At 44.1% G+C, this 118483-nt stretch overlaps 7 protein-coding genes across 14 annotated transcripts; 3 read left to right on the forward strand and 4 right to left on the reverse strand.

Moving 5' to 3' along the window:
• Positions 1–3074: 3074 nt before the first annotated feature.
• On the reverse strand, positions 3075–36754 carry fam49al (family with sequence similarity 49 member A, like). Of its 6 annotated transcripts, none has more exons than XM_056416512.1 (12): positions 36417–36754; positions 22587–22678; positions 16722–16801; positions 11293–11414; positions 9228–9333; positions 6221–6357; positions 6037–6114; positions 5787–5903; positions 4860–4939; positions 4355–4481; positions 3678–3748; positions 3075–3588 (listed from the first exon to the last, which is right to left on the reverse strand). In XM_056416512.1, exons 3-12 carry the CDS (start codon positions 16789–16791, stop codon positions 3525–3527), a joined length of 972 nt encoding a protein of 323 aa, XP_056272487.1. In that variant the 5' UTR covers positions 16792–16801; positions 22587–22678; positions 36417–36754; the 3' UTR covers positions 3075–3524. The 6 variants fall into 6 exon arrangements, with proteins under 6 accessions (XP_056272487.1, XP_056272461.1, XP_056272478.1 ...); XM_056416486.1 differs by lacking the exon at positions 16722–16801 and adding an exon at positions 14848–14927 and having other exon boundaries at positions 36417–36750; XM_056416503.1 differs by lacking the exons at positions 16722–16801; positions 22587–22678; positions 36417–36754 and adding exons at positions 14848–14927; positions 21583–22163.
• Positions 36755–49535: 12781 nt separating this feature from the next.
• On the reverse strand, positions 49536–53468 carry txnl4a (thioredoxin-like 4A). The gene is made up of 4 exons (XM_056413121.1): positions 53371–53468; positions 53029–53201; positions 50605–50708; positions 49536–50049 (listed from the first exon to the last, which is right to left on the reverse strand). The coding sequence occupies exons 2-4, from the start codon at positions 53179–53181 to the stop codon at positions 49878–49880; spliced, it is 429 nt and encodes a 142-aa protein (XP_056269096.1). The 5' UTR covers positions 53182–53201; positions 53371–53468; the 3' UTR covers positions 49536–49877.
• Positions 53469–54228: 760 nt separating this feature from the next.
• LOC130192260 (E3 ubiquitin-protein ligase ZNRF2-like) lies at positions 54229–59927 on the reverse strand. Its single transcript, XM_056412072.1, has 4 exons — positions 58994–59927; positions 57695–57790; positions 56574–56679; positions 54229–55083 (listed from the first exon to the last, which is right to left on the reverse strand). Exons 1-4 carry the CDS (start codon positions 59319–59321, stop codon positions 55026–55028), a joined length of 588 nt encoding a protein of 195 aa, XP_056268047.1. The 5' UTR covers positions 59322–59927; the 3' UTR covers positions 54229–55025.
• Positions 59928–60503: 576 nt separating this feature from the next.
• mturn (maturin, neural progenitor differentiation regulator homolog (Xenopus)) lies at positions 60504–67271 on the reverse strand. The gene is made up of 3 exons (XM_056413109.1): positions 66781–67271; positions 63379–63501; positions 60504–62176 (listed from the first exon to the last, which is right to left on the reverse strand). The coding sequence occupies exons 1-3, from the start codon at positions 66937–66939 to the stop codon at positions 62069–62071; spliced, it is 390 nt and encodes a 129-aa protein (XP_056269084.1). The 5' UTR covers positions 66940–67271; the 3' UTR covers positions 60504–62068.
• A 12-nt stretch (positions 67272–67283) lies between these two features.
• On the forward strand, positions 67284–81624 carry LOC130198156 (SH3 domain-binding protein 5-like). The gene is made up of 10 exons (XM_056421257.1): positions 67284–67383; positions 69499–69566; positions 69960–70022; positions 72625–72753; positions 77024–77188; positions 77987–78117; positions 78366–78408; positions 79247–79463; positions 79550–79930; positions 80635–81624. The coding sequence occupies exons 1-10, from the start codon at positions 67284–67286 to the stop codon at positions 80775–80777; spliced, it is 1440 nt and encodes a 479-aa protein (XP_056277232.1). The 3' UTR covers positions 80778–81624.
• Positions 81625–86616: 4992 nt separating this feature from the next.
• Positions 86617–94328, forward strand: LOC130196932 (digestive cysteine proteinase 2-like). Of its 2 annotated transcripts, none has more exons than XM_056419366.1 (11): positions 86617–86712; positions 87205–87267; positions 87354–87446; positions 88781–88953; positions 89528–89777; positions 89867–90062; positions 91857–92050; positions 92115–92206; positions 92790–92951; positions 93540–93729; positions 93814–94328. In XM_056419366.1, exons 1-11 carry the CDS (start codon positions 86670–86672, stop codon positions 93999–94001), a joined length of 1644 nt encoding a protein of 547 aa, XP_056275341.1. In that variant the 5' UTR covers positions 86617–86669; the 3' UTR covers positions 94002–94328. The 2 variants fall into 2 exon arrangements, with proteins under 2 accessions (XP_056275341.1, XP_056275349.1); XM_056419374.1 differs by having other exon boundaries at positions 86620–86712; positions 87208–87267.
• A 2922-nt stretch (positions 94329–97250) lies between these two features.
• On the forward strand, positions 97251–111091 carry LOC130192701 (trafficking kinesin-binding protein 1-like). Of its 2 annotated transcripts, XM_056412823.1 has the most exons (18): positions 97251–97413; positions 98344–98538; positions 100951–101027; positions 101921–102037; positions 102127–102227; positions 102339–102429; positions 102515–102593; positions 103269–103399; positions 103506–103580; positions 103720–103857; positions 105059–105135; positions 105226–105444; positions 105574–105842; positions 107010–107128; positions 107565–107823; positions 107902–108007; positions 108801–108923; positions 109412–111091. In XM_056412823.1, exons 3-18 carry the CDS (start codon positions 100977–100979, stop codon positions 109992–109994), a joined length of 2538 nt encoding a protein of 845 aa, XP_056268798.1. In that variant the 5' UTR covers positions 97251–97413; positions 98344–98538; positions 100951–100976; the 3' UTR covers positions 109995–111091. The 2 variants fall into 2 exon arrangements, with proteins under 2 accessions (XP_056268798.1, XP_056268790.1); XM_056412815.1 differs by lacking the exons at positions 97251–97413; positions 98344–98538 and adding an exon at positions 100079–100164.
• Positions 111092–118483: the final 7392 nt, after the last annotated feature.

Here is a 118483-nt window from a genome sequence, read left to right on the forward strand (position 1 = left end):
TCCCAAAATCTAATCAACTGGTCCCCGGATAATAAACAATCATCCCACCAAATTTCATGCGATTCGGTTCAATACTTTTTGAGTTCTGCGAAAGATTTTGACCTGTTCATGACCTTTGACCTTGACCTTTGACCCGATCGATCCCAAAATCTAATCAAATGGTCCCCGGATAATAACCAATCATCCCACCAAATTCCATGTGATTCAAGAAGATTTGACCTGTTCATGACCTTTGACCTTGACCTTTGACCCGATCGATCCCAAAATCTAATCAACTGGTCCCCGGATAATAAACAATCATCCCACCAAATTTCATGCGATTCGGTTCAATACTTTTTGAGTTTTGCGAATAACACGCATACAAATAAATAAATAAACAAATAAATAAATAAATAAATACACGGCGATCAAAACATAACCTTCCGGCATTTTCAATGCGAAGGAAGGTAATAAAGCATAAAGCATTTAACTTAATTGGTTGTTTAAAAAAATAGTCATTATTGATCCACTGCTGCCCCCTTGTGGTCAGAGAGGGGACTGCAGCACATTTATTGTTAACCTATCTAACTGGTGGAAATGACCTGAAGCCTGTTGCTGTATTCATTACATTAAAGATTAAGTGTGTGTGTGTGTGTGTGTGTGTGTGTGTGTGTGTGTGTGTGTGTGTGTGTGTGTGTGTGTGTGTGTGTGTGTGTGTGTGTGTGTGTGTGTGTGTGTGTGTGTGTGTGGTTAGATTTGTGGATGTATTAGAATAGCTTTTTCTTTTGATATTTTCTTTTAATTTAATTCTTTGTTGTTGTTGATATATTTAGTCTTTTGAGTGTTGATTTGTTTGTTAGTTGGGTAACGCTGTGGGCCCCTCGTGTTGTATGTAGAAGAAGGCAGGTACAGGACCAGCATGCACCTGGGTAGACCTGTGTTGTTGTTTTTACCAGCGTTAGGAGTTCCTTTGTTGTTTTGTTTATCTGCTTGTTTTGTTTATTTATTTAGCGATGCATTCTTTAGGCTGTGTGAACCACACACTCATTGGAGTTATGTTTGTTCTTTCATTTATTAACCTCCGCTCCTGAACGACGTACATGCTGCTCTTTGAAGTTTCAGAACTTTGGAAAAGAAAATGCCCGTTTACTTCGTTTAGAGTTTATTGATCAGAACCCTGAAGTTCCTGTTTGTTCTTGTGTTCTCTCTTTAAATCATAAACAGATCGGAATGCTTTAGAGTGTTGAGAGTATCCGGAGTTTACTTCCCTTATTTCTTATATTGAAGATATACTCCCGTTCCAAAGTTTGGGCTCACTTAGAAATGACCTTATATTTCAAAGCACTTTTTTTCAATACATATAACATTAAATAAATCAGAAATAAACTTTATACATCGTTAATGTGGTAAATGTCTATTCCCTGGTGTTTAATGAAGTCTCTACATATGTGTATAGAGGCCCATCTCCAGTGTTCTAGTGATACATTGTGTTATCGCCTTAGAAGACTAACGGAGGGGTAGAAAACCCTTTCTTTGTGAGCGCAGCTGAAAACAGTTTTACTGGTGAGAGAAGCTATAAAACTGAACTTCCTTTGAGCCACAAGTTTAAAGAACAACATTAATATTTACAATAAAAATCATTATTTCTAACCTTGTCAATGTCTTGACTATATTTTCTATTCATTTAGCATTTTATAAGATAAATAAAAGTTTGAGTTTTCATGGAAAACACGAAAATGTCTGGGTGACCCTAAACTTTTGAACGGTAGTGTATATTTAGGAGATTTGTGGGACCAAATAATACATTATAAGTACATTTTTGTTTCAGTTGTGATACATATTATTACACACACGCACACCATCAATTGTTGAATGTAATAAATGACAAGTTTATTGTTGCACAAAATGTACAAAATAACAAGCAAATGGACGGCCCCCCTATCCCCCCCCCCCCCACGCCTTAGTGCCCCTCCCCTCCCTGATCTGTAGTAATGAAGCTGAATTTCTGAAACCTATGACTACGGCAATTCTGATGGTCCAAGCCCAAAACGCATGGTGGATTCTGAGAGACAACACATACCCCAAATTTCAGCGTCACTGAACAATTAAAAATGAATAAAAACACATTATTTACACATTTCTGTCAGAACTTTTACAACATGCCATCTATATATTTATACAGAATATGCTGGTTCACATACGCCTGTATAGAAAATATATTATAAGATCAAATTAAATGAGACTTAAGGGCTCTCCGTTGAAATCTCCGTTTTTAAATGTGTTTAATTTCTCACTTCACCTCTGATGACCTCTGAAAGAAAGACCGCCAGTGATACAGATCTCCATGTTCTGAGGACCCCAAGCTGACCACCAGATGCCTGTTGGGAAAAGCCTCCTGTGTTTACCCCGGAGCGCTCGGACCTCTCCCCTAAAATGTAAATGTTGTGACCTCTGACTTTAAAATGACCATCGGGGGTTTTTACAGGACTTCGTGTCACCCCCCTGACCCCCCCTTGACCCCCCGACCTCCCTCCTCGAGCCCGGGGACAACTGTTTTTTGGGCCCTGGGTGAAGAAGTTAAAAGTTTGCCACTTCTGGTTTCCCCAAAAAATATATTTTGTTCTTAATCTGATTAAATTTCCGTTTGTAATTTTTTTTTATTATGTGAACGGCAAAAAAAAGAAGAAGAAAAAAAGCTAATTCATTTGTTATTCAATCATATTAGTGCAAACAAAAAGAAGGGATGAATTCACTGAGGTCTTACAAGCTAGTGTACTCTGCGATCTCTCGGCCACATGAGAGAGAGAGAGAAGCATAGGGAAGGAGAGAGAGAGACAGAGAGAGAGAGAGAGATAATCAGGGCAAAACAGAGGCCTCCTAAATAAAAGCTTTCTCGCCTCCTTGCCTCCTTTCCTTCAGCAACAGAAGCAGAGGCACGGGGGGCAAATCTCCGGAGTGCATCCATCACATTGCTCCACCAAACCACCTGCAAGGCGGAGATCGGGGCAGCCGAGGGTCACGGGGAGGTCAGGATGTCAGATCTGAGGGGCGGAGATGGCGTTGTGTCTGTGTGCAAAAATACCTGTCAGACTATCTGCTGGAACACGAACCCTTTTTATTTATTTTATTTTCTTTTGTACATTTTCAGCTTCTGAACTTTTTTAATGTGTTGCAATATAACGTCTTTAACCGTCTTTATTCCTCTTTCATCTTTATTCCTCTTTCATCTTTATTCCTACTTCTTTTCCTCTGCTGCGGTTCACCTGTTTTTTTCATATATATCTATATTTTCTTTTCCTGCCTTTTTCTCTTTCTTCTCTTTTCTATACTTTACAAAATGAGAGACAGAATGATGGACAGCTGACAATATATATAATTATTTCTCCTCTTCTTAATATCATCAGGTTTTCTTGAGCCTGGGAGACGAGTTTCCTTTTTGTTCGTCGTAAACAAACGGGTTTCATCCTCCTCCTCCTCCTCGTCTTCTTCTTCTTCTTTTCTCCTCCAAGTGCACTCCTCCTTTCCTCCCTCGCTCCTCCTCCTCCTCATTGCAGCAGGGCCCTGATTTGTTTGGAGGTGCTGTCATCGTTTAGATGCCGTGTCGTGTACCTGAGGAAGGGAGGCGTGTTGAAGTCATCTCTGTGTATGTCACACACACACACACACACACACACACACACACACACACACACACACACCTCAGTGCGTTCAGGAGTCCCTCCACGCTGTTCGACGGCTGCTCTTTCAGCACCTTGATGCAGCCCTTCATCTACCGAGGACAACACCAGAGGTCAGAGGTCAGAGGAAGGTCAGACGCATCAGGTCAGGAAAAATGTTGACACGACAACGTTCAGTTTGTTTCAACAACAAACATTTATGGAAAAAGTAAAAATATTTAGTATTTAACAATAAACGGTGCAAATGAGAAAAAAGACGACGTGAACCTCTCTCGCTCGCTCTCTCTCTCTCTGTCTGTCTCTCTCTCTCTCTGTGTGTCTCTCTCTCTGTCTCTCTCTCTCTCTGTGTGTCTCTGTGTGTGTCTCTCTCTCTCTCTCTCTGTCTCTGTCTCTCTCTCTCTCTCCCTATCGAGGTTGATGACGATCAACGGCTTTTAATGATAGTTATTAAAAACGGCACCAAAAAAAAGTGACTCGGTCTAAAGTCTGTAATGCAGCTGTGATTATGTATTGTTATCAGTGTGTGTGTGTGTGTGTGCAGCACCGTAAACACCCATGTCCATTTTAGTACATTAGCAAAAGTACCAGACGAACAGGCTCCAATGTAATCCAATATAGTCTTAAAAAGGGGGATGTTGCTCAGCAACCACAAAGACGGGCGTCAGACTGTGTGTGTGTGTGTGTGTGTGCGTACTCACATCGATTTTGGAGGTCTTGGCAAAGGCCCCGACGGGGTGGACGTGGTCGTAGAGGATGATGACCCCCACCATCACCCTCATGCAGAACAGCATGGTGTCTGTGTTGGTGAACCGACAGCGGTACTCACTGGGACGGAAGAGAGGAGAGGAGGATGAAGGAGAGGAGAGGAGAGGAGGATAGAGGAGAGGAGAGGAGGAGGAGAGGAGGATGAAGGAGAGGAGAGGAGAGAGAGGAGAGGAGGGTGGAATGAAGGATAGGAGAGGAGAGAAAAGGAGAGGAGGAGAGGAGAGAAGAGGAGAGGGGGGAGAGGAGAGGACCAGAGAGAGTAAGTATATAACATTTAACATTTTAATGTGGCATGAAAGATTCCCCCCCTCCCCCCTTGTTAATTAAAATCCGGGGCCTGTGACCTTTTTTGGGGGAGAAGGACGAGCGGAGGAGGAGGAAGAGGAGGAGGAAGTCGGATTGATGGAGAGAAGGAAGAAGAGTGGAGAGAGTACTCACGGAGTCTCCAGCATGACGCGGCACACGCAGGCCATGGTGCTCAGGCAGTCCGTGGTGTCCTCGATGGGCAAGGTCTTGTTCTGGAGGGGGGGGGACGGGGGGAGAGAGAGAGAGAGAAGAGAAGTCAGCACAGAGAAAAAATCCTTTATTATTCATAATAGTTACACATAAGAAGGACGTTTATTCTTTCCCTCACTATTAAATGCACTAGTCTCCGTACTGATGTAATACCGTGTTCCGCCACTAGGGGGAGACAAAGCCCACCTAACGAGTTTAAGACAACCTGCAGCAGCAGCAGCAAACCTTTCGGATGGAGCAAGAGTCTCAAATTAATCTTCCAACACATTATAAATATATTTAGCCTCATAGAAAATGGAGAGGGGGACGATCACCAGGAAATGGTTTTCACAATAAAGTCCTCCTCTGAATACACGCATGGACGTTACATGGAGAAAATAATCCGTCAACTACAAACTGGATCAGTTTTTGGAATATTGGAAAAAATGGTTTACATACGTAACGCCTAATAGACCTGATTATATATTCATAAATCAATGAATGTAGAATAGAGAATAGATCACTCAGTTATACGTTGTTTTCTTTCAGTTTTTTTTTCTGTTTCATTCTGTCTCTCTTGTTGTTGTTTATCTTATGTTTTACACTTTATTCTCTAAATATGTGTAACTAAAATAAGCATGGTCTAAACATGGAATGTCAAGTGTGTGAGAGACATCAGTAAATGTCTAATTGAGGCCTTAAATAAAAATGAGAGGAGGAACTTTCCTGAAGTTAGATGACACGATGGAGTCGTTATCTAACGGTAACTTTAGGGCGAATTTAGGAGTAATCGACCTAAAATGTGCCTTTTTGGATGTTTTCCTCGTGTCTAGAGATGTATCTGAGGGGGGGAGGGGGGGGGGACTCTACCTCGGACACGAACTTGGTGGTGGCGTTGCTCAGCGTCTTCAGCATCGGCGTGGCCTCGGCGTAGAACAGGGACATCCGATTGGCCATCTCGTTGTTGACCTCGTTCTCCGCCTCCAGCTGCGAACGGATAATCTCTCTTTTACGCGATCCCCCGAACAGCGGCACTTCTCTTCGGAAAGGAAACGCCTCGGTCCCCTCACGAGCGAGGAGGAGGAGGAGGGGGAGGAAGAGGAAGCCGCGGAGGCCTCACCTGCTGGTTGTTCAGCCGGTTCCTGCTGATGGTCCTCCTGTAGTAGCTGAAGTCGTTCTGAATGGCGGGATTTGTCATCTGCACGGCGAGAGGGGAGAGAGAGAGAATCGCGATATAGATGTTTTATGAGGCCGAGAATTTAGAAAAAAGAAAGAAGGAGAGGAAGAAAGAGACTCCTCGTCACCTTCAGTTCATCGAAGCTGAGAGTGAAGTGAAGGATCTCAGCGAACTGCTTGGCGAGCGCCTGCTCTCTCTCCAGGTGCTGCATGGGGGCGTACGGCGGGCTGGTCAGCGCCTCCAGCAGGCTGCGCAGGGCGTTCTCTGCACACACACACACACACACACACACACACACGGACGTTGATTGTACGGACTCTCATCTCCTGGCGTTCACATACTGCTGTGATTCTCTCTTGATCTGGATTCTCTTTTATGTCCCCGGATGTAGGAACAGAACAAAAACGGCTTTGGACCGGTTCTGTCAGCTCCTCGCTGGGCTTCACTGGAGTCCTGATGGGCATTCATAGACCCCTGGGACCCCCTGACCAGGGCTGGGGTCCTCAAACGGGGCCTTCTGGCTGAGATTTAACATTGAATGTGACCATAAATGAACCCTTGGAGTCTGACCGCTCTGGTAAAACATGCCTGATGAACACAACATGTGATTTTTATTTTGTGTCCGCGTGTCGTCTCTTCATGTTCCCTCAGCGTTCATCCTCATGGCGATCATTTAAAGATGCGTTGCAATCCTCTAATTGTCAGACTCAACACGGACGGCTAAAAAAAAAAGAAGAAGAAGGAAAGAAGAATTTATGCAGAAAAAACGGAATTTTCATCTTTTTTACAGTGCCCTCCGTTCTTCATCTTCCTATCGTTTACCCACAATGCACCTCGGCGGCCAACACTCGCGGTCAGACATTCGGGTGTGTTGTGAGCGGCGGGTTGCGGAGCTTCAGTTACACCGCCTGCTCCACAGAGGTCACACACCCCGTGACCTCTGAGTCACATCTCATGCTGCTGGACCTAAACCTTTCCACTGCAACACACACACACGCACACATGCACACACACACACACACACACACACACACACAGAGGCTCTCTGTAGTACTGCCTCAGAAGCCTCTCCTCTGCATTAATAATGCACGAGGGCCTTCTATAAATAGATATCCGCCGGCTCCTGAGGGCAAACATACCCTGACGGAGGAGAGAGACCCTCCAGCTGTTTGCTAACCCCCCCCCCCCCCCTTGTTGTCCCCTTTGGTCAAATAAACAACTCCCATCCACTCGTTAATATTTCATCCCTCCATCCGAGGAGGGCGGGAAGGCGACCAGACATCTTTTTGTTGTGCCGTATCTCGCGGATGCATTAGTGCAGACACATTATCATTAATTATTCGTCGTGTCTCTTTCCTCTGCTGGCTGAGGACACGATGTCCAACCAGATCGAAGTTTTATTATTGGAAGAGCAGAGCGGAGGCGGCGGCAGGCAGCCCAGCTCTCTCTCTCCCTCTCTCTCTCTCTCCCTCTCTCTCTCTCTCTCTCTCCCTCTCTCCCTCTCTCCCTCTCTCTCTCTCTCTCTCCCTCTCCCTCTCTCTCTCTCTCCTCTCTGCTGGACCACCATGTACCACTGTTTCCGTAGCAACGGCTGCCTGGCTGCTAGGTCAGGATGCTGCAAAGATGGCTGAGAGGACATCATCATCGTGTGTGTGTGTGTGTGTGAGTGTGTGAGTGTGTGCGTGTGTGAGTGTGTGAGTGTGTGTGTGAGTGTGTGAGTGTGAATGTGTGAGTGTATGAGTGAGTGTGTGAGTGTGTGTGTGTGTGTGTGTGTGAGTGTGAGTGTGTGAGTGTGTGTGAGTGTGAGTGTGTGTGAGTGTGTGAGTGTGAGTGTGTGAGTGTGAGTGTGAGTGTGAGTGTGAGTGTGAGTGTGAGTGTGAGTGTGTGTGTGTGTGTGTGTGTGTGTGTGTGTGCGAGTTAAGGAATGCAGCCGGACTGAAATCGCATGTCAAAAATCTCGACGGCGGTTCTTGAAGCTGTTTCCACAACGAAGACGCTTATAAAACACGATGAGAACAACACAAGAGGACGCTCTCCTTCTTCTTCTTCTTCCTCTCTCTTGGCTTTGTCCCTGTGCTTGCTCCCCCGTATGTAATGATGTCATCTCTATAAGTCTACCTTTTTTTTCTTCATGCATGTGTTAACAGCGTCTGTCCGGCACACACACGACACACGTCGGGTAGCTTCACGCTCATTGGAGTCACAACACGTGACAAACAGACCAGAGGAAGGTTGTTGTTGTTGTTGTTTTTTGGAGGTTTTATGCAAGAAAGGCTCTCGTCGGCCTTCACAGGAGCCCGAGTGACGCTCTCCTGTCTGTGTGCACCCTTCACCTTCATCTTCTTCTTCTCATTCGACACCCAGCCGACACAGTTCAACCCCCAGACGTGCTTCTTTGACTCTCTGAGCGTGTCACACCCCCAGGTACTCTCTCGCCCGGTGGTTCTCACATGGGGGTATGTGGTGGACCCCTGGGGGGTAAGTGAAGACCCTCTAGGACAGGGGTGTCAAACTCATGTTCACCATGGGCCACATCAACCTCATGGCCGCCCTCTTAAAGGGCCGGTTGTAACTAAAACATATAAACGTATAAACTACTGCCGAACATATTGTTAAATATCTCACTTTGCATTTGATTATTGTTTATTTGAGTGTAGAAATATTACACAAGAAGATTTCTCTAATATTATAAGGTAAATCCATTTAATTTGAAACCTTCAAAATAAAAGCCCATGATATTTTTCTTGAATTTCTTTAAGAGAAAGAGGATCATGAGCCGTCAGGGGGCCACATAAAATGACGTGGCGGGCCAGAATCGGCCCGCGGGCCTTGTGTTTGACACCTGTGCTCCAGGGAGTATACGTGAGATTTGTTTTAAATATATATATTTTTTTAAATCTTTGAAAATAGTTATTTCATAAATATTCAATAAAATATAAGTGTAAGTTCGTAAACTGAATTGTATATATTAAATGCAAAATAATGCGTATTACATCTTTTTTTTCAACCCAAAATGCTTCACACTGGTCAGCGGGTACTCGGCTGAAAACAATACTTCACAGGTGGTTCATAACTCCAAAAATATTGAGAACCACTTCTAAAGACCGACTGTACGTCAGAGAGTGTACGCTCACCCAGGCGGAGGGAGAACTCGTAGAAGCGCTTCAGTTTGGCCACTAGGGGGCAGACTGCGTTCCAGGCCTTCTCCTGCAGAGCGAGGTCGCCCGGGTTCTGGATGGCCTGCGGGGGATGAACACAGATGTAACTCTCCAAGAACGATTAAAAACAACAACCTCTCCTTCCTTTCATCCATTCCTTAACGCCAGTATTTCACTTTCCACTTTATGGGAAGTGAATTTATCAAATGGCACTTATCCCTGTATTATTTGCTTATTGTGATCAATTATTCAGCACAATTAACCAAACTATCCACCAGACACAGCAACATGGGAGCTCATGATGTTTTGGTGTTATTCAGCATGTTTATGTCAACAAAGCAATATCTTTCTCAAACTGGAGTGAATGGAGCATTTGTGGGGGGAATATTTTACGCTATATGGACTTAAATACATTTACTGGCAGCAGGAGATTAATGTGTCGGATTTACGCCCAATATGTTAACGGTAATAAAGGAACATGTGACCCGGTGCAATGTTGTGACTCATTTTGATGTAATTTGTGCTACAAGGGAATAAGCCACTGCATGTTAGGCTATGTACTTTTTAATGGGATCAATTCAGTGTTGGTTTTGGTCTTTCTATTGGATTTATTGATAATAAGAAAAATACAGAATGTTGCCGGACTTATCCTTTAATTCACAGGTGTCAAACAGAAGGCCCGCCGCATCGCTTTATGTGGCCCCTGGCGGCTTTATAGACACGTGATCACCTTTTCTTAAGAAAAATATCCCATGCTTTTATTTTGTAGGTTTAGGATTAAATGGGTTCATGTTGTAATATTAGAGACATTTTCTTATGTACAATATTTCTACACTCAAATAAACAATAATCAAATGCAAAGAGAGTTATTTAACAATATGTTAAGAGGAGTTTAAAAAGTGTTTCCGGCCCTTTAGGAGGACGGCCATGACGCTGATTTGGCCCACGGTGAACATGAGTTTGACACCCCTGCTTTAATGCATAATCACATCCTTTTGAAGAAGAAGAAAAGATGGACTCACATAATGCTAGAACCAAATTCTGAATAGTTTTCCCTGGGATTAATTGAACATATAAAACCCCGGAGGGGATAAGGCTCGCTGAATCAGTAACTTCGTTTAAATCACTTCTTAAAACCCATTTTTATAGAACAGCTTTTAAGTGATGTCGTCCTTTTATGCAGTTCTTTGGTTCCCCTAATTTAGTTTGTCTGCTTTTTATTTTTTAATGTAATGTTTGTATTCTATTTGTTCTGCCTTGATTCTCTGTAGAGCACTTTGTAAACTTAGTTTTTAAAGGTGCTATATAAATATTATTATTTGTTTAAAATTATTATTATTATTATTATTAGTATTGTTATTATTATTATTATTATTATCCCTATATCAATCAGAAGAGACCCCCGCAGTCCTAATCCTCAGCAGGTGCATGTGTTGAAATAAAATAAATAAAATAAAAGCTAAATTCTATATGGCGCCATCGAAGAGTCTTTCCCCAAGTCCTCAGGTTAGGAGGCGAGGAGAGGAAACGACTCGGCGCTATTTTGTTGCCGGGCAGAGCGACGCCAACAGCTGGCCTCCAGCGACGCATCTCTTAATCCCAGCGGAGCGCCGACGGAAAAAATAAATGAACGCAGAACATATTGCATGAAGTGTTTGTTTTGAAAAAATACTTTCACACATTTCTGCCTGCATGGCGTCGAGTCAGAGCGCCGTGAGTCAAACTGAATCGACTCAACCGGAAGTGTATTAATGATCATTAAATGTGTTCATGTAACTCTGTCATGATTCATTCTGGTCACATGACGTCTATTATTCTGTCCATCCTGGAGAGGGATCCTCCTCTGTTGCTCTCCTGAAGGGTTCTTCACTTTCTCCCACTGTGAAAGGGTCTTTTCTGTGTTTCTTTGGAGTATTTCCTGATCCGATGTGAGGTCAAAGGTCAGGGCTGTTGTATGTCAAGCCCTCTGAGGCAAATTTCCACATTTTTGATATTGGGCTATATGAAATAATGAATTGAATCCACGGCCGGGTGCTCTCACTTCTCGTATCTCCTGGCCCGCTCCGTTGTAGGACTGCAGCTCGGCCAGGATCCCGTGAGCCTCCTCCAGCACGGCGCTGACCTGGTTCCACACGGCTGTCTCCGCCTCCGTGGGTTGAGCATCTGGAAGGGGGAAGAGGAGAGAGAGAGAGAGAGAGAGAGAGAGAGAGAGGAAGTGAAAGTGTGACGTAACGTCCGGTTGGCGGCAGAAAAAGAGGAAGAGGAAAGATGGAAGCGAGGAGGGGAGAAAGATGTTGAGGAGAGAAGGAAGTTAGTGAGGAAGGAGGAGCTGAAAAGATAAAAATCCTGAGATGAATAATTGCTCACGGTAAAAAAGCTCAAATGTGGATATTTCTGCATTTCACACGGTCCGCCGCCATCTCAGGTTAAACATCGTGCGAGTAAAAAACGAACGATGGAATTCTTTTTTACCCACCGTGGCGTTGTAACCATGGTTACCCCGTTAGCCACGCGCTGTCGCACAGGGAGGCGTCTCATAAGGACCCGGAGACGACGAGTCGGTTCCACCTCGGGGATGATGACTCCTAAAACTGTTCTCATCTCAGCTGCTCATTCTGAGTTATATGTCAGATTAATCCGACTAGCCGAATCCTTCTTTCCCTCACTTTTAAAAACATATTTTTATTATCTTGAGGTTTAATTGTGAGACACGGGAGCAGCCGGGCGGCTCACTCGTTCTCTCAGACCGAGCGGCGCTTACTGTAAACTATATTATAACTATATATTTACCCCGTGTTTCTCTTTATTTACCCCGTGTTTCTCTTTATTTACCCCGTGTTTCTCTTTATTTACCCCGTGTTTCTCTTTATTTACCCCGAGTTTCTCTTTATTTACCCCCGTGTTTCTCTTTATTTACCCCGTGTTTCTCTTTATTTACCCCGTGTTTCTCTTTATTTACCCCGTGTTTCTCTTTATTTACCCACGTGTTTCTCTTTATTTACCCCGAGTTTCTCTTTATTTACCCCGTGTTTCTCTTTATTTACCCCGTGTTTCTCTTTATTTACCCCGTGTTTCTCTTTATTTACCCCCGTGTTTCTCTTTCCTCCAACGATCCGTCTCCGAGCGTGAGGTTTGACCCCGGCTCTCTACACGTTCGGAGAAATAGTAATCATGGAATATTTGCTACCCCACGTGTGCTGGCACAACAGGCGCGGCGAGCGCAGCTATTTCTGTCACGACTTCCCTTCAATGGGACTTTCTCTTGTAAACAACAACATGTTTACTAGTTTCAGGAATAACGAAACGAACGGAGCGGCAAGACGAGAAGATCAATACCTCGTTTACATCCGTGCATAACCGCTAAATATAAACCTGGAGATATGTGGTAGTTAGCTTAGCTTAGCTTAGCTTAGCAGGGGGAAACTGTTAGCCTGTGATATTACTAATCCTACCAGTCTAACTCTGCCTGTGATTGGCTCACCCTGATATTCTTACTCTAAACAATCATTACTTTTGCCTAAATCTAACCAATGAAGTGGATTGGCCAATCAGAGGCAGGGTAGGGCGAGTCAGGCCTTTGCTACGTCAGGATTTATAATGTATCGCGCTCACTTTGGGTGAAAGGTTTGCCTGAATGGTGTTGAAGGTAGTGGACTATATTTATTTAAAGGGTGCACAGATTAAACACATTATATATATATAACATCTTTTTTGAGCTTTATAGGTGCTTTGTCACTTTTGAGCTAGGCTAGCTGTTCCCCCCTTTTGTCCAGTCATCATGCTAAACTAAGCTAAGCTAACCTAAGCGACTCCTGTCTGTACGGTAAAATATGAAAGAGAAAGCAAATGAGCTCACGTTCCAAAATGTCCACTTTCCCTTAATACATGTGAGATGCTTTAATTTAGCACGTGAGAATGAGCGGTTGCTGTTTGCGTTGGACACGGCGGCGGACTCCATGTTTTCATGTGAAACGCGAGAAATTATCCACATTGTCATCTTCAGATTTGATCCTTCAAAAGTTTTTTTTTTTTTTAACACTGTATAATAATTAGCATTCAGACATAAATAGTTCAACGACGCCTCAGAATAAAGTTTAAACCACACTGTGGGCCGTGTGACGGAGCTGACTGTCTCTGGGTCGAGGAGAGCTCACAGATGGCATTGGGGTAGTGGGGGAGGGGGGGAGGGAGGGGGGGGGGGGTCTGACTCATTCCACTTGCTTTTGAAATACAGTGAATCACGGGCAGGATAAATGAAAAGGGAAACTCAGCATGTTTGACAGCTGACGTCTCTTGCCAGCAGTGAGCTCTCCAAAGCCCACGTACAGTCAGTTAGGGAGGAAGAGGAGGAGGAGGAGGAGGAGGAAGCCAGCTGTTAAAGGACGGAAAAGTGGTCGAGGAGGAGCAGAATATATCGGGATACACGGCAAAAATATCTCCATCTCAACAATTTATTTTGTCTCATAATCAGCCTTTTTTCTATATTGAGTCATGACAACATGTGAAGCGCCCGTTAGCAAAGATGCTAAAAGGCTAAATTAAGACGGTGAACAATATTACAGCACATGAGCATGTTAGTGTTGTCATTGACTAGTTTAAATGCACACTCATAGTTCCCTAATATCCCAAATATGTCAATATTCCGAATTTGACACCGCTCCTTTTTGCATTAAGATGTTCTTAATTCGGCTTTATTAATTTCCCGTTTACGACCAGCTAGCCGGACGACGTGTTCGGGGCATCGACGCCTGTCAAAGACAGCCCAGATTTACGTTGATTGGAATACGCAGGGCTCCATGTAATTATTCATGAGTGATATAAACAGCTTATTGGGTCATATTGTCTTCAGGGTAACCGTAATACGTGGTGCATGTCGGCGTGGTCACTTTGAGCATGCTAGTGTGCTGATGTCACAGATACGGCAAGATGGCCACCGTCTTTTTTTATACAGAAGATTTCAAGGCCAGAAATGAAACGTTGAGATGGATTTTTTTTTCTCGCACTTCAACGTTTAGAACTCACTGACTGGGAAATTGAGAAGAAAAAGAAAAAGGGGAAGATAGTTTCTTGATCTTTTTCCCCTCTTTCTTTCAGCTTCTCTCTCTCGCACACAGACACACACACAGTAGGGGATGAGGGGATGAGGGGATGAGGAGGCGGAGGAGGGATGACGATGAGACTTTTTTTGTTCTCCGTCGTCATCCCCGAGCAACAGGAACCCGCGCGGGACCGGCATTTACAAAAGACATTTTTTGGGGGTGCTTAGCAGTCGAGATCAAAGCATCATTGTTGTCATTTTGCAACGGCGTCACCGCACCATTGTGCATCCCTCTGTGTCTAATAGGATGTGGCGCGTGTGAATCAGAGTCTTTAGAAAGAAGCCAAAAAGCCTTTTTCGTTAAAATGCCGGTCTGCGGAGCAGAAATCAAACGATGAACAGTTGGGCTGAGGGGGGAGTAAAGGGGGGGGGGGGGGACGAGGAGTGTAAAGATGACACAATGGCCGGCTGAGATCGATGGAATGAGGAAAAGAAAAAGCAAAAGGCAAACGAAGAGAAAGGGATTAACTCCAAAAAATAAGAAGCGGATGGTCTCACGTTCAAAGTCAAGGAAAACTATTGGGCCATGCTCAAGTTCGGCGCAAGCCAGCACTTTCAGGAGGTTTCCCATGAGCCCCCTGGAACAGAGAGAGGGAGAAGTCTGTGGGTGATGAGGGGACAGGTGTCGGGGTTGTGCGCGTGTACACGTGTGTGTGTGTGTGTGTGTGTGTGTGTGTGTGTGTGTGTGTGTGTGTGTGTGTGTGTGTGTGTGTGTGTGTGTGTGTGTGTGTGTGTGTGTGTGTGTGAGAGAGAGGTGAAGGTGGTGGACTGGATGTGAGGGCGTGGTTGGAATGGCGTGGTGGATGTATGTCCCGGGTGGAGCACGGCAACACGAACACAGAGCTCCTTCAATCCCACTCCTGGTTTTATTTAGAGATCACTGATTTGGCGATGGTGGTAATCCTCAAAGGTTAAAGGTCAAACGTTTAAAGGGTTAAATGGGACGTGGCAGAGAGAAGCGTCCAATCGAAATCTAATTTAATGCACAAATGAGCTTCACCTTTTAATGGCTCACATCTTAAAAATATTTAGGATGAGATTAGTTTAGATTGAGCAATTATCCCAAGAATGAATACTAGAATGTATTCGTCGTGATATATTACATTAAAATAATCAAAGAATCTAATGAAAAAAATGTTAAAACACTGTCATTATGAATATGTATGAGTGCTCTGATTATTCAGTGCTATAAGAAGATAGTAAACACTATAGGTATGTTTTATGATGCGATTCTAATCCCATAAAATCATTTTTTAACGAGAATGGGCACTCGGTAGAGCACATACCTTCGCATATCACAAGATTGGGCATTGAATTATGAACATTTTGGCATTAGTTGCATGCCAATTGGACAAAAATGTATCGTGCTATGGTAAAAAAAGAGTTTGACCTTTCCATGACCTTGACCTTTGACCCGATTGATCCCAAAATCTAATCAAATGGTCCCCGGATAATAACCAATCATCCCACCAAATTTCATGCGATTCAAGAACATTTTGACCTATTCGTGACCTTTGACGTTGACCTTTGACCCGATCGATCCCAAAATCTAGTCAACTGGTCCCCGGATAATAAACAATCATCCCACCAAATTTCATGCGATTCGGTTCAATACTTTTTGAGTTCTGCGAAAGATTTTGACCTGTTGATGACCTTTGACCTTTGACCCGATCGATCCCAAAATCTAATCAACTGGTCCCCGGATAATAAACAATCATCCCACCAAATTTCATGCGATTCGGTTCAATACTTTTTGTGTTCTGCGAAAGATTTTGACCTGTTCATGACCTTTGACCTTTGACCCGATCGATCCCAAAATCTAATCAACTGGTCCCCGGATAATAAACAATCATCCCACCAAATTTCATGTGATTCGGTTCAATACTTTTTGAGTTTTGCGAATAACACGCATACAAATAAATAAATTAATAAATACACGGCGATCAAAACATAACCTTCCGGCATTTTCAATGCGAAGGTAAAAAGCACTCTTACATTCATCAAATCTATATATACTATATAAATGTCAGACTAAATATAATATATTTTTTTATTTCAGGACGGTGCTTCCCCGGAAATGTAATGTGTATTATTAGTGCTGATGCTTGTTTGTCTCCCCGTAAAATTATCATTGGAACTTCTGCGTGAGAAGGCCGGGGAGTGGGACTCGAGAGCGTCTGATGACGACAAACCACACCCACAGCAACGCTCCATCACACCATCAACAACCCCAGCTGCTCACATCCACAATACACCTCCGGTGACCCCCCCACCCCCAACCACTCCCACCTCCACCTCCCACATGCGCACACACACATTTCTAAGCACACGGGACACGTGCACACAGACCCCCCCCCCACCCCCTCACTTACTTTCAAAGTCCAGGAAAAAATGTGGACAGTTCTCTAAATCCTTGCCAAGGACCTTAATGAGGTTCCCCATGGCTGGCGACCTGGACGGGAGGAAAACAACAAAATGCATACAGTACGCAGGACCTGGCAACCCGCATGACAAAAACACAGCATGCGAAACACAGCTTCAGAATTTTGTTATTAATTATATTTTTGACCCATCTGCACTTTTCTATAATCAACCCTTCGTCCTCCCCTCCTCCATCCTACAAGATGTCCAGAGCGAGGTCAGACATTCACATCCCATACATCAGGAGTGTCAAACTCATGTTCACCGTGGGCCAAATCAGCATCATGGCCGCCCTCTTAAAGGGCCAGAAACACTTTATAAACTCCTCGAACATATTGTTAAATAACTCTCTTTGCATTTGATTATTGATGATTTGAGTGAAAAAATATTGTACATCAGAAAATGTCTCTAATATTACAACATGAACCCATTTAATCCTAAACCTTCAAAATAAAAGCACGGGATATTTTTGTTCAATTTCTTTAAGAAAAGGTGATCGCGTGTCTTTAAAGCCGTCAGGGGCCACGTAAAGCGATGCGGCGGGACGGATTTGGCAGACGGGCCTTGTGTTTGACACCTGTGCCATACATGATGTATTTGATTAGAGAGGGGGTGTAGGGGGGGGGTGGCTGCATTCATTCATCGGGAGTCCCTCGAGCTGAGCGGCGGTTTTTAATCCGGTTATGGTAACCTAATGAAAGCCTGTGTGTCCAGCCCACTTTCTCCCAATGCTCTCCGTGTACAGCGGCCTATGGATACTTTATGGCGGGCTCTTTATGCCAGATGCCAGAACTTCATGAAACCAATAATGCACGCTTTATCAGATTACACTTTGGGTCGGATACAGGAAGACACGCTTGTATGTGTTTTAAGAATTGCGGGCCAGACGGTGCAAAAACTCACGCTGTGCAGCCAGATATTATTATTTGAGCGCTAAAAAATTAGATTTTTGTTCTGAATAAGGACTCAAAGGTCCGAGAAAAGCACCGTGTGTTCTAACGCGTGAAGGGAGAGAGCTGCGTGTCATAATTCATTAGGCGCATGCATCATTAATCGACTCCTTCCGAATACATTTTCATTACCGCTAAATATTAAGCGTAATATCTTTTTTTTATTACTATTCTTAAATTACTGAATCACAAGCGTGTGAAAAGAAACAGGTCCGTTTTTTAATGGAAAATTGTGATTTTAATTTAATTCATGACAAGCTGACGGTGACGAATCCCAATTATTAAATTGATCTATATGCTCCAAACATGACCTAGTCGTTAAGCATTATCACTATACTGAAAGATATAACCCCAAATTCAACCACACAAGTGAGTGAAGACTTTAAAGTTGTGTACAGACACCAAATATGTCGTTATTACCATTTGATTGAACGTCGCAGCCGTAAGAAACATGCAGCCTCGCGTTTGAAACATTTGACTCGTAAACATCACACGGCTGCGATAAAGAGCAGAATATATCGTCCGGCCGTGTGGTTTATACAACGTGCTTTTAACAACCTAACAGCTACTTGAAGAGGAAATTTAAGAGAAATGAGGGACGGAAGAGGAAGAGGAGTCAGAGGTCGCATGTGACGCATTAAAAAAAAACACAGACAAGAATCATAAAAACCAAAATGGGAAAATCGAATATTCAAGAATAAAACCCCTCCCCCCCTGCACTCCAAAAAAAAAAAAGTTGAGTCAACTTAAAAAAGTGAGGCAACCAGCTGCAAAGCCTTTTTGAGTTCACTCAACTAAGAGCTAATGTGTTGTGTCAACTTATGATAAGAAGTTCACTCAAAGTGATATCTTAAGTTTGTCAAACGTAACATTACTATTCAGACGTACTTATGTATTTAAGTTAACACTACTTAAAATATTGCATTTGATAGTTACATCTACTCATGTACTTAAGTTCCGAACACTTAAAATATTAAATTGGAGAAACTTTAAATTGTGTGTTCTTGTAGATTAAAACATACATCAACAGCACTTAACATTTTTGTTGAGAGAACTTACTTTTAACTTAAAACGTTTTGTTGAGAGAACTTACTTTAACTTAAAATGTTTTGTTATTAAATTTCACTGCCCATTATTTGAGTACACTCAACATTCTTTGCAACGTTGCCTTCATTTAAATTAATTAAAAATGTACACCGTTTTCTTTGGAAAAGTCAACAGTTAAAGAAAACAAACTTCTTCATACACAAAATGTTTATTAACAATAACTAAACATTTGTTTGCATAACTATATGAATTCCAGGTGTCAACACTTGAACATAGACAGCAGAGGGTCAACATCCTTAAAAATCAAAATGGCTGCATAAAGAAAAAATTCTGTTTTGTGAATCCAAAATCAAGTCCTGAAACAAGCTTTGGAACATGGTTGTGACACGTGTGTAGCCGTCACGAGTAGGTTCCACCCCCCTAAAGCACCAATAAGCAACAAGTAGCCAGAGGGATATTCGGTAATAAGGTTTATTCCAACAGCAGACTGTGTCTCTGCTCTCCACGCTCCTCTCATCTCCTGTCTGTCCAGCTCCTTTATGGAGACAGACTCAGATAACCAACACAGATCGTCATCAGCTGGACTGATTACCAATCTGATTACCAATCAGTCCAGCTGATGACAATCAGACACCGTTCCTGAACCACACCCCGCTCCACCCACTCTGCAGCCGAGCCTTGACACCCGCCACTGCCACAATGGTATATGATGGAACATATATACAACACAGAAGGACAATGGCATTCCCTTGAAACTGGGCTGCTTGAGAAAACAAGCATACAGAGACTATAATAAATATTCACCGCCTCTTTTAAATTTTCATTTCTTTCCTTCCCATTCTGTAACAATACAATTTAAAAGTCAAAGACATTTTATGCAGATTTTAAAACTAAAATATACCACTTTCATACAAGAGTCACCTCCTACACATTAGTATTATAGTATTTCAATCTTCATAGTCTGTTAAATTAAATAAATAAATTGAGCAAAATACAGGGAAACATTTGCTCTCACGGTACAGGCTCCCTTTAATTCAATAAGTGACAAAAACCTGAACTGGAGCAAATCTGCCATTAAACAATGGACAATATCCTTCCAAATCTAATCCATATCTAAATATAATAAACAAACAATGGTATCAAAAACCAATGTATTTTAAACAGGGGCTAAAGAAAATATTTTTATATTATTTTATTATTTAAAATATAAGATTAAAGTAGTATATATATGTATTTACATATATATATGTATTTATATATGTATTTGTATATATATATGTATATATATGTGTGTGTGTGTTTACTGACATACATGCGCAGTGGCCTTAGTTACCTCAGCAGATGCCCAAACCACTATATTAAGTTTTCTCAACTTAACATTTTAAGTGGATTCCACTCTTTATTAATGAAATTGACATTTTGAGTTCGTTCAACTTCTTTCAAAGGCATTTGTTGACTCAACTTAAAAAAATGTGTTAGGACAACAAATTTGAAGTTGGGCTTTTTAGAGTGGTTCCCTTTCCTTCTCGACCGTAAAGGGCCTTTCGGAAGCAGAATGTGAGCCGAGTCTCACTTCCTCCGCCGTCTCCTCTGCTTTGTTCGCCGAGGCCTCTCAGCGAGGGGGATTAATGGCCGCCATTAGCATGTTTGAAGTGAAATGAAATAAAAAGGCTTTTTTAACTGTAACTCGGCAAAGAAGGTTGTGTTGCAATGCAGCACGGAGGTTACAGACAGACCCACACCCTCCAGTTCATGGACGTCCTCCAAAGGAGCTACTTCTCTCTCAGATTTGTACTTTTCTAGAGAGAGAGAGAGAGAGAGAGAGAGAGAGAGAGCTATATGCTGAGTCACTGCTGTAACCTGTGGGCATCGGTCCAGATGTGAAAAAAAACGCCCTCCATCTTCTCTCTGACTTATAAGACCACCTGCTCCAAGATGCACGCTGAACTGACGCTATGAATACATGAATAACTGATTCATATCGGGCCCATGCAGATTAGAGTCGGAGGCAATGAGAGCTCTCTGACATGGTGAGAGTGTGTGTGCACGTTAACACACACACACACACACACACAGACGCACACCGAGTCTGAAGCAGCGTGCGGTCCATCCTGAGAGCGGCAGCGCTCGGCTGATGGTTGCCAGGATACTGTTGGCCTGGTGATATCGTCTCAGCAGAAGATGAAATAAATAAATGGAGGAGCGTCCAGCTCTGCGCAAACACACTCACACACACTCACACACACACACACTCACACACTGGGTCGGGTTGCTTTTCACGAAAGTGATCCGATGCACCGGAACACTCATGGTGAACACACACGTTCACAAAAAACAGGAAGTCTAGAAACCGACCAACTCTTCTTACCCTCTCTTCCTACGCGTGATATCGCTCTTCCTTTATCGGTCGCGTCCTCTCTTCGACGTCCTCGTCCTCCCTGCTCCGTGAAGTCGTCGCTGTTATTTATTCCCGCGTTAGCTCGGCTGCCTGGCGTCTCTTCATGGAGCCTGGTGTAAACTTCTGCTCTCACTCTTTCTTCCTCTGCGTAATCTCCGTCCACTTCACACTTCTTCTTTTTCAGCCATCTATTTAAAGGCCTGTGGTTTTCTCTATTTGGTCTGCGTGTGTCTGGTGCAGCTCTCTCTTTTTTTTCTTCAATACTCTGCCGGTTGTGTGATATTAAGAGAATAAGATATTAAGATAATAAGAGATGTTCAATGCTGTTTGCATTTCTTACTCCCACCCACCCACCCACTCCCCCCCCCCCCTTGCTGTATCGTCCCTGTTGTTTGTCTGTGTCATTTCAACACTTACGCAAATAGAGAAAGCGCCGTCTCTCTCTTTTTTCGTCTCTCTGACGTCAGAATGGGTTCCTCAAAAAAAAATCCCCTGCAGCTCTCCTCTGCGCCTCACTTCTCTATTTCACCACTCAGCAGCACCCTCCCGGGCTCCTCCGGCCTCGTCTTGTCACACAACATCTGTGTCACGCTGCCATTCGGTTTTTGCCGGTGGCCTTGAGGCGCCAACAAATCCATGAGCGGCAAAACGGATATGGAAAAAACAAACACCTTTCCTCTTCAACCGGCCGCCCATAATGTACATTACATGAAAAAAATGTCTGTCGGGGCCCGCTGTCTGAGCATTAGGACACGGCGTTCTGTGAATTAGGAAGTGTGTTTGTTGGCCTCTTGTTTCAGCTTCTCTTCAACACACGCGACGTTAGCAGGCAGCCGGCGTGAAAGTGGAGCAAAGTGGCCCCTGTCTTACGCAACCGCGCCAAGCACACAGCTCTCATCTGTAGTCCGGCAAGATAAAGACGTGGGCTCGGCTTCACACATGGCGGCTGAAAGGCAAAACCTGGTTTCCGGACTGAGAGCGAGGCCTCCCAGCCTCCTTTCAGCTCGCGTTGAAAGATTCCTCCTGTTACGGCCCGGGAGCCTCACCAGTGTGGATTTAACGAGTGCCAAGTCCAACCATCAACTCACCGATAATGCCATCTGAACTCTCTCTCTCTCTCTCTCTCCATCTGTGCGTCTTTCTCTCTCTCTCTCTCCATCTGTGCGTCTTTCTCTCTCTCTCTCCATCTGTGCGTCTTTCTCTCTGCCTTGAAAACCACAATGATCTCTCTTGGCTGACTGGGTATTCAGTGGCCTGTGAACCAAACCCCTTGCAGCAGCTGTATACTGTACACAGTGGATGCAGCTCTCATGTTTCCTCTCCACCCATTGCCGTTTCCTTATTCCTAAATTGTCCACCCATCCCTTCACTCTCCTCCATATGGTGTTTCTCTGCAGTGTGTCCTCTTTTTTCATTCCTACCTTCGCTTGTGTTTCTCCCTCTGGAACGATTCACAGCATCAACCGGGGCTTGTCAGCTCCTCCCGGTGGTTACAGCATCAGCACCCTATCACCTGACAAGGAGACGAACAGGTGGACACAGAGGGAAAGAGAAATGAACATACAATTCAACGTCATGTACACTGGAGTGTTGGGGGAAAGCATTGGGTAGGCCATGGCAAGGAAGAGCATGGACAAAGAAAGGTCCGTGACGTGCAAATTAATATAAGAGCCAAAGATTATAGAATATTTAGTAAAATAGGGAAGTGCTAGTTAGCCTCTAACAGTGGCTAGTTATATATATACACTTTTATTAGTCCCCAAGGGGAAATTAGTTCTCTGCATTTAACCCATCCTTAGTTATTAAGGAGCAGTGGGCTGCAGTGATGCGCCCGGGAAGCAACTGGGGGTTCAGTGCCTTGCTCAAGGACACTTCGACTTGCAACTAACAGTAGTTAGTTAGGAGGCTAACAGTAGATAATTAGCCGCTAACAGTAGCTAGTTAGCCTCTAACAGTAGTTAGTTAGCCTCTAACAGTAGCTAGTTAGCCTCTAACAGTAGTTAGTTAGGAGGCTAACAGTAGATAATTAGCCTCTAACAGTAGCTAGTTAGCCTCTAACAGGAGTTAGTTAGCCTCTAACAGTAGCTAGTTAGCCTCTAACAGTAGCTAGTTAGCCTCTAACAGTGGCTAGTTATCCGCTAACAGTAGTTAGTTAGGAGGCTAACAGTAGATAATTAGCCTCTAACAGGAGTTAGTTAGCCTCTAACAGTAGCTAGTTAGCCTCTAACAGGAGTTAGTTAGCCTCTAACAGTAGTTAGTTAGGAGGCTAACAGTAGATAATTAGCCTCTAACAGTAGCTAGTTAGCCTCTAACAGGAGTTAGTTAGCCTCTAACAGTAGTTAGTTAGGAGGCTAACAGTAGATAATTAGCCTCTAACAGTAGCTAGTTAGCCTCTAACAGGAGTCAGTTAGCCTCTAACAGTAGCTAGTTAGCCTCTAACAGGAGTTAGTTAGCCTCTAACAGTAGCTAGTTAGCCTCTAACAGTAGGCCTAGCTAGTTAGCTGCTAAGTCTCTTATTTGGTGGCGTGGCTCTTTAGAGTTTCTTCTTTCCCTGAAAACAGCTGAAAGATGAGCGTGACGAGTGAACAAAATAGTAAAAAAGCAAACAGAAACAGTAGTTTGTTCTTTTTCGGTGACCAGAACGCTGAAACAGCTTAAAAGTTCAGCAGCGCTGAGAGGAACTGCAAATTCAGGTAATAATTCTCTTTGACTCTGCAACTACGAACAACCCCGTTTACATGAGAGGAAGTCATTTCAGCTGATATAATTATATCAAAACAAAACACAAGCTGCTTTAGGTGTCTGATGCTATTTAGGCTAAAACACTGGGTCAAACAAAAGATGTACTCAAACCAAAATGATCAGTATTTCACTTCCATCGGTCTAATCTGAGAACCTAGAACTGTGTTTCTTTCTTTCCCACTTTTACACTTGATAATGAATAAAGCTCATTAAGCTTGTCTCAGTCATTGTCATCACAACTCCAGCGCTGTCTTACCCGCTGATTGGCGTAACTATTAACACGACCGCTGGTGCCATTGCATCATCGAATCTCGTCGAGAGACAGAGAGAGCGCAGACAGGAGAGAGGTGCGGGCCTTTGAAGAACAGTTGCCAGGGAAACACAGCCTCTCATTCTCATGGCAACACTGTCGGTTATCGTTCAGTGTTAGCGATCAGGTGGATTGGATGGCCGGATAGCTGGATGGGTGGGTGGGTGGGTGGGTGGGTGGATGATACTCTCCTCTAAAAGGTTGTAAACAAGACCGTCCACTCCTGTAATTGCATGTCCTTTTCCTCAAATAGAGATTTTTCTTTTTACTGTATGTTCCCTTAAAGTAAATTGCCTAACGCTTATTGATCTCTCTTCTCAGGGAAAGAGAAAAGGTCAAGTACTGCACAGGATGCTGAGGTCGAGAGAGGTGCAGACCTGAGTCAAGGTAAACGAGTCAACCGTGAAAACCCCTCAGAAACTCACATCATGTACTTTTTCTCATGCTTCCAACCACAGAGAAGTAGTTGTTTAAGGTAGAGTGGATCTTTAATGGAAGGCCAGCAGCTGTTGTTATGAATATTAATGGGATTTCAGATCAAATTGAGAGCAGACATATAATTTTACTCCTGCTTCGGGGCCCTGACTACACACTGATGGATTATCATTTTCAATTCTGTTAATTAGTTGAGTGCTTTAATTTTCCATTAGAGCTTCCTGACAATTGTTTGCTTTTCCCAGCACTGCATGCTGTTTAAGCCACACACGCGCGTCCACTTCCTTCTCCGTATTTGATATGCAGCGTGAGGGTTTGAGACGCGACTGACGATCATATTCATTTTTATATATTAGAATACGGTCCAATCAAAACACTGGAAAGGAAAGCAAACCCAGTGAGCATTGATCGTGAGTCAAGATAACGTCAACCACAATCTTTTCCTAAATTTAAGTGGCTAGTAGTTAGTTAGCCGCTAACAGTAGTTAGTTAGCTACTAACAGTAGTTAGCTAGTTGCTAACAGTAGCTATAGTCAGCCTCTAACAGTATAGTTAGCCTTTAACAGAAGCTAGTTAGCCTCTAACAGTAGCTAGTCAGCCTCTAACAGTAGCTAGTTAGCCTCTAACAGTAGTTAGTTAGCCTCTAACAGTAGCTAGTTAGCCTCTAACAGTAGCTAGTTAGCCACTAACAGTAGTTAGTTAGCCGCTAACAGTAGCTAGTTAGCCTCTAACAGTAGCTAGTTAACCTCTAACAGTAGCTAGTTTGTTTTGTTCGTAAACCTAACTTTCCAATGAATTTTAAAAATGTTAACGCACTATGCATGAAGTGAGTGAATATTAACACTTGTAAAACCAACGCTATAATATCTCCTCATTTGGTGTTTTGAAGGTGGGACGTGACCCGTTGCTCATTCATTCACATCTTCTTTGATATAGTGAGTTTTTCCTTCTAATTTATCCGTGTGAATAAACATTTTTCTTAGTTTTGAAGTATTCAAAGTCAAAGTCAAAGACTTTTATATCGGAGCTGTAACTTAACGAAGCCCGTCGTGAATCCTTGTCCCGGTAATCAAACATCAGACGACTCTGCAGCCTCCAGTGAGCAGACACTGAGAGAGAAGTCTGACCAATCAGGAGGGGCCGGACCTTCTTTAAATATAAAGTTGCTTCATCAGCGATTTCAGAAAGAGATGGCGAGAGAGTCGGAGAGAGGGGGGAGGAAGGGGAGAATGTAAGCGAGTCGGAGAGTCGTTTTATGCAGACATCTGTCTGTTTAGGTGAGAGTCCAAACACACTGGTTATTATTCCTATTCCCACTCTGTGTCTTTCACTCTTTCTCACTCTTTCACCCATTCTCTCAACTCATCCCTCTCTCCCCCGTTCACTCACTCGTCTTCTCTCCGCACAACCTTTCTACCTCTTCCTCTGTGGCTCTTATATAGCCTCCCTCCATTCTCTCCTTAGTTATTCTCAGCATTATCGCCCTAAAGCTATATGGAGGGATGAGTGCAGGAGGATGAAAAAACACACACACACACCTGTCTGTTTTGAGTGGAAAAGAAGGGGATGAACTCTACACACCCACCTACATTCGGTTCATCCTCTGCTTTTGTTTGGAGGACATGTGAGCGCTGTGATGCAGTGTTTACTGTAAGTAGCATCATGTGGATGCTGCTAGTTGGTGGGAAGGAAAATGGATGATTATATACCGGAGGACATCTCTGTGGGAGGAGAGGGGATGAGAGAACGAAGAAGGACGGGAGATGAGAGTGGAGGAGAGGAGACGACGATGCAGGAATGAAATGGAAAGGAGAGGAGAGGAGACAACGAGACACACACACACACACACCTACACACACAATCATACACAGTTATAGATACTGGTGTTCCTCCTCCCTGAGGAGCAGAGGAGAATACAAGTGGAGATTGACTGAGCGTGAAAGCAAAGGACGAGGCGCCAAAGGACAAAAAAAGAGAATAAAAAAGAAGGAGGAGGTTTACCATTCTATAGCATCACCCCTCCCCCTTCTCCCTCTCTCTCCCTCACACACACACACATATGGACACAGAGTCCAGAGCAGTGCACGGTGCCTCGTGAAAGGGCGATTGCAAATGAGCATTGTGATTCTGTGCTGCGAGGCTAACAAAGAGAAAGGGGTGGATAGAGTGAGAGATGGAAAGAATGTCAGAGAGAGAGAGAGAAGGAGGGGGAGAAGGAGGGTATGGCATGTTAAACTGGTGCTTTAATCCATTTTCATTGCGAACAAGCATTAATATGATAGTTTTTTTTCCCAGTTGAAATAAAGAAGTGGGGCAGCAGCTGATTGATTTCAAGGCTTATTTGCTCAGAGGTGGATAAGAAGCGAGCTCTCGTGTCTCTGTTGTGCAGCTATTATGAAGCTGCATCATGCATAATGCGTATTTACATTGTCTATTTGCAATATCCTCTCTGTCAGAGGGTCCAGCGTGAACGATTATTGGTATTAAAATCCGTGCTCTGTTTTCTTTCTTTTCTCCGCCACAGAAATGAATACAGGCCTTATATTTAATGCAGCCATTAATATTTCCATACCACAATTTGGCTCTCGGGCGTTATAAACCTTGGAAAAAAGCCCAGTTGGAAAAAATTCAGTTGCAGTTTTAAACAAGTTTTCCTCTCAGAGCTCCGGCTGTCAGACAGCGAATGGATGTACAGTGAGCGCTTGTTATCCTCGTTTGTAATGGGGGACGCCAATTAACTGCTATCAAAGGAAGCGCTATAGGCTTTTAGGGGGTCTACGCGCACTCACACGGGGGGCCTGTGATGTGTGTTACCCCCCCCCCCTCCCTCACACCCCCACCCTTCGTCCTTCACTGACCCCCTGCGATCTGTACACAAAGAGAGAAGAGAGAAACTCTGCGTCCCTGATGGACTGCTTACACACTGCTTCATGTGGGTCAGGTCAGTGTGTGTGTGTGTGTGTGTGTGTGAGCAGAGAGATGTAAGTACAGTATGTGTTTCTGTGTGTGTGTGTGTGTATAAACATCCACCAGGAATTGAATTGAATTAGTTTGCGCCGTATTGGTTTGACTTGAATCAAATTGAACTAGGAAGGTGCACTCAGCAGAGCGCTGCTCTCCGCCAGGTGTGCGATTGGCTAATACGCCGCTCTATGTACACACTAACGGGCTGCGAGGGGTCGTAGAAACACACTTCAAACTCGAAAACAAGAAGCTCAAAGAAAGTAAATTAGACACAACGAGCTGTTTACCGACGTGGCAGCGATGTACTCCGGCAGTGTCCCCCAAAAAACTTAAAATAAACACAAAACACTGCAAAAAAAATTGTTACATTCGTGTGTGTAAGACAGAAAGTGAGCGACAAGGACTTCCCTAAATGGGACGTAAAGGCCGTCTCGTCCTCTCTCCTTCTACTCTCCTTCAATCAATCAGTCAATTGTCCATTTCTGTACCGCAGACCGACTATTTCTTCTTATTGAAGATGATCTTTTTGGCTCTCTACCTTTTATTGGATTATTTTTGACAGTGCAACATGGCACGAGGGAGAACGTTATGACGTAAACGTTGTTTATTCGTGTCTAAAGCACCAAACATCCATTCTTACACACGCTGAGCAGGTTTTAAGTGTATCATATGTACACACTGGACAAAATACCAGTAAATGTACGCTTTTATATCCCAACGGGAATTGATAATAGTCCTCGGAGTGATATTTGGAATACCAACATAGCATCAAATCTTTGGAGAATCATTTTTGCAGTAACGTAGACGTCCGAGTTGTCTGAAATTCCAAAGTGTTCGGTGTTGTGCACTTTGACGTCTGTTCCCCAAAAATAACTGACCCCGACCGGAGCCTCGTCGGCGGGACTAAGGACGGCGACGTCATCGTCATCTTCCCGTGCCAGAGCGAGAAAATGATGGCGTGACGCTGCAGATAGATGTTGTTGAACGCCGACTCCCCGACAGACCAGCGTGTAGTTAAACACACGTTGAGTGAACCGCTCTTAGACACCAACATCTGATGGAAAAGCATATTAGCGCGATAGAAACACAACAACCTCAACAGAAAGATGCCACTAACGATGAGAAAGACGAGAAACTACATCGACGCTTCCGGAAGACTGCCCATCCGTATTTTTGTAATGACACAAAAGCAGTTATTACCTTCGCATTGAAAATGCGGAAGGTTATGTTTTGATCGCCGTGTATTTATTTATTTGTATGCGTGTTACTCGCATAAATCAAAAAGTATTAAACCGAATCGCATGAAATTTGATGGGATGATTGATTATTATCCGGGGACCATTTGATTAGATTTTGGGATCGATCGGGTCAAAGGTCAAGGTCAAGGTCATGAAAAGGTCAAAATCTTCTTTTTACCATCGTAAATTTTTATCCAATTGGCATGCAACTAATGCCAAAATGTTCATAATTCAATGCCCAATCTTGTGATATGCAAAGGTATGCACTCTACCGAGTGCCCGTTCTAGTTCTCATATGTAGTACACACTGCATACTATTACTACGTGCTGTGGAATTGGGACACAGACCACAGAGAACGGATGAATGGATGGATGAACGCGGTGACCTCTGACCCCGGCGTGACCCAGAATCTAAATCCAGCTCGGTGCCTCGAAGCGGTCCCCCCTCGACAAAAAAGATGGATGAGAACGAACTAAAAGAAGAGAAATAGTCCATGTGGGACGTTTCGGTGGATCCCTTGTGTGAAAGTGTGGCTGTTTTGTGTTTTATTTCTGTCTAGTTATTTATTTCTGAGTTGCACACCTTTTCTTTTTGTGTTTGATGCAAAAAGAACGATACAAGATGAATCCTAACCGGCTCAAGCTGAATTCATTAATGAGCGTGTGTGTGTGTGTGTGTGTGTGTGTGCACAGAAATGGGAAAAGGTATAGAGTGTTTGTGTATCGTCTCACAAGTCCTATCAAACACTGGACTCAAGCATGGCTGTCAGCACCTCAGTGTGCCCACGGCCGATCTGGCATACACACACACACACACACACACACACACGAAGAAAGCGATATAGGAAATAACAGCGTTGGTCGCATACAGGACAATCTGATACTCAAGCAGTCTTCTTTCCTGTAACATAACCCTGTTGTTTTACTTATATCCCAGAAAGACATTCCTGCATATATTTCTGCTTTATTGGCAGTATTTAATAAATACAAATTGTCTCACTTTGAACTCTACAAACCAAAAGGCTCAGGACTGATTGATGTTGACATGTTTGGCTGGGGTTGCCGGAGTGTCAAATCCAATGACAGAGCTGCTAGCGTCTCCCTCGACTCTGATATAGGAGTCTTTTATTACACGACGGATGTCTCGGTCCTGAAGGTATCGCGGATACATCATGTATTTACATCTGACCAGGAGTTTGGCTTTTCAGAAAAAAACGAAGCAGCCTGATATCCATGAAACTTGGAGGGAGGGCGTCTCTACGGTTACACGTGACTCCCAAGAAACCTCGTGGAAGACTCTCGCCCGCCCGACAACCTCTACGCACCGGAACCAATAGACACCCGACTGCGGCCGTCTTTACGAAACATTGTGCGACCCGTGGGTTACTTGCTACCTTTTAGATCACAGGTGTCAAACACAAGGCCCGCGGGCCGAATCCGGCCCCGCCGCATCGCTTTATGTGGCCCCTGACGGCTTTAAAGACACGTGATCACCTTTTCTTAAGAGAAATATCCCGTGCTTTTATTTTGAAGGATTTAGATTCAATGAATTTATGTTGTAATACTTGAGACTTTTTCTTATGTACAATATGTCTACACTCAAATAAACAATAATCAAATGCAAAGAGAGTTATTGAACAATATGTTTCGAGGAGTTTATAAAGTGTTTCCGGCCCTTTAAGAGGGCGGCCATGATGCTGATTTGGCCCACGGTGAACATGAGTTTGACGCCCCTGTTTTAGATACACGACTGTGCAGCAGTGTGTTCGTCTTGTTGGCGTCTTGTTGGCGTTGTCCATGTCAAAGTACGACAATGAAGGGTTCCCAACCATCCAGATACCATCGCTAAGTAGATATGTCGCCTCTCGATTTATTACTGTCTTCCTCTCTTCCCGCTCTTCTATCTTTTAGCCTATCCATCGACCTACATTTGGCTTCACCTTCCCATTGAATTGGGGGCTTATTGATCTTAAATATGACCCGAGGGCAGGGCGCCTCGTGCTGCTTTATCGACGATAGTGCACATCAATTGGTCCGATCAACATACAACAGGCCACGGTGGTGTAGGAAGTCCTCGCAGAGCAGATGTGGAAGTAATCTGATTACATCCAGAAAATTCCCCATCTCCTCTTTTATCGCCATAGAAAGAGAGAGAGAGAGAGAGTGTCTGGTTTGGGAGGAGAGGATTGTAATATCACACACAGTTCAAGGAGTTTTCTGCAGGACAGACGTCACGAGGATGTTGACAGAGTTAAATACGACTTTCCAGTAGCTTCCACACGCGCCGCTCTGCATCCGGAGTTCGGTCGTGCGATCAAAGAGTTATCAGACCTCGGCTCCCTCGTCACTGTGAAGTAAAGCTCACTGTCTCCTAAATGTTCTCACTGGTTCAATGAGTTACTTCATGGACTCTGCGGTTAATTAAAGAATTGCTCATTTTTAAACTTGGAATGTCTTTTTTTTATCCAAGTGGGAGAGATAATTAGCTTTTTCTTTTTCTTGTGTCAAATAATAGTTTTTCTTATTTTATCTTCAACTTCTGTCCTGTTTGTTTCTCTATAGTAAAAAAAAAAATGTATACGACTGAACGTCCTCCTACTGACAGCATCCCTGAATTCTCTTTTGTCTGTTATAAATATTTCATATAACCGTCTTGCCCCCCCCCCCCTCCCCACACACCCCGACCCCCCTCCCCACGCCCTTTAACAGGATCATCTCTTCTCCGAGGGATTAATCTCTGATTCCTTCCAGTACTGTTTTTTTTTTTTTACCCACAAGAGTACCAGGTGGAGACGGCTCACAGCTCAAATTCAGCCCAAAATGATCTCAGCCCTTGGCCGCTAGCTCCGGTCTGATCCGACCTCTGAACTCCAGCGGGAAAAAAAAGAAAAAAAGGACAGTCAACAGCAAAGGATCAAAGCTCAAGAGGCAGACGTTTGAAAGACAGATGTTAGAGCTGGAGACAGACGGGTCGGACCTGTCAATGAGATTAAAGGGGGTCGAGATTAAATGTGGATTTGTCAGGCTTTTTTTTTTAATTTTTAGGAAATCCGTTTGGCCACATGGACAAAACATCCGGAAGATGTTGAACTTTAATCAAAGGATTGAAAGCAACATGGTCGTCCATCCACGAGGGGAAAAGAGCAATCATCCACATGCACAGGACGGTCACAGAGGGGTTGTTTTTTATTTAAAAAGCACGATGTGCATGTAAAACTTTAAAATGGGCGACTGTGGGTCATGTAGGTAGCAGGGTCGGAGGGTCGGAGGTTCAATGGTCGCGTTGAGCAAGCCACAACCGAGCCGCTCCCTGTAGCCGCGTCTACGATGTATGAATGTCACGTGATTATAAGTCGATTTGGATAAAAGCGTCATGGTCAATGGTTTAAGATATTATTAGCAGCAAAATGTCCCCGAGACTCCTAACTTTTACATTTTGATGCCACGCTGTCTCTGGAAGGCTCTCGTCCCTTCGCCGTCTCTCCGGCGTCAACACGTTTTGACGAAACACGCGTCGCTCGTCCCTCATTCGCAAGACGACCTCATCCACGTCGAGCCCAGCGGAGGCAGATCATGACACATCGTTTTGGGATTTGTGGCTTCGAAAAAGGCGACAAATACTGCGAGAATCAGAAAAAACAAGACAAACACAACACCCACTCCACCCCCCACATTCTCTAATCCCAGTCCCAACACATCTGCGGCGTGAAACACATGTCGTCACGGTAACCTGTAATAACTGCACGGTGATTACATGGATCATCCGTGCAGATATCGCCGAGGAGAAACGCTCGAATTACACACGGCCAAGTGCATGAAGAGAAATATATAAAGAGAGCAACCGCCTCGTCAACCCTGATAGTCCTGACTCCTGACACATGCTAAAGCAGGGGCGTCAAACTCATGTTCACCGTGGGCCAAATCAGCATCATGGCCGCCCTCTTAAAGGGCCGGAAACACTTTATTGACTCCTCGTAACATATTGATAAATGACTCTCTTTGCATTTGATTATCGTTTATTGGAGTGTAGAAATATTGTACTTAAGAAAATGTCTCTAATGTTACAGAATAAATCCATTTAATCTAAAACCTTCAAAATAAAAGCATGGGATATTTTTCTTCAATTTCTTTAAGAAAAGGTGATCACGTGTCATTAAAGCCGTCAGGGGCCACGTAAAGCGGTGCGGCGGGCTGGATTCTAAGGCCACCTAATGAGACGCTGCACCTCACATGGACCGAGGGAGAAGGTAAGTATATATCTATATATATATATATATATATACAGTGAGAAGCACACAGAGCACTAGTCCTCTGCAAGGCGAGCAGCGCCACGAGCCGTCAGAACCATTTCAAAACTGAGCATCCTTTAGACGAGGAAGTGACAGAATGCACCCGAGTCGATGGAGACGGATCGGAGGGGAAGAAGTAGCGGCAGCACGGGAGCCGTTAATGAGTTAACGACGGAGCGAGAGCGATGAATCGAGGGAGATGGTGCACGATTAAGAGAGAGAGAGAGAGAGATGAGGTGGTGTGAGACAAAGAGTGACAGAGCAGGAGTGAGAGATGAGAGGAGGGAAATGCAGACGGGCATGTTTCTATGGGCGCTCTGGAAAGATTTGGGATGAGGGAATCTTGCATCATCGCGGCGGGGCCAATCAGAAGGCTCGGTTGAGATGTTCAAAGGGAGTGTCCTAGCAACAGCAGAGTAAATGCCATCGCAGCCGCTGGTCCATTTTACACATGAAGAAGAAGAAAAAAACTACACATGCATTGATTACAGTTTTTTACGTTTGCTAAACGACAGTGGACACAACTGGAGTCACATGTGCAAAACTCTAACTACAGTCTGCACAGCAGCAGTTCATGTGGACCAAACTCAAGTTTGTTTTTCATTGCTTGAACACAGTTTTCAAAACTCTAACACTTATCCCATGACTTTAACCACAACCTGCACAACACTGTGGATTTACAGCACTTTGTTCAAATGCTAACACACTGCTGTCAAAACTGTGAACCACACATTCAAAACGGAATAGAGTTCAGCCTGGTGCCTTTCAAACACTGATGATTGCAATTTCAGCTGAAAGGCTAAGCAGGTGTCTTGTTTTAGACTTGTTATTTAACACACACACATATATATATATAGATATAGATATATATATCTATATCTATATATATATATATTACAGTATATATAGGTAGAGCTCAGAAAGACTCATTTTGGAAATGGAACAAGGAAGACGGGTTCGTGGAGGGAGAAGGGTGGCAGGGAGAGGGTGGATGCGTGGAGGAAGACAAAGAGCTGTTATTTCAGATGAAATAAGGGCTACACTTATAGAGCATGTCGTGAACCATGGTCTCTCATTGAGAGAGGCAGGTTGAGGGTTGAGGGTGCAACAAAAGTGTTTGGCCACCACCCACATGACCAAATGTCTCTTTTGGAAGCCATGTGTGCCGGATGTGAGGACACGAGTCCAGAGGACTGCCAGGGATGGATAAGGCCCTCCAGAAGGTTCTTCCCCAGGTGGCAAGAGAGAACATTAGATGTGATGTTGATGACAACATGTGGCCTGATGCTAGAGAGAGGCAGGATTAGCCCCTCAATTATTTGTTTGAATTACAGTATGTACTTTGAGTTTCTACCTTTTTTTTCTCATTACTGTAATTCCGTAAATTACTACAGACTATTGAAGCAAACTGCTAATTTTCATTTACCTTAAAGAATTGTTATGTTCTAAAAAATTTAATAAATCATCTGAAAGAATGTCACTCTTTTCTTTGAAGAAAATATTACTTTGTTTGAAGTCACTGAAATTGTTCAAACTGTAAAGATGAAAAGTTAGTATTTTCTGTATTGGTGTTTGATGCTCGTGTTTTTACTCTCAGTGTGTTCTGGGTGACAGTGTGTGTTACCTCAGTGTGTGTTACCTCAGTGAGGGTTGTGCAGAGTGTTTGGCTGCACTGAGCGTGTTTTGAATCATGTGTTAAGAGTTGTGTTGCTTGGAATGAGTTTTGCAGGTGATGTGAACTGTTTAGCTCAGGTGACTGTTGGTAGTGCAGACTGTAGTTATAGTTTTGCACATGTGACTCCAGTTGTGCCCACTGTCGTTTAGCAATCAAAAAAAACTGTAACACGCTCGAGTTGATGGAGCACACACACACACACACACACACACACACTAGCTGTTGACGTGCACAAGTAAATGGGTTAAAATCTGCATATTCTGACTCATGTTCACTCAGTTTATTACTGTATGTCAACACGTTTCAATAACAGTAAATAATGACGGACATGAAACATATATTTTCTCTATTTTTTGACATATATGACGACAATACGTATGATACTACTAGACAGTAATATGAATTATTATTTAATATATACGCACACGTACACAGACACACACATGAATGAATACATGTATGTATCGCACAACAACATGAACACCTTCTCAACCGGATGTGTGTGTGTGTGTGTGTCTCTGTGTGTGTGTTTGTGTGTCTCTGTGTGTGTGTGTCTCTGTGTGTGTGTGTGTGTGTGTCTGTCTCTGTGTGTGTGTGTGTGTGTGTAATCAAGAAGAGCTGCAGAGTCACATGGTGCGGCTTCACCCTCCCTCTGCTGCCCTCCCGCTCTCCACTTTTACCTCCACCTGAGACATGTGTCACGTTTGAAAGAGGACGAAACACCCCCGAAAAGCCTCATCCCTCGTTCATTCATTCCTCCATTCACTTTTTTCCCTCCCTCCCTCCCTCCTTTTCTTCCTTCCCTCCTCCCTGTTTTCCCACTCTCGTCGCATGAACCCACCCCTTCTGATCAGCGGTGCAATCTAGGGGCTATTGTTTTTAGCAGGCTGTTTGCAGAGACACACACACACAAACACACACACACACACACACACCTCACCTCACTGTGAAATTAGACGCCATTTGTAGTGATGCTAATATTTCCTGATATAACAAATGTGTGATAATTGAGCTGAAAGACATGCTTGACATGCAATTAACCCGGAACCCTCCAGTACATCGGAGGGATGGTTGATGCTTCTCGGTCACATACGTCCTCCATCACTGAATACACACACACACACACACACACACACACATTAAAGCCTATACGTGGACCCCTTATCCTCCCGCTCTAGAGGACACGGTGGCTCTTTGCCGAGGTGTGTGTTGGCTGTGAGCGGCGCTGCAGTGGAAGCGGCCCCGCAGGGTTTGATATGGTTCGGGCCAAATTCCACGCTCCCCCGATTCCCTCAGAGACCCTGACCCACGCCAGTCCTCCCTCTCTCCCACAGGCACCCCCCCCCCCCCCCACCCTTCCCCTCTCTCTCTCTCTCTTAAACCGAGCACCAGTCAGCCACCAGCCTCCGTCTATAGCGTCTAACCGACGTCCATCCTCCAGGCTCGTCCTCCTCTCTCTGAATGAGCCTCTCTTTGAGGTGCAGGGTGGGACTGTGAGGCCTCCGTACGCTATCGGAACCGAATGGATGGAGTGACGAAGAGAAGGGAAGAAGAAGAAGAAAAAAACACCTAAAGAGAGCGCTGCTGGCTCAGCTTACCGGCTGGGCTCGCAGGAGGGGAGGATGGACGATGCCTCGGACTCTCTCGCTCGTCCTTTCCTTCTCTTCTGGACCGGAGGGGTGAAAACACCGGGACAGGGGTGGGGGGGGGGGGGGGAACGCACGCAGGGAACAAAAGAGACACCAGCAACAACAAAAACACACTCAGACAGCCGGCCGCCGGTTCGGCCAGTCGGAGAACGAGGCGGCGAGAAGGAGGATGCTGGGAGAAAAAAGAGGGGGGGGGGGGGGGAAGAGGTCCTGGCGTCGCCGTTCTCTGTCTTTCCTCGGAGAGACTCCTTTATCCTTGAGAGCCAGAGGGCTGTGGATTCACCGAAACACTGAGCCGCACGCACCGCCACACAGCCCTCCCTCCCTCCCTCTCTCGCTCGCTCTGCACTAAAGACAGCAGCTGTTGGTCTATGAGAAATAGAACGCCATGCCCCCCCCCCCCCCTCCTTCTCCTCCTCCTCCCACCACACTCACTCACAAAGACCCCCACCACACACACACACACACATGCAGCATGTCCTCACAAAACCCCCTCCCCCTGTGACTAACGTCTATACCACTATAGCCTGCTGGCAATAAGAGGAGGGGGCACCACTCACTGTGTGTGTGTGTGTGTGTGTGTGTGTGTGTGTGTGTGTGTGTGTGTGTGTGTGTGTGTGTGTGTGTGTGTGTGTGTGAGTTGAATTGTGTTTGACATTGTTTCAGGAGCAGAGTGACTCTTTTTTCTTCTTTTCTTCTTCTGTCGGCGCGGTGTGAAAGTGACGTAAAGGATGTGCAGCGGGGGGATTTTTTTGCAAACTGTGTGGGTGACAGAGAGGGGAAGGAGAGCACTTTGTTTTGCGGTTGGAGTGTGAAGGTGTGTTTCGTGACACGGTCGCTTCCGGGACATTTGGGTCGTCTTCAAGAGGTTTGAGGCTTCAGACTCGGACGGTTCATGTTAGGCTAAGCGGAGGGTGCGGATTGGTTAAGGATCAGGCCTTAAGTTGTTGTTGTTGTTGTTGTTGTTGTATTTGATTCTGTCAATCATTGCTATACAATACAATATTATTTAATATAATAAACAAAACAGAAAGACTGAAAAGATATAGGTAGAAGCAAAAAATGCTTATATATTCCTATCCGAAAATATTATAATCAAATAAATCTGAAAATGTATATAAAATAATGAAAAATAATAAATAAAATAAAAAATTATATATATATAAGAAAATAAATAAAATAAAAAAGTAATAAATATATATATATATATATATATATATTTATCCACATACATCTTCCATATACATATGTTTCAATAACACTTATAACCCTCAAAAATTATTTTTTGAATAATCTTTTTGAAAACCAAAGATGAGTTGACCATTCTTATATCCATTTTAATGTTGTTCCATAATTGGACTCCTACAATAGAAATACATCTTCTCTTAATCCCTTTTTCAGCAAGTTGAGGGTGTCATGAAGGATCCTCACCAGAGCTCTTTTATCATCGGGTTAGCTTCGACTGTATTTGGAGTCCAGTTGATGCACTCTTCATACTGCAGGATTTATAAATATTTAAACGGATCGTCGGGGTCAAGAAGACAGACGCTAGTCGGTTAAAGATGCAACCTCACTCCCAAAACTTTTATTGAAAACCGCATTTTTTAGAGTTTTTCCTGATCTGATATGAGGTCAAAGGTCAGGGATGTCTATGTGTACAGATTGTAAAGCCCTCTGAGGCTAATTTGAATTGAATTGAACAAATTGAGTTAATTTAGAAAATACTAACTTTATAATTTAAAGGTTCACAGAGTTTGAAGCCTGTGAAGAGAAAGTCTGTGTAGCACGCTATAGCTAATAATACCGCCGCTTAGCCGAGCGCGGTTACCGGTTTATAAGCTCCGCCTCTCTCTTTAAAATCATCATGTCTGATACATTTGTGTGTCTATACTCACCTCAATTCCGTTCCGCTATACTGGAGCTGGGTTACACATGGCGTTGATAACCACCCGGGCCCCTCAACCCTCAATGAAAACCAGAGGAATATTTTTTTTTAATGAGGAACAATAAATATGAATCTTTCTAACGGTGAGGAGGTGAGGGCCTGAGGAGGTGAGGGCGTGAGGGCCTGAGGAGGTGAGGAGGTGAGGGCGTGAGGACGTGAGGAGGTGAGGGCGTGAGGACGTGAGGAGGTGAGGGCCTGAGGACCTGAGGAGGTGAGGGCGTGAGGACCTGAGGAGGTGAGGGCGTGAGGACCTGAGGACCTGAGGAGGTGAGGACGTGAGGACCTGAGGACCTGAGGAGGTGAGGACGTGAGGACCTGAGGAGGTCAGGGCGTGAGGACCTGAGGACCTGAGGAGGTGAGGGCGTGAGGACCTGAGGACCTGAGGAGGTCAGGGCGTGAGGACGTGAGGACCTGAGGAGGTGAGGACGTGAGGAGGTGAGGGCGTGAGGACCTGAGGAGGTGAGGGCGTGAGGACCTGAGGAGGTGAGGGCGTGAGGACCTGAGGACCTGAGGAGGTGAGGAGGTGAGGGCGTGAGGACCTGAGGAGGTGAGGACGTGAGGACCTGAGGAGGTCAGGGCGTGAGGACCTGAGGACCTGAGGAGGTGAGGGCGTGAGGACCTGAGGACCTGAGGAGGTCAGGGCGTGAGGACGTGAGGACCTGAGGAGGTGAGGAGGTGAGGACGTGAGAACCTGAGGAGGTGAGGGCGTGAGGGCCTGAGGAGGTGAGGGCGTGAGGACCTGAGGAGGTGAGGGCGTGAAGACGTGAGGACCTGAGGAGGTGAGGGCGTGAGGAGGTGAGGGCGTGAGGACGTGAGGACCTGAGGAGGTGAGGAGGTGAGGGCGTGAGGGCCTGAGGAGGTGAGGGCGTGAGGAGGTGAGGGCGTGAGGACGTGAGGACCTGAGGAGGTGAGGAGGTGAGGGCGTGAGGACCTGAGGAGGTGAGGAGGTGAGGAGGTGAGGGCGTGAGGGTTTTTTGTTTCTCTCCTCAGAGATGCCGGATGAGGCCTCCGTTCCCTTCGGCCTCATCCGGCATCTCTGAGGAGAGAAACGTCACCACAGCTCTCTGAGGTTGTCATGAAGCTGATCTGAGGTCTGCTTCTGTATTCAGAGATCGTATCTGGCTCCCCCAGATCGAGCACTGAGGCTCCTCCCACCTTTTCGGGTTAGCGCCCATCTGTTGAGCCGACGGGTCCCGAGGACACGTCCTGAAATTGGAGGCTTTTTTCCCGCGGCACATAAATGGTGGCATCTGTTTGGTTTCAACCGTGATGGCCCCCGAGGCGTCGGTCGGAGGGGGGGGGGGGGCTTCACTCTCCTATTTCACCAATACCACCATTGCTTTTCTAATTTCTCCTTTTTTGAAAACATCATTTATTTAATCAGTGCATCCGACATCTGGAGGGCTTTTCAAACGCAATCAGACCCCCCCCCCCCCCCCTCCGATGCACGGGACCAGGTGTTCTCTTTGAAACAGACAAATAAAAAAAGAAGGGGGGGGGGGCAGAGAGTTTTGACGGTTGTCTGTGAATAAACATCATCTTTGATGCGAGGCCTTGTGTTGGTTCCTTCTGACCATCTCGCCACACCGTGAAATTCAATTGTGTGTGCGTGTGTGTGTGTCACATGACCATCACCTGCTCTGAAAGACAGCGGGCTCTGAGGCGAAGGAGACCAAAATGAATAAATATAGCGTGGTATCCTAGGATACCGAGGGAGGATGGCGAGGAAGCGGGTTTGCGTAAGCTTCTAGGGAAAGTTTACCTCCGGAGAAGACGACCGTATACGGCCGGCCACGAGCGTGAAGTAAAGATGGCGGAGCCGCTCATTAACGTGGTTAACAGAAGTCTCTGTTTCATGCTCTTCATCTGATAACATTTTGTATTAGCTGTGAAATTAAAAAGCATTTTCACTTTGATGATCCGTATTGGTTATAAGGGGAAACAAGAGGACACGCTGTCTATTTTTTATTTTTTATAGCTGAAATATTCATAGCCGAGCAGGATTGCCGACCAGAAACTTGGATTATTTATACAATGTCTATAATTTTGTAGGTCAGATGTCTCATACTGGTGCCTGTCCTCAGGTGGGTTCAGCCTCTAGAAAGGCCGGCTTTATGAATTATGAGGAGTAAAGTGCACCAGCACCGAGAAGGTGAGACACACTCGAGGTGAGAAAATCAAAAGCTCAGGAATCTTATTTCTGATTTCATCCCGTCGTAATTTAAATATTTTAAACATCAGATTTTCACGGAATAAATTCAATGCAAAAATCACACTTCATTCTCTGGGTAGATGATCACTTTAATAAGTAAATACATTATATTATGAATAAATAAATTAAATAACACTGTTCACATTGAAGTGAGACTAAGTTTGAGTAAACATTAATAAATGTGGTCGCAAGTGACAAGATGGTAAAAACCAAAACACATGGTGTAATAAAGAAACAAAGAATAATCAGCATTAGCTAATTATTGCCAACGTTAGGTAACGTTCATACCAGACTGCAAATAAAAACTTAATGTGCCGATTTGAGGAAGAATGCATTGTTAATGCATCATGTTTGATTTGCATTTGTTTGAGGAAGAAGAGGATATTTCTTCCCTTAAAAGTTAAATATATATATGTATATATATATATTAGGGCTGTCAGCGTTAACGCGTTAATCTATGCGATTAATTTGGCCGCGATTAACGCGCTAAAATATTTTAACCCAATTAACGCAACTTTGTTTACTTCCGGTGTCGTTGGAGTTGTTGCACTCCTGTGAGTGTCAAGCCGCGGCAGTCCGCTTCCTTCCTCCCGTCTGCTCCTCCATATTCACAGAGAAGCAGAAGGCCGAAGGTGCAGGTGACTTTTTTCTTTGCTCCGCCCGATGCGTGCGCAGACGCGCCGGCATGGAGCTCTGCGGCGCGCGGGACGGAGAGCCGAGAAGAGTGACCGACACGTGGAGACAGAATGACATGCTGCTGGAGAGACGACCAACAACAGACGTTTAGTTTAATACAAGAACAAAGACGTCTTGAAGAAAAGAACCTTGCATTACTTCTGCTGTAATCTGGCGCTATAGAGAACATTACGGGGGGGGGGGCGGGGCCTCACCCTGATAGAATGGTGGGGGAAACACTGGGATGTGTCACATGCAAAAGACTTTAAAAGGTGAATTTACATTTTTTTGTAAAATCGAGAAAATGAGCCCAGACTCCAGAGGGTTAACATTACATATTTGTCAGTTTACCAAGGCCACTGGTTCTGCTGTTGTTCAATGTTAAAGATGACAGGACCAATGGGGTCTCTAATACACCTTTGTTTACTAATCTGATGTTTCACTGAAGAAACAATTTATCATCCACGATATTAAATACCTCGCTGGCACTTTATAGGTAGGAGCCTCTTTGAAAACACAGCTCTGTGTGAAGTTTAGTCTTTAAAAAAGAATACAATTAAACAAGTGTCTAAAATACACGCTGTCTGAAGGGATTACTCGTTCATTTAGAAGATTTAGTCTTTAGAAGAAAAAAATACTTTTAATCGCGATTAATGAATTTCAAAATGTGCGATTAATTAGTTAATTTTTTTAATCGATTGACAGCCCTAATATATATATATATAAACATATATATGCATTTATTTATATATATATATATAAATACTATATAAGATTTATATATATGTATATATATACATACATATATATATGTATATGTATATATACATATGTATGCATTTATTTATATATATATATATGATTTATATATATATACGTATATGTATATATACGTATATATATGTATATATGTATTTATATGTATTTATTTATATATATATAATATATATGATTTATACATATATATTATGTATATATACATAGGGACTACAGATGGAAACTAGCCTCCCGGCTATAATCTGTCATATTTACATGTACATTGTACTGTCAATCAATATGCACTGTCCCTTATTCTCTAAATAAAAAAATAAAAAATATATATGTATATATAAATATATATATAATATATATGATGTATATATATATGTATATATACATATACATATATGTATATAATAATAATAAAAAAATGTTCAAGTGTAGAAACCAGCAGTCAACATCCATCCTGGTGACCTTTGACCTCCAGAGTCAAGTTAGCACGGCGAGCGGATGTATGTGGCGTCGCGCTGCTGGCGCGTCGGGTCCTACCCTCGATTATCTGTCTGCGTCAACAAGATTGCAAAAACGAAAAACATATTTCCTTTTCGAAACCTGAACGTGACGCCTGGCCGATCGGGCCGATGTTTTTCTGGAGCGACTGCAGTGAGATGGTGCATGCTTCTCTTCTCTCCGTGGGCGTCTTCCAGGCCCGATCTGCTGGCGTTGCATTGTGGGTAACGTAGATGCTAGCCTTTGCAGTAAAAAAGACAATAACCCCGCTTCTGTTGCCTTTTATTAAATTTTTTCCGACAATGTTAAAGGGAAACGCAAACATCCCTACAGCACGACACTCTATACCAGATAATAAACATGAACCTTAAATCCATCATTTCCGTGCGTGGCGTCTGAAGCCCGGAGCCGTCACGTTGCCCACGCTCTCCCTCCGTGACGCTCGCCGGCCCAAATGTTAGACCTCCGTGTCGACGTGTGCGTGGGCGGCCGGTGAGGCGGCGTCACGCGGTCGCGTGACGCCGCCTCACAGCTGACAACAACCACAGATTTGTAAATGTGTGTATTAACGGCGTGGGCCGACTTTGGCTCCCGACCTGGAAGGTCAATGTCGCCGGTCAGTCACTTAGCAACGGTGAAGCTCCGCCTCCACACCCACAGATGCGTCCACCTGCCTCTCCTCGCCGTCCTCTCTCCAACCTACATCCTCTCCTCCGTCGCCCCGCCTCCATCCTCCCGTACGCCTATTCCTGCCCTCTTATTTAGTCGTTGATAACCCCCCCCCCTCCCCCCCATCCACTCTCCTCCTATCTCACCGTGCCGCTGCAGACGCCGTGCATCTCCCTGCGCCCGGCGACACCCCCGCTGAGCTCGCGCGGTTAGTACAGTCTGCCTGCGCTCTCTCCTTATAAGGGCAAAATACATTGACAGAGGCAGGAGGAGGGGGGGCTGTACCAGCGCAGGCAGACAGGTAGGGGGGCAGCGGCGGGAGAGAGAGAGATGATGTGGAGGCAGAGGAGCAGAGATGAGTTTAGGAGGGGGAGGGGGAGGAGGAGGGCTGGAGGAAGGATGGAGACGGCCATGGGGAGGGAGGGTGATGGAGATCGTGTGATTTCAGGCCAGAAGCGCATTTTGTTGCATCGTTTTCTCACGCCAAAGATTTTGTTGCATCGTTTTCTCACGGCAGAGATTTCCAAGTTCCCGTTTTACTCGCTGGATGTCGTTGCAGAAAACCTACAAAAGAAACATAACTTCAGCCTGTCCATTATAAACCAGGCTAATTGGATCAGAAACATCTGATCCAATTATTTGCAGAATCAGTAACTTCTTTTTAATCACTTCTTAAAACCCATTTTTATAGAACAGTTTTTAAGGGATCTAGTCTTTTTATGGAGAACTTTGGTTCCCCTAATTTAGTTTGTCTGTTTTTAATTAATTTTTAGTTACTTTTTTATTAATTTGGTTTTTAATTTATTTTTAATTTTTAATTAAAATTAAAATTGTATTTTTATTTTTATTTAAAAAATAATAATTTAATATTGGTTTCTTGCTATTCCATTTGTTTTGCTTTGGCTCTCTGTGTAGCACTTTGTAAACATTGTTGTTAAAAGTGCTATATAAATTAAGTTATTATTATTATTATTATTATCTGGGTGACTGGACTCGGTGGTTAGCAGGTCTGTCTTTCAATCAGGGGGTTGGTGGTTCAATACCCACCCGGGTTGATGTGTCCTTGAGCAACACACTTAACCCTGAGTTGCTCTCTGTGTATGAATGCAACGGGATTGTAAGTCGCTTTGCATGAAAGTGTCAGCTAAATGTTTCTGAGATATTTGTACATTTCTAAATGTTATTTTTGGAACGACAGAAACAGCGACGCAGCGTTTTGAGAGACGCTTTTTGAGAGATGACATTTTTTGGCCTTTTTTCCATCACAATTCTGAAATGCAGAGCAGCTTCGTCCCAGAGGAAGATTTCTGTTCTAAATTTTAAACTCCTAAATCTGCTCAGAAACTTCACCTGCGCTAATAACGAGGGTCACATCGCCGTCGTCACGGAGATCACGTGAGATCACTGTAATCGTATTCCGCATTCATATATTCCCCGGGGTGATCACGTGTGACTTTACAGTGCTTTTCACTCACCATCAATCAAAGTATTGATCGCTTACACCAAATGTAATCAAACAAAAAGCTTTGTGTCCATTAAATGCGATCAGGTGCAATTTCTAGTAAAAAGCCAATATTGACCGAAGTTATTAAAGGGGATGGAGCGGCAGTTTAGTTCTTTTTATGAAGTTGGGGGACAGAGATTAAATCTGATGGGCGGGGAAATCATCTCCCAGAATGCAACTTGATAGTTTCTTTTCATTTCATTTTTTTCATCCCCAGTTAATGTCAGCGCAGTAGAATAAAGAGGCGTTGTTGAGTTGTTTTTTAGATAAGGAAAGACAACTGATAAACGTATAAAATGTAGGCTTATGACACAAAATGAGGAATTTCAATATCCTCACGTAACTCTCCCCTTCCCTCTCTTTCTTTTCACAAGCTAGGAACAGCACTCGCTCTTCTCTAATCTATTTATTAACCTCTGCCTTTTTCCTTCTTTTATGTTGATTACCTGTTTTTAAACTTTACCTAATACTGTATATTCTACCACCTTATGTACATTGTGTTTATATATGTGTTCTTATTATTACAGTGTGTTCGTACCTGTGTTGCAAAAGTATCCACAGATGTATCTACCATTGGTTCTTCTATAACACGGTACAGCTCAGCAGCGCCACAGATACATTCTTTTATTCTTCTTCCCGACGCCTACATTACCCACAATGCAACTTGACTTCTGACTCTTCGACCACGAGGCGACTCGTCGCGAGGCTTCGTACGTACAGTTCTACTCCACGACACCTGTAGAACGACTTGGATGGGATGCAGGTCAAATATGAAAAAGTTAAACACATTTAATGTTAAAAAAACCTGAAATGTTTTAATATTTTCACACCATCAGCGTCAATTAAAAAGTTCAGAGTCTGTCAGAGTGTGTGTGACAGAGAGTGTGTGGGAGGGCATGGAGTCTCAGCTTCTTGTGCAAGTGACCGGGAACAGATAGAATTGTCTGTGTGTGTGTGTGTGTGTGTGTGTGTGTGTGTGTGTGTGTGTGTGTGTGTGTGTGTGTGTGTGTGTGTGTTCAGCTGGAGCCTCTCTCGGCCTCACACCTCCCGTGCTGTGAGCACCGGGCAGGTGCTAATTGGGCATGAAGCTCCTGAATGGAGGCGACTACACGTAGAGCATGGGAGGCCTCGTGTGTGTGTGTGTGTGTGTGTGTTTGCCGTTTCTCTCGAATGGACCCCCCCCCCCCACCCACCCATCTTGTCACAGATGGAGGGATGACACCCCTTTGGGAATGATGCTGGAGGAGAGATGCAAATCCATTTAGGCACAGGTCCCCAAAGTGGAGAAGAGAAGGGAACCAAACCAACACGACGCCCGGCTGCTATGTGTGTCAGCAGGAAGAGGGTCGTAGTGTGTGTGTGTGTGTGTGTGTGTGTGTTTCAGCATATTATCAGCATGAAACATCTGCTCTTAATCTGGGCCAACCTGATGGCTATACTGCATTTACTCTGAGTAATTCCCCCATGGGGGAAACAACTCAAACCCAGTGACGCCCAAGCAAAGTATAGATACAGATAGGATGGAGATGGAGATGGAGAAGAAGTCGGGAGATGATCTCCGGATATGTAACCGTGAACTATCTTCTTTCATCTCTCCATCATGTTGCTCAATCAAGGAATTAGGGAGGTGAGTGTTGACGCTCCGGTTGCGTAAAGAGGCGGTGATGAGGAGAGGCGAAAGTCAGATGTAACCCTCCTGTTGCCTTCGGGTCAATTTGACCCCATTCAATGTTTAACCCTCCTGTTGCCTTTATATTTACTGATATATTTTACCCTTGGGGTCAATTTGACCGCAGCAATTGAAACCTCCAGAAAATTATTAGAATTAATATTGTTTTCCAAGTTTAAGTGTGAGGTACTTTATGTTTGTTTGTTGACTACCTAAATAGCCCTTTAAATATAGAAAAAAGTTGATATTTCTTATATGTTTGACACAGTGAAAAACAAATTGACCCCAAAGAACAGCGACGTTAAACATTAAATGGGGTCAAATTGACCATAAGGTAACAGGAGGGTTAAAACCGTCGAACTAAAAGCAACGCCGATCAAATATGAATCAAAATGTTGCTCCTCACCTCGAATGTTCTCACAAACGTCTTTTTGGGATGAATTGAGAACAGGTTTGATCCGGTTTGACTCTTTCCTTTTAGTACTGACTCTGATTGATTTGTATGTTTCCCTTTAAATGCTCGTGTGCGCCCCTTCCTTCCTCCACCTCTGGACCCAGAGAAGGTTTCATTCGCACTATTTGAATTTTTAGGGCTCTCGAGAAAAAAAGAGGCATCACTGACGTCCCCGTGGCGATGAATCGGGTCGACCGGGCAACGGGAAAGAGGGGTTAACACGTCGCTTGTGTACATGTGGTGGTGGGTGGGGGTTGGGGGTGGGGGGTTGTCCCAATTGCCCTTCACCCTTCCCCCCACGCTGGGCACCCACACGGAAAGTAGTTACAGACGAGAGAAAAAGAGGAGGAGGAGGAGGAGGAGGGAGAGGAGCGAGACAGAGGAGATGGAGGTATGCCAGCATGTATCCCCCCCTCCCCCCCTGGCACCAGATGATCCTCGCTGCACCCCTCTTTGTGCAGATCCACTGAAGTCATTATCAGTTGAAAAACAGATCCGGGATTACCAAAAGAACAGCTCCAGAGGGGAGCGGTGCACGCGACCTCTCTTCTCTCTTCTCGCCCGGACGCTCGCCGCCACCAGAGTTTTTCCTGCAACTCTTAGACTCCCCCCCCCCCGCTCGAGGTTGAGCTGATTAACAGTAATAGGGATCAAATATGAATTATAATGGGCCGATGGAGGACGGCTTTTGGTCCCCGGCACGCGCTCCATATGAGGCCCGTGGCTCAGCCTGCAGGGCCGGGCCAGACGACAGCACGCCGACTGTAGGTTAACGCGGGTGGACATGGGGGGGGGTGGGTCGACACACATAGAAAGAGGACGACGTGAGTTCAGTTTGAACCGTAAAGACACTCGAGCCGGCCGGTGTTCACACATCAGTACGACGAGGTCGCTCTGTGAGCGAGATTTATATGGGATTTAAAAAAGGAGATAAAACAGACATTCTTTTTTTCTGGTTTCCCCCCAAAAAATCAGATATTTAAGAGACGATGTGGTTTTTATACTCGAGAACAGCCGAGTGTGGTCGGAGGATCTTTGTTGTTGCAGCAGCAGTTATCGGCCTCCTCCTCCTCCTCCTCCTCTCCTCCATCACCTCCTCTCGGCAGCCAGCTGTTCTTCAGCCATCCCCGTCTCCCCTCCAGCAGAGGGAAGAGGAGGAGGGGGGGGGGGCATACAGTACAATGAACTGGAAGAAGGAGCATTGATTCTGAGAGTGTGGGTCTTGTGCCTCCCGCCTTGTCTCACTCAGGAGAAGTGAAGAGGTCAAGAGGTCGGCCTTTCTCCCTTTCTTTGGTCCGGACCGACGGGGAGACGCAGCATTTTCATTTTTTCATCTGCCACTCAACAAATTGGATCCGTCTCCCGCTCAGTGTGCGGCGTCTGGTCATCGGGGCGCCGCACGAGGAGCCGACAGCGAACCGATATCAACGAGACTCTTCTTCTGGTATTTCTCTCACCGACTCCGATGTCAACTTCCTACTTCCTCTTTTGTCTGCTATCTTCTTTCTATCGTTCTCTTATTGATAAGTGATGGAAACTAAAGACCCAGTGGAAGAATGGAGGCCTGTAATTTATCAATTTAATAGAGATATTGCATGTGAATGACCCTTTCTTTGCGAGTCGGTGCTTATCACCTCCTTTGGTTGATGGTAAACGGGACAGCTGAGCAGTATTCATCATTTATAGTTGGAAAAGTGAGAAAGGGGTATAAAATAAACAGGAAGCAGTGGAAGAAGTTACAACTCGAGAGTGAGTTTTAATTGTCTGTTGGAATAAGGATAATTCATCAGCTGATCCAAGCCCTACAAGCACTTTGAGAAAAACTAAGTCGATCCATAGTTTCTTTTTATCATTTTAATGACTTGTTTGAGCTCCATTGAGAAAAATAGGGATTAGTCGTCATAGAATTGTCAAGCAAAATTATTTAAAAAATAAAGTAATTTTTAGTATGTATGTGTTGACATTTTCAATGTTACAGTATGTTGAACAAGTCTTATAAAAATCATATTATGTCCAACATGCTTGTATAGTGTATAAAAAGTCCAAATCAATAGAGATTGCTAAATACAGATGAGGGAAAAATGCATATTTTTTATTTTTGGGCTTTACTTTCCTCTTTATTGTATTTGTATATATTCTCTGACAAATTAATTCCCTAAACTACTCTTTTCAGTGATAAATAAGCACTCAGAAGATTTAGTATTACAGGAATGTATTCAGACGGCTCTGGCTCCACCTGGTGGAGACTTTAGGGAGATGCACTCTCTGGCTGCAGGACTTCTAAAGAGCCCCAGAATACTTTTGCATTTTTTGGAGGCATCAGATTTATTTTAAGCTGAATACAAACTAAATAAAATTGAATGATTTGTTTTTTATTGATTATTATTATAGATTTTTTTATTGTAATTTTTAATGCATAGCTTTTAGGATTTTTTAATTATGTGTTGTAAAGCGTCTTTGAGTACTATGAAAAGCGCTACAGAAATGTTATGTATTATTATTATTATTTGTTGAATGAAATAAATCATTAAATATTCCTAAAATATTATAAAGTTTGACCTCAATAAATGATCTAGAATCCTTTCCCCCCCCCCCCCCCCCCCCCCCGTAATAAGCAACTTGACTGTGTGAGTCACACAGAAAAGACAAAGTGGAGCAACTTAAAAAGGACCCACATCAATAGACTTTAATATGTAAATAACCATGTTTATTACAATAAAGTATGGGGACTTTCACCGTGCCTGGGTCCTTGAGCACCGGTTTCTCAGAATGGAGAAAAAACACAACATGTTGTTGAAACTGAATTTAACACCAGTGTAAACAAAAGGCTCAATGCAACACGATCACAGCCATTAATAAGACTATTGTCCCGTTTCACTGGCAAAAAACAAAAATGTTAAAAGAGATTCTTCCATGACTCTAACGTGTAGTCTGTGTGTCATGTCACAACAAAATCCAGAAAAAACACATCTCAAAAAAAAGTTACGGAAAAAATTATAAAAAAATAAAAACCTCAATATCTGTATTTTGTAGAATAGTCCTTTGGAGACACCACCAGCCCTCGGCCCTTTCTGGCTCCCCGGTACACTGTTTCTACAATGTCTATCATCTCCTGCTTGTCCTCCATTGTCCAGTTGATCTTGTTGTTGTTTCCAGTCCCCAAATCAATCATGATGTGTTTGTTTCTGTGGAAACAAAAACAACAATAGAAGAAGTTCTCTAGTTCCTAAACAGTGACATACAGGAGGCTTCAGGAGAGAAGTTCATGGTATACAATGGTTCTCAAGCTTTTTTCAGGAATGTACCCCCCCCACACACACAGCGCTGAGCCATCAGTGTCTGATTTAATATAGAATTTATTCAATTTAATTGAATATTTATTGAATCACTACTATTTCTAAAGGATTTTTTAATGGATACTCATTTTAAATATATTTAGAAAAATCTCCCGTACCCCCTGGAGTGCCTTCATGTAACCCCAGGGGGCACACGTACCACTGTTTGAGAACCCCTGGTATAGTACGTTGAGAAAGTCCTATAAAAACCATGCTACATGTCCAATGTCCAGCATAGTGTGCCAAAAAAGTCCAAAACAATCTAGATTGCTAAATAGCACTAAAAATAAGAGGAAAGTTGCATATTTTGTATATTTTGGACTTTTTCTTTTCAGTATTCGTGTATAGTCCCTGACAAATTACTTCCGCCACGTCACAAGAAGCGACGTTGGCCGAGTGACTTACCTGAAGAAGAACATGACGGTGCAGGGGTCGTACAGCTCGTACATCTTGTTGAAGTCGGGCACTTCTGTGATGTCCACCAGGTAGATGACTGCGAAGTTCTTCACCTGGGGGAGAAGATTCAATATTAAGCCATCGATGAACCGTTCTGAAGAGGGGAAGGTTTCTGGATTAAACAACAACTTCATCTTGGGATGACATTTTCATTACTTCAGAAGACTCGCACGACCACGCATTCATTAATTTGGGTTATTTCCGTCGGCGATTAACAGCAACACACAAGCAGGAGGACACTTCGCCCGCGCTGGCCTCCCTCCACTGGTGCCTTGTACAGCCACAACAACAACAACAACAACAACACGTCCTATCAAGGTCACCCAGGTCCGCTGACTACCACGGCAGGTTTGCACACCGCCTTGTCTTTAAACTCCGTCCCGAAACATGCGTTTACTCCTTGGCTTTTAAATAAGATTGAGCGCTGCCATTTTTATTTAATAATAATAATAATATATTACATTCCTATAGCGCTTTTCTAAATACTCAAAGACGTTGAATATTATTATTATTATTATTTTCAACTATCATCATTATTTAACTGCTTTTAAAAGAGCTTAATAAATACATTTGGTTTAGACTGGATTTATAAAGTTGAAAGCTAGACATGAACTCCTGCTATACCTTCTGTTATTTACAATAACTCACCTTTTGAGTGCACCAGTGTGAAACATTAGCAAACCTAACTGAGCTTCAGAAAGAGTACAACTTACATCTTTAAGAAAGTATTGCAATGCCGCATCTTTTTAGCAGCCTTCGTACAAACTGCTGACTGAGACCAACCTAAGTTACTGTAATGGGAGTCGCCGTTGTAAAATCAGCAAAAACTGCCGGGAGCAGCGAACACTTATAAATAGTGATGAATCCCTTTAGCAGACAATATAAATCAGCACAAAAAAGTTAAATAATCGATAGCGTTCCAGAAAAGGACCATCGCATTATTTAGTTTCCTGCAAAAATCTATAGCCGACCAAACATTTTAAATGCGTGTTCAGCTTTAATCTGACGGGGTATAAAACACAAGGGCGACTGAATATTAAATACATGTATAAAATACATTAGATCAAGATCATTGGCTCGACAGAATTTCAGTGGCATCATTTCAGCTACTTCAACAATGTAGTCAAATTAGACGTGATTGCGGAAATTATGTTAAAAACACATTCAGTAATAAACTCATTTAAAAACTAAATTCTGAAGCTGCACCTCCATCCTGTTCACTCTGAAATATTAATTTCTAATCTCCAAAGTCGTATGAATCGTGTTCAGTGTAGACAACGACAAAAAAAAAAAAAAAGGATATGGAGACGTTTTGCACCAAGAATGAGTTGAAGTGTGTAAAATAAGAATGCCAGGGCGAATTAAAGCCAAAGAAATGACAACACAAACGCGGTAACTTCAAATTCAAACTACTATCAAAGTAGGATTTAGATTCTAACCGGTGGATTTCTGCGCTGCAATATGCACTTTAATACAGACTGAATGAATCTGTAAATAAGGGTTAGGGGTTGTGCAAAAGAGGGAGGGAGGAGATGAAGACAAACTGAGGGTTGGATAAAGAAAATCTGTCAGTGAGCAAGGTCGCTTCACACGGTCAGGACTGATAATTCCATTAATCACACGACAAAACTAAACTAAAATCAACCAGGAGATAAATATTAATGATTGCCACTTTAATTCAATTCAATATATATATGTGTACAGCCCAAAATCCCAATTCACAAATTTCTTTACGACATATTCTGAGACCTCACATCGACTCAGGAAGAACTCCCCCCAAATAAATCAAAGGAAAAGGGGAAGAAGTGGCCTCTCTTTCTTGAATAAATCCAGTTTGACTTCATCTAATGGTTCATTAACTTATAGTAAGCATGTGGAGAGTTTATTACCTTCGCATTGAAAATGCTGAAGGTTATGTTTTGATCGCGGTGTATTTATTTATTTATATGCGTGTTACTCGCATAACTCAAAAAGTATTAAACCGAATCGCATGTCATTTGGTGGGATGATTGGTTATTATCCGGGGACCATTTGATTAGATTTTGGGATCGATCGGGTCAAAGGTCAATGTCAAGGTCATGAAAAGGTCAAAATCTTCTTAGCGCGGTCAATTTGTATCCAATTGGCATGCAACTAATGCCACAATTTTCATAATTCAATGCCCAATCTTGTGATATGCGAAGGTATGCGCTCTACCGAGTGCCCATTCTAGTTAAACAAATGTATTACACACAACTTGGTTGGCTTGTGACGTGGTTCAAGTGCGACTTAACGTCACCCTCTCAGGAGAAGCGTGAACATCACACTCATGTGTACAACAACAACAACAACAAGTTATCCGTGTAGAAAGCTCGCAGCAGACATGAATCCAACCTTTTCCGCGATGCTGTAGAGAACCTCGTCCATCTTCATGCACGTCGGGTCCCAGTCGTGTCCGAAGCGGATCACGAGGACCCGGTCCTCTTCGGACAGGATGGCCTGGTCCACCTGCCAGCCGTTGTGGAGATGTGGGAGCATGTACGACATCCTGATCTCGAGTCAGACACCTGGGAAAACACACGCAGAGGACGTGAAGCTCTCACATGGAGAGACCCGTTAGCTAACGTTAGCTTACAGCTAGGCTAGCTCGCGAGCTTGAATTAACGTCAGGGGAAAAGGAAATAATGGAATTTAATATATGATAAGTATAAGAGACCAATGAACCTAAACACTCACCTTTTATTTTAAAAAAGAAAAGGTAACGCGTATTGAAAATGAGCTTGATAACCACAATGAGACAAAACCCCGATAGCTTCTTCTGCTGTGTACTTTTTTGTAAATGTTACGTTCTTTGCGCGTTACGTCATCAACCCGTCGACAACGTGTCGCGACGTGATTGCGTCACGCGTACGCGTCGGCCTGATCTTGTGATTTTTGGGGTTTAAAATTAAGATTTTACTCAGTTATTATATAAAGAATCTTGGATATAAAAAAGCAAACAAAAAACTCTAATGGAACAATCATAATATACTAAATATATATATATATATATTTATATATAAAATAAAGACCATCTTCATGTAACAGTATGAAGACAGACTCCTTGTTTTTTACTTATGTAAGGTGCATTTTCAGGTTTCTAACCTTTATCCAATCAATACAATGACCTAACTTTTGCCATAAGATAGATAGATAAATAGATACTTTATTCATCCCCAGCGGAAATAATATAAGTGTCTAGAAAAGTATTATTATGATTACTACTTCTCTTCCCTTCTCTCTACAGCTCATATAAGTTAAGTAATCATCTATCTTGTTATTTTATCGTAATATCAGAAATTCTTTGATACATGATATAATTTATTTGTACCTTTTGCAAAGTCAAAGTCTATTGTATTTATAAAAATATATATATATATATTTATTTGAAACAATTTTATTACCTCATTATTTTCTTCTTCTTATTCCTCGTCTCCGCCCGTCTTAGACGGGGAAAATGCATCTCATTGTGGGGGATGACTCATTTCCATTTCACAAGGATAAGTCTATCAATTATGACTTTGCAGAATCATTTGTACCAGTTGGTATGCAGTATCGAGACACAAAGACAAAACATTTATTGTTGTGCAAAACCTGACAGTACAAATAGAAAGAACAAGAAACAAAAGTTTCCAAGGTTATAAGAAAAACATTCCAGTCTATGACATAGCAGCATATTATGGCACTCCTTAAGAGGATGAATCATTATCAGATAGGCCGAAACCTATCTGTCATTCCACCACTGAACTACACAATCACATTACCGTGGTCCCGAACGGACAAATGATTTACAAAGTCTATTTCACGTGAGACTATTTGGTCGAGGACACATGATTGTTTGACAACAGTTTGACAATTCTCACGGTAAAAATTAAGATCTAAATCCTAACTACGATCAACACTGTAATCATCCCTTAAAGCTGAAAAAAAAGGCTTTTTTTTAACTCTGAATCGCTGTTTTTTTTGTATACAGTACATTGCACAACACCAGCCTTCTGGTCACGTCTGAAAGGAGACGTCATCCTCTCCACGGGTTGGATACACAAGTCTTCTGCTATGAAACCACACCCTGTTCCCGTTTCATGAACCCACTTTAGGCACGAGGAACATTCACATATTTTCCGGGCGGAAGTATTTCTCGAGTAGCGGTTCTTTGAATGTCCCACGACGTTGAGAGAAAACATATCCGAGGTACGTCACTATTCCGTGAGGCTATGTGAAAAAAAAGTTTGCGCACAACAATGTCTTGCGATCCCTGAGGAGCGCTGATGCTCGGCTGGAACGGGCGGCGTTGTGACGAGGTCGGGGCACACGGCGATGGACAGCGGGAGGAATCCGTACTCCTGCAGCTCCTAAACGGCGGGATGCTCCGGACACGAGCGATTCACCTCAAACCACTCGTCGATGCACCTGAAACAGGAAGAGGAAATAATTTGCTTTATTACATTTAGCTGGAATAATCAGAATAAAAATCCCTATTATTTTCTATCCCATTGTCTCTTATTTGATACATTATCTAATTACCTTGATAGGAATTTTTCTGAAATTTCCCCACTGTGGGATGAATAAAGGAATATCATATCATATATCATATCAATGTGTGTGTTTTTTCTCAAGAAGTTTCATTCACAAAATGGTATTATAGTTAGGCCTTTGCTGTGCCTAATTTATTTATATATATACAGTATATATATATATATACTGTATGTATATATATATATACACACATAACTATATATACATATACATAAATATATATATATATTTATATATAAATATGTATGTATAAATAAATAAATACAAATACAAATCTATAAATACAAATATATATATATAAATATGTAAATATACATAAATAAATAAAAAATATAAATATGTATACTGTATATAAACAATTTAAATATATTATATGTATATATATATATTATATTTAAATTGTATATATATATATATATAAATAACGGGAAACGGTGAGCCTTGTTCACTCCAAAGGGGAACAAAACTGAAGCTTTGAAGCTCACCAACTAGCCGTTTACCAGATGTTGGTGGAAGCTTTTTTTACAAAAGGAAAGGAGAGATAAGGCAGTACCTTGCACAACATTGCTAATTGGTTCTTACACAATGCGTTTTTGGCAACCTTCGGGTCTGAAAAGTGAAACCAAAGAGGAAGTTCCCGAAACTTGCATTATGTCTGATGGCCATCAGGGGGCGACTCCTCTGGTTAAAAAAGATTAAATGACTCTACTTCTCACTTGATGTATTACCTCCGTAGATATCGTAAGTTTCAAGTCTTTTTCAATACAGCATGATGTTCATTTATTACATTATGGTCCCATTTAGAGTAAAACCGATAATAAAGCACGCTTTAGGGCGTGGCTCCCTGTGATTGACAGGTTGCTACCATCAGGTCTGGTAGTTGTCCGTGTTTTTATCTTCGAACTTTAACTTATTTCAATGGTTTTTTTCAGTTCATGAAAGTTATTGGATACTTTCTGGTTGCCTAAACAGGTCTCATTCAACATTTGGTCGTACTTAACTCCGCCCTCTTTTGGTTAATAAAACCAAGATGGCGAGGGCTAGAATGTCAAAATCAAGGCCCCAAAGCTGCGGTCCACAAACAGATGCGTTACATCACGGTGACCACGTGTACTTTTCACATACACACAGTTATCGCATTGCTATTGCCAAGCTAGTAGCATCTGTATTACAGGAATAATTTGACATTGTGAGATATACACACTTGTTTTCTTTCTCTCAAAACGACCAATGTCTCATGTTTCTATTCTAAAAATGAAGCTTAGAAGTTGTCCCTACACTGGGTGCATTTTCTTCATTTTCTCAAACAATTTCAGACTACAATCTGTTTATTGATGTGTGTGTGTGTGTGTTTGTGTAGTCACCCTTTATGGTAGATACAGAGGCAGGGCAGCCTGGCAATGGTGTCTCCCTGCTCCAGCTCATCTATACAGATGGAACACTCCCCAGAGTCCCTGGACAGGATGTCCTCTGAGGAAGATAAAACGCACAGACTGAGGGAAGAGTTTCCTCGCACACCAAACCACACGTCAGATGTTCAGTCACTGAATCCGGCACCGCCACCTGTGTAACCTTCTGGTACCAGAAGCCCAGTCATCATCTGTGCCGTCAGATGACAACCGGTGTCTCGTGGGACTAGGTTGTGTCATATTGGAACACAGTTATCCTCTCGATACAACTTATATTTCAATAACAGGTATGATGTCAGTTTTATTGTGTGTTCGCATGTTTTCCTCTTTAAGACATGACAGCCCCAAGCCTCAACACCTGGGGCGAAGGAGTAACTGGAACTCTTTGTAGATTCATACGTGCTCATTTTAACATGAATCCTGCAGGACGGGTATGAGACTCATTAAAACTGAGCTCATGACAATATTTGCATTGGCTGATGGGGAATGATAACACAGACCGAGCACTCTGTGAACGGCATGCACTGCACATTTATCAGTGTTTGCCTTGTGTATGCGTGTCTGTATGTGTGTGTGTGTGTGTGTGTGTGTGTGTGTGTGTGTGGCAATAAGCAAATGTGATGTACTTGATGTACTTGTCCAACCTCCACTCTACCATATCTCCTTGAAATGGAGTATTTTAACATTAAGCTACTGCAAAAAAGAATGGATAAAAAATTGTAAAGAGTGATTGATGACCCTTTATAAATGTACTATATATGTTCTACTTATGTCTGTCTTTTCTTTATTTCTTTGTAATTTATTTTGTCTCCTCTTTTTGTCATTTTCGATGTTTTGTCAAGTGAAACTGAAAAAAAAGGGGAAAAAAGGAAAATAGCTACTGCGACTTCTATTTTAGTGAAGTATCTGAATAGTGACATGTGATCTACATCTGTATTTACCATTCACCCTTGTTCAGTTTGAATAGCTCGTCTATTCTGAACCAAAATGAACAAGTAAAACCGAAGCGTAGCGGATTAACCTGTAAACCGCGGCCCAAAACTCTCGTGCACTTTCACCCCCCCCGGATTTCTTACTGTTGTAGGTGAGCCGCGTTTTGCTGAAACACATGAACAGGTGCTTCTCGATTTTATCCGGTGCCATAAACTTGGAGCAAACAGGACAGTGGAAGCCTGAGGAAGAAAATAAAAACACAAAAAGTTGAACATGAGGACACAGAGGAGGAACTTCTCTCTCAGTACTTTTTTATTTATTATTGAGATGAAGACAACAACGCAGGGCGTGGGACAGCTATCCTGAGTTTGATCTGTCTCGCTCTCTGTCGGCTGTAAACAACTTTATGAAATGTACAAAGTCAGTTATTCCCTCCTCCTCCTCCTCCTCTCTCCCCTCTGTGCATCTCCTCAGCTGCATAAATATTGATACGCCACGCGCCGCTTTACCCCAGATGAGCTAACGTTCCGCCTTCGCATTATAACAACAAATGCTTCACGTGTGCGGCCGGCGATTATCTCCGCGCCCGGCGTGAACCTCCTCGTGTTTTATGTCGTGCCATGTGTTTGTGAGGGAGGATAATCCTGCGGGCGCCATGTCAGGCCTGCAAGGGGCGACAGTCACATGGACTGGATGAGCGAAAGGTTATCGGAGAAAAAGGTTCTTAATGATTACGACTTCCTCATCTGGGAATTTACAGGAAATTAGAGACGCGGGGTTTTATTGTGCAGGATGAGGAAATTGGTGCGTTTACAAGAGCTCCAACGTCAATAAAGAATCAGGAAACACTGTAAAAATTGGTGTTGGAGAGGCCGGGACAGTCCTTAGTCTTGGTCCTGTGTTTTTGTTGTGGAGACAAGCGACTAGTGCACATTCAGGAAGTGTTTGTTTGCATGTGTCAGACAATGCGTAACCAGCAGGAAGCTCTTATCTGCTGACCTACATAATGCACTCTTCCTTCTTAGCCGGAGAGAGAAAAACAGGCCCTGTGTTTTGGCAAAGAGGCGAGAGAAGAGACAGTGAAGTACAGCGCAGCCACACCTGTGGCTACAATAAAAGTGCTAAACAAAGGGCTCACCAGTCATCAGACTGCTATTACCATACGCCAGGTGTCATGTGTCGAATGGAAAAACACTCTGCAGCTTTTGACGGCGATGGGCAGCTTAAAGCTTATCACATCGTGAACATGAACTGACATGTTGACTCTAAAACATTACCGGGTGCCATGAGCTGCAGTAATGAAGACCAGAAGGGTTCCAGTCATAGCACGTGAGATGAAACAACGAGGACACACACTAGTGGACTTAAAAAACCACAAACAATAAGAATTATTATTATTTTTAAAGTGTTTGAATCAATAATATATTACTGGTTTGACTTACCTCCCAGCAGATGAGGGGACAGGTGGGCCGGAAGGGACCCGATGAGCAACCTGTGGCCCTCGGGCGGCAGCTCGCTCTCCTCGTCACCATCCGTGCCTTCGAGGCTCTGATTCAGGACGTGTGACCCCGACCTGCTGCCAGCCGGTATACTGAGACCGGAGCTGGTTGGCCCTCCGCCAGTGTAACGGATCCGCGGGCCATCTGGTCCATTGGTGTACCTAAACCCCGCAATCCGTCCCCCTCCGCTGGAGGTTCCAGATGGGAGATCGGAGCTGGAATAAGCCCGAGTTCTGCCATCAAACACGGGGCTGCTCTGTTTGGCCCCCATGCTGCCTCGAGTCTTTTGTGTGCGTGTGTGTGTGTGTGTGTGTGTGTGTGCGCGTGCGTGTTTAAAAGTATTTAGCCACGACACATGGTCTCAGTGACTTCTGAAAAAGCAACAAGCAACAAAGGAAACAAAGCCTAACACGCGAGGAACAACAACAACAACAGCGGCGAGATGATCCAACATCCTAAAGTGTTCATGGTGCGTAAAGTGCGCACTTGAAGCGTAACATCATTTCCAAAAGGTAGTTTGTTTGTTTCGTTTTTTTCTTGGCAGAGCCCTTCCCTTTTTTTCCAACAATGAGAAAAATTAAAAGTAAAAAAAAAATGTCTTCAGATAAAAGTAGTGGGTTTCTCCAGCTCAGACGAGGTGGAGAGGTGTTGACTCACAGCTCGTCTGGTTCAAGTTTGTTTTTTGTGCTCAACTGTGGCGGTCTGGAAAGAAAAATAAAAGCAGGGATTGCCCTCCTCCGCCGCCTCCGCCTCCTCCTCCTCCTCCTCCTCTTCCTCCTCTCTGAGCCGGCGCTGTCAAACAACCCGGAGCTCACCAAGACAACATGACACCGCCTTCAAAGTAAAAGTCGTGAACGCACCGTTTACAGTGTGGGGGGAAATAACCGGAAGTTACTGTAGTAAAGAATTGGAATCAGGCATTCTGTAGCCATTGCATTTGTGTAAAGTAATCAAGTGATTGTACTAATGTATCGTACTTAAATAATATTTTGAGGTATTCATACCTTAAAAAAACGTTAGGAAAAACTTTAATAAATCTTCATAAACGGATCAGAATACTTCTTCCCCCACAGATTATTGGATCTTTGTATTGGTGCATTAACACTCGGTACTCAAATAATGCAGTTGGTAGGTGGGGCTCATTTTTACTGCCTCATTTAATTTAAAATATAATCCGTAAAAGTGCATCATATTTTTTACATCTTAATAAAAGCAAAAATAAATATATTTATATCTGAACTGCATTCAAAACCTCATAAACGGACATATTTTGTGATTTTACTTTGAAGGCCGAGACACAGCTTCCTGCGTGCAGTCGCATCCTCGTTTTCAGCTTCACGCCTCTCTGAGTACCCAGCAGTTCACCAGTCCACTCTGTGTGACATGCACAGACCCTCCATGTTTGTGTGTCTTTGTGTTGCATTCACGTGACAAAAAAAAGAAGAAGAAATGACGCCGTTCACGCGGTTTATTGAACAATTCAACACAAACACACATCTGAGGACTCAACGGAAGATACGCCGCATGAGAAACATTCAAATGGGCAATAAAAAGACACACGTTGCACACGCCAAAGTAAAAAGGCTCACAGATAACACCTCCGAGACGGTCTGCCTCGCGGGTGGAAGGCCTGAAGCAGTGCAACAACACACTGAGACTAGCGACAACAATGCAGGGGAAAGGGTGTCCCTCAGTAAATACCCCCCCCCCTCCCTCCTGTGATATCAATCAGATTTGGGTGTATATAATATATTTAATATGAATGTTTATTTTGCAGTTAAGGGGAAAAAACCCTCGAAAAGGCGTTTCGGTCAATTGAAAAAACACCACACGCGGAAAAGAGAACGATTTATTTTCTATTCAGGAAGGCGTCTCATCAGACCGGTAATCACGACAACCGGGAAGACTACGGGACAGGAGGGCTGAGTGGTCACGTGACACAGCGAGGCGGGCTTAAAGCTGCAGCCTGGGCCTTGTGATGGTCACGTGGTGGCAACATCGATTAAAAGCGACCTCATTTAGTGACGCTTAACTCTTTAAAGGTGCATTTGGGAGACACACCTGGAGGAGTGATCTGTGCCGCCGTGGAGCTGCACACTCCGACTCACACTCCAGGTGAACCAAAAAAACCGCTTTGGATTATAACCCAGTCACAGTAACTGCAATTGAAATCGCTCGAGAGCTCCCCCCCCCCCCTCATCCCCTCATCCGACTCTAATGTCTCAGCTCCCTCCCCGTTTTTTACCTCCGTGAAGTCGAAAATGTTACGCCTCCTTTCCTCCTTCCTTCCCTCTGTATCTGTTGCCTCACTCAAACTGTCAGTTTTCCCACCCCATGTGTCTTTAACACGAGCTCTGGGGCGTCCTCTGTGTCCACTGACAGACAGCAGAGACAATAGGTAATCCGTCACATTCATATCTCCAAAGATGGGGGGGGGGGGGGTGCATTGCGGTAATTCAATTCAATTCAATTCAGTTTATTTGTATAGCCCAATTTCACAAATTACACATTTGTCTCGGAGTGCTTTACAATCTGTACACATAGACATCCCTGCCCCAAAACCTCACATCGGACCAGGAAAAACTCCCAAATAACCCTTCAGGGGGGAAAAAGGGAAGAAACCTTCAGGAGAGAACAGAGGAGGATCCCTCTCCAGGATGGACAGAACAATAGATGTCATGTGTACAGAAGGACAGACAGCTGACTGTTTGTTTTTCTGCATAACGAAGCCGGCTGAGGCTGCTGCTGTAATACAGCTGCGCTGTGGAACTTTAACTAACCAGATAGTGAATGATTACGATAGTTGCTCACGTAGCCCCAGTGTGTGTGTGTGTGTGTGTGTGTGTGTGTGTGTGTGTGTGTGTGTGTGTGTGTGTGTGTGTGTGTGTGTGTGTGTGTGTGTGTGTGTGTGTGTGTGTGTGTGTGTGTGTGTGTGTGCTGCTAAGTGTTTGGGTGGACCAGTCGATGAGCCGCTCTTCCCCACAGCCGCAGGCCCCGTCTTGGGGGGGGGGGGGGGGATCACTGCTGGCTGACCCCCATCTGCTGGTGGTCTGGCCCCGGTTCCCCCTCCATGTCGGCGTGGTAATGCTCGAAGCTGTCGTCCTCTATGTCCGGCAGACCCAGCAGCTGTGTGTGTGGGGGGGGGGGGGGGAGAAGGTTGAGTTGAGTTGTACAGGTTGTAACGTGAAGACATCTGTGTGTGTGTGTGTGTGTGTGTGTGTGTGTGTGTGTGTGTGTGTGTGTGTGTGTGTGTGTGTGTGTGTGTGTGTGTGTGTGTGTGTGTGTGTGTGTGTGTGTGTGTGTGTGTGTGTGTGTGTGTGTGTGTCCACAGCCCTGTGTTCATAATGAGGCTTTTCTCCTCAACATTTATTATTTATCGTTCTCACTTTGCTTCGCCTTCAGTAACGAGACACTTTGCAGATTCATATTAATAATACAAAATACTATCAAGACATTAAAGATGTGTCTGCACGACCGCATGGAGGATCATTTAAAGATAATATGCTTTTGTATGTTCACTGAATTTTTTATACCAAGCCCTTAAAATACCCTCAACTAATCCTTTATTTACCCCTGAACACACATCATAAGATCTGAGAGGGGTAATCCGACCTTTTTGGAAATCCTTATTATTAAAAAGTTTTTCTTATAATACATTAATATAAATGATATGTGACAACCATTAATTATTTAAGCACACATTTAAGATGCACTTAACATGACCATATAGACATAATTGTGTATGTCTGCCTTGTGTATGTATTTTGTTTCCTCTGTATATTTAGTAGTATTTAGTATATTTATTGTGTTTTATTTTATTTTATTTTTGCTCTAATGTTTACCCACTGCTGTGATCCCGCAATGTCCCCATTGTGGACTAATAAAGGAATATATAATGTAATCTAATCTAATTAATTGTTGCTAAATTTCATGGAACTTTTGGGTACAATAAAAATAAGGTATTAATTTAGTGATATTACACAAGTATCACATAGTTTATATATTTTTGTTTATATCTTTAATTAGTGTGGTTTTCATTCTTCCATTCCTATGTACAAAGAAAAAAAGCTTGTGGAATAAATGTCAAGTAGTGCAAATCACTTCTTAAATCTGAGGTTGCATGAACTTAAAAGTACTCTTACATTAATTCATTCAAAGAAATGATGTTCTATATGCTGCTTTTTGTTTTGTAACTCTAAGATAAGATTTAAAATGTCCTAACTCCGGGCTTGACGTGTTGTTCCTACCGGAGAGAACAGAATGTATCCGACCCGGAGAACCCGAGTCGGGTTCAGCGTGTGTGCAAAGTGAAACAGTTTGTTCCTCACAGGCCTGAAGGACGTGAACACCTTCTCCAGCACCTCCAGCAGGGTCTTCTTCCCACAGGAGGAGATGTAGTCCTGGGCCATCTGGAGGTAGGGAAGGCAGTCCTCACTCTCGCTCCACACGTGCTGCACACAACAACAACAACAACAACAACAACGATGAGGAAAGTCGGCTGCATTCCAAACATTGCATGCGTTTAACCAATTTTGTGTGAATAATTGGTTAAACCGGTGCATCTTGTATCTAATGAGAATAAAAGAATAAACTGTTGCCATGTGATGCGCTAGGCTGTCTGTCACACTGCCTGAATGAAGTGAGTTAAACCAGTAATCATGTAAAACTGAGCCAGGAGCAACAAGTAGAACAATTCAAACCAGATCAAGAGATCGTTGTTCTTTCAATGAATTGCAGAACAAAGGAGAGAAAATAACGAACAGAGGGGATTGTTTACAGTAACATACGCAAAGGTCCTCGATATTAAGCCAATGTGTGAGAAAATAACAATAATGGCTCCTGACTAATTCACAAAAAAGGATAATTTCAAACTGAATAACCAATGAAAAATAAAATAAAATAAATAAAATGTTAAAAAAGAACTTTTCTTGATTACAAATGTTTAAAAAGAAAAATACATTAACATTTTTTATGATTATTACAATATACAAAAAAATTACAAATTACAATTTTTAAAAAGAATTACAACAAATAAATAGAATAATAATGATAAATTAATAAATAGTAATAATAAAACTAAACAAATCAATGTGATCTGTTTGAAAAGGAGAAACACTTTCCATAATTTAATCTGCATGTTTGTTTTAATACGTTTTCTTCTTAAATCAACCAAGCGTCCCCTGTTCAAAAGCTCTGTTCACTGCTTGTGATTTAGGCTTTTGGAGCAATGCGGCTTCACTTACTTTTAATGTTGTTTAATTGGAGTCAATCAGTTACGGATCATGTTTTAATAATGCTGTTAAGTCTCAGGCGACAAGAAGGAAATCAGCAGCAGGTGAGAAACAAAGGGAGCTGATCCTCGTGTAAAGAGTCTGCAGGCTTTGCCGTCAATGTTTGAGTTGTATTCTCAAAGTGCCTGAATGTAATACAATGCATTAGTCCATCCATTAATCATCCCCTTAAAATCACCTGCATGTCATCATTATTAGAGAGCAAAGCCTTTTCAGGGACGTGTGGAAGACACACTTTTCTGAATTTTAGGAGTCACGTGTGAGTCACGTGTTCACAGGGTCGCAGACGGGGCGGGTGGGCTCTCACGTGAGGGTGTGCCTCTGCCGGCAACATCTCCATCTTTTGGCAGATGCCACAAAGCGACCGTCGTCGTTGTTGTTGTTGTTGTTGTTGTTGTTGCTAATAAACGTTGCATCGCCCGACCTGGATGACTGACAACCACGAAGACTTTGAGGGAGATCACAGATCTGCAAACAAGAGATGTGCAGCTGCCCTCCTGCTATATGGTGGAGGCCGCCTCACAGCGCCCTCTAGTGGAAGAACTCGGCAACGACGCGCGACAGAGAGAGAGACAGAAAGAGAGAGATACAGAGATACAGAGAGAGAGCGAGAGAGAGAGACAGAAATACAGAGAGACAGAAAGAGGGAGAGACAGAGATACAGAGACAGAGAGAGAGAGACAGACAGAGAGAGAGCGAAAGTGACATATAGACAGAGATACAGAGAGACAGAAAGAGGGAGAGACAGAGATACAGAGAAAGAGAGAGAGAGAGTGAGAGAGAGAGAGAGAGACGCCCTGCTGATAGAAGTATCGATCGAGTGAGAGTAACTAAATCCCAAGGGTCCCGCAGAGAGACAGAATTATTCTGGACAGAGAACTGTGACGGGCGCACGTGTGTGTGTGTGTGTGTGTGTGTGTGTGTGTGTGTGTGTGTGTGTGTGTGTGTGTGTGTGTGTGTGTGCTGCATGCATTACACTCAAAAGCTGAGGTGAGGCAAACTGAGTGCTGTGAGGGAGATGAAGTGAGACAGGGAGGTGGAGAATGAAGTTGGTGGTGAGACAACTAAACACATGATATATCTGTTATCTCTCTCTCTCTCTCTCTCTCTCCACGGCACGGTCGGCGTGACATAACGTGTTACCGACTGAACAGAGGCCTCCTGGGTGGTCTCCATCGGCCTCCTGTCTGGCCTCGGGAGCTCGAGGCCCGACAGCGCCGCTGCACCATGAGGAACTCAAGACGTGACCTCCATGTTGCAACACGAGATCAGATGTTATGTAAGATTTACTTTTTGTTTGTTATCTTTTGCGGGTTTTAAGGCGTCAGTACAAAAAAAAGTTGTTCTCGTCTGTCTTTGTCCACTTAATCATTAAATCCACATTACCGCTAATTATTCATAACATATCTGTTTTTTAAGAACACCGCTGATGACATCATCAAGTTTTCAGTGTTTATGGGATTTTAACAATTCAAGGAGTTCATGTTCAATAATTAATGGGCAGAAAGAGCATGGTGCGTCTGTAAGGTTGACTCTGATGTGGGTTTTTAGGGAAGTCAAATTAAAGTATTTAGTATTTCTCCACTATTTAGAGAGGAGAATCATCCGCAGAGCATCAAGTACATTTGTTTACTTTATTTTATCTTGGCAAACGTTGTTTTAATGATTATTTGGATTACGTGTCACGGCAGAGACCTGTCAATAATTCCTTGAAAAATAAAGATATGAAAACTTTTCCCTCGTTAATTATTTACTTTACATCTGCAGAACCTCTCCAAACAAATAGGTCAGTCAGCGTTTTAACTTTGAAGAGAATTATCTACTCCCTCCGCACGGTGTACAAAACAAAGTTTGAGCTTTTTGACAGAATTTGCTATGAATAAAAAAACATAATGAAACATAAAGTGGAAGATAAAAGCAGCATATGCCTCGTATTTCTTATTTCCCAACACCCAGTTCTTTATTTGAATATAAGAGGCCTTCTCTGTGCTCCTGGTGCAACGTGATGTTCTGCAGAGAGCTTTTATTTTGAAAAGCACAGGCCTCGTGTTTCTATAACCTGGCCAGCTTGACGTTGCTGTGGTTCAGCAGCGGGTTAACGCAGATGATTATGATGGAGGGAAAAACACCATCGACAGAGGGAGAGAGAGAGGGGGGCGGGGCGTTTGGGTGGGGTGGGCACCCAAAACTGAAATGACATCATCATCTTCACCAAAAAGGGCCCCCTTCCCCTCCCCTCTGCTCCCCCATGTCTATTAGCCGGGACCAAGAAGGACACCCCCACCTCCAACCCCAACCTCGACACACCTACCTACACACACACACACACACACACACACACACACACACACACACACACACACACACACACACACACACACACACACACACACACACGTGAGAGGGAGCTAAAGGCCCCCCGGTCAGAGGCTCACTCACGAAACTGTCGGTGCCTCCGGGACACAGCACGTAGAAGGAGACGCCGGGCTCCGCGTAAAAGTCGAGCCGCCTCTCGTCGTCCTCCTCCGCGAAGATGAGGTCGAACGGGTTACCGGAGCACCACTTCTCCGCCGCCTCCACCAGACGCTTGAAGTCCATCCTCCTCCGTTATCCGGTCTGCGGTGGTGTCCCCTAGGGCTCCGGAGCTGCTCGAGTCTCGGTCTCTCTGGCCGCGGTCGCGGCGATGATGCTCAAGACAAAAAAAAACAGCTGATCGGAGAGCAGCATCAGCAGCCTCCTCCACTTACCGTATCTCCTCTGTAGCGCACCGTCTGCGCGGCCCGGGATAGAGATAACGCTGTTGGTGCATGAGAGCCTGGACCGAGGGGGCTGGTGCTCATCCGCTCTCTTAAAGCCCCATTCCTCCTCTTCCTCCCCACGTTATGAAATCCGCCGGTCGGGTCGCATGCATGCGCAGGAGGACGCTGGGTAAAAAAACCGCGATGACGAGCAGTGGAGCGGGGCCGCCGTCCATGTGTGCGGCGCTGCAGCCCATAGGCCGGCGCAGCTGTCTCACACTGCAGGCGGAACCACTGGCTGCCGGTGATACCGGTGCAGCCTGCAGGGTTGTATTACCTTTTAAATTAATTTTACATTATGCATTAGTCCTGCAGGAGCTGCAGGGGAATCATCGAGATATAGTGTATGCACCGCTGTGTGTGTGTATGGGCACTATAGCGTCATCATTAATTAATACATGAGGACTAAATAAAGATACTACCTTAATATGTGTCAATATATATATATGTGTGTGTGTGTATATATATATATATATATATATATATGGGGGAAATAGTCTTTCAGTGAAACTGTATAGATATGTATATATATATGTATATATATATACATATATATATACAGTTTTACTGAAAGACTATTTCCCCCCAATCACAAATAATAAAAAACATCATATCCTCATAATGTAGGCGTGGTTTTACTTCCTACGGATGAGTCGACCTAAACTTTAAACTCCAGTTGTTTAGTAATATCTATAATGTTGTTGTTTTTTAACAAAAAAAATTACTAATAAAATTGCACAAGATCAACTAACTAGAAAGACCTGAGGACCTCTCATGACGTCATCATCATGGAAGATGTCTACCAAGCGGCTGACCTTCGACCTTGTGCTTGGAATTTTTTTTGTTTTTGTCCAACTACTATTTCCATGGTCTGTAATTTACTATTCTGTTCAGATCGTGAATATATAGAAATATAACATCAATAATATGAATAAAGCTGTAAAATGTTATATTTTGACCAAAAAACCTTGTTATGTGTCTTTACATAATAAACAGCAATACCTAACTAATTAAACCACGATACAGCTTTAACGTATTCATTTCCCAAATACTTAAACTTTAATTCTAAAATATGTATCGAACTAGCTCTGAAACCAGCTTTAATGACCTCCCACCGACGCCATACTGGAAACCACTGGTTTAATTATACATTACAGGATTTACAGGAAAGCAGCCTCCAGTCCTCCGACCATTACCCTCCCTGGCCACTAGAGGGCGAGTGAACCCAACGCAATCAAGTTCGCCTTTAAACCTCAATAAGACCGGAACATATGATTGTGTGTCCTGCCAAAATAAAAGCGTAATTTGGCGGAATGTAGATGGATTTTGGGGGAAAAACTTGAATCAAGTAAATTAAAGTTAGAGACCATTATATAAATAGTGCTAGTACACTGCAAAATAAAGTCACATCTTAACGGCTTATTTTCAATTTGGGTTCAATGAAAAAGTATTAAAACAGTTATTAGGCGTTATTTAAGTTGTTAATACATTTTATTAATGACATACAAAATGAATTGGACATAAAAATCAGTGGCCGTAGTGGATCAAAGTCAAACAAGTAAGAAAACAAATGGAAGAAACGAAATGTGGGAACATGAAATAAGCTAAAATAAAATAAAAACAAACAAACACAAAGATACAGAGACTAGTGGAAAATAAAGTAATAGGGCCTACAAAAATAAGGTGTCACTTTCTGTCAAAGTCCAACATTGTGATATATGTGGGCGAGAATGGTCTAATAATAATAATAATAATAATAATAATAATAATAATAATAATAATAATAATATTAGATAGCTCCGAAACTTTTCTGCCGCGCCATCTTGTCGAGGGTTGTTTGACACGTCATCAACATATTACTCACACATTGATATCATATTCTTCCCACTCTGCCATAAAAAGCGTTTGACTTTTATTTTGAAAATGTTATACCGGAAGTCGTCGTGCGGCTCATTATAGTGACCTTACTACTTTCTTTTTCCACAGTGTTTTCTGCTGCCTATCCCCGAGGTTGTGATCTTCCCCACAGTGCGCGTGCCGGATCTCCCCGCGGTCAGGCGCGCTCCTCGGTCTGCACACAGCGGACTCCTCATGCTCCTCTCCTCCTCTCCTCCTCTGCTCCTCTACTCCTCTGCTCCTCTGAAAGCGTCATAAAAGGAAGAAGCCTGAAGCATGCGCCGGACTCCGAGTAGAGGTTAGAGAGGACGGTCGCCCCCGCTGCTACTGCGCGGGGTCGCGCTTTTGTTTGCAGACCCACATCTTTTCTTTCCCCCCCCCCCCCCCTCCACCAAAAAGAAAATCAGATAACCTGAAAATGGATCCGTTACAAAATGGGAATACTTGTGAGGAGGACTCGCAGTGTGCCAAAGAAGAAGAAGAGAAGAGGAAGAAGAGGAGGAATTAGAAGAAGTGGATCCAAGAATCCAGGTGGGATAAAAAAATGTAAAAAATTATATCCAGATGTGTTTATAAGTAAAATTGACATTGAGACAGAAATATGAAGCATGAGAGTCAAGTTATGTGGAATATTGTCAACCTCACATTCAGTGCACATGTATAGTGTTTTAAAGTACACACACACACACACACACACACACACACACTAAAGGGACACGCCATGGGAAATGTGAAATATTACTACTTTATGATATTTATGCTACGAACAGCATTTCACTACATTATTTACTGTGCATGACATTTAGAAAATTGTCATTCATTCTTAGAAATGATGTATGTGTCCCTTTAACACTTCCTGTCGACACACACACACACACACACACACACAGTTTCCATAAATGCCATCATGTTTTCTGTAAACAGGGAGAACTGGAGAAGCTGAACCAGTCCACCGATGACATCAACCGCTGGGAGAGCGAGCTGGAGGTAAGACGAAGACCAGCAGCCACCGACACGACTGGCATTATCATCATTACCCCTCCCCCTCCTCCTCCCACACACACACACACACACACACACACACACACACACACTCACTTCCAGTCATGACTGAGCTGAAACACCCTGCCTCGAGGAGTCATGAAGTCTCACTTTCAAGACTCAAAATCTCTCTCTAAACAAGAGAGAAATCCTGTGAGATTATTCACCGGGCCTTGAAGGGGTCCTCCTCCCCCGGCAGCGAGGTCGGCCCATAGAGACGGTTTCCACGGAGAAGTCTGGTCGGAGATGGACGTTTTCTAAATGCGGGAGCTGGAAAAAAACGTGGAAAAACTGAAGCGGCGGGCCGTCACTCGTCCTTAATAACATGCGACAAAGAGGCGCGGCTGGGATCTGAATTAAATATAGTGATTTGGAACAGCACATTGTTGGAGCCATCTCACTCCCAAGTGCTTCAGCTTCCATGAAAAACACATTTGACTTTTTTAAAAGCTGAGCAAAAGGCAGCGAGGATAACGGCGTGAAGATGGACGTGAGTGAAGCGCTTTAAAGAAGATTTTAAACGCTTACTAGAAAGATTACTGTTCAGCAGGAGTCAGAACATTCCAGAGGAAGGCCGTGTTATTCTCCTCCTCCTCCGAGGAGGCCCCCTCTGTTTCTCATTAAACCTTCACTCGATGCCACAAATGTAACCACAGACTAAGACACACACACACACACACACACACACATCTACATGTTGGTAGCATTGTTGTGTTTTTCAGATAAACTCTGGATCATTCTTATAAGTTCCAGCTCATGTTCACTCCTCTGGTGGGAAGGATTTAATGTCCGTTTGCAGGGTTTGGTTTTGTTTGGGGATATTTTGAGCGTCATCGATATATATAATATATGTAAAAACATAAACAACAACAAGGGGATTCTTCATGAGGTGAAATAAAGTTTGGGGAGCAGGGTCTGGAGCTGATTAAGGACTCTGTGTGTGTGTGTGTGTGTGTGTGTGTGTGTGTGTGTGTGTGTGTGTGTGTGTGTGTGTGTGTGTGTGTGTGTGTGTGTGTGTGTGTGTGTGTGTGTACAGTAGATTCAGGGGCCTCGGGGTTAAAGCCGAGCTCACAGACGAGGCTCTGACAACGTGCACGGTCAACCTCTCGTGGAAGAGAGTGAATTACTATATATATATATATATATATATGCTGCGTCACCGTCTTCTTGCAGGAACAGGAAGTCGGGGAAATGTAACGACGTCACGGGAAGTGCACTTCCTGTGGCGCCCTATCCCACACATGCAGACACAGACACATGCAGACACAGACGCATGCCTACACAGACACATGCAGACACAGACGCATGCATATGCATGTAGACGCATACATGCAGACGAATGCATACACATGCAGACGCATGTAGACACATACAGGCACATGCAGATGCATGACTACATATGCAGATACATGCAGACACATGTAGGCACATGCAGATGCATGCATGCCTATGCAGACACATGTAGATGCATGCAGACGCATGTAGACACATACAGGAGCATGCAGACACAGACACATGCCGACGCATGCAGACGCAGACGCACACTCAGTAACCCGGCCATGTGGATTAGGAGATGAATAACAGGTCTACTGTCCCCGTGCCACCTGAGGCTTTATGCCACTGAAATGTGCATGAAGACACACACACACACACACACACACAAACTCACATGAACACAAATGTTGCCAATTTCGCAATAACAGTTCTCCCAACGTGATTTAACCGCCGAAGAATGTGCGCTCGACCGCGCCGAGGAGCACAAACCTCGAGCTGCGCTCTGTGTCCGGCTGATGGTTTAGTGATGACTCCAATTAGAGGAGCTGGAGGAGGTGGAGAAGCTGGAGGAGGTGGAGGAGCTGGAGGAGGTGGAGGAGGTGCTTATGGAGGCGCCGGGCGACAAATTGATCGGCGCCGGCAGGACAGCACACGCCGCGAGGGCCAGCCGACTCGTGGCTGAAGCTTAAAACATTAGAATGAGATGTGGGATTTGCTTCTGAAATCTAAAATTGTTGAAAATGTGACGAGTTTCTGAGCGTAGTACTGATTGGTCGATGATGCGCTCATAACCCCCCCCCCCCTCCATCATATTATTATTGCCTTTCTCAGAATCAGAATCAGAAACAGTTTTTTTTATTAATTTACACACACACACAATTTTTTTGGCGGTAGACTTCATTAACATGAGAAAATACAGCGTTGTGTTGAGGAATTGAAATTAAAAAGTATAATATCTGAACAAATGACGTGTAACGGGACCATTAAAAAAAAAAAAAAAAAAAATAAGAATATGCACTGAAATTGTTCAAACGTTGAGAAAACTTGTGCCGAGTAAGAATTCATATACAAGATTGTATTTACATTTTTTCTAGATGAATTTGCAGTGGACTTAAAAAATAAAGTCAGTATTATAAAGTGTTTAGAGACCAAAAATGGTGTCAATAATTCCCTCATATATTATCTTATAATGTCATAGCCACTTTATTAAATGTAGTGAACAATATCAAGTCTGTGTGTGTGTGTCTGTGTGTGTGTCTGTGTGTGTGTGTAGGACTGCCGTCAGCGGTTCCGCGCGGTGCTGGTGGAGGCGACGGTGAAGCTGGACGAGCAGGTGAAGAGGATCGGGCGAGCCGTGGACGACTCCAAGCCATACTGGGAGGCCCGCAAAATAGCAAGACAGGTAACACACACACACACACACACACACACTTGTGAGGATTACTGAAGTTCAAAGGAGCTCAGCTAAAGAAAGCTACAGTCATGTGACACCTATTTTAAAACTCAGTCACACCTCCGTGTCCTGAACGAGTCACAGACACGACGCGGAGGAGCTGCAGTGAACTGGGTGTCGGCCGCGTCCTTCACCAATAAAGCGCCGAGGCTGCGATCTGATTGGGCAGCGGCAGAAATTTAGAGTCAAGCGCCCCCCTCTGCTCAGCCAATGAGGAAGAAGCTTGTGAGTCATTAATCAGAAGGATGACATTTGTGTCATAGCTGAGCTCTCAAACTGAAATAGATGTACGTGTGTGTGTGTCTGTGTGTGTGTGTGTCTGTGTGTGTTTGTCTGTGTGTGTTTGAATGTGTGTGTCTGTGTCTGTGTGTGTGTGTGTGTGTGTGTGTGTGTGTGTGTGTCCTTGCTTATCTGTTTCTATATGACAAACTACTGGGAGGTTTTGCATTTTGATGGGACCAGCTTTCACGTGAAAAGATCCAAAGCCTTCCTTAGCTTGGTGTGTGTGTGATGTGTGTGTGTGTGTGTGTGTGTGTGTGTGTGTGTGTGTGTGTGTGACCAGTGGGATTAAACAGAGTAAAGCCGATGAATCCCCTAAACTGGCAAATTGTCTGGTCATGATTTATGGATGAATATTTAATATTTAATAAATGACCTACTTTAAAGGGATTCAAACATTTAGCCTCACTGACCTCCCCACACACACACACACACACACACACACACACACACACACACACACACGCACATAATCAAGTCCCATCCCCCTCTTGTTTATCCTTCTACATTCCACCAAACTGGGGTGCGGTGTGAAGGAATTTGCCTTTACCGCCCCATCTTTTGTCCTTTTTACCTCAGCACCACTGCTTGCCTGTCTGCCTGCCTGTCTGTCTGCCTGTCTGTCTGCCTGTCTGTCTGTCTGCCTGTCTGTCTGCCTGCCTGTCTGTCTGTCTGCCTGTATGTCTGTCTGCCTGTCTGCCTGCCTGTCTGTCTGCCTGTCTGTCTGTCTGCCTGCCTGTCTGTCTGTCTGTCTGTCTGCCTGTATGTCTGTCTGTCTGCCTGTCTGTCTGTCTGCCTGTATGTCTGTCTGGCTACCTGCCTGCTAGTCTGTCTGCTTGCCTGTCTGTATGACTTTCTGTCTACATGTCTTGTCTGTCTGTCTGCATGTCTATCTCTATGTCTGTATGCCTGTCTGCCTATCTGTCTGTCTCTCTGTCTGCTTGCCTGTCTGTCTTTACGTCTATATGCATGTTTGTCTGTCTAGATGTCTGCCTGTCTGTCTGTCTGTCTGCCTGCCTCCTGTACCTCTCTCTCTCTGTTTCATCTCCATCTCTCACCTCCAGAAAACTCTAAACGGGTTAAATGTGAAGGCGAAGGCGTCAGAGAGACGGCGGTCTCGGTCGCGTTTACGAGGCGTGGCGGCGCCTCAGAACACTTTGCGCTCCGTCAGCCGGCGGCCACGGAGATAACGGCGGAGCGCGTCCTCCACCTTTGGACGCGTGTTACTCACAACGAGGCTGGCGCTCGCCGTCGGTCGGCTCGGCGTGGCGTCTCCGTCCAGGGAGTCACGGTCACTTCTGGGGGACTTATTATTCAATCTCCCAACTCAACAAAAGCAATTGATGGATGGTGTTAAAGTTCCTTCTCTAGTCCTTACTCATGGCGTCTCCTCCATCAAATGTCCATCATCGTCCTTCTGTCTCCCCCCCCCCCCCCCCCATCATGACCCATTTCCCAGGCTCAGAGGAGAGAGAGAGAGGGGGGGGGGGGCAGTCAAACCATCATATCACTCTTATCTCGCCACTCCCTCCTTCTATCTCGCTCTCTCGGAGGGACCTTGTCAAACCATCAGAGCCTTTATCGGAAACATGGCCGACGGTGTCAGGGGGGGGTCATGTCACAGAAAGCCAGGGGGAAAAAAACGTGTGAGAACTACGCTGACCTTTCAGGAGCGGTTAAAGCCGATTAATGTGCAATGTGTCGCTCACTTCCCTAAAACTCTGTGGACATTTTTAAAAATGTAAGCGCAATATTATTATTTTTACGTCAATTTTTACGGAATTTCACAGTTTTATGGGCTTTTCACACCTGTAGTTTGGTTTTGTGTGCAGAACCCTGACATAAGGCCCATTAGAACAGTATTTTGGTTCCACTCGTATTATACAGTCGGTACGGTTTAATGTGTTAAATCCAGAAAATTTCCGTCGCCACGCCGTTTTTGGAAAATAATTAAACAATTTCATTGCGGCTTGGGTGAAGTTCTCTTTCCCGTCGTCTTTTGCTTTTTTGAGAAAACACATTTGGATTTCAAACAATCCATGTAGAAATATAAGAGTTTAAACATGAATATGAGGCTTATTGTCACCGTTAAAATGGCCATTCAGCTGCAACAATAGGAAAACAATCATCCATTCAAAATGCTCAAGGGCAGAAAGACAAACCAGAGCTGTGCCCGTCGGGGTGTACGGTCACATCAGCGTGAACACACACACAATGAGTGATTCAGCTGGAAGGGAAACGTGACCCATTAAACTGCCGCTGTGTACGACATGTTCCTCGACCCTGTGGAGCATTTACAGGACCTGAGGGAGCGTAGCGGTGATGTTGCGTAACATCTCAGACGCACGCAAAATCACACGCCAGACATCCGAGAGCAGAGCGGTCCCCCGACGTGTCTGCAGGGACCTTTTCCACGACTTTAAACCACTTTAAGACGTGTGTTCTTTATGATTGATATGTAAGTCAGTAAAGTTTATTACCTTCGCATTGAAAATGCGGAAGGTTATGTTTTGATCGCCGTGTATTTATTTATTCATTTGTATGCGTGTTCCTCGCATAACTCAAAAAGTATTGAACCGAATCGCATGAAATTTGGTGGGATGATTGGTTATTATCCGGGGACCATTTAATTAGATTTTGGGATCGATCGGGTCAAGGTCAAGATCATGAAAAGGTCAAACGCTTCTTTTTACCATAGCGCGGTCAATTTCTATCCAATTGGCATGCAACTAATGCCAAAATGTTCATAATTCAATGCCCAATCTTGTGATATGCGAAGGTATGCGCTCTACCAAGTGCCCGTTCTAGTTTATTTATTGCACTTATCACGGACAAAGTGTCACAAAGTGCAAGATAGTAGTCAATTAAAACAATTTGGCAACAACAGGGGCCAAAACACGTCGACAGTTAAAAGAGTTTCAAAATAAAAAAAGGTGCAATAATATAAATAAACAGAGAAGATAAAAATTCAGGCAATATAATATTTAAATTAACCAAATGCCAGTGTACGCAGGTAGTTTAAATGCTACTATTGAATCTATTGAATATGTAGAAGCAGAGCGTTCCCAAAACATGTCAACAGTTAAAAGAGTTTAAAAATAAAAGATGGTGCAATAAAATAAATTATCAGAGGAGATAAAAAGCAGCATATAATATTTAAATTAACCAAATGTAGGTACTTTAAATTATATTATTGAATCTGTTGAATATGTAGGAGCAGAGCATTCCCAAAACATGTCATTATGATGTCAATGTGTATACATTTATATTTAACAGCCCCAGATAAATTCTATACTGTGTCTTGGAACAACTTCGTCTGGAAACATAAAAAAATTATGCCTTTTAATATACTTTTCACCAGAGAGTTAAAGCATGTGGGACTCCTCATCTCCAAGATGAAAGATCCTAATTAAATTTTTAAAAATCACCCAGATAATCCAATTTTCTTTATCCCTCCTCTTCTCTTTTTCTTCTCTAACCGCTCAGTACTCCGCCAACACGTTGACCTTTTTAAAGTCACGCCTGTCTGAGCGGCTCCAGAAGAGTCCGGCTTGACGGGATGAATCCTCCCATTGACCGCCGCCGTGGGCGAGGAGGAGCCCACCGACGGCGTGTCAGCTTTACTTAGTGACAAAGCTCCTGTGTGTCCACTGGATGAAGGCGGGGTTGTCCCTGTGTCATAATGAATCGAGCGTGGTTGTTCTCGGGGGGTAAATATAGGTCACAGGACACACAGACACACACTGGAAGCAGCGCTTACACACGTGAGAACAACGGCTGCGAGAAATTTGTGTAAAATTAATGTCACACCGCTACGATTTAAGCCCTCCGTCAGCTTTTTTCTCTCAGAGAACCCTATTTTTAGGCGAGGAAACCCCGTGGCTCCCTCACACGTGGTGTTACGAGGCCTGATCACTGATTCTTCCCGTCGGTCCTCAAGGCCCAGGTCGAAGCCCAGAAGGCCACTCAGGAGTTCCAGCGGGCGGTCGAGATCCTGCGGGCGGCCAAGGAGACCATCGCCCTGGCCGAGGAGCGGCTGCTGGAGGAGGACAGCCGGCAGTTCGACTCCGCCTGGCAGGAGATGCTCAACCACGCCACCAAGAGGGTACGAGCGTGACGCAGGGCGGCTGAGAAACACACGAGGGTCGAAGCGCGGTGAAAGTGAAAATGACGATTGTGGCGGCTGGGGCGCCGTTAGGCTCAGCTGTGGAGGGGGTTGGGGGAACAGGTGCCGGGAAGAGGCCAAATTGGCCTCAGCTGATTAGTTTCTCTAATGTATGAGCTCAGAAACTTTTTATTGCCATGTATATTTACATATACATGGAATGTGTTACGGCGGGTGGTGCAATAGGCAATGACATTAAGAACAATAAACACAGTGCGATAATTAAATATATAAATCTAAGAATGAGGTAAAGTGCACAGACGGGCAGGTTTCAGAAATGTAACAAGTGTGAGTGTATTTAAGGTGAATAATTATGTGTATTTAAGGTGAATAATTCTGTGCATTTAAATGTTTAAGTGTATTTAAGGTGAATAATTATGTGTATTTAAGATGAATAATTATGTGCATTTAAATGTGTTTAAGGTGAATAATTATGTGTGTTTAAGTGTATTTAAGGTGAATAATTATGTGTATTTAAGTTTATTTAAGTGTGTTTAAATGAAGAATTAAGTGAAATGCAGGGGCGTGACCAGAAGGAAATGTCCTGGGGGATAGAGTCAGCACAGGGATGGAGGCACAAGAGAGAGAGAGAGATTTTACGAAATATCGTCCTCGCGCGCTCGTCCTTTGGATGAACCTACACGTGACAGGCGAGAGCCCGTTGCAGCGATCGCACCTGGTGCGTTCGAGCTCCCGCTTGCTCTCCGTGATCCAGCGAACGCCTCTCGCCGGTTTCAGGTGATGGAGGCCGAGCAGGCGAGGACGAGCGGCGAGGCCGAGCACAAGAAGACGGCGGCCGATTACAACTCCTGCGTCGGCCGCATGAGGCAGCTGGAGAAGAAACACAAGCGCTCCATCAACAAATCCAGGTCAGTGGCTCTTGTCTCCGCTCTGAATGAGTCCTCTCTCTCTCCCCCCCCCCCCCTCGCTGTGTGGGAAAGCAGCTAACTCGATGTGATCCGATGCGGTCCAGATGTTTCATGCGCTGGCTGTGCAGTGGTGGGGTGTGTTCCATTTGTATGAGCCAAGGAATGTGAGCGTTACTCCTCCAGTGACGGTTGGCATGGTTTCTCTCTCTCAGTTTTTCTTCCTTTTTTTAATTTCCCTCCCCCTGCAGGCCGTATTTTGAACTGAAAGCCAAGTATTATCTACAGCTCGAGGTACGTATGTTAACAGTCAGAAGCACTGGATATTATGCATTAAAAATACTTATAATAACTTTCATTAACTCATAGTTTTTAATATGTCAAATACTTTATGCCATCACGAGTAATGACGGTTAATGAGCTGAACTGTGACCATTTTAAACATTGTACAAAAAGATGCTCCATAACGAAGCTCCGCCAATATTTTTAAAAGCTAGAGAGATACTTTAATTAATCCTGCAAAGGGGAGATTGTTTTGCTACAGCAGCATTTATACATATAAGTAAAGCAATATTAAATGTGAAAATGCACAATATATACCCACAAAAATTGAATAATATGAACTGGCAAAAATAATAGTGCAAAAATATAACCCAAAAAACTGTAACGGTGTGATAGTAAGTGATTTATTATAACAACTTATAGCAGTGAGAATGAAATATACACTTCCTGTCCTTTTACCAGACGCCATTATGACGCGTTGGTATCCCACCACCTCGTTGGGAAGTGTGGGGGTGGGGTCTCTAATTGGCCTCGGCTGCTGGTTGATAATCAGCCAGCAGCCGAGGCCAATTAGAGACCCCACCCCCACACACCTCCACAGCTGCCACAGTTATATTAGCAGAAAGATATGATATATATTATATATATTTTGGACAAGGAGTCATAATCTGTGTTCAGGTTCACTTCCCATCGAGGTTACGAGCGTCCAAGAGGTTGTAAGAAGTTTTAAAACCCCACTTGACAAACTGTATTTAGCTCATATCTCGATTACATCATCCCGCCTCACGGGGCGGCGTTGTGTTCACTGAAGAAAGAAAAAATCCAATAATTTTCTTTAAAATCCTCTCAGCAACTCAAGCGCCACGTGGATGAGCGTCAGGCCAAACTTTTGGCCGCGAAGGCCGACTACCGCGCCACGTTGCGCAACCTGGAGGGCATCTCCGAAGAGATCCACGCCCAGCGGCGCTCCCTCGCCATGGGCGCCCGGGAGCAGGGCGTCGGGGCGGAGGGGGACGGGCCCGACGAGGACATCGCCAGCTTCACCATGGAGTCCGACGGCCTGTCGAGTGAGTGCGGCCGTACGCAGCCTCGTTATTCATTGTGTGTGTGTGTTTAATGTGGATACCTGTATGTGTGTGTGTGTGTGTTCCAGTGGTGTCCGTCTCAATCGATGAAGAGGGCAGTCACGGCAGCAGCTCAGAGGAGGAGACCAACCCTCACGCCGCCGCCTCCTCCCCCCGAGCCATGCCCTCCTCTCCATCACCATCATCACCACCCTCCTCCTCCTCCTCCTCGAAACCTTCCACCTCTGCCTCCACCCCCTTGGACATGCCCTCCTCCTCCTCCTCTCCTCCCTCCCCCTCCTCGTGCCTCTCCTCCTCGCCCTCTGAACTCTCCTCCTCCGGCCCCGGTGGGCAGGAGTCGGCGAGCCCCTGCGGCCCCGGTGACCCGGACCCGGTGTGGGGTTCTCCTCTCCTGGGCCCTCGGAGCCGGTGCAGCGGAGCTTCTTCTCCAGACTGCGACCAGGAGAGAGGTGTGTGTGTGTGTGTGTGTGTTTCACATCAGTGTGTACGCGCATGTCGCCCTGCTTCATCTTATATGTTAAGATTGTTTCGATTTTTACTTGCTTTAAAAGTTTAAAGTAAATACAATTTTTCTTTGAGATCATTAACAATTGTCCTTATTAGCAGTGTAATTACTTAACAGAGGTCTTGGAAGATGTATTTATTTATTATTTATTGAAAAGATCAACGCTACCAGATCCAAAATCTTAGTAACACACAGATTTGAGATTGATATCAACATTATTTTTTGTATTGAGACAAGAAAAATGATGAAATTCTTTTTAATGCAAAATTAAATAAGGTGAAATACACTGAAATGTGTGATTGGTAAATATTATAAATATCAGATATCAATGCTTCATTTCAGGCATTATAAATGTTGTTTTTTTAGTATCTTTATTGTTAATTAGCACCAAAAAAAGAGTTTTAAGACCATGTGAGACGTGTATCATGAGTTTAAATAACTTACACAGTATATTTGCTGAAAGCATTAATAATAAAAGTTAAGCTAAAAAAAGATGTGTCCAATACAACAAAACCAATATTTTACATTTCAACGACTCTTAAAAGTATTTATTCTGAAGCGGTCCACTGGAAGCGGCTGTGTCGGGTCCAGTCTCTGGCGTTCCATTGGTCGACTCTCAGTCACATGACCTCGTTCTGTGTGTTGCAGGTGACCGAGCGGAGGGAGCGGAGGCGGCGCTGCACGCCGGTTTGAACAAGTTGACCTCGACCGCGGCTCAAAAACAAAAAGACGAGGATGAACAAGACCTCCGCGTCGGCTCAGCCACGCTGCTCCTCAACGGCGTCTCATAAACCTCGACTTCAGGATGAAGAGCTAAATCTACACCCACCCCCCCCCCCACGCTCAAAGCAACCTGCCACCACGTCTCCGTACTGTCTTAACCTCAAGCGGTGTCCTACTAGAAGGTGCTATATACATCGTTTTCAAGTCAATTGTGAGCCTGTTGTGTAAAATAAGAGCAGGGACCAGGAGGACCGGCCCGTGTCGGCGTCATTACCGCGAGCGTTATTCAAAAGACAGCGTTCCTCGTAGATCTCACGTCTCGCCAGTGCTAAGTGGGTTTTTCGTGCCATTGAGCGGATTTCTACTAGCTCCGCCTCTTTCGTCTCTTTTAGGTTCTCTAGAGGCCGTGAAACTTTACAAAAATGGTGTAACCCGTCTACGGCTTTGATGTAATGTGTCAAAATGAGTGTCAAAAACACACATATATTATATATTGACGTCAATATTCAACAGTGAGCCTCTTGAAGCAAGACGTCGAACGAGGGGTCGTTCCTCGACTGGCGAGCTCCGCTTTTAGCTCCTAAATGTTGGGTTTCGGAGGGAGTAATTGTGGAGGAGGAACGAGGAGCGCAAGCAGGCCTCCCTGCAGATGGACCGAGTGGTCTTTCCTTTGGATTTGTGAATGAGTGAATGGACGAGTGCTGCTCTCCATCCGAGGAGGTTGGAGATTGAGCACGTTTGAGTGTGTGTGTTGTGTTTTTTGGGGAAGGACTCAAATACTAAACATGTAGGACAAATATTCTATATTTATACTCCTGTATTCTTGTATATGAACAGTGGTTTGTGGTCACTTTTTTTTATTGTTTAACAAACAAAAAAAGCAATAAATGTGCTACACTCAACAGATTATTCTTATATCGGTTTTCAAATTTTTATTTTAGCACTTAAGGTTATAGATTTAAATATTGTTCATCGAAGCCTCTTTTCAAACGAGCAGAATTATACTTTGAAATGTATTTATATTATATATATATGTTTATATATATTTTATATATATATTATTATTATATAAATATATATACAGTATATATATATTATAATATATCAATACAGATATTATATATATATATATATATATTATCATTCCACTTTTAAACAGGATAATGTGGAATAAGACAAGTATTAGTGAAGATATGACGTTGAACAGTTCAAGTGACTCGAGGTCGGCAGTCTGAAAAATATCTGAGGGACTTTAATTGCAAGTTAAACATTTTCTCACGACGACGGTTATCAAATTAAACATTTACTCAGCGAATTGGCATGTTTTCACAAAATGTCAAACTATCGAGACCTCGTCAGCAGGAACACTGAACACTGAATTACTGTCATGAGGGCCATATCTTCAGGAATTAAGTTGCTCCTGAAGTAGAGCCAAGAATTCCTCAAACACTCGTCAACACTTGTTTTGATCGGCCTCGAGCATGAAATCTGTATCCGTCATGATAGGAATTATGACTCAAGTTTAAGGATTTAGTGCTTCCATGTCACTGGGATCAGTGAATGCGCTGCAATGGGACAACAGTGTGATGACCCTTCTCATCATCAAGGGGTCTGCATCTTAAGGATCTTCTTCACAGAACCCATCAGCATGTCCCACTCTTCACCCCTTCATTGATTTGAGAAAGATTGCAATTTCCCGCCATTGTTTTCCTCTCTTGTAATTGCTGTTGAGCTGAAGAGCGACAGTAAAAGGAATCTGTTGATGCTCCTTGGATGTGGATTGCTCTTTGCTGAACACCAAAACAGATCCAACTCCAACAACCAGAGCGTGCAGGCTCATCTGGAGGAACGCTTGAGGTAAATCTGCCACCTGCTGGTGACTTGGAGCTGGTGCAGTCGCCAAACAGCCGACAACACATGGACAGGATTCTCCTCACACCTCGTCCATAGCATGTTGCTACGACCACACCACGGTGCACCTGTTGAAGGAATAATGTCATATTTTCCCAATATGGCTGGATGTTTAGATTCTTCAGGTTTTGCTGCTTCATACATATCATGCATCGCATATTTTCATTTGTATGCTCCTTGAATTTCCAAATAAATTTACACACAGCCTGGGCGCCGGCCCCAGGTCCCTGTGTCCCGTCGCCGGCTCCATTTTCACGTGTCCCGTCGCCGGGTCCATTTCCATGTGTCCCGTCGCCGGCCCCAGTTCCCCGTGTCCCGTCGCCGGCCCCAGGTCCCTGTGTCCCGTCGCCGGCCCCAGGTCCCTGTGTCCCGTCGCCGGCTCCATTTTCACGTGTCCCGTCGCCGGGTCCATTTCCATGTGTCCCGTCGCCGGCCCCAGTTCCCAGTGTCCCGTCGCCGGCCCCAGTTCCCAGTGTCCCGTCGCCGGCCCCAGTTCCCAGTGTCCCGTCGCCGGCCCCAGTTCCCAGTGTCCCGTCGCCGGCCCCAGGTCCCCGTGTCCCGTCGCCGGCCCCAGGTCCCTGTGTCCCGTCGCCGGCCCCAGTTCCCAGTGTCCCGTCGCCGGCCCCAGGTCCCCGTGTCCCGTCGCCGGCCCCAGGTCCCAGTGTCCCGTCGCCGGCCCCAGGTCCCCGTGTTCCGTCGCCGGCCCCAGTTCCCAGTGTCCCGTCGCCGGCCCCAGTTCCCCGTGTCCCGTCGCCGGCCCCAGGTCCCCGTGTCCCGTCGCCGGCCCCAGTTCCCAGTGTCCCGTCGCCGGCCCCAGTTCCCCGTGTCCCGTCGCTGGCCCCAGGTCCCCGTGTCCCGTCGCCGGCCCCAGTTCCCAGTGTCCCGTCGCCGGCCCCAGTTCCCAGTGTCCCGTCGCCGGCCCCAGTTCCCAGTGTCCCGTCGCCGGCCCCAGTTCCCCGTGTCCCGTCGCCGGCCCCAGTTCCCCGTGTCCCGTCGCCGGCCCCAGTTCCCCGTGTCCCGTCGCCGGCCCCAGGTCCCCGTGTCCCGTCGCCTGCCCCAGGTCCCCGTCGCCGGCCCCAGTTCCCAGTGTCCCGTCGCGGGCCCCATTTTCACGTGTCCCGTCGCCAGCCCGGCCGGGAAGCACGAAGCACGGAGAACCTCTAGTTCCCCCTGTCCCGTCTCTGTCCTGGCCGGGAAGCACGAAGCACGAAGCACGGGGAACCTCTAGTTCCCCCTGTCCCGTCTCCCTCCCGGCCGGGAAGCACGAAGCACGAAGCACGGGGAACCTCTAGTTCCCCCTGTCCCGTCTCCGTCCCGGCCGACTCCTCTCCCATCTCTGTCCCGGCCGGAAAGCACAAAGCACGGGGAACCTCTAGTTCCCCCTGTCCTGTCTCCGTCCCGGCCGACTCTAGTGGCTCCTGGCCCGTCTCCGTCCCGTTTTTGGCATTTGGGTACAATCTCTCTCTGGCTACGACAACCTGACACATTGGCTACCAGAGCCTGGGAGTCTTCCCATAACATCACTTATTTCACATGCCGTCATTCACACACTGTTGGAGCAGGGGTCGGCCGGGGCAACACATCCAATGAATAAAGAAAAGATGGGAGGGGGCGGTTTATCCTTTACGAAACCAGCGAAAAAAACGACTAGTCCATCTCTTCGGCTTTGGGGACTTCAGGGACTGCAATTCTATCTGGATTTTCACATTTTCCTTTGTTGTGATCTCTACATCAATTTTATGTGTCTGCAATAACTCCTCCTGCTTTCCTGCTTTAATCTGCTCCCCGTCAAACACGCTCCTTTCAATCTCGATCATGTGCGATACTATGGCGTCAGAGTGGCATTGAATGACCTTGACCTTTTGCTGTTTTTTGTTCTGCTCCTGGACTTCATGTTCCAGGGCTTCCCATGTCTCCCCTTGGTGAATTTGTGCAAAGCTGACATTGACTTTGAGCTGACATTTTTTTGCGTGGACAGTTTCATTTTCCATTACACGCTGGAAAGTGCACAATTTCTCCTGGGCCTCCTGTAGTTCTTCTTCCAGGACCTTGACCTTATGCTGTTCTTCGTTTAGCTCCTGGACTTTTTGTTCCAGGGCTTCATGTTGCGACTCCTTTTCTTGTATCACCTCATGATGAACTTGTTCCAAAACTTCGAGCTGGAGCTGAGCATTTTTTTTGTGGACAGTTTCATTTTCCATTACGCGCTGGAAAATGCACAATTTCTCCTGGGCCTCCTCTAGTTCTTCTTCCAGGGCTTTGTTTAGTTGTTCAATATAACTGTAGTCTGGGCTTAAGTTGTGTTCAAGTTCTTGTTGAACAACCTGGTGCTCCTCAAGCCGTTTTTGACAAGCCACATTATTTTGCAACAAGGCCTTCTCTCCACCAAGCTCTTCCATTTCTTCGTGACACCTCTCAAGGTTATGTGTCATGGCCTCAATACACACCTTTCTCTTGAACTGTTCGAGTTCTTTTTCCAGCTCCCCATTTCGTTTGTGTACGGACTGGTTTTCTTGCCCCAACTCATTAAATATTTGTTCATATTTTTTGACTTGTTGCTTACAGTTCCTGAACAATTGATCTTGTTCCAGAAGATTTGGATTTTCTTCTTCATCAAGCAACATCATTACATTATCACCACACTGCTCTTTCTTTAATTTTTTGAGAGCAAATTCATATTGAAACCTCCGGTCCATGTGGAGAATTTCCATTTGCAAGTCAATGTTTTTCTTCTTCAAAGACTTGTTTTCTACATTCAATCTGTGTGAATTCAGCTGAGCGACTTCCAGGTCCTGCAGACTTGTCTGCTGCTGCTCAGTGATCATTTTCAGCTTTTCTACCTGTTTGTGCAAAGTATCTATCTCCCCTTTATACTCTTTATTATGTTTGTCTCTGACAATGCTTTGATGTCTAAAGAAATGAACGTCATCGGTGAGGGTCATTTCTTTGGTGCGATAATTCTCGTTCTGAAGTTGAAGCACCTTTTTTTTCAAGCTCCTTGAGTACTTACAAGTAGACTCAAAGTCCTTGAGTTCTTTACGCATTTGCTCATTCTCTTGCTGTAAATCTGCGACCATTGTGCGGAGTGCGATCTGGTTGATCTGTGCATGATTGAGGTCCACATCTACAGCCTCCACAGGCGTAGTATTCTTCTCCCAAAAATTAAACATTTCTGTTTCTCCCTGTCAACACAATATGTCTTTTCTCAAAAAAGAATTGTGTTATTGATCTCGGATGATATTGTGCAAATATTAAATATGCAGGTTATATTACTATTAGCTGTATTATAATACTTGCAGGTAATATGTATCCAGTGTGTGGAGAGTGAACAGGTTTGAGGGAGCCAATGAATCCGTGAGCCCTAATATAGAGGAGAGTGTGGCTTTGATGCTTTTGACGTCACCAATGTTAAAAAACTACAAAGGAACATTCTTAGTGGGCGTGGCTACGCTCAGCGAGAAACCACACGTCACCAGTACGTCACATGACACACGGAGTTTACTTCCTGCTTCGCTCTTTAGGCTTTTTGGCTTTCTCTAACGGACAGCGCCCTCTAGTGGCGTTAGTGGTGATCAGACCACATCTTTCCCACTAGGTTACATATATGACGGAGGGGGGGCGGGATATATATATAAAATGGTATAATGGTTTCTTTATAAACAGCCAGTTCCTTCTTCCCGTATCCAGTCAAATCCAAGGACAATATGTAAGAGGACTCTTTTAATAAAATGTGTTTCAGTTTGAGTAACTTAATACGAACATTTATTTTTATCAGACTTAAAATAAACAGTCAACAAGGACCTAAAAGTGTCTCCGTTAGTATAACGTGTCCACACAGGTCATTTAGTCATATGACATAAATCACATGATCCCTCATTTTAAAAAAAGAAAAAAACTCGACCCCTCGCCTCTGATTGGCGGGTTCTCTCCGCCGCCGCGCTCTGATTGGTTGAGACACGACGTAAATACGCTTGTCCTACGGAAGCCTTTGTTTTTTTGGCTGAGCTTGAGTCGCGTGAGCTACTGTCGCTGCTGACCTGTCGCCCACGATGCGTTGGTTCACCGCAGCTGCCCTCCTGTGCGCCGTCACAGGTAAGCGACGCGTTTTTAAGACGGCATTGCGTGTCCATTTAGCTCAATTACAAGCGACAATAACTAACGAATGTGTGTTTATGCTCACTGTGGCTCGGGTTGCAGACATACAATAACAACAGTAGTGGAGAGAATTTACTAATATTTTATTATATTGCAAACTTTATTGACAAGACTGTAGCTTTTTGTCATAAGCCCTTCTGGATGTATCGTTGTTCACACTGTGGGCAGTACATTTTGTTCAAATGTGTGTAGCTTAATAGTTAGATTTCCCTATAACATGACTCGTAATTGGCTTCTGTTGCTTGTCTCCTATGGAATATGTTAATAATCTAGTGTTTACTATATGACCACATCTGTCGTGCAGCTGTTTGCTTTGACAGTCAGATGTTGACACACTTGGAGCAAATGTCCAAGGTCCGACAAGTAAAGTAAGTCAACAAGAAGAGTGTAAAGCCCCAATTCAGCACTATTCTGTTTATTGTCCTTCAGCAGCTGCAGAAGGAAAAGCCGTCCCTTCCCCTCCATCGTTTGGGAACAGCTATCACGTCAAAGGTGAATTAATGCAACATTCAATGACACATCAGGACCTCTTTCTTTTTTCTTCTGCAGAATTGATTGTTTCCCCTTTTGCGTCGCAGGACTGATCTCGTTGCCCTACGCCGAGATCAAGGAACCGTTTGAGGCCTGGTTCGACCTCGCGGCAAAGTCCAGCCGAATAGACTACTACCATGGTGAGAACACTGACCCTGTGGTTCCCCTGCTCGGCTGGATTAATTACATTACATGTCATTTAGCTGACTCTTTTATCCAAAGAGACTTACAATAAGAGCATCAACCATGAGTACTAACTCGGAACAACAAGAATCAAGAAAGTAATATTTCTTAAAGAAAGCCAAACTACCATAAGTAATAACATAAGTAAGTGTTTCAGTAAGCACTTCAAGTGGCACTGAAGTGCTATAATATGTTTTTATTCAATGTTTAATGATGTGAAACTGAGTACTCTACATGAACAAAGAGAATAAGCATTGTGGAGGAACTTATTGTTGCCTCATGTGACAGACTCGTGACTTCAGTCATGTGGTCAAGCAGAGTTTGACCTTTTGTCTTTTTGTATCTTCACCAAGCTCAGGAAGTAACATTTATATTTAAATTTCTCAGTCATGAGTGGTAGTGTTCACTTTTTTTAATTTATTGGACCTAATGAATGACTGAGCTGCAGCATACATGGTAGCATACAGGACTGTCTCAGAAAATTAGAATATTGTGATAAAGTTCTTTATTTTCTGTAATGCAATTAAAAAAACAAAAATGTCATGCATTCTGATTTCATACAAATCACTATGAAATTATTGCCTTTCTTTTTATTATTTAAATTTATGGATTATGCTTAAGAAAACTCAAATATCCTATCTCTAAATATTAGATGATGAAAAAAAAACTACTAGAAAAGGGTAAAAAATCAAAATCCTGTATAAATCTTTTTTTTTACTTGGTGAGGAAATATCAAATTTTTTTGAGATATTTTTTTTTTTTTTTTTATAAGTGTAAGCCAATCATAAATAAAAAAAAAAAAAAAAAATTCATTTATTTTATATGAGTCAGAAAAATATATTTTGTTTTTTTTTTTTTTTTTTTTTTAATAACAAAAAAAATAAAGAACTTTATCACAATATTCTAATTTTCTGAGACAGTCCTGTATAGGGTGAAATATACACACTATTGCCAGTAGCTGCTCTGATGTAACCAGAGCCAGCTGTGCTCTGTTTATAAATGATAATTATGTCTAGACAATTAAAGAAAAACATAATCAGACAAACGGAAAAAGTATCTGAACGTGCACTGAAAATTATGTTTTAACTTGTAATGCAAAATATTGATATTTTAATAAGAATTATTCACGCTTGAACATTTTATTTTATCTCAAATATTATAATAATTGTATAGGTGTAAATAAAGCCGTTGGAGCAGGTACAGTAACGTGTGGCTTCATGAAATTGCACGCCGAGGTTAATTAAAGGAGCTAATAATAACATCATGAATGTCTTTTATTGGTCATCAACAGGCCAGGTGTCCACCTACCAGCTGGGGGCGGAGCTGCCGTGGGGCGCGTCCTATAAAATCACACCTGAGACCACGGAGACGCAGCAGAACGTGATTAAGTGTTTCCAGGTCAACGGGACGAAGGGGGAAGCGGTCTCTTCGCAGGCGGCGCTGCCCGACGTTCAGGGCTTCCAGGTAGTATTTCCACATGATAACATAGTTATTAAATTTGATTGACATTGGCGTGAGGGAGCTTTAAGCTCCAGTATGCATAATGTAGGAGGCGACTTCATCCCAAAGGAATTTATTGTGTTGGAGACAGAAAAATCAAAACAAAAAAATAATTTAAATGATTTTTTATTTAATACTCATTGTATCAGTAGTAATACTTACACATGTGCAAAATAGAATGGCACGAGCAGTAAGAAACAATTTCTACAATAATTTAGCTAAATATAAAAATTACAGCAGAGTAAAAATAGTGCACAAGTTGTGATGCTAACATGAGTCCCAAATAGAAACATACAATGGAAATTATTGTGCATGACATAGAAAAATAATAAAATCTTTAATTGTACATGATACTGAAATGATAAAAGTAATATTGCACATGATCTGGAGCGGTCCATCCTCCAAAATGGCAGGAATTATACCTTTTTTGGGGCAGTTAATAGAAAATGTGGTTAAAATGTCCTAAATAATTTAACATCGTTTCACATTTAATCTGACTATTTAATTATTTCTTTCAAAATGTCGCTCTGCCTCGTAGTTCCTGAGGATGGAGTACTTCGAAGGTTCCCTGTGTGAAGTCTGGCAGAACGTGACCACCGTGGGCTACAAGAAGAACACCTACACGCTGTGGGTGACCCGGGCGGAGAGCGGCGGCGAGCCGGCCACCGCCCTCCATTACGAGATGCTGGGCTACAACACGCTGCTGGGCTCTCACTACGACAAATACCTGGTGGACTACAAAGAGTTCAGCGCTCACGTGGACCCCAAAGTCTTCTCTCTGCCTGAAGGTCTGTGCTCCGCTCGTGGGATGTCGCCACGTTTTAAGATCCAAGTCAGGTGATTTTATTTTTTTCCCTTCATTTATTTGCTCCTACAGGGATGAGCTGCGAAGGGTTTCCTGGTCCGGGCGTGGAGCACCACATGCTGGCCAATCCCATGAAGGATCTCATCCACACCTCGGCGGCGGGCCACTCGCAGCGCATCTTCGACCACTTCAAGGACAAGTTTCAGCGTCGCTACGGCGACGAAAGGGAACACGAGAAACGGGAATACGTTTTTGTTCATAACCTCCGGTAAGAGGAACTTTAAACACCGATGATTGGCGCCGCTGCGGCGTTACCATCGATTGCTTAAAAAAAAAAAATGTGTACTTGCATTTTTTTATTTGTTTAGATATATTAACATTAGTGCTGTGAAAAATAACGCGTTAACTCAGTTAATTCAATTACAGGTTTAACTAGTTATTTATTTTTAACGCATTTAACGCATGCGCAGAATGAGCTTCCAATCCATCTGTTGTTGGACGTCGGGACGAAAAAAAAGTCACTTGCAAAATGAGCTTGCAATACACCACTTCAATCTGAACTCTGTCCGCTCTCATGCAGACAGTCTGTTCATCGGTAATGATCCTTCCGCAGGTTCACCTACGGAAACCTTGTTACGACTTTTACTTCCTGTAGATCAGGGGTCTCAACACGTCGATGGCGACCTGCCAGTCGATCGCGGCGTAGTGTCGGTAGATCGCGTGACATTAAACAGATTGGCCCGCCCCTGACATGTTCTCTATAGCACGTCTTTGTTCTTTTATTAAACTAAACGTCTGTTGTTGATCGTATCTCCACAGCAGCATGTCATTTCTGTCTCTTCGCGTTGCGTTAACACTTATCGATCTCCGTCTCGCGCGCCACAGAGCTCCGTGCGCGCGCATCGGGACCAAGCAAAAAAAAGTCACTTGTCAATCTGTCCACCTGTCCGGGCCGGTGAGGTTTCAGCTTTGCAGCGGTGTCCCCGCCGTCCCTTTCATCACGGCCCAGTTCATGAAGAAAACCCACAGTCAGTTTGCCTCAGCAGCTGCTAGAGGAAGACTAGAGGCCTTTAGATTGTATCATGGTGGAGTTAATGATTGACAAACAAGAGAAAAATGTTCTGTTTAACCCTCCTGTTACCTTTACATTTACTAACATATTTTACTCTCGGGGTCAATTTGACCCCAGCAATTAAAACCTCCAGAAAATTATTAGAATTAATATTGCTTCCCAAGTTTAAGTGTGAGGTACTTTATGTTTGTTTGTTGACTACCTAAATAGCCCTTTAAATAAATAAAAAAGTTGATATGTCTTATATGTTTGACACAGTGAAAAACAGCCTGGGGTCAAATTGACCCCAAAGAACACCGACATTAAACATTGAATGGGGTCAAATTGACCCGAAAGGTAACAGGAGGGTTAAACATTCTGTTTAGGATGAAGATGTATTAATGTTCCATATGGAAGAAAACTGCTAAATAACTGCTGAGTTGCAGCACCATTGTATAGAAGAATATATAAATGTATATATCCGTCTTTTGTCATAAATCTCTATGTTCTCACAAAATATACCGAGAATATCGGTAATATGTGATTAATCATGATTAATCCACAAAAACCTGTGATTAACCCGATTAAAAATGTTGATCGTTTCACAGCCCTAAATAACATCAAACAAATACAAAAATGTGAGACATAAACATAACTAAATTAAATAAAATGGGGCAACATTTATATATATATTTTTTTTAAATACTGCACAGACTTTGATATGTTTGCAGTTCTGCTAATTATTTCATTTTTTTTTTTCTTAAAAAACAAAATCCTACAAAAATAAAGACTGGGCAGGAAATAATATATTCCTAGATCGCATAACAACAGAATTATCAGAATATATGAGTATGATAAACGGGTCACAAAATGATATATATTTAATCTATATATCTCTCAAATGATAAAAACGCGTTTAAAAAAAACCCTGGCACCCCATCGAGAGCTTTTCTTGAAGGTGCTTAGCAGTTCATCGTAGCTCTCCATCCGACAACTGTCTTGCTCCTGTAGGTACGTCCACTCCAAGAACAGAGCAGGGCTGCCCTTCGCTCTGGCTCTGAACTCTCTGTCGGACCGAACCATGTCGGAGCTGACCACCATGAGGGGAAGGAAACGAGGGAAGAGCCCAAACCGAGGGCTCCCTTTCCCCTTAAAGAATTACGAACAGGTGACGGTGCCCGAGTCACTCGACTGGAGGCTTTACGGTACGTATAAATCACACAAAGGTGCATCTTCCCATGTCCCAGTCTTTAAACTCGGCTCTTTCAGGTGCCGTGACCCCCGTGAAGGACCAGGCCATCTGCGGCTCCTGCTGGAGCTTTGCCACCATTGGAGCAGTAGAGGGTGCTCTCTTCCTAAAAGTGAGATTAAAAATGACGCTTCACATTACAGTGTTTTTTTATAACTGAGGGGGTGCGGCCACTTCCTTGTGCTCTGTGACGTCACAGATGTTCAGCATGGGGGTTCATCTGGTCACGTTTTGGTAGATTTGCATTGCGGTTGTGTGTTTTGATATTATTGGGTGAAGTGTAAGATGTGATTTTGATGATCCCTGTAGGGCTGTTGAGGCAAATTAAATAGAAATTAAGAATGTAATATAGATGCAGGAGTGAAAAAATTAGGCACATTTAAGGTGATAAGAGTCAAACATCAGTAGAACGGCACAAAATAAATGCCACCAATTTGATATTTAAAGTTGAAATGGCCGGCGTAAACTATACATATGATATATTCTTATACATTTGCATCTGATACTCTGTATTTCAGATGCAGGTAAATACTTCATGACCGCACAGTTTGCCTAGCAACCTGCAGACGACAACAGAAAGAATAAAGTTGAAAAATTAATTATAAGCCGTTCAGTCCCAATCCGTCAATGTTTTTCTGCACTTCAGAGCATTTCTCCGGTTACTGATCCCATTTCTTTTGTCTCTTGCCTTTCAGACCGGCTCCCTGCAGGTTCTGTCTCAGCAGATGCTCGTCGACTGCTCCTGGGGTTTCGGCAACAACGGCTGTGACGGAGGGGAGGAGTGGCGAGGGTACGAGTGGATCATGAAACACGGAGGCATCGCCTCCACGGAAACCTACGGAGCCTACATGGGAATGGTGAGACGATGGTGTGAAACCTGTAAAGCCAGCCGGTGACGTTCTGGATTTTTTTTGTATCCATAACAAATGTATTTAACTAAAATATCCATATGTTTAGTTGTTTAAGACTGACTATAAATTAAATGGCACTGCATCAAGCACAAGAGACATTTCCAGATCGGTCAACATTGCATTCTTTCAAGAGAGATGGTTTCGGGGCCTGCTGCACTACAGGGTGTTCACTATTTTTTGTTATTATTCAGTCAATCATTGTAATAAAATGCAATATTCTATATAATATACACAACTGAAATACTGAGAAGGTAGAAGCAAAAATGCTTATATATTCCTATCCTAAATTAATATAATCAGATAATTTATATAAAGTGTGTGTATATGTATATATAAACATATATATATATAAACATAAACAAATAGATTGAGTAATTCTTTTGAAAACCAAAAATGAGTTGACATATCCATTTAATTTTTTTCCATAATTGGACTCCTACAATAGAAATGCATCTTTTAATCTCTTTTTTTTTTTAGCTTTTTGTACAGTAAACTTACAAAACTAAACTATTTACCCCCCACCCCCCTGAACAGAATGGATTTTGCCACATTAACACGTCCCAGCTCGTCGCACCGATCCAGAGCTACACCAACGTGACCTCGGGCGACGGCGAGGCCCTCAAGCTGGCGCTCTTTAAAAACGGGCCCGTGGCCGTCAACATCGACGCCGCGCACCGCTCGTTCGTGTTCTACAGCCACGGCGTCTACTACGAGCCGGCCTGTGGTACGTTGGCCTCCCCGCCCGCGCTCACTTTTCACACCGCAGAGACGGTCTTTCTTACTCCCCACGCGTCTTGTGCTTTTCCAGGCAACACCGTGGACGACTTGGATCACGCCGTGCTGGCGGTGGGATACGGCACGCTGAGCGGCGAGCCGTACTGGCTGGTGAAGAACTCGTGGTCCACGTACTGGGGCAACGACGGCTACGTCCTGATGTCGATGAAGGACAACAACTGTGGCGTCGCCACTGACGCCACATACGTCACACTGGCGTAGCTTCGCCCCTTTTCCATGATGTTTAAATGACTGTTAATGTTGTGTGTGTGTGTGACGTCAAACTGCTGCTGGGTGTGAATGTGTTGCTGTTGACTGGAGTCGTGTGAATTAAGACACTCACACAGAACAAGCCTCATCTAAAAAAATGTGATTTTATGATCCTAGTGTTGACTCGTTTATTGCTCGTGGCTGAAGTGCCTTTTCAGTTGTGTAACAGAACATTTTGTGATGTATTTCCACTTGGCCTTATGCTTTATAATTTATGTTTTGGATCCAAATGCACTCTCATGTAATCGATACAATAAAAATGATTTTTCTTCAGTGACACCTTGTGGTTATCTAAAATTCATTCATGCTGTGGAGAAACATTTGTTTGCAATAAGTGATTTTTTTTTTAAAGAATAAAATATCTTTTTCATCAGTAATGTGTAATACATGATCTGCTTTAGGTTAATTTCAGTGTGTATGCATGAGTAAATGAGCATAAAGTATTAAAACTGCAGTATGACACACTTTCTGTATGCACATGTTTATATACTCAAAAAATATTAGTTGCGTCCTGACTTCCAGGTCTTATTATTTTACAATGCTACAATTGGTCAAGTGGGAGGAAATCACTGCTGCAGATTCATTGGAATTAGTTTAGTCTAAAAAAATGTTCATACTGTATGTGCATGGAATTATGTTTGACAGCATAATAATCCACCTTGCTGTGTAATAAACTGTTAATGTAATTAGGCCTGGATTGAATAAAATGAGCAAAAGATGTGAACTATTGAAATAACCGGATGACGTGCACTTTATTATCGGGTAATAAAGTGCACGTCTTCCTGTTGTGGGTGCGCGTGACGTCACTGATGCTCCATTCAGACCGGGTTGGGTCCTGGTGTGGGAGTCTGGACCGCAGCGGGGAGATAAACTGTCAAGTCAGCTGGAGTTCACCCGGAAACGGAAGCGGAAGGAGAATCCGCGCTTTAAAAAATAAAAGCACAAAAGTCTAATCTTTTTCCAAATGAACAAAAAGAATAAATACATCTCGTGGTGTATTTTAAATAACTAATAACCATATCAGAAACCCACACATTCAAATCTGAACATATTCATTCATCCATAGCAGATTAGTGCACGTGACATAAGAATACTATGGGACGTCCTGCCCGAGGCTAAAAGAGTTGGAAGCTTTAAAGAAGTATTTGTTCAGCATTACCTGAAACTGTCTCTGGCTCTTCCTTTGTTTTATAATACTTTTACATCTTTACTCCTCTTATGAATTCCTGGTTTGTTTCATTTGTTTAGCACGCAGTTTATGCCCAGTTCATGTATTCTCTTGTTCTTTCACCTGGTTTAAAGCACTTTCACCTGTATACATTAAGTTATATTATTATTATTGTTGTTATCACTATTATTATTATCACTATTATTATTATATTTAATTCTGGATTGATATTGGAGTTCCTTTTTTATATGATACCTTGCTAATTAATCCTCCATGCATGCTTTATAGCTATAAATATGCTATAAATGTATGCTATAATAAGGGGATTGTGTAAATAAATATATTTAATAGTGTACGAGTCCCAAGTGTTTATGGGGGTAAAAATCCGCTCACCGATTCGGATTTTATTTTGAAGGAGGATACCAGAAATCGTTTAATTCTTCTGGCTGGCTTCACAGGGAGGCTCCGGAGAGAGTGAGCGACAAGAGAGAGAGGGAGAGAGAGAGAGATGGCTGAAGGTAAGGAAGACTGGACCGGGTCAACTTTGGAAACCGACATCAGGTGACCTTGAGCGCGCAGAGAGTCCGGACCCAAACGGAATACCGCAGCGACCCGCCGGCCTGCAGACTGATTGACAGCGACCCGTTTTCTTCCTGCTCATCCGAGGGAACAACCATCATCACCACCATCATCATCATCATATGCAAATTCCCCCTCCCGGAAGGATTCTTCAACTGCACCAGAGTCCCTTTCGGATTGCCTGTCCCGCGTCGCATCCGTCGCGGTGTGAGTATGGAGCTCTGCGTCGGGGCCGCGTTCCCGATGGAGGGTTTTCAATATCTCGACGTCATGCATCAGGAGGGTCAGCAGAGCGCGCGCGTCCCGACACACAATCACTGTGTTCCTGTAGAGACGCGAATTAAGAAACAACCAGATACCCGCGGATGAAGCCACACCCTCAGACAGGCGGCATTCAAATGAGCATTGTGTCTGTGTGTGTGTCTGTGTGTGTGTGTGTGTGTGTGTGTGTGTGTCACATGCATGAACCCTGACCTCAATGGGGACACTGCCAGCAAGCAGCACTGCGGGGACACTAGTCATACTTTTGATTTGTGGGATTATTGAAATGAACAATCACCCAGATTTGCTTTCTCCCAACTGTCAGATCAGTGATACTTTTCTAAATGAATTAAGGAGTGTTTAAAAGTTGATTTGTATGCTTGAGTTAGTGACAGGGCTGGTGATCTGGGAGTGTTCTGAATGGCCCTTATTAATCCCAAATGTGGATGTTGGCAGTTTCACAGGCCAAATAAAGTCCAACTGGGAGTTCGGTGCATGCAGCGGAAACAACTGCCGCAATGGGAAAGACGTCCCAAGGTTGCAGAGCTGCTGCTCATGTGCGTAAAAGTGTCGGTGCTCCTTCATAGGTGTTCCTGTGGTCGAGCATGCGCCCGTCAGTCGTTGGAGTCTCTTCAGCCTATAGTCTAACTCTGGTCTATCTGTGGTTTACCTGCGGTCTACCAATGGTTTACCTATAGTCTACCTCTGGTCTACCTGTGGTTTACCTATGGTCTACCAATGGTCTACTTATAGTCTAACTCTGGTCTACCTGATCTGTTCTCTGGTTCTACCTGACGTCTGCTCTCTGGTTCTTCCTGAAGTCTTTTCTGTGGTTCTACCTGACGTCTGTTCTGTGGTTCTACCTGACGTCTGTGAACAACCACTTGGGGAGAACGAGAGAATAACAATTTCCCGTTCATGGATCAATAAGCTGTTCGGGTCCATGAGTTATCGAGAGCGGCTCTCAACCCCCATGTGCCTTCTTTCATTTCCCGATAGATGCCGAGTGGATGGGGAGTGATTTGTGAAGCGTGCTGACTCAGCACTTGAAGTTAAACACTCTGCAGGGGAAAGAGAGAAAGAGAGAGAGAGTGATGAGTGTGGATGTCTCTCCTCTCCAGGACCCGCTGACCCAGTGGAGCTCCGGAGGCCCATGGCCCCTGGTCCTCCCCACCAGTGAGAGGTGAGCCAAGCTGGCCTCCCAGGCCCCCTCCCCGGCTCCGGCCCCAGACCTGGACCCGGACCCGGACCCCGACCACCACACCGACGAGGAGCAGTATGTGGGCGAGGGCGAGTTCGGCCAGCCGGACGCGCACCCGGCGCCGCCTGACTACAGGGACGCCGAGACCATCACGGGTAGGTCGGAGAACACGGAGCCTCCGTTTGAGTTTGAGCCTCGGAGAATCCGGTGGGTCGGGAAAGTGTTGGTGCAGCAGTTCTTAATAACGTAGATATAGTTTAAATTCATGTCTTTATTGTTGTTTTGTTTTAAAGTAATGCTGCTATGTCATCATTGTATAAAAGCTAATCAAGAAAGCATTGTAAACAGTTTTAATGGGTATTGTTTATATTTATGTGTTAGCAATACAGATGTACTTTAGGTAGTTAAAGTACTTGCTCTGCAGAAACACGCCCCCTGTGAGTATTGCTGGCTGTTTCATTCTGAATCCATAATGTGTGCCGAGCATTTTGATATTGTAGCTTGTTTGAGTCGAGGTAAATACTTTATATATGGTACAAACATATTCTGTAAAGTTACTACAAGTATAATAGAAGCGGTGTAAACAAGTTCAACTTCTTTGTCTGAATGTAATCTAAATATAAAGTTCGAAAAAGTACCTTTAAGTACATTGAGAATGTACTTTAGTACTATACAAATAACAAATGTCAAAGTATTAACCAGATTAAATGAAGTTTAGGCAGTAAGTAGTTACAACAAATAACCTTTTAAAAACAGCTGTGAGTTGATAACGTTGATGTAAAACCCTTTAAAGGTGTTTAATGAGATCAAATCTTCACTGATTGTTTCACGTGAGTTGATTCCAATGAGACTTTCTTGGGGGGGGGGGGGGGGAATACAAAGATGTTGAATAAAAAGAGGAAATAAGTGATTTGTACCATTGGTCTTACCATAATCTTCGTATTGACACATTAGCAACAGGTTGACCATGTGACCCCTGAGGCCTGCAGAGCACCGGGCAGCAGCTCATTGACCCCCCCCCCTCCTCCTCCTCCCCTCCTCCTCCTCCTCCTCCCTCCCTCCCCTGTCGCCTCCTTGATGCTCAGATGTGTGCAACAGCACCGACCTGCCGGAGTTTGAGATCATCAGCCTCCTCGAGGAGCAGCTGCCGGTGTACCGGCTGCGCGCCGACACCGTCTACGGCTACGAGCGCGATGACTGGCTGCACACGCCCCTCGTGGCGCCGGACGCCAGGCTGGAACTGACCGCGGAGCAGATCGAAGAGACGCTCAAATACTTCCGTGAGTCCGGCGAGAAGATACACGTGATTATGTAGAATAGATCTGGTGATGCTCCTGATGACCGGGGTGAAGGAGGCTGGAGGTCATTTCGGGGAGGAACCAATGAGATGGAGATCAAACTGGTTTCATCTCTTTGAGAAAGGGGTCTGGATAAAGGGGAGGGACTTAAAGGGGAGGGACTTCCCCTTCTGGGTAGATTTAATACTGGGTAGATTTAATACTTGGACAGAAGAGAAACTTCTGTTTGTTCTTCTGTATGGGAAAATTGACAAATAAAACTGACTTTGACTTTGACTTTCATGGAAAGATATTCAACTTTTTTATTTCCTTTTTTGTTGGGGCGACTACAAAGGTTCATGACAACAACAACAACAATAAAACTAAAGACAAACAATTCACATTCATAAAACATAACAAAAATGATCAAACCCAAGACAGTAAGGGTGTACTCTCTAATTAAAGTAATAGTGGGATAATATTACAACAAGTGTAGTAGTATACAACATATTGCTTGCTGCTTTTATTGTGAAGTTTTACCTGGAGGTCCGTAGTCACAGGGACAATTTTTTTAAAGAAACATTTTATTATTGGGTTTATTTAATAAGGGACAGTGCACATTAATAAAAACATTTTAATAAATGTGCCAGAGTTAGCCAAGAGGCTATTTTTCATCTTCACATTACAAATCAAAGTAAAATATAAACAGTATATTAGCATTGTACTTTTTTCAATGTCGTATTCTAATGTCTAATATGTTATTACGAGTTAGTATTTTTAAGGAATAGTTTTTCCCATTCAATTCATCATTTGAACATTTCTGAAAACACAGATTATTTAAATTACTAAATTATTATTTAAAACATTACCTTGATTAATGTAAAACGTTACAGTTTCATTTAAGTATGACAGCGTGTTGTGTGTCTGGGACTCTGTTGACAGCATGATCAATGGAAATACACTAGTGTGTGTGTGTGTGTGTGTGTGTGTGTGTGCGTGTGTGTGCGTGCATGTGTGTTTTGGGAAATGGTTGAGTGTGTGTGCGGGTGTGTGTGTGTGTCAGGGGTTTGTTTGCGGGCGAGTGTCGCCATGGTAACAGTCGCTGGAGGCAGATAGATGTTTGGCAAGGAGGAGGAGAGAAGAGGAGAGAAGAGGAGAGAGGAGGAGAGAAGAGAGAAGAGGAGAGAGGAGGAGAGAGGGGGAGAGAAGAGAGAGGAGAAGAGAAGAGAGGAAGAGAGAGGTTAAAATAAGAAGTGCGATGTTACAAAACAAATTATTTTCCAACTCAGTCGCCGTAGAGCGCCGTCTACTCTCGCACATCTCTTCACCTCCCTCCCTCGCTCGCTCCATCCCTGCCTTCCTGCCTCACTCCATCGCTCTCACAGCGTCCACGTGGGCGGAGTGTTATTCAGTCTCTCGGCCGGTTATCTGGTAGCTGAGCAGAGGAGGAGGAGGAGGAGGAGGAGGAGGAGGAGGAGGAGGAGAGGGGAAGCGGATGGACCGGTGTTTGGACAGGTTCTCTGTTCGGCGGTCACCGCAGAGGTCAGATCGAGGACAAGAGCGGGATGGACAGATTAGCGAGGGATGAGCATGAGCTGGATGACTGGCATTATGAGGAGGACAAGAAAGGTAAAATTCATTCATAAAAATAATAATAAAGACGACGTAATGTGAGATGAGTTGTTGTGTGTTTCCAGCACTTAGATGTTTGTCGTGGTATTAAAGTGCCAGCGGACTTCTGTAGCTTGAGATTTAACAAATGAAGTTTGTTTAATGCCTTAGACAGATTACAACAAAAGATTTCTCTTTTCAACAACAACAACAACAACAACAACCGTGTTTTGTGAGATTCCTGGTTAACCAGCGCTATTGTTCTTCTCATTAAGAGGATTTTCTTTTTTTTCACGAAGCCCACTGACTTTGAGTCCGCTCTGTTTGGACACATCAGCCCTCGAGCGCACACTCACACAGGCACACAGGCACTGACACACACACACACACACACACACACACACACACACACACACACACACACAAATCCCCACAGCGAGGGAGCCGGAGTGGATCCTCTCTTGCTGAACACTGTTGGATGGGTGAAACTCAATTCAAGGAAACCACAATAACATTATTTAGTTCAGCTTCTGGCTTGCAGAGCGTTCACAGAACATCGTGGATAACTTTGGCCACGGCGTGTTATTGATTAGAGCTTTCGCCTCAGGGTGCTCTGTTGTTCCAACACATCGGATCGATGGTGACGGACACATCCTAAACACGACCCGCCTCTGAGACCCTTAGTGGTACATAATGTGGCTGTGTGTGTGTGCCATTGTACGTCACATCAGACATTTTTGTTATGTCTTTTTTAAAGATGTCAAACTGAAGCTCGCTCCCTTCCTCTTCTTGACGTCCCCACAGTGCTGTGTGCCGACCGAGTCGGCCAGATGACCAAGACCTACAGCGACATCGATGCCGTCACACATCTGTTGGAGGAGGTGAGTGTCTTCCATCAGCGTGATCCAAAGTTGTTATTATTATCTTTATTTAAAAACAACCATGTACAGTTAAAACATAAATGTCACCATTTGATGCACCGGACCAGATCGAGCTATACAGCTAATTTGCATCTGTAGTCCCTTGACATACAATAACAAACATAAAACAATAACAAACACAAAACAATAACAACAACAACAAAACATAAAACAATAACAAACACAAAACAAAACTACAAATAAAACAATAACAAACATATCACAATAACGAAAAAAACCAATAACAATCATGTAACAAACTTGTTTTTGTTTGTGTGTTATTGTTTTATGTGTATTATTGTTTTATGTTATTGTTTTATGTTATTGTTTTATGTTTGTTATTGTTATTTGTGTTTTATGGTTTTTTATAGTTTTATGTTTGTTATTGTTTTTGTTTTATGTCTGTTGTTGTTTTGTGTTTGTTATTCTTTTGTGTTTTTATTTTATGTTTGTTATTGTTTTATGTTTGTTATTGTTTTATGTTTGATGTGTGTTGTTGTTTTATGTTTGTTATTGTTTTATTTTTTGTTTTAGTTTTGTTTATTATTGGTTTATGTTTTTATTTGATGTGTGTTGTTGTTTTATGTTTGTTATTGTTTTATGTTTTTATTTTATGTGTGTTGTTGTTTTATGTTTGTTCTTGTTTTATATTTTGTTTTATGTTTGTTGTTGTTTTGTGTTTGTTTGGTGTTTGTTGTTATCATTTTTCCAAATGCTGCTCCGAAGTCTTTTGACCCGTTGATATATTATAAAGGTGATAGTGATGGAGTCTGATTGTGTCCGGCTCGTCGGTGGGTTTTAACAAAAAGCTTTTTAACTTTAACAATATTGTGGTGTCTCCTCCCGACCAATAGAAAGAGAGAGATCTGGAGCTGGCTGCCAGGATCGGCCAGTCGCTTCTCAAGAAGAACCGGCGCCTGACGGAGCAGAACGACTACCTGGAGGAGCGGGTGGCACAGATCACCGAGGAGGTCAAACGATCCCTAAAACTCGACCGCCGCTCGTATCTTTTGGAATGAATCCGTCCTCATGAACATGAAAACCCGCGGTCCTCTTCCAGGTGGCCCAGCTGCACCACGAGCTGAACCTGAAGGACGAGCTGCTGCAGTTCTACACCAACGCGGCGGAGGAGAGCGAGGACGAGTCCAGCGGCTCCCCGACGTCAGTGTCCTTTCTTCTGTCGCTCCTCCCGTCTTCAAATGTGCATGTTGTGATTTACACACCGCGGATTGTGTAATAAAGCGTTTATTGTATATATTTATCCGTCAAAAGGGGGACGAGGAGCAAGGAAAATGCTTTCGGAGGCACACTGCAGAAGAAACTCAGAGAGCTGGAAGAGGAGAATCTCTCACTCCGCTCAGAGGTACCACACACACACACACACACACTGACACGATGTCAGACCCTTCATGGGTTATGGGGTGTTTGTAACGCGTGCTTGAACACAGGCACACCATCTGAAGTCAGAGACGGAAATCTACGAAGAGAAGGAGCAGCAGCTGGTCAGCGAATGTGTGAAAGAGCTCCGTGAGTATCGCCTCACACTCACGTTTGTTTATCTGCGCGTCGGCCGTCTTTGATGGGTGGAAACTTTAATAACTCACGAGGGGTTTCCAAACTGCGGGTCCACGTACCCCCGGCGGTACGCTGAGAGCCTTGCTGAAAAGACCTGACGATCGCAGACCTGACCGAGTCTATAACGATCGAGTCATTATTTATTCATCACATGAGGATCAATTATGTAAAAAAAAGTATTTTTTTTTCAATAAACTAAATATTTCAGTTGCACAACGTGGAGTAGTTAGGTTCTTTAAATGCAGTTTGATTCAGACTCAAGGTCCGAATAACAGGCGATTTTATTTCAAAGAAATTTGACCATTTTAGTTTTTTAGTCGTTTTTTTTTTTTTTTTAAGCTGTGCAATTACAGAATATTTAAGTTGAACATTTTTACATTTCTTTAGCTTCATCTTATAAATACCTCCTCAACATTGCTGATAATTAAAACATATTGAATAAGGAGAATTGTGTGTATCTTCGATCTGTCGTTTAAATCAACAAATCGATGACTCAACACTTTCTTTGGAGACAGCCGTCATCGTAACGCGTAGGAACCTCTGACTGACACTCTTTCCTTCTCTTATCGTCTCTCTCTCGTTTTACTCCCACACTCTCGTCTCTCCCTCTCCACTCAATCCCATCAGAGATGTCCAGTCTCCAGATCTCCACCATCGCGGAGGAGTTGGCTCGTAAGACCGGCGATGCCTCCTGCCAGCAGGAGGAGATCACACACCTCCTCTCGCAGTTAGTGGACCTGCAGAAGAAAGCCAAATCCGTGAGCAACGACACACACACACTCAAGGTTCACCGCTGCTACGCTCTGCTGGTGTTCTGATGAGTCACACCCTGGTGTGTGTGTGTGTGTGTGTGTGTGTGTGTAGTACGCGGTGGAGAACGAGGAGCTGTCCCAACACCTGGTGGCAGCTAAGGAGGCCCAGAGGCAGCTGACAGCAGAGGTAATGTCCACATCACCGTCACCACCACATGTCAGACACTTGAGTTCACCCAAACGTGTGTGTGTCCATGTGTGTTCATGTGTGTCCATGTGTGTGTCCATGTGTGTGTCCATGTGTGTTGATGTGTGTGTCCACACAGCTGCAGCAGCTGGACCAGACGTACCTGGAGTGCATTGAGATGCTGCACGAGGCCCACGAGGAGCTGAAGGACCTGAGGAACCGGAGCTTCCCAGCAGGGACGCCGCGGCGCTTCCACCCCCTGGGACAGTACCCCATGGTGAGGGAGGGCGTGTGTGTGTGTGTGTGTGTGTGTGCGTGCGTGTGTCTGTCTGTGTGTATGTCTGTGTGTGTGTATGTCTGTGTGTGTCTGTGTGTCTGTGTGTCTGTCTGTGTGTGTGTGTGTATGTGTGTGTGTGTGTGTCTGTGTGTGTCTGTGTCTGTGTGTGTGTGTGTGTGTGTGTGTCTGTGTGTGTCTGTGTGTGTGTCTGTGTCTGTGTGTGTCTGTCTGTGTGTATGTCTGTGTGTGTGTATGTCTGTGTGTGTGTGTGTGTCTGTGTGCGCGTGTGTGTGTGTGTGTATGTCTGTGTGTGTCTGTGTGTGTGTGTATGTCTGTGTGTGTCTGTATGTCTGTTTGTGTGTGTGTATATGTGTGTGTGTGTGTGTATGTCTGTGTATGTCTGTGTGTGTGTATGTCTGTGTGTGTGTGTGTGTGTGTCTGTATGTCTGTGTGTGTCTGTGTGTCTGTATGTCTGTGTATGTCCGTGTGTGTCTGTATGTCTGTGTGTCTGTGTGTGTATGTCTGTGTGTGTCTGTATGTCTGTGTGTCTGTATGTCTGTGTGTGTCTGTGTGTGTGTATGTCTGTGTGTCTGTATGTCTGTGTGTGTCTGTGTGTGTGTGTATGTCTGTGTGTCTGTATGTCTGTGTGTGTCTGTGTCTGTATGTCTGTGTGTCTGTATGTCTGTGTATGTCCGTGTGTGTCTGTATGTCTGTGTATGTCTGTGTGTGTCTGTGTATGTCTGTGTGTGTCTGTATGTCTGTGTGTGTATGTCTGTGTGTCTGTATGTCTGTGTGTCTGTGTGTCTGTGTATGTCTGTGTGTGTGTGTATGTCTGTGTGTGTCTGTATGTCTGTGTATGTCTGTGTGTCCGTGTGTGTCTGTATGTGTGTGTATGTCTGTGTGTGTCTGTGTGTGTATGTCTGTGTGTCTGTGTGTGTGTATGTCTGTGTGTGTCTGTCTGTGTATCTCTGTGTATGTCTGTGTGTCTGTGTGTGTGTGTGTGTCTGTGTGTGTCTGTGTGTGTGTGTATGTGTGTGTGTGTGTGTCTGTGTGTCTGTGTATGTCTGTGTGTGTCTGTGTGTGTGTGTGTGTGTCTGTGTGTGTGCGTGTGTGTCTGTGTGTGTGTGTGTGTGTGTGTGTGTGTGTGTGTGTGTGTGCATGATAACCTCCCGTCCTTCACCAGCAGGACTTTGTGTTGCAGGATTCTCTGGCAGCTGAGATCGAGGGAACGATGAGGAAGGAGTTGAGTCTGGACGACCCCGAGTGCGAGGAGCAGAAGTAGGCGAGGAGTCGAAAAAAAGAAAAAGAAAGAAAACAGAACATCAACTCGTCCTCATGCGTCCGGTTCTCCGCTCGGTTCTCCGTCAGGTTCCACCGGAGGCGCGTGTTCGAGACGGTGAAGAACATCAACCAGACGGTCCGCCAGCGCTCGCTGACCCCGACCGGCGCCAACATCCCGGGCTCCAACCAGTCTCTGTCGGCGCGGACGTCGCCCCAGTCCAGCGGCCTCTGCACGCCTCACTCCGGCGTCGCCCTTGACAACCGAACGCAGAGCATCCTGATGGAGACGGCGGCCAATCAGGAGAGGCGAGGAGCAATGAACAGATCAGGGAGAGGGGGCGGACATGTTTTCAGACCTACGCATGCATCCAGAGGGCCTTCGCCGTCGGAGTTCATTACATAATTCTTATATTTCGGTGCCTGTTTCATCTGCAGCGGCACGGAGGGCCGCGAGAAGAAGGCGAGCGGCGTGGAGGACCTGCGGCTCGCCCTGCGCCGCCTGTCCCTGCGCCGACAAAACAACCTGAGCGAGAGGCGCTTCTTCGAGGAGGACAGAGAGCGGCGCCGGGGGGCGGGACACGGGGGTCTCCAGGAGAGCGCCGCGACCCCGTCGGAGAGCATCATGTCCCTCGGGAACCTCCACCTGTGGGCCTCGCGAGGGCCCTACCTCCCCGACAAGCTCCAGATCGTCAAGCCGCTCGAAGGTGAGGGGGCGGGACCGAGAAAGGGAGCGGGGCGGAGCCGGAGAGCGGGAGAGGCCGGGGATGGGCGAGCTAGAACGGAACCGCAGTCCAGAGGGAGAGAGGGGAAGGAGGAAGATGAAGATGAAAGAGAGGCAGAGGGGAAGACAGGAACAAGGGAAACAGACGTCACATTAGATGGTGTCACAGATGGTGTTTTTTACTTCGACCTCAGCACCTGATAGTTTAATTATTCCCCCGGTGATTCAGTGGTTTACCCTGACAGGTGGCTGCTGATGGCCTGCGCTGCCCTCTGGTGGCCATAATTCATACTACATCTCCAAGCACAGCTAAATGACACAAGGCCTTTCTCAGTTCCTCGTTTGTGCATCCTGGATTTGGTTTCCTGACCTCTAGGAGTCTAGGAGTCGAGGCATTTATCAAATGACCCATACATGCCTTGGTTTAATGTATGTTATGATCCTCATAACATACAAAGAAAGGCTTAAAGAAACCCGACGATTGCTTCTGTTTATTTGTTTATTTGTTTTTACGCCTTCTCATTTCCTACACTATGTATTATTCTATCTTTATGTGTTCCTTTGCTATTCATCATTTAATTCCCTGTTTCTTCTATGGTTTCTGTTTCTGCTTGCTTTCTTTTCATTCTTCACATGAATAATAAAAACCTTTTTTCTCATTCTATTTGCTCCTCCATTTCATTGTTGTCGCACTCCTCTGCTCTTCATCGCCTCTGTATTCGTGCCACCTTTGCTTTTCATTTTGATCGCTCATGTAATGGATGTGCTTGTGAAACATAATTATTAGAAAAGCAATTATGAGCATTAAATACGTACTTTTAATGGTTATTTTGTTACTCTTGTATCAGCCCATCTGTTGTTACTGTACGAGACATCTACCTGCACCAGTAACACAAACACAATAACTACACATTTTATATATTTGAAAGGTAAAATATTTGTTCACAAGTTATTAGTGAAGCATATTAAGCTTTTTAATGAAATCATGGGACACGTGAGCATCGCTGTCTTTTCCAGAAAGCTACATATCGAAAGCATTAAATGACAAACGATAAAAGAATCGCTTACATATCATGATTAAGTGTTTAGTTTTGTGTATGTGTGTGTGTGTGTGTGTGTGTGTGTGTGTGTGTTCATGTCTCTCCACCAGGCTCTGCCACGCTGCATCACTGGCAGCAGTTAGCCCAGCCGCACCTCGGCGTGATCCTGGACGCCAGGCCGGGAGTCGTGCCGAAGGGCTACAGACCCCTCGAACTAGAGCTGGAGCAGGTCAGTGTGTGTGTGTGTGTGTGTGTGTGTGTGTGTGTGTGTGTGTGTGTGTGTGTGTGTGTGTGTGTGTGTCTTCATACCATGTTTCTACAGTAGCCCAAAGGGGACAAACCAAACACTGGATCTTTTTCACTTTGGCACGCAGGAGAACTTTCAGTTGGTTGCAATCTGCGACCTCGCCACTAGATGGCGCCACCTCACTCACACATACATACATTTTTCTGCTATTTTACTGTATAATTAATTCCATGGGAGAAGTCAATGATAATTTAGCGACATTTGACCAACACAATAGAGGAAATGCTCAGGTAGAGTTTATTTAGATATTTAGAAAATATGTTATAACTTGGCGAAATACCGTCTATCTTACTTCAAATAACTGTTATTATTGCCACAAGTAATACTATTTTAATGCTTTTTGCTGCGTTGTCAACAGGCATATCCATGGGGTAGCTTTGAGGAGGAGGAACCGGGGGAGCAATACTTCCAGAATCTTCCCACCTGCTCCTCCTCTGCCTCTGCCTCGCCAGCCGTGGCCTCCACCTCCACCTGCACCTCCACCTCCACCTTCACCTTCACCTGCACTTCCACCTCCAGCACGGGTAACGCAGAAAACCTCGGGCCACCTCCGCCCAGCCTCGCTTTACCTTCTCCACTCTCCCCATCGCCACATCTCATCAACACGGACATCCTGGGTGAGGACCCGCCGTTGACCGTGTTGGTGTCCACTGTTGGAGCACGTGTTGTTTTTAAACCACGCCTTTCACCTGCAGCTGCATACGACCCAGGTAAATGCATGGCCCACACCAGCTCCACCTACACCTTCACGACGTGTCGGATCCTCCACCCGACCGACGAGCTGACGCGGGTCACGCCGAGGTAAGCGACAGACATCGGCTGTTCGTGGCCCCTCCCCCTTTGAGTCTCTCAAAGTCTCTTTGATCTTAAATTCATTCATAATCAACAGACGCAAAGTTTTGCTTTTCTGCAACAATCAGCAGTTTTCAAACACATTGCAAACAAATAATGTGTTAGAGCAGGGGGGTCAAACTCACCATCATCACGGCCGCCGTCAAAGAGTTGAAACTGAAACATATAAACGTATAAAATACTCCCGGATTTATGGTTAAATAACTCTCTTTGCATTTGATTATTGTTTATTTGAGTGTAGAAATATTGTACAGGAGAACATTTCTCTAATATTATAACACAAATCCATTTAATTTGAAACCTTCAAAATAAAAGCACAGGATATTTTTCTTAAATTTCTCTATTAATAGGTGATCACGTGTCTTTCAAGTCGTCAGGGGCCACGTAAAATGATGTGGCGGGCCTTGTGTTTTACACCTGTGTGTTAGAGCCTCCTCTGCTTTTAAAAAGGATGTTATAACACAACAAAATCTATATATTAATGCAGCTTGACGTGACGATGCTCCTTTAGAGTGCTAAATGTGCACTCAGTCTGAATTTGACTAAATCCCACTGGACGAATCAAATCCAAGCAACAACATTCACTAAGTCGTCTGCTCGACAGTAAATGATACATGCAGGTGCTCGTGGAGGAGAAACAAAGCCCCCTGTGCGTAAAATAAAAATGTCAGTTTACAATGATGAGCTTTTGTGAAAGTGAGTTCTCATGATTTCAGTGTTTCTGATTCCCTTTCTTCTCCAGCAACTCCGTCCCGACGTCGTCCTCCTGCGTGATGACCAGCGCCTTGTTTGGAACTCCGGCCGCGACGCCCTCCGCGGCCCGGAGGCTCGGCCTCAGGCCGTCCGAGTCCTCGACTAACCTCAGGCACGGCACCCACAATGCACCAGAATATCACTTCGTTTGCAGACGTTTTCTCGAAAAATCGTTTTTCTTTCTGCTGTGTGAATGTTTCTTAATAAGTAGTCAGCTTGTTACAGGTTTCGCTTCTTAAAAGTAACGGAGTAAGTTCCCCCGCCTTTGTGTTTCAAAAAGCAGATTGCATTGCTTATCATGTGTGAATGAAATATTTAAATGGAAGTATTTTCTCAATAAATTGAAGAACTTAATTGCAAAACCAACAAAATAGTTTGAAGTGAAATTATAGAGAAACAAATGAATGACTATTTCTATGTGTAAACTGTATATTTGATGTACTTATTGTGTATTGTGATATGTAAATATATGTTTTCATCATGAAATAATTCAGTTGAGACATGATAAATTCAGTTTTTTTATTATTTGTTGTGAGGATCAACGTAACTTTTCCAGTCGGTGTGCCGCTGACTCTCATTTGTTTCCCGTGTTTTGTGCAGAGATGCAACGCGCACCACCAGCACCTCCCTGGGGTTAGTGCGCCTCCTCCAGGAGAGAGGGATCTCCGCAGCGATGTACCACCACAGCCAGGGCTTGGAGTACGGTCCGGGCAACGGAGGAGTCCTATTCAGCACCTCCGTCACCCCCAACCGAGCGCCCGACCCCCTGCACCCCTCCACCCCGCCCGGCTCGCCCACGGGACGCCGAGCTTCGTCCACGCCGACGTCCGCGGGCTTCGACTTCAAGAGCCCGTCCTACGACAACTTCCTCACGTCCAATCCGGCGCGCTCCATTCTGAAGGAGGTGAGGAGGAGGGGCCGGCAGCGGGGGAAGGACTGCGAGAGCCAGACGGACGTCAGCGTGACCGTCCACAACCTCAACCTGCTGGACAAGGTGAAGCGGCTGGGGGTGGCCGGAGGTCCCGGGGGCCGAGCGATGAGCCCCGGCCCCACCGTGGGGCCGCTCGGCGGGCTGCGCAGGTCCGGCTCCCCTTTTGGGCCCGATGGAATGAGGAGGAACCGGAGTTATCCAGCCATGGTTGGGGCCAGCATGGCCATGAAAGCCCCGGGGCCCCAGGAGTAGTCAGAGCCGCCGCCGGTCATTAGAGGGGCCGAGCAGGAGCCGGGCGGCGGGGGTCAGGGGCCGACTGTTGATCAGTCACCCGGAGCCCAAACACGGACTCACACTGTTCAGACTGTACGATTACTATCAATCATCAATAATCCATTTCATTTATGTGGCGCTTTTTAAGGTACTCACAGTCACTTTACATTTATACACCGTAGACACGGCTACGGGGAGCAATTCAGGGTTTAGTGTCTTGCTCAAGGGCACATCGACCAGGGCGGGGATTGAACCGCCGACCGCTGAGCCCCAGTCGCCCCAGTCTCACCGCTGTGGTTCCTCACAGACACTCGTCCACGCTTTCGTGCTTCTAGGGGCCAAATTCGTCGAGACAGAGGGGGAAACAATCGGCGCCGCACATTAAATAAAATCAGAGCACGACGGACGTTAAAAACTGCTTTTCTGTGGTTGTTTGTTTAGCTCGCTATCTTGCGAATTCCACGTGAGCTAAATGCTACACTGGCCGACAGCAATGTGGTGAAGCACAGTCTGTTGCTTTCTGATTTATTCAATCTCCATTATTAGACAAGTTGCATATTGTCTCAATGTCTTTGTCTTGTCTTTAATAACTGACATTTCGACAAAATGCTTCCTAAAAATGGCAACGAGGCTCCTTCAGACATTAGAAAGATAATGGAGAGCAATGGATTGTTTTCCCCTCCGCTGTGGTCTCAAAATATCTTAACACCCATTAGTTTAATGATATATGCAGACATGCAGATAGATTTGGTTTGATGTGCTCATATTATGAAGCAACTAAAATGCCTCAGAGATGCTTTATTTGGACACGCATCTACAAATCTGGGAATACAAAACCAATGATGTATCATTTTAGGTAATTGGGTGAACTAACCCTTTAAAAGCGTAATATAAATGATATATATGTATATATATTGAGATATCACCCGGTGCTGTGTACTCACATCTTGCTTTGGAGACTGACTCTGCTGGATAGATGCAGTTCTCTGAAAAACATCCACACAATCACATCGCTGAAATCTGCAATCGCACTATTTGACTCTTTGTCGTCTCCGTAGCACGAAACTATGCCCTTCTTCTTCTTCTTCTTCTTCTTCTTCCTCTTCTTCCTCTTCTCTTCCTCCCCCTTCTTCTTCCTCTTCTTCCTCTTCTCTTCCTCCTTCTTCTTCTTTTTCTTCTCCTCCTTCTTCTTCCTCTTCTCCTTCTGCTCCTCTTTCTCTTCCTCCTCCTTCATCTTCTTCTTCTTTATAACTGCATCAAGATCGAACATTTCCTCTCCTTCTCCTCCTTCTTTTCCTCCTGCTCCTTCTTCTTCCTCTTCTCCTCATCCCCCTTCTTCTTCTCCTCCTTCTATTCCTTCTTCTTTTTCTTCTTCTTCTCCTCCTCCTTCTTCTTCTTTATTCCTCCATTAAGATCCAACATTTCTTTAAATGAAACGTTACACCAAATACCCAAAGATGCGTCACCCTCCCGTTATCTCTCTCTCTCTCTTTCATCCTTTCCCCCCTTTCCCCCCAAATCCCTCCTGACGTGATTAGGTGCGAGTCCGACATGTCGCTTTGGACAAATCATGAAATGGATTCTCAGTCAGTATTTAAGACGCTTTTGGTTTAGCTGCCTAATTGGCCATTAGACGGGGAAGTTGATGCGGCCGCTGACGGATCGATGCGCTGAGGCCTCAGGGAGGAACGAAGGAGCCTCAGAGAGGACGAGGAGCCTCAGAGAGGACGAGGAGCGAAGGGAAGTGGCGTCTCAGCCTGCTGTGGTTGGAGGCTTTTGGGGATATGAAGCAACAAAGTGCCTCGACCATCTATTTTTTATCATGTATGTTCTCCTTGTGTTGGACTAAGGGTTGGTGAAGAGAGTTACACTTGTGTTTATTTATTTAAATGAATCCTACGAATTTAACCTATTTTTCATAAAAAATATGTCTCACATGTGCTCACTACATATCCTGCTCATTGTCGGTAATTCAGCTCACTCACGAAGGAAGTAGTGAGTATCCAATAACCATACGTCACTGTCAGTAATTGGGGGTATTTGTGTCATGAGGGGTTGTTTTTTCAAAATATAAATAACTGAATCATATGATTTTCCCGTCTCTGTGTGTGTGTGTGTGTTTTTGACCCTCTTCAAGAGGATTCCCAGACAGGTAATCATCGTCTTCCCCATCACCAGCAGATGGAGCTCACGAATAAACAGAAAGCAGTCAGTATGTGAAGTATAATCCATTACACATCCACCATCTGTATCTCGTGTGCTCTGAGGGACATGAGGGCTGCTTATTAAACCTCGATTAGCCGCAGGGTGAACGAGAGGTTGGCAATAATCAAAAAGACGCCGCTCTTGGCAGCTGGGGAGTCTTAATATGAAGAAATGAGATGAAACTCTGTTTAAAATGTCACTGACGTCTTTCACTGGGGATGTTTATCCTCTGAGCAGAACATTTTGGACATGTGATTTATCACAAGATCAAATCCACTGAGGTGAAACACCCTCAGGTGCTAACCGGGTCCTCTCCATGCAGTCGTTGTTCTCAAACAATAAATTTCAATAATTTTGGGAAGTGTGATCCAAAAAAGATTAAAATGTGGAATTCCAGCCTCATTCCAACTCCACACATTAAAAACACAAACATTTGTCTTTTGTGGGAAAGGTTTACTTATTTACAAATCAATTGATTTTCTTACTCACTTACTTACTCATTTACTTACTTACGTATTTATTTAATTCATTATCTATCGGCTGATGCAGTCTACCTGAGGTTCGAGCACGAGAGATTTGGCTGAATTTAATTTAACCACGAGTACAAAGTCAGAACAACAAGAATCAAGAAAGTAACATTTCTTCAAGAAAGCCAAACTACAAAAATACCATAAGTAATACCATAAGTAATACAATAAGCCTGGACCAGATCCTGGACCAGAACCTGGACCAGAACCTAGACCAGAATCTGTGCAGCCTTCTGAGTAAGAAGAAGAGGAGGGGACCCAGGACGGCGCCTTGAGGGACCCCAGTAGTGAGAGGGCAAGGATCAGCCACAGATCCTCTCCACGTTACCCGGTAAGTGCGGTCGTTGAGGTAGGATGAGAAAAGGGGGAGTGCAGAGCCCGAGATACCCAAGTCCTAGAAATCTATTAGCTCCAATACAGCAAATACTGTAGTCCTCTAGCAGATACACTTACTTAAAGAAGGTATTTAGCCAGGATCCAAGTGATCCACTAGTCTAGCCCCACAGGAAGAGATGCACACTTCATAATTCCCATTACAATAACGCATTACGCAACAGACATATTCAAAATGTGCAATGTATTGTCTCACGACGCAGACGAACAGAGGTAACACACTTTATTACTTTGTTCAACCCTGACAATGGCAGAACGGATCCACTCATTCTGTACCTTTCACAATAAGAGCAGTGGACTTGGCGTAACTGTTAACAAGAGGCAAATTCCCTCAAATTGATTTTCCTAAAAGGAAACTCAATAAAGTAGCCAAACAATTTACCTCAGACGCTGCTCTGGGTCAACAAGAAGAAGAGTTGCAACTGTCCCACATTTTCATCACTGCTAGTGTGGATTTTTTTTAATGCAAAATATTTCCAGGTGAGTATTTTGCATATTCGTGCTCTTTATTCGTCCCCCCCCACCACCAACTATGTAAAAGTCTTAACTTTAAGTGTCAAAGTGTTCTCAAAATGACATCACTATCTTCATTTGCTGTTAATATGAATTCATATCATAGCAGCTTTGAATTATATTTGTTGGAGAACGCTCTGCTTCCCTGTCTTTACCACCAGTTCCTCGCTTTCATCTGCCAGTAAAAAAGAGCCATTGGATTGACTAAAGCTGATCTGAGAGTGAAATGGAAATTTTTTGAGGACAGAGAGTGAAAGACGAGGGCGGTCGAGCCAGTTTCGTACAGGAAGAGCTCGGACCATCTGCTCGCCGCCGCCGCTGGCTCTTCATTACAGCCTCTTGGAGCTCATGTTCCTCTCACCAGTGTGTGGCTTCTTCTCCATTAGCGCACGGAGCCCGGAGCACTAATGCATGTGTGAGTGCCCGAGTCTGCACATGGCCGTCGCAGATATCAACGTCCACACGTCCCCCCCCCCCCCCCCCCACACACACGGGGATGGATTAACCAACGGGCCTACCGGGCCCAGGCCCAGGGGCCCATGAGCTCAGGGGGCCCCTGGGCCTGAGCCTCCGCGCATGACGTCGCTGTTATTAACATTGTATTGATATGAATATGATGATATGACACGATGCGCCGTAGCCGGTATATGCTGGGTTTAAGTCATTCATGTCAGTAACAGGGCCCCAATAGTCCTACTGAGGGATGGATTACCCAACGAGACTACCGGCACCAGGGGCCCATGAGCTCAGGGGGCCCCTAAGCCAGAGCCTCTGCGTGAAGTCGCTTTTATTACCTTCGCATTGAAAATGCCGGAAGGTTATGTTTTGATCGCCGTGTATTTATTTATTTTTTTATTTATTTGTATGCGTGTTATTCGCAAAACTCAAACAGTATTGAACCGAATCGCATGCAATTTGGTGGGATGATTGTTTATTATCCGGGGACCAGTTGATTAGATTTTGGGATCGATCGGGTCAAAGGTCAAGGTCAAAGGTCATGAACAGTCAAAATCTTTCGCAGAACTCAAAAAGTATTGAACCGAATCGCATGAAATTTGGTGGGATGATTGTTTATTTTCCGGGGACCAGTTGATTAGATTTTGGGATCGATCGGGTCAAAGGTCAAGGTCAAAGGTCATGAACAGGTCAAATCTTCTTGAATCACATGGAATTTGGTGGGATGATTGGTTATTATCCGGGGACCATTTGATTAGATTGTGGGATCAATCGGGTCAAAGGTCAAGGTCAAGGTCATGGAAAGGTCAACATCTTTTTTTTACCATAGCACGATACATTTTTGTCCAATTGGCATGCAACTAATGCCAAAATGTTCATAATTCAATGCCCAATCTTGTGATATGCGAAGGTATGCGCTCTACCGAGTGCCCATTCTAGTTAACTTTGTATTGATATGATGATATGACACGATGCGCCATAGCCGGTATATGCTAGGCTTAAGTCATTCATGTCATGGTCATATAATTTGCGTTATGTTGTCTGCTCAGCTCCGGTATCGTTGTTCCATATGGACTGTTTTGTTAGCGATGTTTTCAAAAATTTATTATTATTATTATTTATTTTTTACATTTTTTTGTCAATTTTAATTTATTTATTTTTGCGGGGGGGGGGGGGGGGGGGGCCTTGACACGTCCAGGCCCAGGGGCCCGTGGTTTCTTAATCCGTCCATGCACACACACACACACACACAGGCCGTCCCTTTGAAGCCTATAAACCTCCTTAGAGCCTTTAACTCTCAAGTCGGCCTCAGATCTTTAAGGTTTGAGTCAATTCCCACAGCCCTCTCGGAATCTCAAGTCTCTTTAAATTTCTGATTCAAGTGCAACCTTGCTCTCTGGGTCAATGTATTCGTTGCCCAACACACACACACACACACGCACACATATAAACACACGGAAAACCCACTCTTTCCCCCCCGAGGCGTCCAAAAACCACCTCTCTAAATAATTCAATGCGTCTGCTTTGTCCATCGATCGCCGGCTGCACCTCTCACAACGTCTTTCACTTAACACGCCGGGCCAGGAGCGGCGTGCCCCTTCATCACAATACGCCACCGCCGTGGCGTCCCTCCTCTTCCCCTCACAAATAATACCTTCTGCAGGTTGAACCACAGGCGCTCTCTCCTCTTTCGTTGTTTGCATCTTTCGTGTCAAGTCGTCTCATCTATTTTTACTGCCTTTGGGCGCAAGAAGTTTCAAGATGTTCTTCATCGTGACACCAGATCCATCCTCCAGGCTGTCACAGGAGCCAAAAGCAATATTAGGATATATTTCGAGGCTGCTTTAATAATTTAAACCGATATCAGTTTCCGGAAACCGTTTCAATATTTAACGCAGACGTTAAAACTCATAATAATCTTGCCGTTCTTCTGAAGATGTTCTCCCGACATTCCCCCGACCCGCTTCTTGAGTGACGCTTGACTTTCATCTCCTTTGTGCACGCTGACCCTTCATCTCAGCGTCAGTCGCATCTCCCTTCACAGGCATCGTCGCAGCATCATTACCCATAATCCACCAGCAATTTATCTCATTCCATCGTTTGAGCAGCAGGCGACGACGATGGAAAAGTAGTTTTAACAAAAAATGGTTGCTCTCTTTTTGTTTCCATTTGAATAGCAGAAGGATAAAAGTTGTTTTTTTATTTTAATACATTTAGTTTATTACGTGTAACGATTCGTGTTTTAAAAAACAACAGATACATCCGGGAGAGGATAATAAATGGACGACATGATAGGAACTAAGGAATCTCCATTTTTCATAGTTCAATAGATATGAGACATTTTAAGATATGAAGCTAAACGAAAATACAACAAAAGAATAAATTCACATCCACAACACTGATGAGTTCAGACTTCCTCCGGACAAGAACCGCACTTCTCTCAGACCCCCATTTCAATAAAGATTTAATGATCTGTTAACTATCTGGAGGAACGCGGTCCGGATGTGGCTTCAAATCTCTCGTTTGGCTCTCTCCGAAGGCGGTCGCATTTTTCTCTCCCTCTCCTCCCCATGACCTTCCCTGCTTGGCTCCTATCGCCATGTCTTGTCTTATACTTGAGAGCAGTGGCGGCTCCTGAAAAAATTCTCGGGGGGGGCAATTTTTTTGATAATGATTAACCCTCCCAAAACCACAGAACTTCAGACAGCTGTCTATGTGTAGCTTCTTCACAATGCCATCAAGTCATGTGACTCCAATCAGTGTTATGGCTGTGACTGAACTCTGTCTGTGAGCTTGTCGTTTGTTCATAAGCAGACAGACAGTCTGAGGCCGTCTGTGAGCTGTCTGTCAGTAATCCAGCTCCTGGTCTTTGATTTGGTGATTTTTTTCAACAAGATTTAAATAATTATAATAATAATAAATATGAGATCCCCATTTGTGATTCCTGCATCTGTGCTTTTTCAAATAATAGAAGAAATACAATTGCAATCACTTTCAAGTAAACCAGATTGCTCCACCATACAAGAAAAAGCTAAATGTTGAGCTTTTGTTTTGAAGGGCAACAGCAGAAAAGCCCAACTCACGGAGGTAAGACCTGGCAAGTCGCCAAGAATCTCGGCTGTCGCGCATGCGCAGGCGTAACTTGTAAATACCATAACGTAAACATTTACATTAAGGTACAGGCATTTCAACATTTATTTATTCATGACTTAGTTTTATGTCGGTGTACTTTGACCGTGTGTAATATGTGGAGTTGTCAATAAAGGTCTTTCTGCATTTCCCCTCGCCTCACCTGTAGTCCTACGTTCCTCTTTCAGGGAGCACAGCTGACAACACGGCTGTCAGAGAACCCGTTTACAGGCGTTCTTTAACATCAGGCGGAGATCTTTTCTGACGTCCATCTTCCAGTCAGGAAGAAAACGTTTCAGAAGACACCTCAGAAAATGTTCGAGAATGAGGAACAATGTGTTTCTGATTTTATTTTCATTTTATTTTGGAGAGCGACAGGGAACGACGTGTTGGCGACCGCTGGTCTAGGAGGTCCTACTTCTATTGTTGCCGATGTGTCTTCAATGTTACGCCGACCGAAAGGAGTCTCTTTTAAAGAAAGAATTGAATCGCTGCTGTTGCCCTGAGCACTGGCCGACTGAATACGCCTCTGTCGAAGCTGTATGACGTACTGAGACGCTTTTACGTCGATTAATTATGACAAGACCTGGAGGGGCGACTCCTCCCGGAAGCCATAGAGAATGCATTGAGAGCTCTGTTTTGTGAAAAAAATGGGTTTAACATTGGAGTCAATGGGAGAGGTCTGGGGCGATTTTCATTTCGCCCAAAGTCGCCCAAGAAGGGGCGGGGCCATTGAAGCACGACTTTAGGCTGACTGAATGACTGTTACCTGATTGGACAATGACACACAGAGGCAGAGCAGACGTCTAGTGGTAGAATGCGACTTTTTTCTTTTCTTTTTTTCTTCTTTTTTCTTTCCCCCCCCCCCCCCGAGGCAGTGCGTCGCCCCAATCGCCCTAATGGACAAGCCGCCCCTGCTTGAGAGACTCTCTCCGCATCGCTCTTCGAACTAAAAACCATGGATTTGATCAACTGGACTCTCAACGCAATTGACACCATCTTTTCGACGAGAAGCTCGGGTTCGGGGAACCTGCCCGTCCTGCCGGGACGTTGGCAGCTGGTTACACGATGGACGCGTGGGAGCGTCGGCGTGTCGTGTTCCTAGCGGCCCTTTCCGTGGAAGACGTAGAAGACGTCTACCTATTCGGAACTATGATTACAGGATTTCTGCTGTTTGGATTTGGCGCTGCCCTGGCTTATCGGAAAATTAAGGAAACGGTGACAGCCGTTAAAAGCCCCCTAAGG

This window comes from Pseudoliparis swirei, chromosome 1, assembly GCF_029220125.1.
Source record: "Pseudoliparis swirei isolate HS2019 ecotype Mariana Trench chromosome 1, NWPU_hadal_v1, whole genome shotgun sequence".
Taxonomy (NCBI): domain Eukaryota; kingdom Metazoa; phylum Chordata; class Actinopteri; order Perciformes; family Liparidae; genus Pseudoliparis; species Pseudoliparis swirei.

Excerpts from the sequence above, each read along its gene's own strand:
- fam49al (XM_056416486.1), bottom strand. The coding sequence starts at position 14,920 with ATGGGAAACCTCCTGAAAGTGCTGGCTTGCGCCGAACTTGAGCATGGC. Across the intron at positions 11,415-14,847 it reads AGTTTTCCTTGACTTTGAAC|ATGCTCAACCCACGGAGGCG; the intron begins GTGAGACCATCC and ends TCCCCCTTCCAG. Across the intron at positions 3,589-3,677 it reads GGACTCCTGAACGCACTGAG|GTACACGACACGGCATCTAA; the intron begins GTGTGTGTGTGT and ends TCCCTTCCTCAG.
- txnl4a (XM_056413121.1), bottom strand. The coding sequence starts at position 53,181 with ATGTCGTACATGCTCCCACATCTCCACAACGGCTGGCAGGTGGACCAG. Across the intron at positions 50,709-53,028 it reads TCTACAGCATCGCGGAAAAG|GTGAAGAACTTCGCAGTCAT; the intron begins GTTGGATTCATG and ends CTTCTCCCCCAG. Across the intron at positions 50,050-50,604 it reads ACCGTCATGTTCTTCTTCAG|AAACAAACACATCATGATTG; the intron begins GTAAGTCACTCG and ends TTGTTTCCACAG.
- LOC130192260 (XM_056412072.1), bottom strand. The coding sequence starts at position 59,321 with ATGGGGGCCAAACAGAGCAGCCCCGTGTTTGATGGCAGAACTCGGGCT. Across the intron at positions 57,791-58,993 it reads GTCCCCTCATCTGCTGGGAG|GCTTCCACTGTCCTGTTTGC; the intron begins GTAAGTCAAACC and ends TTTCTTCCTCAG. Across the intron at positions 55,084-56,573 it reads CTCTGTATCTACCATAAAGG|GTGCATCGACGAGTGGTTTG; the intron begins GTGACTACACAA and ends TTCCTGTTTCAG.
- mturn (XM_056413109.1), bottom strand. The coding sequence starts at position 66,939 with ATGGACTTCAAGCGTCTGGTGGAGGCGGCGGAGAAGTGGTGCTCCGGT. Across the intron at positions 63,502-66,780 it reads CCGGAGGCACCGACAGTTTC|CACGTGTGGAGCGAGAGTGA; the intron begins GTGAGTGAGCCT and ends TGTTGTGTGCAG. Across the intron at positions 62,177-63,378 it reads TGTTCACGTCCTTCAGGCCT|CTGCTGGGTCTGCCGGACAT; the intron begins GTGAGGAACAAA and ends CCACACACACAG.
- LOC130198156 (XM_056421257.1), top strand. The coding sequence starts at position 67,284 with ATGACGAGCAGTGGAGCGGGGCCGCCGTCCATGTGTGCGGCGCTGCAG. Across the intron at positions 78,118-78,365 it reads CGCTCCATCAACAAATCCAG|GCCGTATTTTGAACTGAAAG; the intron begins GTCAGTGGCTCT and ends CTCCCCCTGCAG. Across the intron at positions 79,931-80,634 it reads AGACTGCGACCAGGAGAGAG|GTGACCGAGCGGAGGGAGCG; the intron begins GTGTGTGTGTGT and ends TGTGTGTTGCAG.
- LOC130196932 (XM_056419366.1), top strand. The coding sequence starts at position 86,670 with ATGCGTTGGTTCACCGCAGCTGCCCTCCTGTGCGCCGTCACAG. Across the intron at positions 90,063-91,856 it reads GTTTTTGTTCATAACCTCCG|GTACGTCCACTCCAAGAACA; the intron begins GTAAGAGGAACT and ends TTGCTCCTGTAG. Across the intron at positions 93,730-93,813 it reads CTACTACGAGCCGGCCTGTG|GCAACACCGTGGACGACTTG; the intron begins GTACGTTGGCCT and ends GTGCTTTTCCAG.
- LOC130192701 (XM_056412815.1), top strand. The coding sequence starts at position 100,101 with ATGGACAGATTAGCGAGGGATGAGCATGAGCTGGATGACTGGCATTAT. Across the intron at positions 105,445-105,573 it reads ACGGCGGCCAATCAGGAGAG|CGGCACGGAGGGCCGCGAGA; the intron begins GCGAGGAGCAAT and ends TTTCATCTGCAG. Across the intron at positions 107,824-107,901 it reads CATCAACACGGACATCCTGG|CTGCATACGACCCAGGTAAA; the intron begins GTGAGGACCCGC and ends TTTCACCTGCAG.